Source organism: Oryzias latipes, chromosome 12 (genome assembly GCF_053564925.1).
Source record: "Oryzias latipes strain Hd-rR chromosome 12, Olatipes_Hd-rR_3.1".
Taxonomy (NCBI): Eukaryota; Metazoa; Chordata; class Actinopteri; order Beloniformes; family Adrianichthyidae; genus Oryzias; species Oryzias latipes.
This window is the reverse complement of record NC_136248.1, coordinates 18,120,001-18,226,516: the sequence shown is the minus strand read 5'-3', so window position 1 is coordinate 18,226,516 and position 106,516 is coordinate 18,120,001. Positions and strand designations below refer to the sequence as shown.

The window sequence follows — 106,516 nt, the reverse complement described above, 5'->3', positions numbered from 1 at the left end:
GTGTGATGAAGATACAATCTTTGTCTACTTTGACATTAAAGTAACCCAGAGTAATGTCTTTATCCAAAAATGTAACAGTTTGTTTAGTTATATTTCCAATATAGTTCCCCACTTCAACCCAAAACATATTAGTATGTCTGCAGTCCACAAACAGATGATAAATAGTTTCCTCCTGAGTTCCACAGAATGAACAAGACAGGTCCATGTCAACAACAAATCTACTCAAAGTTTTTTTGGTAGGATATATACAATGCAATATTTTGAAGGACACCTCTTTTATTTTGTTATTTAGACAGTATTTATTACTAATAGTCCAAGCATAAGTCCATTTTATGTCCACAAATTTGGAGTCCCAATAGAATTTCCCAGCAGGTAAGGTTGTGGTCTGTAAAAGATTTCTTATTTGCTTATTGGAAACTGAATTAACACAAATATCCACATTGTCCAAAAAAATTGTCTGGGTTCTTAATTGACTTGTGTTATAAATCCCTTTAAACAGTTGAAGTAGACTGGTTGGAATGGCATCTAACACTATTGCATATTCTCTGGGTGGAACAGGAATACCGAATTTTAAAAGCAATTCTTCATACGTCAGAAGATATCCATGAGAATTGAAAAGTTGTCAGATTAAAACAATATCATTATCATACCATCTAGGGAAAAAAGTGATTTATTCTTGTATTGTATATTACTGTTATTCCAAATAAAACAAGATGTTGGAGAAAAATTGTGTTTATAAACGAGTTTCCAGGCCAGCAGGGCTTGTTTGTAAAAGTTTGAAAGTTTTGTGGGTAATTTTTCAATTTTATAATTACATTTTAGCAAGAATTTAATGCCTCCCATTGTGTCAAATATGTATTTGGGAAATGCGTTCCAGATATTGTCTTCCCCTTTCAATAAATTACTTAACCACCTTATTTTAAAAGAGTTGTTCAAAGGTTAATACTTCCAAGCCCCCATATTTTCTGGTGTGACACAAAACATTTTTCCTTAAATAATGACATTTTTTCCTCCAAATAAAATCAAATAATGTTTTGTTTAATAGGTTACAGATGTGTTTTGGCATTTCTAAAGACAGAGACACATAGACAGATCTAGAGATTCCCTCAGCTTTAGATAACAGAATTCCACCATTCAGGGAAAGATCTCTCATTAACCACATATTATATCTTTTGATAATTTGTTCAGTTATTGGCTTAAAATTAACATCACTGCGATTTTTTTCATTTTTATCAATAATTATACCAAGGTATGTAAGTGAAGTTTTAACTGGAACACCATCTATTTCTGGTGAATCACAGTCTTTAAGTGGAAACAGGACAGATTTGTTAAGATTCATTTCCAATCCAGAGACTCCCGAAAAGTCCGTGATTCCTTTGATTGCATTTGTTATTTCATGTTTATTGGCCAAAAAAATTGTTGTGTCATCTGCTTGTTGAGAGAGTTTAAATTCTCTCCCTAAATCTGTAATACCACGAAATGGACATTTTTTAATATGAAGGGGCATAACCTGAGCAACTAGTAAAAAGAGAAAAGGGCTGAGAGGACATCCCTGACAGATTCCTCTGTTAATATCATATCTGGGAGTTGTACCATGTGCCAGTTTAATGGAGCTGTTGCATCCGTTGTATAGAACCTCATTTGCTTTTAAAAATCTTTTACCAAATCCAAATTCTTTAATAACTCGTATCATGAAACTGTGACTAATTGTGTGAAATGCCTTGCAAAAGTCAACAAATAAGATAAAACTATCATCTTTAATATATTCATTATAATCAATCATGTCTAGTATTAATCTGATATTGTTGGCAAAATTTCTACCAGGCATGAAACCGGATTGTTCTTCATCAATAATGTTATCCAGTCCTGGTTTTGATCTTTTGGCAAAAACAAGAGCAAATATTTTAGCATCATTGTTTAACAGACTAATTGGTCTCCAGTTTTCTATGCATAATTTATCTTTTTGTGGTTTGGGGATGAGTTTGATGAGGCCTTGTCTGAGAGTTGCGGGCAACATACCAATGTCTAAAGCCTCTTCAAATAAATTTGTTAGAAAAGGGGTCAATTTAGCAATAAAAAACTTATAAAACTCACTTGTTAGTCCATCATTACCTGGACGCGAGACTGCAAAAGTCGCAGCAAACCAGTAACATGATGACGCTACAGTCAATTCTTTAACCCTTGTGCTATCCTTGGCACTTTAACATTGGGAGTTGGGTCATCTAGACCCACTAGACAGTGCTCTGAACTTTTTTTCTTCAATGATTTGTGATCTTCACTGGGTTCCATGGATTACATGAAATCTTTCCACCTTTATCCACATTTATCATGGTAGGGAGAACACGTCAATGTAAGGGTGGGGTCATCTAAGATAGCACAAGGGTTAAACAAAAGTCAACAATTTGAAAAAGTAAAAAAATATTTATAAATAATATTTTTTGAATAAATTTCTTTGACAATTTTACACTTAGACACTATGGATTGAGTTTGAAATCAAACAAAAACAAATTAAGCAATTAAGTAAATAAATCAAATGTATAGCAAATTTAATTTAAGTGTCCCATAGGCAGTTTGTTGTAAAAATTATTTATTTTGTTTTTAAAGGTTTTTAATTCTTGACCTTGTCTGCCACCTGCTGGCTGTACCACATTTCTGCAAATGTTATTCAAATAAATCTCTTAAATTTGTCCTTCAAGAGGGATTTTCACAGGGAAAAACAGACCATTTACAAACCAGAAAATATACAAAAAAATAAAAATAAGGAAATACTACTTCATTTTTGGAGGAAGTTTGAATGGTGAATTTTTTTACTTTTAAAAATAAACCTTTGGAAAAAGTGTTTCAATGTATTCTCAAAATGTCTAATGTCATATTTTACTAATTTAATATTCTATCACCTATCTTGTAAATAGCGATAGTGAAATAATGTAGACTAATCTAGAATGCAGGCAGAAAGTAAAAGTGAAATGAACTAAAGGAACTGCTTTGATGACGCTGTCATTTTAAATTTTGTTTCAAATTAGCCATGCTCACAAAAAACTTCTCAAAACACACAAAGAAATCCTGCATCTGCAAAGTACACGAATGACTGAGCAAAAAAAAAATCTTTTGACATCCAGCAATTAGGGGTATTATTTCTAAGAAAACAGATCTATATTTTCAAATGAGTCCATTATCAATTCATCTTCTTCCGCTCACCTGGGACCATGGTCATGGATGGACAGAAAGCAAAGATGCCCAGACTTTCCTCTCCCAGGCCACTTCCTCCAGGTCCTCTGGGGGGACCCCAAGGCGTTCCCAGGCCAGCCGAGAGGCGTAGCCTCTTCAGCGTGTCCTGGGTCTTCCCTGGGGCCTCTGCCCAGTGGAACATACCCGAAACACCTCCCTAGGGAGGCGTCCAGACTAGATGCCCAAGCAACCTCCTTATTTAATTTGAGTACATTATTTGTTGGTAAAGCATTTTCAAATATTTTAGTATATGTTTGTGAAAAATACATTTTTTCAGCAATCATTCATTATTAAAGTTACACAATAGCAGAAGTTTAAAAATAACATATGTGTTGAAACTTGTAGATGGTATTTTAAACCACTAAAAGTTCAATTCAGTACTATAGAAATCATTTACATTTAGACCGCCTTCAGTTGCAGGTTTTATAGAGAAACAACCTGTTTGGTCTTAGTGTTCATTTGCTTCCGATACATCAGGTTAAATGTTAGAAACAATGTTCATCTTTTTAATTGTACATTAGATAAAATGTCACACACAAGGAAAAAGGGGCACAAAAGTGTCTAATTCTGTATTTTTATTGTTTTTAATTCAAGTCACATACATTGTAATTTCCTTTTGGATTCTGTTTTGCTAAAGTTTGAGGACTGCTATTTGTTAAGCTTCTGGTTGATTTGTCATTAATGGATAAGCAGGTTTAAATCAGTGCTTCTGGTTTAATGACTGACCACCTGATACAATCTAATCAATTCTATTTTTCCTGAAATATGAAAGGGTATTGTTATATGTTCATACACTGAATATTGACGCATTAAGGATGCAGACTTTATTTTATCGTCTCGGGATGCAACCTCTTTGAACTACTTAAGAGTTTTACTCAAGTCCACAAAGTCCTTAAACACAAGCAAGATGGACTGAATCTACCTTTTCTACCACCTTGTTTTAATTTGTTTATAAGAGGTGTGCTTATCCTCACAAAAACATAAAAAAATAGGCATCATTTTTATCTCCATTTCAAAAGTTGTATATTTTGTACAGTTCAGCCTTTGTTGTAGCCCAGCTGACACGACAGCAAGCAACAGCAGAGGAGGAGAAGACAGGATGTGGAACACAACAAAACATTTGGGTCATCACAGAAGGATTTTTGATTTATTAATGCATTTTTGTAACCTCTACAAGTCTTTATGTATTGGCTTTGTCAAAAGAAAAGGGATTAAATGAGTTTTTGCTTGATTCAACACTTGCTTTATCAACATTAACCACGACATGTGAATTGACGGTAATAAATCCATGCCCAAACATGTCACATGTTCTTCTTTTAATGAGTAACACATCTTTATATGATATATCAGTCAGCATTGAAGTGCATTGAAGAAAAATTAAGTGCAAGTAGAGATTTTGATGCATTCATTTCCTCTTGAGGTTTAAAGTATTTGCCATGTCGCCCCAAAAATAGTCATTCTAGAGGAGATGCTGGGAAAAATAAAACAGCTATAGTTGATTCTGTTTCTAACCTAAAAGTTAAGTGTTTTTTCCCCCCCTATTATTTCAAGCTTTCTAAAGGTATCTCTACCTGATGGGGTAGAGGAGCCATTTTCACCTGGTTCCTGCTGTGATTTTATTCCAGATCTTCATAGTTTTCTCCTTTTTGTCCCTGACACGTTCCCTTACGGATTTCTCTGTTTGCTTTGAGGAACCCTGCAGCTAAATCAAGCTAGCAAGAGCATAAAGTCTGTTAGAAGCACTATTTTAGTGCAATAGTTTTGCACCTGGAAACCTTGTCATGTGGAACTGGCTACCTCTGCATAGAGATGGAGAAGACGTTGTGTCATAGCCCCATTTATAAGCCTTTTAGTTTTAGACTGAGGGAAACGCCATTTTTTTTGTAGTCGTGTCACCAAAGAACAGAATAACAACTTTTTTTTATAATAAAAACAATAACAGCATGAAGTTGCTCATTAAAATGCATCATCCTCAGTAACTCAATTCTGTCATCAGAATTTGGATAATACTTATTGAAACCATAAGGCTTTACGTTGGCCATATGATGGCAAATGTCAGACTTCAGCTGCTCTCTGAGGAAGTGGGTGGTGCTGTGGAGGACGACCTCCTTCTGGACACCGACTGTGAACGCTCTGGGCTGTGTTTGTCGTAAGGCTGGAGCTGACCCTCCAGAAAGTCCCTGTGCTGCTGGGTGATGACCTGGCTGATGAGTCCAGGAAGAGCTTGCAAGTTACTCAGCAGAGTCTCCAGCTTTGTCTCTAGTAGGGCAATCCTCTTCTCCATGTCCTCGCCTCGCTCATTTAGGTCTGACACCATGTCATACATGATGTTTTGAGTCTGCAACAGCAAAAGTAAACGCAGCGGGGTCATTTATCAAAATGTTGCAAAATTTTGGATAAAAACCAGTCACTGGATGTGACTATTATAAAACAACGTTTTATAGAAGACAAACCATTTATTGAAAATTTGAATAAATTTGTTGTGTGAAAAAGTGTGAAAAAAGGATAAAGTGAGATTCACACACAAAAAAACTGCTTTCAGTACCAGTCATACATAGAAAGACAAAAACAGGTATGACAGTTGTAATTAATGATAGTTAACAAACTGATGTTGAGTTCACTTTTTGAATCTTTGTTTCATTTTTAAAGAACTATGTAATGTTTCTTCATATCTCATTGTTACAAAAATGTTTCTTTATTTTTTAAACGTATACATTTATCCTTATAAAAACCCTCAAAAATAAAACTTTTTTTAAGGCTACATGATTTTAACATGAGTTAATATCTTAGCTGAGTTAACACATCCTCCCTGACCTACTTATGTTTTCCCCATAAAAGGCTTCATTCGCAAAGTAAAAAAACATAAATGTGTGATTATTTTGATGAATTTGCAACTACATGTTTTATTTTTCATGTGGCAATCCCATTTTTGCCCCTATTTATAGAAGTTGAAACAGCAAAGATGGGTTGAAAACCACAGAAGATACTCAAACATAGGATTTGTTTTCTTGATTTCTTTCCTACTAAAAATAAAATGTGCATATCTGTGATTAAAGCAGATGGATATCGGAAAGAAGGTTTACTTTAAAGACTGATGAAATCAAGTCATATTTGCAATTTCCAAAAGTTTGATGAAGCAAGAGGTGATGCAAACTGCTAAATAATTTAAAAAGTTTATGTAGGTCCACAATTTATTTTTAGACAATCAATGGACAGATGGATAAATTTAAGTCAACACATGTTTGGTAAACACATGTATACATTTTTAGACCATAAATGTGTTGACTTCCATCCATCCATCCATCCATCCATCCATCCATCCATCCATCCATCCATCCATCCATCCATCCATCCATCCATCCATCCATCCATCCATCCATCCATCCATCCATCCATCCATCCATCCATCCATCCATCATCTATATTCTGAATCTGCGTAATCCCTTTCTGAGTTACGGGGTTGCTGGAGCCTATCGCAGCTTTGAAGTGTAGCCTGCCTTCACACAAATTGTCAGTCTTTTACAGGGCCACACAACCACACACACATTTACATTCAAATTTCCTAGGGAAAATACAGTCACCAATTAACACATTGAGGCATGTCGTTGGACTGTGGGAGGAAGCTGGAGTTCCCAGAGGAAACCCACTCGTGTATGAGGAACAGTGGGATGAACTTCATGAAACTAAAATGTGAATGGATTTGCTATTCATTATTTTTCACTTGTTTGTACACATATTCAATTTACACTTTTGCAAGAAATACAAGCAATGTGGAAAACTTCAGCTGCACTGTTCAGTACCCAGGTTTTAGTCTCTGAGTAACATCGGTTGAATTTTTGGCTGAAGATGTCCTGGATAAATTTTGGGTCAGTAAATCGGATCGAATTGGATTGTTCAAAAGGAACCTTTTTCGACCAAGAATCATATCAACAAGCACAAATTATAATGTAAAACAAATCAATCAATATGCATGAATTATACACAAAAAAAGAAAAAGCCCTCTGGGTCCAAAATTACTATAATTTGGCATCTAAATCCAAGCAAAAAACAAGGAGGTTTCTTTTTTCATAGCTGGAAAAAAAATTCAGGCGTCAGGGGTTTAGGTTGTATTTATGTTACAGCACATGGTTTAACAGGACATGTAGATAGAGAACCAAACAAAAATATGACAATTTTATTATCTCTGGAAGGACAACAGTTTTCCTGCTTTGTGCTTTTTTAGATTTACCAATGTTTTAGAATATCTAATGTATTTATTACTGTATATACATATACAAAGATATATATATATATATATATATATATATTGCATAAAACTTGTGTAATATATATACTTATATATACAATAATATATACTTGTATGATACTTATATATACTAAAATACTTATATATACTAAAATATATATCATTTGCTGTTGGTATTTCTTAATATATTTTTTGCTGCTGAAGATAAGAGAATTTCCCCATTGTGGGATGAATAAAGTTTATCTAATCTAATCTAATCTAATCTAATCTAATCTAATCTAATCTAATCTAATCTAATCTAATCTAATCTAATCTAATCTAATCTAATCTAATCTAATCTAATCTAATCTAATCTAATCTAATCTAATCTAATTTAATGAACTTTCTATCTTTATCTAAATAGTTATGACCCTGGTATAAAAACCTATGGATTTCAGGTGTAAAGCTACCAGAAGAGTGATTCTTGAAAAGTAAATTATTACTGTAATTTATTTAGGAGTACAGGCAATGGTGACTGGTACTTACCCTTTCCTCCTGAAAAATGTTTGTATGTTTTTTGTTTCTATATGAGTTACAAAGTGACACAAAGCAAATCAAACCACACACAGTGACATAGAACTTTACTCATAATTGTCAGTCTATCTCTGAGCAGGTCGATGATAAGGAAAAGGGAAATAGAGCAGAAAAGATTTCTCCAAACATCTGGTTGAGAGAACAGTTTTGCCATTAGTTGTGTGTTAAATAAACATAATAAAATAATCAATAAAAACAAAAAAAGTGTTTGTTAAAAGAGACAAGTGCGGTACATTAGAAAAAAGATGCAGCTTAGTTTAATTTAAAAAGGGGCTGTGAAAAAGGAGGTGATGAAAGAAGGGAAAATTGTGGGAACTGAAGTAATTCACAGCTTTCTCCTGTTGCAATGTATTTCTTTAAGGGACATGTTGACATGTGTTCTCTCAAAAAAAGCATGAAAATACAAAGGAAACACTGCCCTCTGATGGCCATAAGCTCCCAGGACAACACCTAAGAGCTTTCCTCATTCATCATTTTGACTCAGTGAGTGTGACGTCACCCATTTAAACTTACTTGCTTCCGGTTCCAGGCAAATGAGGGCAATTCATTCATTTTTCCACGATATGACCGTCGCCATGTTGGAACCAGACATTGTCAGTAAGCAGTGATTGGTCTGAGTCGATCTGAGTCATTGACTGTCTATGAGAAGTGGACTGAGTGACTCCTCCCCCATTGCGTTCCAAGTAGAAGGTACCTGTTAGTTCCAAGAAGCCAAAATCCCATTGACCTCTTTTGAGAAATAAACCGCTGTTACTAATTCGCCCTTTTTGTCAGAATAACTATTGTTGCTCTGCTGCCTTTTTATAACATGTTCTTGCTAATCCTTATTTTTTCTCATGATATTTTTCCTTTTATAGCGGGCTACTCAAGTTATAAACGGACCAATCAGATGCCTCAGTGAAAGCATGTGGCGTCTGTTGGTCCTCCCCTCAAACATTCTAAATGTTTGATTGACAGATTCTCCTAAGCTTTCTTTCAGTGGAAGGGGTGTGGACTTCCAACAAGCTCACTCCTGATTGGCAACAGTAAGGCAAGGCAAGGCAAGGCAAGTTTATTTGTAAAGCACAATTCGTACACAAAGTAATCCAAGGTGCTTCACAAAACAGAAAAATGTATTAAAATCACAATACATCATAGAAATAATCACGTAAAATTTACTTTAAAAGAAAAGAAAAAATTTGAAAATTGATTTAAAAATAAAGGAAGGAAAGGAAAGAAAAGTGCAGATAGGACCTTTCAGTCATATACACGGCTAAACAGAATTGTTTTAAGTCTAGATTTGAACATGAACACAGAAGAGGCCTGTCTTACGACTTCAGTGAAGCTGTTCCAGATTTTAGCTGCAGAATATTGAAACGCTGATTCCCCTTGTTTAGTTCTGACTCTGAGGAAACAGGAGGCCAGCCCCTGAGGTCAACAGAGTACGTGATGGTTCATATGGCACTAACATGTCAGAGATGTACTTTGGTGTGCGGCCATGGGGAGACTTGTACACAAGCAGAGCTGCTTTGAAGTCTATTCTTTGAGGTACAGGGAGCCAGTGCAGAGATAGTAGTTGCCAGAGATACGCTGACTCAGACTGACTTGGACCAATCACTGCTTACTAACCGTGTCTGGCTCCAAATGGCGACGGCCTTGAAGCAGAAATATGGTGACTGAATTTGCTTCATTTTGCTGGAGCTGGAAGTACGGAATTTTCTATGGGTGGCGTCACAATAGGTCAGTCCAGTTCTCTTATACAGTCAATGGGCTGAGTCTACATTTCTATAGAAACCACTGTCTCCAAACAGGAGTAAGCATTTTAGAAGGCCATATCCATTCCACTGAAAGCAGGCTCCAGAGAATCTGTCAATCAAACTCTTTGAACAATGTGCCACCACCTACTTTTATTGAGGCATCTGATTGGCTATTTTATAACTTAAATAACTTGCACTACAATAAAAATATAGTATTAAAAACAGAATTAGCAAGAACATGTTAAAAAATGATAGCAGAGCAAGCTTTTTAATTCTGAAAAATAGAATGATTGTAAATCCATGAGATTTTGGCTTTTTGGGACCAGCAGGCACTTCCTATTTGGAACTCGGGGGGGAGGGATGACTCAGTCAGGTTCTCACATACAGTCACTTATCCATCATGTCCAACTTTTTCAAAGCCACATTCCAGGCTGTACTGCTTTTTTTACAGCAGGAGATGATTAGGCTTAATTAACCGATACTTTTCACGACCTGCTGGCTCAGATCCAGCTAAACTGTGGTGTTCTTTGAATGTCAGAGCACTCTGCTTGTCTCTCCTTCCCCTTCTCTACCTTTATTTTTGGCTGATTCATCAGATTACACTGTGTCTCCCTTCCCAGGTTAGTGTTTTTGCTGTGTCAGGCTGGCATACTGCCTGGTCTTTCCCTGAGGGTTGTCGACTTCTGTTTAGTGCACCTGAAGACAAACACTAGAGGATACATGAAGTGGAAAAACTGGCTTTTGCAGTTTGTCTCATTTGATATTTCTTAAGGGAAAAAAGCAGGTTATTCTGTAAGATAAAGAAAGGTTTTTATTTGTACCTGAATAAATCGAGTGACAGGTGAGTGCGGTTGGTCACGGCACAAATATATTGCCTGTCTGTTTATTTGACACCTGTAGACTTTGGCTACACAAGAAAACACAACTAATACTTTGAATGAAATGACATGCACTGAATTCAATCAAACAAGCAAAACCTGAGGTACAATGCAACAGGAGACTGTAGCAGTCTATCTTACCTTAGCAAGGTCCACTAGTGAGTTTGCTTGGTCGTTCAGCTTGCGTTGCTCCATTTTAACACTTCTCAATCTGAACACAAGACCATTCAGAACCCAGTAAATCAGCGCCATCAGAAATGTCAGGTTTGTGCACACACAAGGCATATACACGGAGAGCACTCCTAGGACATGCACAGGACGTGTGTAGAGAATGCAGGGATTGCAGGGGGGGGGTTCAGTCTGTTTGTTTGAGCTGCATGCAAGTGGAAAGGAGACCACGGAGGGGGGGAAACAAGATCAGCTCTGGATCCTAAAAACTGATGCTTCTGGAACAAATAAGCCAGTGTGGGTGCTCGTCGATGAAAAGCACCCCTGAATTTCGGCTATCTCAAGTAAGATAACTCCTCTGTGCTCACGTATATTGGTGTACCATTCAGAGGCAAAATATATAACTCTACATTTTTATGTAAAGGTCCTATCTGCAACATATTTACATATAAAAGGTGGTATTAGGACTAAAATAACCAAAGATTTTAGACTTGTGATTAAAAGAATCTTATATTTTTCTCTAAAGATGAAATTGTGAATTGATCAAAAAAATACAAAGCAAAGCCTGCTTTCACTGTCTGCACACAACAAATTACCTATGTCACATAATGTGCCTAAATAATAAATATGTTCAGTTTAATTGGGCTTTTCAAGTCTGTCTTTATACCTTCTCTCCAGGGGCTTTAAAAAAAAGCGCAAGCGTGCAGTATTACAGGCTGTCGTCCACATGTGGTTTCAAGATATTAGTTTTTTTTTTTCTCGAGTCCTCCCACTGTTCCTAAATTGCTTTGAGCACAAGCACAATCACATCATGATGAGGATTGGTTGGGCTAACTTTCATTGAGTGAAAGTAATAAACCCTGCAACAAACTGCGATGCTTTTGCAGATTAAGGCCATTGTTTACTTGCGTGTGAATGTGAGCTTTAATGAAGATGGATAACGGCTTTCTCATTAGTCATTCATCAGCAGCACTTTTATTTTGCCTCTTGAAGGCAGATGTGAAGTGAAAAACTGCTCCAATAGAGGGTGCTATAGGAGTCACTACAGAATATTGCAGGCGAAGGGGGGAAAGCGTCCTGACAACTGAGCCCCCGAAACGTTTCATCCAAAGCAGGCAAGTACAGAACACCAGAAGAAGCACTTATCATTTATGTAAGTGGATGAAACAAAAGAGCAAGAAGTCTCTATTAAGTTATGACAAACAATAGATATTCAGCAACAAATAGCTTAGAGATCAATGCAAGCCCTGTTTAAATGTGCATTTCACAGTTGGAAGACAGATAGCTCAAGGTCAGAATGAAAAGGGTGATTACTCTGTCTGTTCCATTCTGTCTTTTTCCCTCAGTCAATCATTCCTCACACACAGTTCTTTTGAATGGGCTCTCTAAATCTGCTTGCTATTCATTAGAGGGGAAACAGCTATGCTCAGCTTTCCAATAGCTCACTAAATCTTTTAAGGCAATCTCAGTTAGTGCGCCTGCATATGTATTTTTTTCCATATATCTCTGCTTTTTATAATTGTCATGACTTGAGCTTGTTAGAAAGAAATGTGGGCAAAAAGGTAAGATTGAGCAAAACATTTCAGTTTTTGATACAATTGTCTATATAGGTTATCCCAAATAGATTTATTATATTATGTATACATATTTCATAAAAAAAGATCTAAGTCATAATCTTTAATAACCAGCAGGGCCAGGCTTAAAGTCATAAAACATACCCCAACAAATAGAGTAGAAATGTGTCCAAAGCCTGAGGTATTCTGCTCTAATGCAGCCTTACAATTATTGCAAACTTGACTTTAAGACATATTTTATTATTCATGTAAATATTTATCTAAATATTTTAGTCATGTAAAAGTTGAGCATGCTAGCGTCCTTCTTTTTTGACGTGTAGTGAATGAACAGTGGAAAGTAACTGCTGGATGGAAGCCTTATCCTTGGCGTAATAAACACTCTGCAGTCTTGTTTTTTGTATTTTTTCTGGGGGGGGGGGTATTTTTTTTTTAAATCTGTCCCAACTGACAGCTTCTTGTCGGCTCACAAAGTTCTCTCCAGCTCAAAGAGGATTGCTCATAGGCTGACCTTAGTCGCAGGTCTTTTTCTCACATCTGAAGTTCACTGATCTTTAAGCTAACAAGCACTCCCCTTCCTGCTACTTGCTACGATTCCTACTCCAACCTTGTGGAAGGAAAGAGACCGTGGTCCCTGTGGGGATCATTTGAATGAACCAGGACGCTTGGTTTCACAGCTGTTAAAGTCTTAAGCTTGTCTGATCCAAATAACCTCAGAAGGGTTTGCTGTTGCTTACTGTCCCAATTATCCTTCCTGACAGCTGTACATCCTTGTTTCTGCCCTGCTTTACCACTCTGGAGCACTGCTACCTTGTCATCCAACAGAGAAATGGATGAGATGTGGCTGCAAATGCTGTAACAATGGTTCCACTAGCCGAAAGATGACCCTGAGTCCTGATCTGCATGGTGTTATGTTGTAGAAAACACAACTTAGAAGGGCTATCTCACATTACATACTTGTTTTACTGCAGGTTTTCTCTTGTGGAGCTCTAGCTGTCATCCTTCGGTATGTGAAAACACAGTTGATTCAAGTTTAATCAGTAGCGCTCTGATTAAAGGTCCAAGTCTCGTCACATCCATGCAGAAAATGGAAAGAGAACACTCTCCATCACTGATAATTGAAATTCACTTGCTAAGGATCTGTATCATGTAGCATGTGTCTCAAAAGGTGTTTGCTCTGGTCATTCAAATCTGTCTGACAACTGTATGGAAAATGTATATGAGGTTTGCAAACTAAACAGCCAGCCAAAAGAGAAAATAAAAAAGGTAGAAACAAAAATAAGTAAATAATCTGAAATTATGATAGTGTGGTGTAAATCCATAAATTGCAAAACCTTTTTTGTGCATGAATTTCACTTATCAAATGAGGGAGTGTAATTTTTTAACGATTTTTTTAAAGTATTTTTGGGTTCAACGACAAGCTCTTGTTAGCATGCACACAACAGGTCTCTATCTACATGTCAGGCGAACACTTACTTTCGAGCTCTATTGCATTGTGTCGACACAAACAGGAAAAAAAAAGTAGACAAATGAATTAATACAACATCAGATACACACATTCAGATGGTAAAATGTGTTTGCTCCCTTCTGGCTGGATAGCTCTCACAACAGCAATCGTTACAAACTGTTCTTTTTATTATTTTTTTTCCATCAAGCACATCATCTCTGTGCTTTTGCAGATACTGGAGATGCTCTGAAATGTATTTCCTTTTTTTCTAATCCTCTTATCAGAAGCTCAGTAAATAAAGCAAGCCTCCTGACAACAGACTGAGCCTTGAGCATCCGAGGCTTCGTTGAACATTAGTTAACACTTTATATGATTGACTGACTGGTGAGGGTTTGCGGAGAGACAGTTCCCGATTTGATGTGCTCTACCTAGGGATGTAACGATTCATTAGAAAAATTCATAGTCAATCTTGCTTCATTGTGAACAATCTGATTCAATCAAATTTACTGACCTAAAATCTATCCAGGACATCTTTAGCCAAAAATTCACCCAGAGAATAGTTCTTGCAAGATAATCAATTGTAAATTAAAAATATATATAAACAAGTAAACAAGAATTAATGTCAAATCCATCCATATTTTAGTTTCATACAGTTTACCCCACTGTTGTTTTTCTACATCAAAATCATACAATTGGACAAGTATTAGAACATTTTACCACACTGTTAGGTCACATGTCTTTGCAAAATTCAAAGTGTTTTTTCACATTGGACTTTAATGATGGCTTGATCATCTTTTGCTGCAATCACATGTGTATTGTCTGCTGTGATGACCCTTGGTCATTTTTCTGTTATAGTAAAATAAACCTAAGGTGCCTTAATCCAAATGGTATTTTTCAATATAGATAATAATTGATTTATTTCATTTTATAGGTCGATTTGATTAACAACTTGCCTCAGACAGATTGGTCTGATTGGATAAATCGATTCATTGTTTAATCATCACACCCCTAGTTCTAATCACATAAAGGATACCTTTAAATCTTTGCCAGCCCAGCAGATGTGAGATCACCTCCTGTTTTGAATTAATCTCAACCAAGACTGTGTGTGATATTTTGCATTCACAACCAATGCCACCCCAGACAAAAGCTCTAAAAACTGTGCCTCTGGAGCAAGACTGAAGGCGTGACTGGAAGCTGCTGACACCATGCTGAGCTTTTTTCTGCACACAGACCTGGACATGACTTTTCACAGCTGAATGTGATTCTCTTCAGATTGAGCTGCAGCTCTGAGTTGTTCCATTATTAGCAGGCTGGCATGAGACATCGTAATCACTACTGCAAAGTGCCTGAACATAAAGGCAAGGGTATGATGACGCAAGACAAGCAGCAGTGAGAATATCCTCCAATATCAGTTTGCTGCAGGAAAGGTAGCTATTATGTGTATATTGATGGCCTCCTGCCTCCTTCCTAAACACGGAGGAGTCTTTAAGAGACAAATGTATTCATAATATTCATGAGCATATCAAAATTGTACGGAGACGTAGACCGCAGAGGCCAAAACCACAAAATGCAAGCAAACACACATCCACACGCTCCTATAAATGTACATATGAGCAAAAAATTGCTCGTCATTTATCTTGATAAAGTGCAGCTCAGATTTTACTGAAGGGAGCAGAGGTGCTGGTATGTGGTGAGGAAAAACAACAGCTAGATGAGACTTAAATCAATAATGATTCAAAGTAAGTTGGAGGTCTTCAGGGACCCACTAACAGACAAACTCACGAGTTAATGTCTGACCAGCCGTTAGAGTTAGAGACCCAGATACGTCATCTGTGAGGTCAGCCTGACATCTGACTCACAGAGAAAGAGACACAGGAGTCAAATCGACTGCAGTACCTTCAGTCTAAAACAAAAATCATTTTCTCCGTCATAAACACATTATTGCAACAGAAAGAATGTATACGCTGACACTAATGAATAACATCTGCATTCCTTTTAATTTTGCACACAAATTCAACAAGCCAAAACTAGCACATCATTGAGTGAATGGGAGACATGGTCATAAAACACCATATCCTTTATTAGTATGAACACAAATTTGCTACAGGTGTCAAACAATTCAGATTTCAGGTTTATGTGGATGAAATTAATCTCCTGGATAAAAAAAACTGTTCGAAACTGTGCACCTACTGGTGAATGGCTTGGAGAAATTTTCTCTGGTGCTTCCTGACTCTAGCGTGGTCCATCTTCCTCACCAGTTTGGTGTTCTTGTAGATGAGCCACGTCTCCCTGAGAACATTCGCAGCTGTGTTTTTCACCTACAAGCCAAAAAAATGAAGGTAGAAACATCGAAAAGATGGAAACATAATGAAAGGTTAGTTAAATATTGTTATTAGACCAGAACAACCTGCTATTAAAATTGCACACTTTCCACAGGTCTAATTTTTTAAAAACAAGTTGACAAAACTGCCTGAAAACAGCAGCTTCATGTTTTGTTGGTCAGCATTGCCTGAAACAAGCAACAATTGAAAAAAAAGCTTTCTTGTTTTACTTAATATTACTTAAAACTGACTCTACAAGGTTATTTCCACAATTTAGAAAGTCTGACTGCATTTAAACTGCTGCTAAACTGCACTGGGTTTGCCAGCAAGTGAACTGAGACGCTCAATTTCCTAAACACCAGAGATCTTAAATCTAGTCAACACAAGACTTCAGATGAGCTTTAATAGCTGCCTACACGAAGGGAACTATCTAAGATAATGATTTATTGTAAAGCCCTAAATGTTATCAATTCTTAAATGGGAGTTGATAGGCCTGCTAAATGGGTACTTTCTCAATTTTATACTATAATTAGAAAAAGATTTGATTGGTTTTGACCTTTTAAGTTTTTTCTATATCTGTACAGATCAACAAGAAATATTACAGAAATGGATAAACATAAAGGAAACCATCAGACATCTTGGGGAAACAAGTTGTGTTCATCAGATTTCACATAGTTATGTTATTGGCTTTATTTAATGAAATGTTTAATATTTTGGTAGTTTTCCCATCTGAGTAAATAATCTGTTGCTCAATAACTAAGAGAATAGACTTTTTGCGTTTGTGAAACTTTGGAACAATTTTAATAATATCTACCTCACTTCTGGATAAGCTGGGTTCTTACGTCACTCATCAATTAAGCTTCAGTCTAAACCAGTAGCTAATTTCCCCACATCTCTCCTCTTTTTCACTTCTCCTCCCAGTTAATCACATTCATATTTTAAATTCATGGAGGTTTATTTCTCTACATTCTAGACGGTTTTCCAGTCCTCCACCTGGAACAATGCTTTGTCATGGACTGGCCCTCAACCACCATCAGCGTCCAGGCTCTGGGGTTTGTTCATCTATGGACCGAGCTCATCCCAACATCAGCCCAGAGCCTAACTGTCAAAGACTATGGACTTCATGCACACATTTTGAATCACAAATTAATCTTCCTTTTTGTGCATTCCTAAGACCTCTCCTCGTTGAAATATAAATCTAAGAAGCTCACTTACTCTTTTCGTTAGCTGGGTGTCCATCATGAAATTGTGGACATGCTTTTCAGCTTTGGTTAGTTCTAATTTCTTTGCCACCACAGCCACCACCAAGGCAGTGCAGCCAGCACCCTAACAACACAAAAACAAATCACAGATGACTCCTTTCTTTTTCTTTTCTTGTCTTCTTAGAGAGGCCCTCCATGATGCATACTCACCATAATGCCAGTCAGGAGACAGACTCCTTTTCCACAGTATGTGTGTGGGACCATGTCCCCATATCCAATGGTTAGAAACGTGATTGAGATCAACCACATGGCTCCAAGAAAATTGCTGGTTATATCTTGGTTGTCATGGTACCTGTAATAAATAATATTTGTAACAAATGGACAGTTTTTCATTCACTAATACTTTCTTCTTCTTCATTTTTTTTTTACCCAGTATGGTACATAGCATCACATGTTTAGGCGTAAATTCTCCTATCTGGATGCTCAAACAGCAAGTGGGCTAACACTGTCTATTTTTATCCCTTATCTATGTTTCATGTTGTGCAGCACAGCATAATGTGAGAAACTAATCCAGGCACCTCTCACAAGCTCTCACAGTCCATGCAGCGATGATCCACAGCGAGATGGTGAAAACCAGCAGCACAGTGCCAGGACAAATGGTCATGAGGGTCTTCATCACAAAGCGTGTATTAAAGTTAATTTTGTTGAGGGCCCCAATGCTACGAGATGAGGCATCAGTGAAGAGCTTGCTGTGCAGCAGCATCACTCTAGCGATGAGATACAGTCGCAGGAACATGGGAATAGAAAGAATGATGTCCACATCTGCGTCTGTTCTGGACGGGACGTAGGAGTACGCCAAACGTGCTGTCCAGGTAAAGGTGTAGTTCCCTGGGATGGGGTGTATGGCGCAGACCAGGATCTCCAGACAAATGAAGAAGATGCGTTCGTACGTCATGGCTATCCTCCAATCATCAGCTGCATTGTCCACCATGAAGAGCTGCAATAAATGGATACAGTGAGAGTTGTGAAAGACAGCACACATATTCATTCATCTAATATAGAAGGCTAGAGAAAAACGTCTAACCTACAGAAGCAAATCACATAAAATGTTTTATATCTTTGTTTGGTTGGTTTGTTTTCGCTTTTAGTAGACAAAACCATCAGGATATGTTAAGCAGTTTCAATAGCAGTTCATTGAGGGGACATTATGGTCTAAAAAAAACAAGAAAAAAAAGGCGTAAACAAGAAAATCCTTACCCTGCTAGTAATCTGACTAACATATTTTAATAAGCACTTTCATCTCCTCACTGCACCACCTTTAACATCAAGCCATTTCCATCCTTTGTGTGATTCATGCTTTGTGCTGTGTGGGCTATCCTTTTTTCTTTTTTTTTTGTTGTTGCTGCTTTTAATGCAAAGAAATTAAAGAATTGGACTGGGTGACCCCTCTTCCCTTGCGTTTTAAAGAGAAGTCCCTAAAACGCAAAATCCTGTAGACTTCTATTGAGAAATAAACAGCTATACTCAGTTATTCTATTTGTCAGAATAACCATTCTTTCTCTTCTATATCTTTTTACCATGTTCTTGCTAATCCTGCTTTTTTTATGATATTTTTGTTGTAGTGAAAGTTATTAAAGCCATAAACTGACCAATCGGATGCCTCAATGAAAGTAGGTGGGCTTCTGTCAAATGTTTAAAGCGTTTGACTGACAGATTCTCCCAAGCCCGCTTTCAATGGAAAGGGCGTGGCCTTCTAACATGCTCACTAATGATTGGAGAGTGGAATCTATAGAAATGTAGACCATGATCGGCATGGTCCACTCACAGCTTATTGAGGAAATCTGGTTCCAACATGGCGATGGACATATCGCGGAAAAATGTCAACTAAATTGAGTTTATTAGGTTGGAGCAAGAAGAAAGTCATGTTTGCTCAGTCCAGTTCTCTTTATACAGTCAACGGGTCTATCTGCATTTACATTGCAGTGAGCTGGAAAAGGGCAAAACTTGCAAAAAATCTTGTTTTTAGGCAGTAGACAGCTTGCTTGTTTGTCCAGACAGTTGCCAAATATAGTAAACTAGGAAAAAGCTGTGGCTGAGATCACATTGTGAAAGCTCATTATGAAACAACTGTTTATCATATAAGTTGAAGACATGCAACAACATATAAATATATAAAAATGAAACCTATACAACCTCGATACATGGATGATTTTTAAGACTGGAAATGCTGAAAAAGATCTCTGATGAAAGATGAACATCTTGAAGAACTTCTATTTTATTTTCTAAATACATATTCAAAGAGATTCTGACCTACTTTACATGCTTTCATTTGTTTTTGGCCTGCAAAATTTGAATTCTTTGCTGCTATACTGTCCAAATGGAAAATGATTTTAAGATGATCATCTGTGTCTGAGATTTCTTCACTTTTAGTGTTTCAAGAAAGTTTTGACAGTTCTCAAAAGTAATAAGAAAACAGAAAATTCTGTTCTCCAATTTCCTTTTTTTATTGTTTGTTTTGCTTTGTTGGCAATTTAGTCTAAATATCTTTTCCTTGTTTTCTTTTTTTGTATTAAAAAAGCTAAAAGATTTAAGGTGAAGAGAATTTGAGAAAATCTGTCACCTCTGCCATCGCCTAGCCTGTCCGACCCGACCACATCTCAGGGGACGTGAACGTTAATGGTTTTCATCAGCTCTCATCACCCCTTCCCTCCCTGTCCTATGTCATCCACACAAGCTCCCTCACATGGTCACCTCTGCAGTTGCTGCAGATTCTCCTGCTCTTCAGCACTCCCTTTATCTTCATCTGAAATATTCCTAGCGAATGGTGTTCAGTCTGAAATCATGACCTAGCCAATCACCTCCATCACATCCTCTTCCTCGTGATCCCTGACTTACCCTGATGGCAGAAGACAGAGTGTCTCCATCTCTAAAAGGAGGTTTGTTTTTGCTGGTTTGGGTTGCAAATTAAATGCTATCGAGCCATATTAACTTCCTCTCCCTCTGACACACTGCTCTGAAATTCCTCCACCGCTACTCCCACTCCATCCACTTAATCACGTCAAGGTCCTCTGCCTGCGCAAGCCGTCACGAGTGGCAGTATATATTTCTCAAAATGCTGGTGTCAGCAAACGGGAGCGAGATTTCCTGGCGGCTGTTTTTACCACAAGAGCACACAGCTTTCTAAAGTGGAGGAAAAAGGGGGACTGCACCATCACATTTCATTGTAACCTTCTTGATGTGCTTTGTAATGAATTATGGGATGCTCAGTGGCTTCTCTGGCTTTGAAAGGAAAATATGTAACAACACTGCAATTGTTTTTGGCTCAAAATAACAGGGAGGAAAGCTCAAAATGTACACGTTTATAAATAAATCTTTAGATTTATCGTAACGTCCAAAAAAAAGACGACTTTATAGTGGCCTGAAATGATTGGATTTTAATGGGATTCTTCATTTGACCATTCTAAATTCACTGGTGTACATAAGAATTACTTAACAACATTTTCATCTGCATAAATATGTTTTTCAAGTCAATTTTAGTTTTCCATTTGACGATATTATGTACAACAGACTTTTGAAGTAAGAATACATGTGCCTAAATTATAACAAATGTTTTGCACAGTAATCTGCCTCACATCATATTGTCTTTTAGAAATTATTTCACAACAAATAGAATTTTTCTGATTCATGTCAAATTTTTTAATGTTTGCATATCAAAATTAAAATCAGAGTTGCTTTTGTGTCTTGACTTCTGCAGAATAAAATACACTATGGCTGCATTAAATGTAGCCTCTCATGCGTTTCTACCTTGCAGACGGTTTATCCCAGGATTCATCAATCTACAAAAACTGCTTTTTCAGTTTCAGTAATAAAATAATAAAAACAAAAACCCATTAGATTGCCTCCAATACTTTTTCTTAATGGTTTTTGTTACAGTTTAAAAACTGTTCAGAAAATGTAGAGACAATATAATTAAGAGACTTATTGTTCATTGTTGTGCATGATCAATCCGATTCAACAACAAAGACACAAACTTGAACTACTGTAAGAATCAACATAATTGCTATATTTTTCATTTTAGATAATTTTGTTTGTTAATATTATTATTATTATAATCTTTTTCCTATTTCTTACTCTTATTCTTCTTCTTATTATTATTATGTATATAGTATACTTTTATTTGTACATATACCATTTCAGTATACATGCTGTTTATAGTTTTCACCATTTGTGTTTTAGAAGTTTGCTTTTTTGGGGGTTGTGAGCGTTGAAAAAGCACAAAACTTTAGTAAGGGTTAAAGTCCCTTCTTCATTCTTCACAATGATTTGAAGAAATGAATACTCAGAAATGCAAATTTGAGCTAAATTTTCTTTATATGGAGGACGAACATAAAGGAAATTTAGATGCACCGGGAATGTTATGTTGGGCGTGTGAGGGTCTGTAAACTAGCGAGACAGATAGCTCAGTTATGGGTGATGGGAAGAGGGGGCTCAATGGCAGCAGTCCTGCTCACAACTCAGAGGCGACTTATTAATTAACTCCTGCCGGTCTGCAGAAGACCACGGGGAACGGTTTCACAATAGATCAAAAGATGATTGGAGTGGGAATTTAAAATGTTGTTTTTTCTAAAATTGTGGAAAGATGCACACAGTGTCTCAAATATGTGACACTATAATTTTGTTCTCTCTGAGCCCACCCAGGACATCTGCTTTGCCCTTTGACAGATGTGCCATCCCATTCAAAAACCCCCCTGCCATTAGTCCTGAAGTGGGTCATACCAAGCAGGTGCTGGAGGCTTGCCTTGCTGCCTTAAGTGATGGAGAGCTATGGGTTTGTTGGTATTGTGCTTTGGTCCAATCATTCTATTTTACATTTTGATGGTGTGTGCTCTCCTAGGCACTTTAACGTTGGGAGTTGGGTCATCTAGACCCACTAGACAGTGTGCTGAACCTTTTTTCTTCAATGATTTGTGAACCTCACTGGTGTCCATGGATTACATGAAATCTTTCCACCTTTATCCACCTTTGTCATGGTAGGGAGAACACGTCAAAGTAAGGGTGGGGTCATCTGAGATAGCACAAGGGTTAAACTAAAGATTACAGAGCATGCACACACAGTGTGTAAGAGAACACTTTAAAGCTGTGTTTCTCCACAGAATGTTAATGTAAAAAAAACATGGGTACGATTGACAAATGCAGAGACTATCTGTTCACTAGTTTAAACATTGAAGCGATGAGAACAGGACATTTTTCTCAGTTAAAAATGAACTTTAGGACAAAAATACAAAAAAAATTACCAAAGTTCAAAAAAACCACAAACGTACAATTTTCTACCAACCCTCTATTTGCAATTCCTCATAATAGACGTAAAGAGCTGTCCCATTCCAGAGAGAGTCTGGTGGGATCTGTGACCCAGATTGTAAATTTAACTCGCTCATAAAATAGAATGACTGAAATAGTCATATTTGTCACATAAAAAAAAGAAAAAGGAAGCTCTTGTTTGGTGTGTTCAGCTCAAGGACAAAGATGCAGAAAAATCAATAATGAAGTGCAACGCTGTCTCTCACAGATGTGCCTGAATGCCTCGTGTAGCACAGTTTGACAGCTTCAAAGTCCCTCAGAAACTGCAGCTTTTCAACCTTTTCACATTAACACACAGGCTTCACTGATGCTGCACGCTCAGCACAGCCTCTGAGCCAATTACATGGTAAAAAGCCTCTGTGCCAAAAATAAAAATTTGTCTCAAAGCGGGCTCATCAAAAACAAAATGCAGCAAGACAACACATCCTCAGACAAATGTTACATCTTTTATATTTTTTTAAAAGCCAGAATCAGACTTTCCCCCCAAACACAGAAACTATTAAACTTTCAGGCACAGTTGTTCGTATCCAGCGGGTGACAGAGCTCCTGTAACAAACTGACATGTGTCAGAGAATTGTGTAACTCTAACCACAGCTTGCCCTGTCTGGCTTTCCAAGTGAGTGTAATTTAGACATGGAAACACAAGCTGTGACTTCATTTGACACCTGTTTCCTAATGTTAAGCATCTGAGTGCATCTAAATTATTGTTTGCACACAGCACAAGAGAGTTTTATTTTACATTTCACGCAACAAACTAGTCATGTCAGGGGCAGTTAAAAAATTTGTTCCCTCAAAACAATGCAATTAAACATTTAAAGGAGGGTTGCATAACAAAAGTCTGCTTAGGGAGTAAAGCAATTACGTTAATGGACGACCTGAAACACAATACTAAAGGGCCCTTTTACCTCAGAAGGAGGTATTCCTTGCAAGCCCAAGAACTAGCAGATATGACAAATCCACTTCCGTGGGCTGAAGCTATTAAACATATTAAGACGTCAATACATGATTTTAATGGTATAGAATTAGTTTTAATGTATTTCATAATGAATGAAAAAGGCCTAAAACATTTTTTAAATGGTTCTTAGACAACGTTTCACAGTTAATAGAAGTTCAAAGATGCTTAAACAAGCCAAAAATACTGTTTTAATCAAAGCTTAATTATAATGTTTCAATGATTTGATACATTTTTGTTTGTGAAAAAACATTTGTGTGTAAGAAGATTAAATTCAGTTGTAGATTAAAACAAAATACCGGTAAAGCATAAAGAAAAATACTAAAATGTTGCAACCATTTTCCATCATTGAAAGACTTCTTAAAGTGATAATTTTACTTGTAAGACCTAAAAGTCACTTCACGAATTGCACTGAATTAAATGTGGTGTTATCACAGTGTATATGTGGCTGACAGATGCTGTGAATTACAGACTCTTGGTGTTAAAATTCCATTCGAACACTTTAGTTGAGGTATGAGACAATATTACCCCCCCTACCTGTAATATTTCTGGCCAACCTAACATTAACTCTGCAACAAAAATGGCGAGAGATGTCTATCCAAACGTAGAGTTTTGAGCCACGTTGGATGAGAAAAAAAAATGACATTTATAGATCTACCGGTAGTCGTCTACAAGTGGATGCAGGCCACTGGCCCATTGTATTAATTACATGTGTCACTGCTAGCATTATTTTTCAAACAGCATTTTTTTTGTCTGCTTCAGATTCACAAAGATTTCAATACATACATTTTCAGAAAGGCAATTTCTTTTAGCTTAATTTTCCTTACATATGTCCTCCATCATGACAAAAAACACAAAAAAAAATCTTCATTGGAGTGGATTTCTAGAGAAAAATTGCATGTTTGCAGCTTTGCAAGGCTACAAACATGCACAAAATTAACATATTCAAAGATGAATAAATATATTTTTTCTAACATGAACATTTGTTTTATAAGCCAAGCTTTTGTTTTGACCAATACATGCCTTGTAGAAAAACATTTTTAACTTGAGCCAACCTTTATTCAAAGTAGAAGCTCTCTCTTTTGTGGAGTTGTCCTTTAGACAACCTGGAGAACTCAAAATGTCCATCATGTCTTACAAAGCAAACATTTGGTAGCCATACAAAGTAAATAGATATTTGATTTCTTCCCATAATGTTAGACACATTGTGCAATGTGTTTAGCTATTCTTTTGAAAAATTGGACTCCAAATAATGCTGTTTGAAAATAAGTTTAGTTAATTTATGATGGAGAAACGATCGACACACTGTCTCGCAACTGGTAATATAATACATTATTTGTAATTTGAACTTTAAAAGAAGCCATGTTTTTTCAGCATGTCTTAGTTACAGAAACAATGTTTTTTTTCATCATACATATTTTTGTAAAAATATAAGACTCCAACATTTAAGCCTATTTGAAACAGTATTTGTAACACTTAAAGTATACTACTTATGCACGATTGCATGCCAGACCTCAAACATGGGAAGCATGCTGTCCGCCCCTGGTTTTTTGACTTGCAAAGCATCTTCTGAATTCTCAAGTTTAGTATTTAGCTGTTGCCCCCAGGGTTTTTTTAGCAGCCGTGTGAACGGAACTGATCTACTTTAGAAGTGCAGTCGCTCGATACGTTTCCATGTGCTGTTTAGTCAAGCCGTACCTGCAGCTCGATGAGACTGTTTTATTGGACAGCTGTCCTTGTCCTAGTTTACAAACACAGGGGAATCAATTTATTGAGTGAAGAATTCTGACTCTGCAGTCACACAAAGTGATATGCATTCCTCCAAGCAACCATTGAGATTTTTGACTTAGATGTATGGTCTGTGAAAACCGTGGTGAAAGTTCTGTGCAAGTCAGATGTATTTGAGTCATTCTCTGCTATTTCTGCCCCATGTTTGCGAGCAATGGAGCATGTGAGGGTTTGAATCCAGCTTGATAATCACATGCAGGGTTCATTTGGTCACAAGAAAGAGCATGTAGCTAAATTTCATCACATCCAGCATGGAGCTGAAGTCTTGATTTACCTGGGCCAACAACGGAATAAAACATGTTTTTGTGAAGTCGCATACACACTATGACTGTGAACATCCTCAGGTGTGCAGAACTTTCAGCCATTGACATAAATAAAACATGAGTTTTCGTGACTTCTTCATCAGATATTCATGACCTATATGAAACTAAACACAGCTACTTATTGTGTTTATGCTTAGTTCTGTTGTGAGGCTGAATGTCTTAACACAGACAAACGGACTTTTGGAAACGGATTGAAGGAAGTTGAGTTTTTGCAAAAAAAGATCACTAAAATGCTTAAAACAAGCTTGTACTCTTGCTGGTGTCAAGTTAAGTGTTGCAAGTCTAAATCTCTACACACACATGTTAGTACACCTACAAAAACTAATCTTTCACAACAGGTTAGTTTGCCAACGGTATTTGAGGGGACACATTTCTACTTTTTGTAAAAATTGGCTTGTTTCTATACTGCCTTTATGCCTGACTTTGTTCCCAATTACATAAAAAAAAGTTTTTCAATGATTTTCCATCGAAGGTGATGCTGAATTAAGTGGAGTCCTGGATTAAATGTTAAAATTGCAAATTAGCGGCATAGACATCAAGGGTTAATGCATCCGAATTTAAATCAAGCCACGCAGATACTGAATTAACATCAGCTGACAATGTGAATGTGATACAAGCACACTCTTAATGTACTGTTCCATTCATTTTTGTGGCAGTTTATATACACACAATATTAAAGAACCCTTGGTGACATCAGTGTGACAGAAAAACATCAGAAATGTGTGCTGTGGTCCATTTGGTTGGTGGTGGATCGCACATCATTTTCATTTTAGGGAAAAATGAGTTGAAAAAGACAAAAGTGTTGGAGACAGTTTGAACTGCCATCATTACATATCTTCAAGGCTAAGCTCATAGAAAAACAGTACTCCCTAAAGTATTGTTTCTCTTAATCACAGTTTTATTATTTTAATCCTTTAATGTTTTATGCCTCTGTATTTTAAGTTTAATGTATTGTTTAAATGTTTTAAAAGTTTTATTGTCTCAATGTTTTAAGGTATTTGTAACCAACTATGGCGGCCTCTTGGTCAGGACTGCCTTGCAAAAGAGGTCAGTAATAATATTAATAATTATCTAAACGTATATTTATCTGCACATGCTTTTTCATGCGCCCACTGTAACACTAAGTGTATACAATTTCTCAGGAAGTGCAATCAGTGTTATCACTTTTCATAAAATTACGCCTCAATAGTGCACTCACACTAAGTCTATTCTTTGTCAAACAAAGGTTATAGGTGAAAAACTGCTAACAGTGACTATTCCCAGCACAAAGCCAGGCATCCTTGCCTCCTCTCTGACTCTTCGCTTGTTTTGTTGCAGACCGAAAACGCAGTCTAATCACTCAGAGTGCACGCTTCTCCTCTGATCAATGCAAACGTTTATTCACGTCATGTCGACTGTCAGTCAAGCTGAACATGTCCTATAAGCTTATTATTCCTTCATGTACACAAACTGCGCAATTTTCTGAGGAGCTCGCCATGCAAGCTGGGTTAGTTACTGGTTTTAGTACTCTTAATATAACTAATGGAGTGCAACTCAATATTTAATCTGTGTAATGTGGAGATGGGAACATATATCTTGTCACCGAGAATGAAATCACTCAATCTAATTAGTAAATTAGGTTTGGAGGCTGAGTCCAATTAGACATTAATGCAATCCTTAATTCATGATATCAAAGTGAGCCACTAAGAGGCCACTTCATGGACTAAATCTGAGGCGGCTGCAGATTTCAATTGCCTTTGTTTCTGAGATTAATACTCAAATTTGCATAGACGATTGACTCAAGCCTGTTTAAAAATGTCTGTTTGCTCTGGCTGAGGCCCAATTGCTCACATCAATCATCTAAAATGGTTTGTTTAAAGTCACATGCAGAGAATATTCTAGTAAATGCCATCAATAAGTAATCCATGGTGTTCTGGCCTCTTTGGAAGCCTGGATATCTCTGACTGTTTGTTCAGTGAAAACTCAGGGAGAACCATAGGTAGTGGTTATCTGACTCCTGTCTGGAGTCTCAGGTAGAGGACAGATTTCACTTTGAGAAATGCAGGGTGTCTCCTGTAGCCGTACCCTATCTCTGACACAAACACCGCACTTGTGCCCCAAAGTTTAGCAATCCCAGGGTTCACTGGAGCAAGTTTGCTTTTAGGGCTGTGTTTTCCTTTTTTGCGTGAGATGTAAAATGTCACGTCGTGCAACTGTAAAATGTCAACATACAACACAATAAGTCAAAGGCAAGAAGACATTTTGGAAGAATTTGGCATCTGTTTAAAAAACTCAGCAAAGCCGTCGGTACTGATGGAATGTCCTTAACGCGAATGCCAAACAGGCAAGAATCTGTGATTTAAGAGTAGAGGAAAACTAAAATGTCAGTTTGTGTTTCCCTTAAAAAGGAGTGGATGTGTCAGCTGCCCACAGCTTGAACGGCCTCAGTTTTTAGTGCGTATCTTGATGTCAAGATGACAGATCAAGTAGGCATTGACTATTTCATTTTACAGTCTGCTTGTGACGTGTAACAAGTCAGAAAATCAAGAAACTGTGGCAGAAAATAATGCTGCAGACACGGAAAGCCTCTAAATGCTTCTTTGCATTCAACACATTTACAAACAACCACATCAATGCACCGAATTCTATTTCAGTCAGACAACTCTTGCAGTAAGAAATATTTATTTGACATTTTTCCACATTCTTTAAGTTGGCATTCACGTATTTTCGTTTGGCATAAGGCTCCGTTCAATTCCATAAAACTTCCATAAAATTCCATAAAATTTCCATAAAACTTTCGGGTAACAAAACCCCCCTTTACGGAGCCCACAGGTGGAAGCCGGGGAGGAGGGTGGGGCGAAGAATGAGCGCTGAAGGTAAGAAAGAATGAACAACTGCGCACCTGGCTTAAATAGGACGCTGAGCAGGTGAGTTAATTAACTGAACCGCCCTGGGGTATTTACCTGAAAACACTGCTTCGAGTATCTGCCCGAAATACGATAAATCGTCATTTCAGTCAGACAACTCTTGCAGTAAGAAATATTTATTTGACATTTTTCCACATTCTTTAAGTTGGCATTCACATATTTTCGTTTGGCATAAGGCTCCGTTCAATTCCATAAAACTTCCATAAAATTCCATAAAATTTCCATAAAACTTTCGGGTAACAAAACCCCCAACACTAAAATCATCCAGAAGAAGAGAAAATGTGAATGTATAATCAGTGTGTAATAAAATGGGGTGTGTTTTCGGCAGCATTCCATTTTCATTTCATTTCCCAGTATGACTGCTATGTGTGACCCGGCACCATTGACCGTTTGGGCCGCCCCCGTTCGAGTACAGCGCCACGAAGGGAACATGCTATCTAGTGGATCTGCTATGTGTGACCCGGCACCATTGACCGTTTGGGCCGCCCCCGTTCGAGTACAGCGCCACGAAGGGAACATGCTATCTAGTGGATCTGCTATGTGTGACCCGGCACCATTGACCGTTTGGGCCGCCCCCGTTCGAGTACAGCGCCACGAAGGGAACATGCTAACTAGTGGATCTACTATGTGTTACCCGGCACCATTGACCGTTGGGCCGCCCCCGTTCGAGTACAGCGCCACGAAGGGAACATGCTATCTAGTGGATTTGCTATGTGTGACCCGGCACCATTGACCGTTGGGCCGCCCCCGTTCGAGTACAGCGCCACGAAGGGGACATGCTATCTAGTGGATCTGCTATGTGTGACCCGGCACCATTGACCGTTGGGCCGCCCCGTTCGAGTACAGCGCCACGAAGGGGACATGCTATCTAGTGGATCTGCTATGTGTGACCCGGCACCATTGACCGTAGGGTCGCTCCCGTTCGTGGAAACCACTAGAGGAACATACTATCTGAAAGAGAGAGGGAAAGAAATAAAAGGGGAGCCAACATAAAATTACTTATACGTGATCTTAGAACGTAAGCTCACTTCCGCAAAACGCTGTGCAGAACTATAATTTAAACCGCCAAACAACCCGTATGATACATTAACTTAACATCCAATCCAAAGCTTCCGATGGCGTATGACATGCTTAACAGCCATTATTGGAACTTCTATTAAACCAAGAACAAGTTTGATGGCCATAAACTCTTCCATTTTGGCAACTATATATACACGCGCTTAAGTAACATCCATTATTTCGAAGCTCCCAACGACAGTACCACGAACGAGCTTAATAGCCATAATTTTCTCCATTTGGCATACCAATTATAAGCGCTCAAGGAACATCCATATAATGAGGTTCCATCCCAATATTAAGAACGAGTTCAACGCCCATAATTACTATGCTTCTTTGGCATACTACAAACAAATGAGCTTAAGAACCAGATTCGAGCTCCTCGCAGACTATGATACAACTTAGAGCAACCTAAATTTTGAGGCTTCCACCTGGCTATAATTTTCTTTTAACATCTATAATCGAAGAATTTACATTCATTCTGCGGTTGACATTGATTAATTAATTCAGTCAGAAGTGTCATTGGAATGCAGAGGAGGTCCAACGCCCCGTCACTTTCAGTCTAGCAATAGGTACGTCGAGCAGTCATCGTTGCAGCACCAGATCAAGGAATGCATGGGTGACATCATTTCCTGGAAACGGAGAAGCTGATCGGGGCGTAGGTGTTCGCAGGCTCAGGATGCGATGCATAGATAAAAACAAAGCAGTATTAGTCTTGACAAGAATATATAAATAACCCAGAAACTGATCAGTTTCAAAACGATTGAGATAAATTAAATAACAGTGCTTTTAAAAAAACAAATCTGAGAAAGTGAAATTTAGTAGATAGTAAAGGTAAAGACCCATTGTGGATTTATCGCACCCTAGAAACCACCATAATTACAAATTCCAACAGTGAAATGATAGTGAAATATATGACCTGCACGAAATCTTAACACCAATTTTTTATATATTCCAATGATGAGAAAAGTAACATTTGACAGTTTCAGAGGGACGCACCTTCAGGAGGCCATCGAGGAGTAGTAGATGGGAAGAGTAGCCAAGGAGATTTGTAGATGAGGAAGGTCAACATCCCACGTGGCAAAGGATTACAGCTCGGCTGGATTTGATGCCTTGTATTTGATATAAGTGGTTCTCAAATTTTTTTAATTAGCCAAGGGCGACTGGATACTGCAAAAGAGAACTTGAGAGCCATGAGGGATCATAGGTTTTGATAGTATTTTTTGCTAGACTGAACCTTAAGCATTTAGAGGCGGAGTATAACAAGCCTCTAAATGGGGATGCATCTAGCAGAGTGTCATCTGCTTAAAAAAAAAACAGATAGAAGACTGACTTGTGGACACAAGATTTAACTCTTGAACTAAGCTTGAGAGCGCAAGTGATATATATTTCCTACGGTCAGGGTAGAAGTTGCTCAAGGTGTTATTTAAACATTAACCAAGTCAACCGATGACACAATACTATCATTTAATATTGAAACAGCCTTAATATAATCTCCAAGGATGAAATAACCGGACGACCCCTTAAGAACCATCAGAGCCGTAGATTCTGGCGGCCGGACAAACACAAACCACTCTTCTTAAATCCTTTTCCCCCAAACCAGAAGGCGCAGACTCAGGAGAACAAGTGGAGGGAGCCTGAAGACACAACAGGTATCACAAAACCACTCCAGGCATAGAGAGGGAAAGATCAAACAAAACACGAAAATCCAGCACAGGAACACGTGGCCCAGGATCGAACAACCCAGAACAAGAACACAAGATGAACGGATGACCATAGGACCAAAGCTACAGCAAATGTCAGGTGGCCCAATCATTGACGAATCATATCCAACCAAAATTTGAATAAACGACATGCTGCACAAAAGCTAGAGATGACATAATGGGGAGAGACAAGCATCAATGAACCACCCAAATCTATAGAAGAAAAAGAAATCCGGACGGGTGGAGGACCGTACATTATAGATAACGTGGAAACCCAATTTTGAAAATAAAGTTTTTTCACAGAGATTCAAAAGACCAGGGATACAGAGGAAAGTTGGCCATCAAGAAATCATCGATAACATGCAAAATGAAGGGCACCCATCGCCTACAAATATCCAGTACAGGGCGATAAAGTCGATTTTATGAGGACTGCCACGACAACGGAAAGGTAAACCGGCAAACACCTCGAGCGCCAACTGAAGGCCAAGAGACGCCACTGAGAGGCATAGAGGCAGAACAGTGAGACCATCAGTGACAGTCATCCTCAGCCTTATATCGCGTTCGGAGGAAAATCGTGGAGACAGCATGGGGAGCTGAAGAAAATGTATACTAATCCTGAAGGCGCATGGGGAACCAGGCCACTGATGCCCAGAAGATTAACTGCGAGGCGCTAACAGGTCCAGATCAAGTCACGTCAACCTGAACACTTCCTAGGGGCCACCCTCAGTGGCGGCTTTGAAAACGATGCCCCGGAAGAATCCATCACACAGCCCCCACAAACCTCCAACCAAACTAGAGAGAGAATAACAAATTAACTGTCCAGCCGAGAAAACAAGGCCGCGACGAGACCGACACACTCACTAATGCGGCCGACGCAAGTCCCTGAGGACAGGGCAGGACCCACTGGGGTACACAGAGCGGGGAAAAACAGGCGAAGCAGAACCAGATGCAGAATGTGCGGGGGCAATGAACGAGGATCGCTGAGTGAATAAAATGAGCCATAGACGCTGCATAAGAGAGACCAATCATAGGGAAAAATGTCCACAGAGCAGAGACGGGTCCAAGAGACACTGATTCACATTCTAACTAACCAGCAGCTACAACAACGAAGAAAACAAACAGAAGAAACGCCATAATAATAAAGCCAGCATCAAATTAAAGATAAGATTTACACACAGCTCCCAAAGAACAAAACAGCAACAGAAAACAAAATGCTAAAAGCCACGATAAATTCAGCCAGCATGAGAAACCTGGCCAAACGAGGACTGCCAGCCTTCACAACCACAGAAAGGACCCCACAACCCCTAAAAAAAAACAACCGGACGACACAGAACTACGCAGCAGAAAAGGAATCAGAAGCGCATCATGAAGGACCCGGAGTCAAAACCACAATTCCCAGGGTCCTTAGGGGCGTGACGTCACCGAAGTAAACAGGAAGTGAGACGCAGCCATAGAAAACTACACGGGAAAAGTACCGCATGACGCTCACCGTGGATAATTGGGGTGACCACGGCAGACGAGAAGACCCGGACTACTCCTGATCGGGGGGCACGGACATCCAGAACATCGCGGAAAGCACACCCCTTGCAGATGCACGCGACTGCGGCGAAACGAACGCGCTGTGCGCCGTCAGCCGCCCGCGGATCGGAGGAGAAATTAAGGAGAGCAGACGCGGCGAAACGAAAACCCCACATCAGAAAGATGGGGATCATCCATCCGAAGGACGGGGGAACACAGCAAGACGCCGAAAGAGACGGAGACCCGCGGCCTCGGAGACCGGCGAAGAATGAGCGCTGAAGGTAAGAAAGAATGAACAACTGCGCACCTGGCTTAAATAGGACGCTGAGCAGGTGAGTTAATTAACTGAACCGCCCTGGGGTATTTACCTGAAAACACTGCTTCGAGTATCTGCCCGAAATACGATAAATCGTCATTTCACTGTGAGAGCAAAACTCTTCAACTTTCATCCTGTCTGCCCTTCTCTTTTAAGTTTTTTTTTTCTGTTAGAAGAAAAACTTTGTAGTAAAACTCTGGCAAAAATCAGCGCCTGTGATATTTATGGAGTTCGACAAGGAAATCAGATTCAAGGGGGCTGGAAATTGCGGAGAAACATTTCATCATCCTGACTCATCATCTGACAGCATCTGCGAGTACACATGGATGTGCATGCATAATCTATTTTCCTGCAGGAGTGGGGAAAAAGTGCACTTTAGAAACAGCAGTCCATTTTGCAGCACTGCAAACACCTTTGGCTTTTATACAAACTGGACAGGAATGATGCAGGAGGGCTTCAAAAATGCAGAACCATGTTAAATGGAAAAGTGTTGAAGTTTCTAAAATGTGTTGAAGCTCTGTTGTAAATTTATAATATTTTATTGAAATACGCATTTACATGTGGCTTTATTTATCACTTTTGTAGGTTTTGAACATTTCATTACATACTAAGCAACATGCTTAAAATTTAAAAAACTGAAATCCGATCTGCTTCAATTTTTATGATTAGGTGAGCCACAGGTTTGGAACAGCATAACATATTATTTCACTGTTTATTCTTTGGGAATTTAATAAAATGCTAAATACACCAATAATTCACTTGCTTATTAAATCATCTGACGCCACAAGCTGCAGAATAGATTGCGGATTTGAGTCCATGGTCGAGTCAAAACAAAGACTTTAGATAGAGAACTAACATAAAAGACATTTTTTTTTATCTTAGTGGGTCTTTAAGGCTTTAACAATGGTTTCAAAATTTTTAGAATGCAAAAGTGACTGCAGCTCATTGCACCCTCAGGTTTGTGGTCCACCTCTCCTCTAAAAGATGTTTCAGTGTTCATTTGTTTGTACACTACAAACTTACAAATATTTCCATTAGTTTAGGATCATTAAAAACTGTCAACCAAGATTTCCTACTCTTGCAGCTGCAAAACAAGCCCAAATCATGACCCCTTCACAACTGTGCATAAAAGATGAAATAGGATTTTTGTTTTGATCTTCTGTATAATCTGAACTGTACATAAAAGTCTGACATTTTCCCTCATATCTGAAAAAACAAAAAAACAAAAATAAAACAATTACTGTCTTAGACAAGTTCATCTTTGGAACTCCATCTCTGATCTTCTCAGGGAGAGGACTCTTTTGCCAAACAATCCTTCAAGCGTATGTGTTTAGTGCTTTTCTAAATGTGCTGCAATAGGCATTAAATAACTTAACTGAGGCCTATAAACTCTGGGATGTGCCTCTTGTATTTTGCACAGTTTCATAGAGCAGAACAGTCTGATCTGAACTCTCTGTGACTTCTACAAAGATGGGGAACTGATGTGTTATCTTCTTTACAATAAGATAAAACACACTTGAGTGCTTTAAGCACCAACCTACTAAAAAATCTCCTGTATTTGTGCCAAAACATATACATACTTCTAATTGTAGTATTCAAATGCATTTGATTAGCACCACATGGCATTCACTGACTTCCTCCGTTCCTGTAGGGAAAATGCTCCAAAATTTGCATTGACACGACCTGTGATATGTCATTCGCTGGTGATAAAATTGCTGGAGTGACATTTGCACTGGAGTGAGATCTATGATAGATAAAACTGAAGCATGTGATTCAAAATGAAGCGTTAGAAATCCTTAGATTTGAGGCGTAAATGTCATCACTGTTCATTTGCTTCCTGATACTTGCACTTTTTCAACGGGGATAGATACATTTGAAGAAAACATTTGATCTTTCTTTTTGTCTATGAATCATTTTGGGATGTTTTTTCTAATATTAACAATATTTTGCTGTTTGAAATATCATTTTTGATGAATACTCTTGATTGTCCACTTTTGATAAAACAGCAAATATGCAAAATTCTAATAGGTTTGTTTTAATTTTTACAGCTTAAAGTTGTAAAAACCTTTACTTTTTGACTGTTTTTGTACGCTTGTACGCCCCTAACATATCTATGTTAATTTCACACAATGAAAAAAAACTATTTCCCAAAATATTTAAAACCACAATTTCCAACTTATATGTACTTACATGTCAGATGTTAAACTCTCATAAAGTCATTATTCACTGAACCGTTGGTGGTTTCAAAACTCCCCAGTTCGTTTGGCGGTGAGTTTTGACTGCTTTGACTGTTTAAAATGATGTAGAAATTACACTGACACCCCCAATGGTAGAATAGTCATTAAAATGTTTACGTGAAACAAACACAACAAGAATTATGGCACCTAACTCGGATTCCACTTGGTATGAATATTTAGAACTTTAAAGTTTATACGAGGTGCACCTGTTTTTTTAGACATTTTTTTCCACTGTCCAACCTTATCTTTCATTTATTTGTCAATTTATACATTCTGTTGTCTCTACAAGTTTGACCTTTGTTATAAAACATAGAAACATTTTAATTTTTGCAGTTTTTGGAGTTTAAAAAATGATTGAAAAAACTACTACTCAGAATTTAGTTGTTTTTTTTTTGACATTTTCAGGCTTGTTCTGGAATTATTTTGCAATATTATAGTGAAAACTTTCAACATAAAAAGAAGCAGGGGTTATACTAAAAAAAACTATCAAGCATTGGCTTAAATACAATTTTAAACAGAATTGATTGGACCAAATTCGGAACGCAGTACAATAAAACACATGGAATGCAAAAACTCAAATATTTTTGGCCTTCATAAACTTGTTTTGTGGTGAATTAGCTTCTTGACTGTTTGTCACAGTGGTTGCACCGACAAACAAGAACGAGGAGCAGAGAAAACATGAGGAAATCTCAGACATCACCTTTATGCCTGCATGTGTGTCATCTGCATGACAACTTTTACCTTAATTCCTCTATGCCTGAATGTGTATGTACCAGCACATGTCAGTTTGCAACAACTGAATGATGGCGGCCTAGCAACAACATGCATAAAAGCCCTCAGGCGAGGAAGGAAATGAACAGCTGTTGTGGTGGAAGTTGCGGTGTAAACATGAAGAGTGTTGGATTCAATAAGTTGAAAGGTGGCGAAAGGTGCTCCCAAAGGAGGGCCTGATAAATTGGGGAGCAGAGTTAACAGTTATTGTGTATATTTTACAGAAATGGAGCCCAGCAGTAGCAGGAGCATTGTCGGTTGTGATTAATTTATGCTTTTAGTTATTGTTTATGTGTGAGGAAAAAATGCAGTACAGTAATCAACTCTGACTGAGCCAGATGATTGCCTCAATAAAGTTTTCTAGGTCATCTTATGAAGAAGTTCATTAGTAAGGAGAAACGTGCTCAGGATGATGCTGTGATTGTGAGAGATGCATGGATCAAAGAGATTTCAACAGCCTCTCTGCTGGGTAAAGACGAAGCAGCAGACTAAACACTTAGAGAGGAGCTTGTTTAATGTCAAAGTGAACGTTTTTGCTTGCCTTTGATGGTGGAAACAACCTGGCGTTGAAGCTGTTTATAAAAACTACTTGAATCCATCTTTAAAGTCCAGTGTATTACCTTGGAAAATAAATTCACAAGACATGTGTCCCCCTTTCGTTCCCATATGAGATGCTGCTGGAGCCTATCCAGCCACTGAAGGGCAAGGAAGAACAGCTTGCCAGTCCATCACAGGACAACACAGAGAAAAGCAAACACTAGCATTCACTCCTAAGAGAATATATGAGTCACAAATTAACCTATGAAGCACATTTCTGGACTGTGGGAGGAAGCCAGGGTGCTCTGAGAAAACCGACATGAGGAAAAAATGTAAACTCCACATATAAATAATAAAGAGTGCATTTATTAAACAATGCTAGAACAGAAAATGTGAAAATACAAAACATAGAAGAATTGATTTTATTTATTTAAACTCCAAGTTTATCTTCCGCTTTTGAAAAAAAAGCAGAATAAATTGAAAGCTCTAGTTATGCAACTAATTATCGTTAGGTTGTCAACTCATTTAAACAAAACAAAAATAAAAGACTGAGTTATAATGAGATGTGAAAAGAGAGACACATTCTTTGTGGAAAGCTTCCCCTGAGATTTGCCGCTTCTAAATATAACAATAAAGTGCATAATGATCAATCAAATGATGTTGCTTTCGATTTAAAAGAGAGAAGGAAAATCTTGGATGTAGTGGGGAGTTGTTAATTTTTGGTTCACATACATTATTTGCCAATGGTGTAAACAAAAACTCAAAACCATTGAACTAAGTTTAGGTCAATTAATTCAGAAATTGCAACTTTTGCACATAAAAGATGCTCATGCGTTAAAATTCCATTCTCTAAATTTCTGAGACAAATTTTGAAGTTTTAAAATAAGGTGTGGGTCGCAGGGTGATGCAGAAGTTGCCTTCTTGTTTCACAGAGTGGTTCGAATCCCGCATCTTCTCCCCATGCATGGATTCTCCCTGGGCACTCTGGCTTCCTCCCACAGTCCAAAAACCACGTTTCATAGGTTCATTGGGGTCTCTGAATTCCCCTAGGAGTGAATTATTTAACATTTATTTTACCAGGAAGTCCCATTGAGAAAAACCAGACTGGTGACCTTTTTAATGGTACCCTGCCTTCCCCCATCAGTAGCTTGGTTGGCTCTAGCAGCCCCCCAACCCCAGAAAGAGACTCAGCATGTTCTGAAGAAGGAATAAGAAAAAATAAGGCATTCCTATAAGTTAATAGAAATTAAAGACATGTAAAGTATTTTAATCAGCATGTCTGGAAAGGTTATACCATTAGTGTTGCAGCCACTCAATAAAGCTACAAGTGCAGAAAGAGCTTTTTAGTAATGCAATAATGTTCAAAGTCAAGGCCAACAAAGTGTTGTGCTGTAAGATCTCAGGAGACACTGATGATTAGTGGGGAAGTGAGCCTTGTGAGGAGTAATTAAGTCATTTATAATGTGGCTTCTGTTGCAGTTGATCCACAATCATTAAACATGTTTAGTGCTTCATTATGATTTGGCTGATTGATAGCATTGTTGGAGAAATATCACTTATCTGTTGTTCGGTTTGTAAAGTATTTCAAATTAAATAAGTCACATAGATTTTGGACAAAACCTAAAAATAAAAACTTGTTTTTACAAAAGGTATCTTTCTTTATACATTTTTAAGCCAATAAAAACCCCAAAGAATGTTTATGTCAAAAGTTCCAGTTCTTCTGGTTCTCATCGATCTTTTGGAACAGGAAAAAGTGTGCAAACGTTACCTGTATTTCTCTTGCATGGTATATGATGATCAGCCCCAGGAGAATGATTGTAGAAAGGCTTATCAGGCATTTTAGAGCTAACGAATACAGGGATTCCTGCAAAACAGAACAAAACAATCAAAGTTTCAACACAGGAAATCATTTTTTTGCATGAAAAAATGATACTTTTATTTACAAAATGTAAAAAGTATTGATAATTGAATGTACAATCAAACTAATATGACGCTGACCAGCTTTTTATTAAGAAATAACAGGGGTTTCTCCTTCATGATTGATCATTTCATCCTCAAAGGTGCAGAAAGTCCCAAAATATTGCTGCTGAAGTGGCTTCCAGGCTTCTGGGTGAAGTTTTTCAATGTAAAAGACTTGCTCCGTCAGTCATGAAGAAGTGGAGGAGCCACTAAAAATGAGATGGAAAAGATTTGGACTCATATACGCACCTTTCCATACGCTCCCCATGAGAGCTCAGTCTCTATAACCATAACAACGATCCCAAACATCCCAAAGATTAAAGCATAGTCGCTGAGCCGCTTCCTCTTCTCAAACAAGGCCCTCCTGTGCCCCAGCTTTTCCCCAATGTTCTGGTTTTTCTTTTTCCCCGATTTGCCGCTGCTGTGGCCGCAGCCGCCCCCTCCGTCTCCCGATGCGTAAGGCATCAGGGTGGTGGAATTGTTCTCCGGCTTGGAGACTAGAGTGTCCGACGCATCCGCGGCTGATATGGGTTGCAAAGGCTGGGACTCGGAATCAAACTCGTGTATGTTTCTTCGGGACGAGCTCAAGTTGCTCAGCGGCCGCATTACGCCGCCGTTGTATCTGCAGCTGCCCATGGCTATTTCATTGTAGGAGTTACTGTCTTTGCTGCCCAGGCTGCCCCGCAACCGATCGCGGCAAAGCTGCTGCTGCTGCTGACGGTGAGGATGATGATGTCTGGATGAACTACCATGACTAGAAGGCGTGAACTCGCAGACGCTGTACTGGCAGCCTTGCCTCGAAGACGTCTCCGAAGGTGTCTTCAAAGTTCCCACAGTGGTCGGCGACGTCCCGCGGAAGATGAGGCTTTTTCTTGCATCGCAGGTGCAGTCATTGCAGGTGCAGCATTGCTGGTGCTGCTTGCCGAGCCGATCCCCCCGTCCGCAGTAGTGCTGGTACTTACAGTGGTGGAACTGCTGCTGCTGTGGAAACAAATCGTTCTGCAGCTGTAAGGGGGTTTCCATGTCAGTGCTGCTCTTTAAAGCAGCAGCGGCGGGCAGGTGCGGAGCCCCCGATGAAGGACGTCCTGGTCCTTACGGGAGGACAGAGCTGCTGCATGAATAGATCCATTTCGGCTCCAGCTGAATAAAAGGAGCTTCCGATTGGGCAGGGGGGGACCAAAACAACTGGATCGACGTCATAAAAAAAGGGTTGCAACAATGAGACGTGAAGCCCTCCCTCATATGATCCTGTTAATCCTCCTGAATACATCGATTACCCATAATTATTTATTATTTTATTTTGTTGTTAAAAGTGTTTTTTAATGATCACCTATGTTTTCAACCTTTTTTTATTTTGACTTCAACAAAGCCCTAACAATAAATTCACCACTTATTTCCCCCTCACGCATCCGACTGTCACCCTTGATCTACAGGGTTTCGATCCCATTCACTTCACCAGTTCCAGAGCGCGTCACCACGAAGGCCTGTGGCACCTCCACGGCCAAGGCTTTTGTCTGCACTAACAGATTGATGTGACGACGGGTGGCTGTGTTGTTAATGGAGTGGGAGAGTTATATCACTCTGGGGAAATGCAGCCAAATGCCCGAGATGGAGCAGCTGTGGATGCATAAAGAAAAGCCCCCAACTCAATAATCCATACGTCTTTAGTCTGCGGGCAACATCGAAACACACATATCTCTGCTGAGCTTTGTTTGAGATTCTGTCTCTGAGGTGGGGTTTTACTCGCTCTAGGCTTTCAGCCAGCCGAAACAAATATTCACTTGTGTATTACTGTGAACAAGTATCGTTCATGGAAACAAAACAAAAATACAACATTTCTCTAAAATACGAAATGTAGAAAGAAATAAAGAAAGCTAAATCTCATTATTCATCCAAAAAGGAGGAGCAGTATGCAGGTCCGAACGGCAACCCTTTAAAAGCCAACTTTCAGGACCGTGGACAGCTCCAATAACTCATTGATCACATCCAAGCCCTCAGTAAAATAATCCTTCTGCACAGGATCGCAATGCGCACTTACTCCTGATTGGATGTAGACACACACCACGTGACACCTCCCACCGTCTTGTGGCGGAAGCTTGAATATTTTTAAATGTGCAGGTCTCCCTGAATGAAAAGAGTCTCTCTCTCTCTCTCTCTCTCTCTATGGAAAGAATTGAAAGAAAGACAAGCAAACAAAGAATTTTAATAACTCTCATTCTAAAAAAAGTGCTTCATTCTGGGGTACTTGAACTGAATTCCACTCAAGCAAGTATGGTTTGTTTTGTGTATGTTCACATGAGGTTATTATTGCACCCTCTTGTGGCACTGAAGAATGAGCACTTCAATGAAAGAAGTAAACGGAAATGCAAAGAGTCATCAAGAAGTGCCAGTTTTACTAAATGTATACGTTGGAGTGGTTAGTCAGACATTAAAACGTTTAATGCAACATAAGATTTTATGTCCCTTTTAAATAACTTTTATTCCCATATTCATTGTTATCAGTTATGCAAAAAGAAAACCCAACAGAAAATTGTTTATCTGTGGTTGACAAACATTTAGAATCATCCTCAAAAATGTGTTTGTGTGAACATAATTGGAAACAACAACACAAAGAATCATTTGGAACAAAGACACATATTTTTTTACCCTTATCACTTTTTACTGAAGCATGCAAGTACTAGTTACATCATTTGTCTCCAAACAGGCCATAAATACTGTGATTTGGAAAAATGTTCTGATGGTTCTGCAGATGCAAATAGTTTAACAGAAGAACCTTGCATCACATGATGGCAGCCTCACGTTGCTCTCTCTTGTTAGTTGAACGCTTTATTTGCTTTTACACAGCAAAGGGATGGTATAAAGGGGACATTTTTGCCCTCACCTAACCTTAAAAAAAAAAAAAAGGAAGATTTTGTCACGAGGCAGAACACAGACAAACCTTTCAACTGGTCACTTACCCTTGCAGGACAAGGAGATGGATGACCCTTGTAACCCTTGTGCTATCCTAGGCACTTTGACATTGGGAGTTGGGTCATCTAGACCCACTAAACAGAGCGCTGAACCTTTTTTCTTCAATGACTTGTGATCTTCACTGGTGTCCATGATATCTTTCCCCCTTTATCCACCTTTGTCATGGTAGAAATAACACGTCAGTGTAAGGGTGGGGTCATCTAAGATAGCACAAGGGTTAAAATCATGTCCTTTTTTTGTTTCAGTACGTTTCTCTATGGAAACATCTCCAACAAATTTTTCTATTGACATTTATGGATGTCATATTATTTGACTTTTGGCAAAATTATAAAAATAAATGTTTATGTTTGCTGTGTTTGATACAAATCTCAGCTGGGTTCTTTCTGTGTGGAGTTTGCATTTTCTCCTGGTGCATGTGAGTTTTCTTCAGGGGCCTTCCCACAGTACAGAAGCATGTTTTACAGGTTGATTGATGATCCTAAATTGTTTCTGATGATGATCTGGCAAACCACCTAGGGTGTACTCCACCTTTACAGCGAGGAGGCCTTGGTTCAAATTATGGCAAATATTTTCTGTGTGCAGTTTGCATGTTCTCCTCGTGCATGTGTTGATTTTATGCGGGCACTCCTGCCTCCTCCCACAGTCCAAAAACGTGCGTTGTAGATTAATTGATGATTCCAAAAAGTCCCTGGGGGAGATTGAGCGAGTGCATGGTGCCGCAACGAACTGGCAACCATTCAGGATGTACTTGACCTTTGCCCAAAAGTAGCTGATCATTTTAGTAAATATTTTAGATCAATTTTAATTAAACAATGTAAATACATGTAAGTTAGGTATATTTGTTTTTATTAAAAATGTACCTGCATAGCTAATTCTTATAAATATGTCGAACCCAATGCACATTTAATTGTCACAGGGAGCTTTTTCAATGGAAATGATCTGGCCAGGATTTATTTGGGTGCAAGTTATATGGACTCAGATTAACTGGTGTTAAAAGCTTGCCCTCTGGTTACAGTTTTCCCCTTTTATTCTCACTCTTATGTCTCTGATACTTTAATCCAAATAGGATTGAAGGGGATCCACTCAAGACAGGAGAGCCATTTTCGCGGAGTTAAAGATTTCCTGTACAGCCAATTTAGTCTAAAGTGCCACACTCAAGCAGAGGATGGCTTGTACTGCAAAATGTTGCCTCCCAGGCTCCCGGTTTGTTTCTTGGATGCCTCACTGGTATTGTACAAATGTGTTTCAGAATTTGTCACTTGAAAGAGGAGCAGACCTGCACATGGAGACAAATTCTCCCAGCCTGAAGGGCCCAATCGTCGTCGTAGCCAGTGGAGCAGTTACAAAGATTGAATACACTCCTTGAGATAGATGGCCTCATTTGTACTCCTTGGCTTGTGTAATATGGTGTGAAACTCATGAAACCTAAGTGCCTATAATTGCAACATCTCAACAACATGGTTGTTGCTACACATACCTGCTGCCACACAGCAGGTATCCACACTCAGATCAGGGATGAATCTCAGAACATCTTACGCTGATGCTTATATTGTTGTAGAAAAAATATTTATATTGTTAACCAATGGAAATTGTCAAAGCAGTTTTCTCTCTGTGAGAGAGAAACTTCTGCACATGTGGGAACCTGAATAGATCCCTGTAAAGTAAACCTGTGAGGCATCCATTATTCATGCTGACCGAGCCTTGCCTGACTCTCCATCTACTGAGGAGTGAGCTCAAAAGTTCTGGCACAACTACATGACTGTCCTGCTGAAAAATGTTTTTCTGAGAGCCAGAGTCTAGACCAGTGCTTTATTTAGAGCATTGAATGCTGGGATTATCAACAGGTCTTTTGTGTCCTCAAGGAAAATCCAATCAGGGCGACAAAAAAAGTGCAAAAGGGGCGATTATCTGCCTACATTTGATTGATTAGAATGATTTTATTGAGTTGATGGGTGTAGTGGTTAGCACTCTCCCCTAACAGCAAGAAGACCTTGGTTGAAATCCCAGATGGATCTTTCTGTGTGGAATGTGCATGTTTCTTCAGTGCATGCGTGGGTTTTCACTCTGGCATCTTCCCACAGTCCAAAAATGTGTAGGCTAATTGGTTTCTCTAAATTCTCCCTCGGTGTGAATGTGAGTGTGTTGTCGTGTCGCCCTGTGATGGGCTAGCTACTAATCCAGAGTTTACCCCGCCTTGCCCAACAGTGGCTGGGATAGGCTCTAGCAACCCTGTGACCCTAAAACGGATTAGAAGATTAAGAATAAATTGAGAAATGTTTAGTTGAAGAAAAAATGAGTAAATTTAATGTTTCCCCTTGACTACGGTTGGACTATACATAGTTTTATCATTCCATTGTGTAGTACATCAGCTATCTAAAAATTTATCGAAGACCTGGTTAACTTTAGTGCATCATAACTTTGATCAATTGCGTGCAGAAATCCTGTATCTGTAATCATATATGGGGATTGATGATTTTTACATTTTAGTAATTAAAAAAATTGTGCTCCAACAAATAATCCAAATGGCGCAGGTAAGAACAGAGAGTATCTCCTTCTGAGACAAGGTTTCTGAGATCTCATTGCCCCATTAAAAAAAGAGTGTCAACACTTTTGTTTACAACTCTAACACATCTGTACTGTTTGCTGCTTCTGTATGTGAAACCTTAGTTTTGTGCAGTCTTTAAATACATGCAGATTTGATAGAAAATTGGCTTAGAGGGCTTCTGTTTTATCTTTTTTCCCAAACCATAAATAGATTCTCTGGAAACTCTAAAGACTCACCTCCTCCTGAAGGTACTCATCCTGACATTTTTTTTCTTTCATGTGACTTCTTCACGAGTGTGATTTCTTGGCGAGTGCTGAGCTCTGACACTGTGTTATTTTATGAGAGATGGGACTGGTTTTTTTTTTCTGCGTCCCTAAAGAATAACATTTTGTCATCAAAGTATCTCAAGCAGTAGTCTTCATGAATCTTCTCAAGCTTCCAGCTTTTAATCTTGATTTTGAAGAAGAAGAAAATATATATATTTTTTATATTTTTTTCTTGCCAGGGGTTTGATGAGCAGCTGAGTTTACTATCGCCTGCAGCTCTTCTTCACGTGCTACATCTCTTTTATCGCCATGTGGACTGCCAACATTTTTAGTTGGCTTATGGGCCAGAGGCAGAAAACTGCGAGCTGCTGACATCGACACTTCAGAAGTAACAAATCAAAGGGATTTGCAAAAGAAATGTTTTATTTTTGACTTCTTGTATAACTGCTGATTTAATTTGAGTATAAATATATATAAAAAGATCAGTTGATTGAATTTCAACATTTCCTTTTGTGTATAACTAGAAATAGGATTAATTAGGCAAAGGCTGTTAGTTCTTTAGACAATACGGGAGCCGAGGCCAAGTTTATGATTCAGTATGTTGAGTCATATAATAATAATGTCATATATAATAATATAATAATAATGGTCTTTATAATGACAGATCCATAGGTGCCTATGAGGCAGATCTGAAATATATCATTAACAATTAACAAAAATGAAAAAACAAAATATATTTAAATGGGGGCTTAGGTTCCTGATGTTTCACATTTTTTTAAAATTCGAAAATGTATCAAGGGGGGAGGGGTAATTTTGTGCTGCATGATGGTGTAGTGGTTAGCACTCTTGCTTCATAGGAAAAAGGCACTGGTTTCAATTCATTATTATTTACAACAATAGTCCTCTCAATGGGCTTCATACCAGTGATTGTGTCATAACATGAATCATAAAGAATATAAAGTCAGAGAATTCGATAGGTAAAGGCTAAACTACACTAAACAGAGTAAACTAAAATGCCCATCCCTGCCCCTAAACCCCCCTTCGCAGTATGGAAAAACTCCTAAAAAAACAGATTCTGCAAAAAAGAAGAAATTTCAGAGGTTGAAGGAGGGATCCACTCCCAGGACAGACAGGTAATGTACAAGAACTAGAGAGAATTAGCTTATCTAACTCTACAACTACATACTTAAATAGTTGAGGAGATGGGCTTCATCCAGATGAGTAGGGGGACGGCTGGGGGCGCGAGACGAGATGGTTTGAATCCCAGCTGGTTTGAATCCTAACTCTGTGCATTTGTGGGTCCCTCTTGCAGTTAACAAATATGCATTGTTGTTCCTTTGGTGAATGTAAATAGTCCCATCCATCTTTAAAATCTGATGAATCCTCTTCAGGGTCACAGAGCTGCTGGAGACAATCCCGCTATAGTTGGGCAAAGGTAGAGTAAACCCTGAACAGGTTGCTGTTCTTTTTCAGGGTCACACACTCACATTCACACCTAGGGGCAATTTCGATACACAAATTAACCTATAAAACATGGTTTTGGACTGTGGGAGTAAAGTGGAGAAAACCCATGCATGCATGGATAAAACATAACAACTCAATGCAGAAAGGTCCCAGATGGGATTTGAAGCAGCTCAGCCTTGCAGTGAGGTGAGAGTGCTGGCCACTACACCCACCATGCAGCCCAACATTAGATTTATCTTAGTTTTAAGACAGTGCAGCCTTCTAAATTGTCCCTTAGGTGTTGATGTGAGTGTGTGTGGTTGTGTGACTGTGATGGTCTGGCGAACCATCCAGAGTGTGCTGTCATTAAACAGTGGCTGGGATAGGCTCCAGCAACCCCACAACCCCAAAAGGGATTGAGCAGGTTTGGGAAATGAATGGATGGATGGAATCTATCCAAATAGTATATTTATTTAATAAAAACATAGGATGTTTGTGTTTTGTTTGGTTGTTTGAAGTCTTTTTTTCACAGAAATTCAGTTATTATTTTGACTTCCATCAAGTTACAGAGACAAAGAAAATGTCTTAAAGACATATGGGAGATGGAGGGAGGGAGGCAAACTTAATTATGATGTTTTTCCTTCTCTCCAGAATTTGAACAGATGGACAGGTGAGGATCCATCAGCTTCCCTTCAGCACATTCTCTCAACTAATTCACATTTAAATGGTGCTTGGAAGAGGAATAGAAAACGTCAGGAGGAGTTTGGAGGCCAGTCCTACTAAAAGATTGTACCAGGATTGAGGATGTACATATATAAGTTAAAATAAAACTTATCTCCAAAGATAGATCTGTCCTCACTTGTATAGCTGCTTCTTTCAGGAAGTTGCCTATAAGCTCTAACTGGATTTCATTGTTGTGTTGTAATTTATACAAAGTCTTATTTTCTTTATCCAGAGGTTGTTGAGGTAGTTCTGCCGTTCAAACATTTTGATCCAAAATATCTCATTCTAAGAATAGACAGGAAAAAAAAAGGTCGGAGGCTGAAGATCCAGTCCCTACAGTTACTTAGTAAAGGTTTCTCAGATTTTGTGATTACGGGACAATAAATAACTTTGCACAGCAACTGTAATTTTTCACTGAGCAAAATCCTTCAGCTAACCAAGCACACATTTGTCATCCACACTCAAACATTTACAAGATACACTGACTTTGTCAGTTTCACCAGAAAGTTAATGATTTCAGTGCTCAGTAAATCAGAAAGTGAATGATATGACAAACCTCACATGGCAGTGGATTCCAGCCATGATGCAGCACTTAAGTTTCCTCGTAAGTAATGTTGGAAAGTATTCTATATCTACTTTATAAAAACATTTAAATATGTATGTTTATTCAATGTCTGTAAACTGAGCCAGAAATGTGCTTAAAATATGATATCTGTGTTTTTGTTCCCATCTACAGCTGGACTGCCCTACTGTAGTTGCAGCTATTTTTATTTGTGGTATTGGTGGAACCTTTCAGTATGGATTTTGTGTGTCTGTGATGACGTCCCCCTCAGTTGTGAGTAGAACATCCCATAGATATAAACATTCTGGGTGAATTTAAAAAAATATACATTTTTTGCTTTTAGTTTATAAAAAAGCTGATCAACAGAACCTGCGTGGAACGCTATGACTTCTCCTTAGAGGAGTGGCAGGTCTCTCTCATATGGTCCTTCACTGTCTCCATCTTCTGCATTGGGGGGTTACTGGGGTCGCTAACAGCTGGCTCCTTGACATCGAAATTTGGCAGGTTGGTGAAAAGAAACACAGTTTAACAGTCTTACATGTGGCACCGTTAAGGAAACAAAAGTGTTCTTTTCTACAGAAAGCGATGCCTTTTGCTGAATAATTTAGTGGCCATAGCTGGAGCTGTTCTGATGATTTTGAGCCAAACAGCTGTGTCTTTTGAGATGATCATGGTAGCACGATTTCTCTATGGCGTTAACTCAGGTAAACTCATTACACAAATCAATAAAGGTCCAATGTTTTAAGATGTTTTTTTTTGCTCATTATTTTCAGAGATAACTGGGTTCTCATTAACTTGTGGTTTCATTCAGGAGTTGGTCTTTCAGCTCAAACCATGTATCTCATTGAATGCGCTCCTAAAAGGCTCAGAGGGATGGTCGGCGTGTCTGTTGCCACCTTTCTCTCTTTGGGAAGATTCTCCGGTCAGCTCTTGGGAATCAGGTAACTATATTTCTAAAGTTAACTTTTAAAAGGGTTTACATACCAAACTCATTTTCCTCAAGGGTTTAAATAACTACAAGCATGATGTAAGAAAACAAAACAAAACAAAAAAAAACTATGGAAGCCACAAATCAAAGATGTCTTTACATATTAAAAGATATGGCCAAATGTTTTTAGATGAAGACAGACAAGACTAACAGGGCAAGCAGCCCAGGTTTTTGTTCAATATCCTTATATTTCTTACAACTTACTGATCAACATCTGGCCAAAGTCCACCGATATTTAAAAACTGCTAATGTTTTCAGAAACTGGTGTTGTAGGAACTAAAAATGCAGGAGACCACAATTGGTGGCAGAAACTTAAACATGCCAAAGAAACATGAACTATAGAAGCAACAAAAAAGGAGAATAAAACATATAACCTGCACCACAAAAACAGAGAACCAGACACTGAAACAAAGACAGCTGTGGTTGTGTAAGAGCCTGAACTTGGTGTGACGTGACAGGGGGGCAACTTAAAACAGAACATTACAAAAGAACATCACTGAAAAAACAAACCGAAGTGCACAAACCTACAGATATTGTCATTTTTAATCCACTTTTTAAATAAATTTTTTAAACATTTAACTTTTTCAAGTCTTCTGAAGATTTCTTAAATTTCATATATTTAAACTTTTGAGTTACTATTTGCCTGTTGAAGATTTTACCATTTTAGAGCATTTTAATAGTTAATATCAGGGAGACTTCTCTGTGATACTTATTTAAAAGTTTAGCCAAAATAACTGTATGATTACAGCAGCATTTTGTTTCATAAAATGCTTTCTCTTGTTACCTTTGTGATGAAGATATGCACATAAAAGCTGCTGTATAACAATTAAAACAATGACTTTTTACACAAATCTCTAAAATAACTTCCACTCTTCAAAACTGTCCCACTTTTCACATTTTTCATGATTCTTACCCTTCAAAGGCTAGTTTTTTAATTTCTCAACTACTTTGTGTGAAAACATTTTGCTATTTTCCTTACGGTTAATTATACAGTGATCATGCTTTTTTTTTCCCAAATGACTGTCTCTTAAATATCAGAACTATTTCATTTTTAAATGAAATGCTAACATTACAGAATGTTTGGGCGTTTTTTTGTTCTACGCTGACCAAAAATATAAACGCAACACTTTTGTTTTTGCTCCCATTTTTTATGGTATGAACTCAAAGATGTGAAACATTTTCCACATACACAAAATATTGTTCACAAATCTGTCTAAATCTGTGATAGTGAGCACTTCTCCTTTGCCAAGACAATCCATCCCACCTCACAGGTGTGTCCTGTCCCTAGGTGTGAATGTCAGTGTGCATGGGTGTGTGATTGAGACCCTGCGACAGACTGTCCAGGACAGCCCCTGCCTTCGCCCGCAAGTGGCCGGTAAAGGCTCTGGCAGCCTCGTGACCCCGAAAAGGGAAAAAATGAATCAGAAGATGAATGAATGAAGAAAACAAAATAAAATAACCAGGTGTGCTTGAGTATGCCTACTCATTGTACAGTGGGTATGACAGTGGTAATAAAAATTCAATTATGAGATTTCTGTAAGAATACCATGCAACCAAATTAATGATTGAAAATATTTTTTCAAAATGAGCAAAATGCAGGGAGTGCACAAGAGCTAAGGAAAGTTGTCACAAAGCTAAAAAAGAAAAGAAAAAAGAAAGCATATTAATATGACTGATAAACAATAAAAACTCTGCATAAAACTTTTTTCGATTTAATCTTTGTTGTTTTAGTAATTTTGTAACCTTGACCAGCCTAAGGAGGGAGGAGGGTGTCCTTGATAAAACAGCTGTAATCCCCACTTAATTACAAACTTGTTTCTTAAACTTTACAAAAAAAAAATGCGTCAATCTAATTGCACCTAAAATTGTAAATGTGCACATTATATATCTGTAACTGGCTAAACCACCAGAAATCCAGAAGACTCATGGCTGTCCAGATACTGTTTGGAGACCATGACAGTTCTTTCATTGCAACATTCTGAAGTAAATGTTGCTCTTTCAGGGAGTTACTTGGTACAGAGAAGGAGTGGCCTTGGCTCCTTGGATTTAATGGTTGCGCAGCGTTGTTCCAGCTCTTCACGTTGCCGTTTCTCCCAGAGTCTCCCAGGTTCCTGCTGCTCGAGAGAGGGGATAGCCAAGCCTCTGCAAAGGGTCTAAAACTTTGATGTTCTCTTCATTTACTTAAGCTTTTTTTTTTGTTTACCTGCAAAAACATATTCATTTAAACCTACCACCTTTCTGTTTTTCTTAGCTTTTAAAAAGCTCTGGGGCAAAAACGACTACAGCAAGGAGCTGGATGACATGTTGAAGGAGAAAGCCAGCCTGCACAGTATTCCTAACCAATCAGTATTGGAGCTATTTCAGAGCCAATCGCTTCGCTGGCAGCTCCTCACCATCATTATTGCCTTCATTTCCCTTCAGCTTTCTGGCATCAATGCTGTGAGTGTGTCATTCACATCTGAAGCACTGCAGTCCATGATAAGTATCATTTTTACACATAAACTTTCCACAAAATAGCTCAAATGTTTTGCTTTTTTTTTGCACTTAAAGAGTTAAACACTCTCTTCATATTAGATTGTGATGCTTCTTCTCAGGTGTACTTTTATTCATTTGAAGTCCTCGGTGCAGCAGGAATTCCACATGATAAGTTAGCTTATGCTGCGCTGGGAACAGGCCTGTGTGAACTCATCACATCCACAGCTTGTGTAAGTCCAGTTTCACTCATTTACTCAATAATACTACTTTTTTCATCATCAAAATTTTTCTTTTTATTTAAACTATTTACTTTGACTGACCCTTATGTGATGGCTTCCCCATCTGTCTGCTAAATTGTGATTTCATGTGATAAAACATGAATAACCAGAATTTTTTGGTTGCAGTTCATCATTATTGAGAGTATGGGCAAAAAAGTTTTGCTCTACAGAGGCTACATCGCCATGTCTGTAACTCTAGGTCTGCTCACCATCACTGTATACTTTCAAGTGAGTCAGCACAGGCCACTCCCACCATCAAACACACTTTGACCTCTGAACAGGAGCCTTAATCTTTCTAACCTCCTTAGAAATCCGTCTCCTGGTTACCATACTGCAGTTTGGTTCTTGTCTTCTTCTTCATTTTCTTTTTTGCGATTGGACCAGGTCAGTCGAATCATCACTTATTGAGTGTTTTTTATTTTTAAATCAGCAATAACAGCTCAAATGGAAATTCTGTGCTCTTGATCCTAAGCTGCAACAACGGCTCCTCTTCCTGGAGAAATCCTGACTCAGTCCTTCAAATCAGCAGGATACACACTAGGCTGCACCATCAACTGGATGGGCCTGTTTGTGCTGGGGATGCTTTTCCCCATTCTGGTGGTACGTCGATGCCTCGACATATCCAAAGATTAGATGACTTGAATCCAGTTGTTGACTCAAATGTTATTATTTTCCAGGAGAAACTTGAAAGTTTCTGCTTCCTCATATTTCTGGTGTTCTGCCTCATCTGTGGGCTGTACGTCGCGTTCAACGTGCCTGAGACTAAAAACCAAACGGTGCTGGAGATAGCTGCTGAGTTTGAGAGGATGCACTGCAAAGATGACAAGTCACAGAGGAAGAAGCACTCTGAACAGGATCCCAGTGGAATCAAATCCTGTAGTACCAAATTCTGATTCAACAAAGAAAAGAGTTTGCTGCTAAAATTTATGAGAACAAGGACAACAGATCACTGTTCACAAAAGTGTCTCATTCAAAAAATGAAAGGGCATTTATTATTTTTTAATTCATATTTCTAAACCTTCCTTTTCCCATAAACTAACAAATGAGTAAAAGATACCCTTGCTTATACGAAGGGAGTCAGTAAATAACAATTTAAACATCTTTTTTTTTAATGTTTAACAAACTTCTCTTGTTATATGTGAAAGCATTGGTGAATGGAAGTTGTTCTTTATTGAATTAAAGTTACAAAACCTTAAATATTTGGTAAAGTTAGTCAGTGGACAAACATGGGTGTGACTATACTTATTAGAAAACTTGTTCCTTTAGATAATTAGTGCTATCTGCATGTTTACCAGATTATCGGCACTGTGAGGCCACAGGGAGAAGTATTTTTAAAGAGTGGTCAACGACTTAAAAAATACTTTTTACTATTTCCTTTTTAGGAATCCACATGCTCCAGATGTTTGGACCCTTTTTTCTGATTTTCTAATCTAAACAACTGGTTGCCAAGGTGTCCTTGCATTTAATAGGGTGTGAAACAATGTTTTGCAACATTACTTAAGAAAATTGTCTTTGTAGAAATCCAGATAAAAGTTATGGCGCAGTAATGACAAATAAGACAGAGGCAAGCAGATTTGCATGTGTAGCACAGGTTATACATAACACAATTCAAGGTATTTTACAGAAACATTGACAAAATCACACATAAACAGGAAGATCACAACAAAACTTTACAATCATAACTGTGATTGCTTAAAAACATAATTCAAAGAAAAGAGTATACTCCTAAAAGACGAGAGATCATTAAAAAAGAAAGGTTGGAAACACTTAATAAAGGGTTAGGTCAGGCTAAAAACAACAAGTAAAACCTTTTGCTTCCTAACTCCAAACAATCATAATAAATAATTACTTTGGATATTATCATGGCTTTATATATTAACTAATATGTTGTTAATGCATACATAACACTAAACGATGTTGAGCAGAACCAGGTCCACATCTAATGGCCAGCGTAGAATAACTGAAAGGACTGCTCCAGACCAATCAACGTTTTCTTTTAAATCAGTAACTAAGTCCAATAAACTGCTAGCACACCTAAAATTATACAATAATTTTAACTAAATGAAAAGAAAAAAATATTTTTAACAAAACAGACATGCCAATATTATTAAATATGAAGTGTTTTGTTGTTTCCCTTTTGGCTTTTCCCCATCAGGGGTCACCACAGCTAACGAGTCGCATGGTAAACTTGGCAATGTTTTACGCTGGATGCCCTTCCTGATGCAACCCTCTCAAAGCAACCGGGCTTGGGACTGGCACAGAAGTAGAGAAGGGAAGAGGGACCAGCCTGGAGTCGAACCCTGGTTTCATGGATGGAAGGTGCTGCAAACCAGCACGAGCTAAACCGGCTCCCTTAATTATGAAGTGTTTTAAAAAGTAGGAATGTATTTATTAAACTATAATAGTACATGGTGAAGAATAGTGTTGACAACTTGTATGTATTTATTTCTTTTCTCCCCCTCTCTTGATTTTTTTTTATTTTTAATTTTGTTTACAATGAATTGATTGTACCTTTTATTTAATTGCACTGCATTATTTTAAGGCTAATTGTTTATTCTTGTATTTGTATGTCTTGGGGACTGCAGACAGAAATTGGCTCTGAGAGCTATAGTCTGGTACAAAGTATCTTTTCTTTGGCTAATGGTCCTGTAAATGGTTCCTGTCAAATAAACTAAACTTAATTGCATTGGGAAGCTTTTAACCCTTGTGCTATCTTAGATGACCCCACCCTTACATTAAGGTGTTCTCCCTACCATGACAAAGGTGGATAAAGGTGGGAAGATTTCATGTAATCCATGGACACCAGTGAAGATCACAAATCATTGAAGAAAAAAGGTTCAGAGCACTGTCTAGTGGGTCTAGATGACCCAACTCCCAATGTTAAAGTGCCCAGGATAGCACAAGGGTTATTAAAGATTTGTAATGCATTAAGTAAGGTTAAATAACAAGCATTTGTTAACTGCTAACAAATGCAATAAAATAAGACATGTAATGTTGCTGTTACGTCCACAAACGTACAGGTCTAGGGCTGGAGTGTACGTAACATAAACACACACAATGAATGACCTTTAAGAGTTTTATTGAAGAGGAGGAGGGAAGGTAGGGACTAAGGTTGAGCCAAAGGAATGAAATAAATAGAACAAAACCCAGCCTAAAACAAAAGTCTCACTGACTTATCTGTAAAGTGGTGATAAAACATACAAGGGGTGGCACTAACCAACTTACCTAGTGTGCCTAACAGAAAGCAAGCTACGTGAGGTGTACAGGGTACCCTGCTTTACCTGTCCACAAACCTCCCACAATCTCCAACACAAAGAGCTGTTCACATTCATCTGAGCTCCCCCCTCAAGTGATCCACAGAAGCTTATATGCAGGCCTGGTGGCTGGCTCTGGGGCCTGATCGTACAGCTCGTCAGGTCTCCACCAGGTGTCTTCTCTCAGCACTTGAAGTACATGCAGGAAGGAAACAAAAGAAAGACAATGAAAAAACCCTGCATGTAACAATTGCAAAGTAATGCATAGACGTGTCTGCTAAATCTTTATTAAATATTTAATTAATGGTTAATAATGCATTTACTAAGGTTAGTAATGGGACTCTTATTAGAAAGTTACTGAAAGGTGTTCTTGCCATAACTTGAACGTTGTCAGACATTATGGAGAAGATTTTTCCACATTTAGCTGCATAAAACTGAAACACTGCTTTATTTATGACAAGATGCAGCAAACATTGAACCTGTGTCTGTAGGATCACAAAGACAGCAATAGTCACCCACCCCCTTTCTGGAGAACTAGCACTCAAACTGAAATGAAAGAAATCCCAAATCAAAATGTGTGAAATGTTTAGAACTTTTCAAGTCAAAGAAGGACTGACGGCCATCAGGGAACACCCAGTGGCTTACGCACGCACGCGGCTCGGGTCCATCTGTGCGCCCCTGATAACGCAATCTTCACTCTCAAAGTGAAAGTCGCGCGGCGTCAAGACGCGCAGGCGGGCGGAGGAGGCTGGATCAGAGAGTCCAGCACCTCGACGCTGCGCACGTCAACAAAAAAAACAAACAAAAAGAAAACACTTTAGAGCCACGCCCACACACTTGACCATTTCTCATCTCGATGACCGACAGCTGTCCGCAAAGCTGCTTCACCCAAGAGCCATGGACAACTTAGCCAGCTCCTCCAGCTGTGAGCCCGCACTGAAAACAGGGTTCGAGAAAAAGTGAGTTTATTTCTGATATTTACAAGAAAGTTTCACAGCTGAAATTCTTATTTTTAAGTTAAAAATAATATGTTTTCATTTATATATTTGTGCCCATTTTGAATATACTTTTTTTAGATATTTATATCAACAAACATTGTCAAAAACGTGTAGCCAACTTTTTTAATCCCTTTTTTAAGTACAATTATTTTTTACTAAAAAATGTAAAAGTTTTACAAACTCCTTAAAGCTAAGAGAATTTCTAAAATGTGTCATGAAATTCTAAACAACAGAAAAATATCAGCTCTTCTTGGAAAACTGAGATGCTGCAGACAGACTGAGAATGGGGCGAGCTTGATTGAAACTATTAAAGTGGATTGATGTGTTAAAACAGAACAATACATCAAAAATACATCAGGTTGGGTCAATAGCAGTCTCTGGAAACAGTGGAAATGATAGCAAACTGATAACATCACATACCTCCACCCAGCTCCACCCCTCACCAAAGAGCAGAGGAAGTTTGCACTGAGGTGAGCAGCATGCAGTCTGCTGGAAAACAGTCCTAAAAAGCTGCTGCACACATCAAAGAACTTGGCAAAAATACAGAACTGATGACGATAACTTATTTCAAGTCACATATTTATCAGATTAACCCTTTTAAATGGTTTTATGATTAGTTTTGGGTCAATTTGTTGTTACAGTCTGGAGTTCAAATTGTTCTGCTACCAACAGAACCTCTTTTGAAGAGAAGTTTATTTCTTCATTTTGTTGGATTTCATTTTTTTGTTTGACGTTTTTTTTGTTAGTAGGTGCATTTTTTCATTTCTTTCAAAACCTTGTTACACATATAGACTGATTACTCAAAATGACCGTATTTCACATTAAGGTAACCAACATTTCCAAAAAAGGGAAAAAGAAGAAAATCCCAAATAATTTGATGACAAAAATGACATGTATGTAACAAACTGTGTATTTCTGACTTCTGGCTTCTGTTTATAGAATATTTGTCAACAGAAGTCTGACTCTTGAAAACATCAAATGCTATGGCTTTGATATGGACTACACCTTGGTTGGTAAGTAAAAAGATGACGCACCGCTAGATGTCTGAAACTTTTACTGGAACTTATTGCCTGTCTTTCTGTTTGCAGCCTACAAGTCTCCTGACTATGAAAGCATGGGCTTTGAGCTACTCAGAGACAGAATGGTGTCTGTTGGATACCCGCACGAGATTCTGCGATACACGTATGACCCCAGCTTCCCCACTCGGTACGTGTCTTTGCAAACTTTTTTAACAATTCCACAATTTTTTCTTGTCGTTTAACCCAAAAAGTCATCAGAAATTGTTTCTTTTTTGTTTTGTTTTTTTCCTACCAGAGGTTTGGTGGTTGACACCAAATATGGGAACCTCTTGAAGGTGGATTCTAACGGCAATGTGTTGGTGTGCACTCACGGCTTCCGATTCCTCAGAGGGTAATGACAAAAGCAAAAGAACAAAAAGAGAAAAACCTCCACACACAACAATAATACATTTAGCAGAATCTTTAATCCACATCAGCTCACAGATTTTTTCACTCTGGAGGGAAACGTGATGACCTGCTGCTTTACCGATGGAAACGAACACAAAGCCCAAGCCACCTGTAGGGACGAATAAAGAAACAAGTCAGGAATACAAAATATAACAGAGATTAAAAAGCAGCACAAGTGAAATACCTTATTAATTCAGAGTTGAGCAATCTAAGTGAATTTTAAAGATTTAAATGTAGATAACTCTTCTGTAAAATAACAAAAATAGTAAATTAAATGAAGTTAACTGAGAATAATAATTGAGATAAATGAAGACATCGTCATAGATGTCAAAGGGAGGAATTACTATTTTATAAAAATGATTTAAAAGATACAAAAAATGTGCTGTAGTTGACGTAATTTTTAATGTTCTAACCAGCACAAAACAGCTTTACCAAACCTTTACAAAACTACAAAAAATATAGGAAAACAGTGAAATAAATTGCATTTATAAGACGGTTTGGCATCACCAAAACCATAAAGTTATGCTAAGTTTGTCCACAGTTTCCATGGTGGCCCCACCTGTGTTTTCCCAATAGGTTTTATATCATATTTTAGGTTTGTTTTAGTATTTTTTTTCTTGCATTATTAAAAATTCAGCAAAATTATGTAACAGTCTGACAAATAGCAGCTTTGATTTAGGTAATTATCTACATTTCTTTGTTTATGAATACAGTTTGAGACAGTGTCTCAGTCGTTGATTCTTTTTCTACAAAGGGAAGACATCCAGAACTACTACCCCAACAAGTTCATCCAAAGAGACGATACAGAGCGTTTCTACATACTTAACACCCTCTTCAATCTTTCAGGTAAAAAAAATAGGTCATTTTCTCCCTTTATTGCATTAGATGAATTCATTGATTAAAAATTACATTAAATCTTGCATCTTGCAGAGACGTACATCTATGCCTGCCTGGTAGATTTCTTCACCAGATGCAACAGATATACAAAGTAAGTAGAGATCGTTTGTCTTTTCACTTTAAACCCTAAAAAAGGATGTACTAACTTTTCGTAACCTTTCCTGTCAAACTTAGCCTGCTGAAAGGTTTCCAGCATGGCGATTTGTTCATGTCCTACAGAAGCATGTTCCAGGACGTTCGAGATGCCATGGACTTCATTCATGACTCTGTGAGCTACAAAAGAGCAATTTCTAAAACTGATAGAGAATCGTTGTGTGCTAGTCTAAAATGGTTCATCTGGGACATACAGGGTATCTTGAAGGAACAAACTATCAAGAACTTGGAGAAATACGTTGTCAGAGATGTGAGTAGACATTGAGTTTGCTGCATTTGCAGGACATCATTCAAGACAGCATTGTTTCTTTCTTTCTTTTTTTGTTTTTGCAGCCAAATATTCCTGTGCTTTTAACTCGAATGAAAGAGGTGGCCAAGGTCTTCCTTGCCACCAACAGTGATTACAACTACACTGAGGTGAGCGCTTTTGATTGTATGACATCAGGACTGCAAAAGAGAGACCTAACATGATTTGATAATCTACATCAATGTTTTCTTTAAATTTCCTTTTTGCAAAAGGCTATCATGAGGTACCTATTTGAAAGCAATGTTAAGGTAAGATAGTTGTGAGTGGGGTGAGATTTTATGGATTTTAAAAGGCTCACAAAATCTCTGCTTTTGTTGTTTATTCCAGCCTGGAACTCCAAAACTGCCTTGGCGCTCCTACTTTGACCTTGTTGTCGTGGATACCAGGAAGCCACTGTTCTTTGGAGATGGGACCGTGCTGAGACAAGTGGACACTGTATGAGAACTGTCTCTTAGTGAGGTTTGAAAAGTCAACAAAATAGCTTTGTTAGGTTCCTAATAAAAAAAATGGTTGCATTTTTCACAGAACACAGGAAAACTGCGCATTGGGACTTACACCGGCGACCTGCAGCATGGAACAGTGTACTCTGGAGGTGAGTCCACATTGTCAATTTTATGAACCAAACAGAGACAAAGGTTTTTGTAACACGCAAATAAAACACCAAATTACCGGTTAACCCTTGTGCTATCTTAGATGACCCCACCCTTACTTTGACGTGTTCTCCCTACCATGACAAAGGTGGATAAAGGTGGAAAGATTTCATGTAATCCATGGACACCAGTGAAGATCACAAATGCCTGTGATAGCACAAGGGTTAAACTGTAAATTCATCTGCATTTATTAGGATTAGAGATTAGGCATTTGCTCAATGCCAATGACATTTTTTATAACATTCCAAGTGGTATTTTAACTGTGTTTCTGAAGTTTTTAACCAAAATACCACAACCTAAATTCATGTTAATCTGAAGCATCTGTTTCCAAAATCTCCTCCACATGGGCGTGGCCATTGGTGCTGAGCTGAGTAGCCCCGCCCTTGATCCCCCCTTGATGATGATGATAGCTGTGTCTTGCGGTGAAGAGCTTGACACAAGGGGGGCACAAACGACACAGACTGACAGTCTCTATTCTCAAAAGTTTATCTTTAGCGATAAAGAATCATATTTTTGGTTTCTTATCAATCCTATTTGAACAACATGAGGAATGACAAAACGAAAATAAGTACCAGACCCTGCTGTTCAATAAAATTACACATGAAAAAGAGGATAAGTCCATGAAAAATGCACAAAAAATGGGTACAGTTGGGTGGGTACACCCGGGGAGGTGAGGCGCTGCGGGGGAGCCAGCCTGCTCAGGCCTCCTGAACTTTATAAGATTTTTCTTATTTTCATCAAGGCAATACTGAAAAAAGGGCAAGTGAGTTTATTCTTTTTTTTATTTTCCCCCTCTCAGGTTAATGCGGGACAGCAAGCTTTCAAACTCAGTCAGATTTTGAACACAATCGCGTAGAACACATTTCACACTGGACGGGGCAAATCAGGGAGCTTAAGCAATGCACATGCACCACTGGGCCGTTGTGACATCACAATGGCTCATTAATTCAAACCAAGCGCCTTTGCGACAGTTTGATTGACAGGAGAAATACTCAAAAATGTACAAATGAAATGATTTTTTCTAATTACTTTTGTTCTCTTTCATTAGAAAAATGCCAGACGTACATGTCAAAAACTCAAACATGATTTTCATCAGAGTGGGCTTTAATAGATGATAGGTGAAAAGGTTTGGTATTCTCAATTTAAATTTAATTAATTTTTTTATTGCGGGAACATTTCATAACATTGGAAACAAATATTTTAATCTGTCTATATAAATAAATCAAATTCTTGAATCTCTAATTCAGAATATTATAATTCTTGAATCTGATTATTGAATAAATGAGAACATGAAGAGCTAGAAATAAAGACAATTTCTATACTTTAATTTCTTTCAAGTTGCTTTTGTGTTTTTCAGGTTCTTCAGACACAGTGTGTGATCTGTTGGGTGTTAAAGGCAAAGACATCCTTTATGTTGGCGACCATATCTTTGGCGACATTCTTAAATCCAAGAAACGGCAGGGATGGAAGACTTTCCTGGTTGTTCCAGAGCTCACCAAGGAGCTGCAGGTGTGGGAGGAAAAGCAAAGTGAGAAATTTAATCCTTATTTAGGTTTCTATTGATATTGTGTTTTTTATTTCTGAGATGTAAAAATGTTTTTGCCGTTTTCAGACCTCTTCGAAGAACTGAAACGACTGGACGTTTTCTTAGCAGAACTATACAAGTAAGTCTTGTAAAGGTTTATGAACAAAAGTAAAATATTGGTTTTGTAATCATCACTCACATATTTATTTATAGCAAAGTAAATGTATTATCTTACATATAGATTGCTGAGTAACAACAAATTATTCAGATATTTCTAATCTTATTAATAAAGAAGAGATTACTTTGATAAGTAGAAAGAAAAAAACAACCAATCGGCAAATATCCGCAGTAATAATTAATATAATTAATTTTCATTTAACTAAATATTTTAAAAAAGATATGGTCGCAAAGAATGAAGTATTTCTGTCTATCTTGAATAATAAATGTACATACATGGGTTGCCTTTTAATTTTTTTTCATACTACACAAACAATTTATTTTATGCTGTATTAAAAAATCCTCCTCATGTCTTGTAACATTTGTTAGTTCATGTAGTGAATTTAAATTTAGTCTGAAAATCACCTACATTTGCATAATAATTTTTTTAATTTCCAACTTTTAGTCGCTTTTTGTTACGTAATGCGACTCAAAATGTTGTTAGTGTTGTACGCACTTTGGCCAGCAGGGGGAGCGAGAACACTTTTTGTCATAATTAATCGGAACGTGTTTGCCTTTGTGCTCATTAATGGAGTTATATGTGCAGAATAAAATGTAAGTAGCTTTAAAACATTTTTTATAGTGTTTTAGTATGGTATTATATTATCCTGAAGTTATTTTTTTAATTATTTTACAGGCACCTGGACAGCGGTAGTCGGGGATGTCCTGACATTGGAGCAATTCAGACCAGAATGAGGGTAAAGTCACTCAACTTTAAAATATTTCTTTTTTTAATATATATTTATATGTAGAGAGACGTTTTTGAAATGATATTTTCTGTTTTCTAACCTCCTCCTGTCTGTGAGTGCATGTTAATGACATTTTAACACAAAATAGCCTTTAGGCATTCCTCCATGTTTTCCAGAGAAACAGACAATAACCCCCCCTGTTTTAGGTGCTGACCCACAGAATGGACATGTCCTACGGTCAGATGGGCAGTCTACTGCGCAGCGGCTCTACGCAGACGCTGTTCGCCAGCCAGCTGATCCGTTACGCAGACCTGTACTCGTCCTCCTGCATCAATCTGCTTCACTACCCCTTCAATTACCTCTTCATGGCTCCCCCTGTCCTGGTCAGTCAACTACTTCATTCATGCACAAGAAAGACACTCTTGAAGTCTCTCTAAAAAAAGAAAAAGAAAAGAAAAAATGGAAAGATGGTCATCCCGCTGTGTCTGTTCTTCAGATGCCTCACGAAGCTGCTTGTCAAAACTCCGCTGAGGTTGCTTCAACTGAGCTGAGAGTGAAAAACCACGCAGTCGCAACAAACGGAAACTGACTAACAAAATAAACCGAAGGAGAAAAAAATATGTCAACACTTCATTTAATTTTTTATAACCTAAGAGACACAACCGGAGTTTTTTTTTTGAAGAAAGGATGAAGGTAACTGCGCCTGTGTGGAGATGAAAGGCTTCTTAAGCGAGTTCTTTACCTCTACATGGTCAACTTCCGGTCCACATCTCCACCCCCACAACCTCCTTTGAAAAAATATAACTAAACAATGTCTTTGTGGTGATTTTATTATTGTACGAATTTATAAAGAGAAAATCGTTTAAGTGTGTTTAACAACTAAAGCCTATTGTTTAAAAATGTTTCCAAAAATTTAAAATTAAAAAACAGATCGGGGAAATAACGCTCCTTTACAAGACTCACTGCTCCCTCTGCTGGACATTAGTTGTTATGACATCTAAATGTTACAAAACATGTTGCAATTGGAATAAAAACAAAAACAAATCCAGGGTTAATTTAAATAGAGTGAACACTTTTAGGATTGTGAGTATAAGTTAGATTCAAGTTGTTCTTTTCAGGAAATTTTACTTTTTTACTGCTTTATTAACTCTATTACTTTTGTTACGGAATAAAATAAATATCCATTTTAATATATAAAACAGTTGCGAAATATAAAAAAAAAATCTAAAAGTAATTGGAATGCATTTGTGGTTTTTCGCCATGCGGGTTCTAGTTGAACTTCATAATCAGCCCGCTAGATGGCACTCAATCCATCTGCAGCAAAATTGATCAATGCCTGTTTGAGCAGGATTATATCACATTTCTTGCAATAATATCAGCCTTACACATCACTGCGTAATTTATTTATATTTTTCACAATAATGTTAATTGATTTCATGTGAGACTGAATAAGGCTTGTTGTTTTTTGTTAAGCTGCTCCATAGATCCCTGAAACACATCGTTCTACTTTACACTTATCGAAGAGGCAATACAGGTTAAAATGAGGAGCTTCTGTCCAAATCTAAAAAACGCTGATATGATCAGTTGTGATATTTATACAATACATACAGCAACACAAACACACACGCACAATTTGGTCTGTCAGGTAATGATTCAGCCAGTGCCGCGAACACACACATGCATTCCCTGTTCCTAACAGCATGATGTCACAGCTCATGTGATTGCATATTATATTTTTACCTTGGAGGAAATAGTCTTCTCTTCTTGCAGAACTGAGGAGGGACGTTTTCCTGTTGTGCTCCTGCACAAATGCACGGCTTGTTCACGCATGGCTCTGTATTTCTGCGCCTTTTTGCTGGTTTCAGCTTTTTTGCCCTTTCCAGCATCAGAATACTAAAAGCAGAAAACAACCATTCTTTAAGGGAATGTGAATAAATGTGATGTGAATGAATCTTAATTTAAAAAAATAAAAGACGACTGAAGCATAATAGGACTCATTTTCAATTGAAATGATTTGATTCCCTTTCAATCTGATCCCCTCTGTGATTTTATGATAGCAAAGATCCTGAGATTTCTTAAATTTTCTGATGTTTTTCCCTGATGGTTTGTGTCTTTGTGTTCATTCATCTGCTCCTGGTCTGGGTAAACACACATTTCCTGCATGATTTCATGTCTTGTTTCCCATCTGCTCTTGTTTGTTTCCATCTTTCTGTCCATTGTTCATTGGTTGCATCTACTTATTGTTGTTTGCCTCTCTCTCTCTATATATAATTTCCTTAAAAAGGTATTTAAAAAATGTTTTTTCTCATCTGTTGGGAGCGGAAAGACAAAGATATTTCACCTTTGTTGGACAATACCATGTGTTCCTGCTGTTCAACAGAAGCACAAAAGTACCAGTTAGTGGGAACCAGCAGGACGATTTCCTATTTTCCAGATCCATGTTGAAACCTTCATATCATTAATATTTGTTTATTGTGAATTAATATCATCAGAAAATAGCTTTAATGTTCTTCCTTGCAACTTCCATCTTTTGACAGGCATCAAAAATGAGTAGAAACCTTTTAGAATCTGCGTGTTGAGTCCGATGAGGCTAAATTTCTGTCCTTCTCTCTTCACAAACTAAAACCCTGAGAGGAAACTAGTGGAGGCCCCTTTTCACCTTTTAAATGTCATAGTCCTGCTGACTGTGTTTAGTCTGACAACAAGTATTCCTTTCAGGTGGACGTAAATAAGCTTCAAAAACTCAAAAGTGGCTGGACAAAGACAAGAACTATTTAGTAATGTGTGTGTATATATATAATTAATATCTGTTGGGAGCGGTAAGACAGATCTTTCACCTTTGTTGGACAATAGCATGTGTTTCTGCTCTACAACAGAAGCATAAAAGTACCAGTTTCTTTGACTTCTGTTTGGAATGTCACCCACACCTTACTCCAGAGAAGCATGACTTAAAAAAAAATCCTGCTTACACCTTCAGTAATGACAGTGAGATGGGAAAGGAGGTGGAGGCTTTTGGAAGCAGTCATAAAATACCTGAAAACATTGTCTTTAATTTTTCAAAGAAGCTCGTGGTGTAAACGTAAAGCCCCATCTATTTTATGATGCGCAGAACCATGAAAAAGCAGAGAACCAGTCTTTGCTTGGATGTTCCATATCAAACAACCATGAATTGACAAATTGACATTTGTAGGAAATACAGTCTCTCTTTTTATTGTATAGAACAGTTCCTTGCTTTACAAAAGGGTTTAAATCATCCAATATATGCCTAAATATCCAGTAAAAACCATAAAAAGTCTTGTTTTCTTTAGTTGATCTGTATCTAACATTGTTTTGGAAGGATTTTAGCTTAGCCTTGTAGTTTTTATTTACGTCTCTAAAGGTTTGAGCACAATTAAGTTAAAGGTCTGGACTTTGACTGGGTCAACTCTTTCATTCCTATCTTTATTAAGCCAGTCTGCCACAGATTTGCTGCTGCAGTCGGAGTAACTCTCCCGTCCTGCGTCTACAAATTTCCGTCAAGTAAAACTCGACTGAAAATGTTGACATTTGACCCAGAAACACTTAAATATTCAGAGGAATTTTTTGTGTCTACTGAGAGTCTGTAAGGCATGCAGGCCCTCTGTCTACAGAGGAAACCTAAATCTCAGAACCTTGGAAAGGACTGCTTTTTTATTAATATGTTGTTTGTTTGTTTCAGATTCTGAGCAAAGTAGATGCATGCATGTTCCGTACAGCAGCCTGCAGCTATAGATGAATCTTTGCACGCTTGCATCACAACCTGTCCAAACAAGCAACACTTATGTAATCTTTTTGTAACTGTTCTCTTGAGAACTCTAAAATGTAACTGATAGAGACTTTCAGAATTAAGGTCTCAGATTTATTTGGAAGGAAACTCAAAACCTTTTCTTTTCCTCACATTTCCCAACGTTTTGCTCTCACCTGTTTGGATTTTGTGGACGCACACCTGAATGGTTTTAGGCCCCAAAACTTTTGCTTTTTTTTTTTTTCAGAGGTCTTTCCAAATTTCTGCAAAGCGTTTAAAGAAAAATTCTCTTTGCTTCTATATGGTTTTTATGAAATAACTAGAAGCATAACAAACTAATTTGTGATTAATTGACCAATTTTCAAAATAAAATAATTTTCAAGCTTGGTAAAACCTAGAAGCAGTTTTGGTTCTAATGGATAACTCATTAAAGATAAACTTTTTTATCCTAATTTTTATTATTTTTATCATTTATTTTTTAACATTTACTATTAGGTAATAGTTGTACTTTTTAGAGGCAGTTTTCTTCTTATAACAACTTCAATTGAATTTTGTTTTACGGGGGTACCAGAGAACAGCAAAGTAAAACACATAAAGATTTTTATGAAGTTCTTTCTGCTCTGAGGGAGTTTACAACAATCAACAAATCTGTTTTTTTTTAAATAAATTAAAGCTTCTATTGAGAATGTATTACGTAAACAAAAAAAGCGAAAGCTTTAACCAATGTATAAAGTTGGAGAGCGGATGTTTCAATCTTTAAATTCAAAATAACAGCCTTTAAGAGATTTTTTTTAAATGCTTCAGATAACAGCAAAATTGCCTTAAAACAAGGTGGTTAATAACATATTAACAAATAAAGAAGATAGCAAAAGATATATAAGGATATAAGGATTTATTAAAACTTTATTTAGAGTTCTTCCATATAAAAACAAGTCAATATGAAGCAACAAAACAGTTCACATCTTTAAAATGGGGATTTTAAGGTGTTCAAAAATATGTTTTAAGATGTGTACAACCAACACCCATGAACAGATGACACAAAAGGCCCAACACCCAGTTGCGTTTGTGTTCTGTGATAAATGAGGAGCAGATGCCCCTTTTTGATCTGCTGTTATTCTCTGCGGTCTGACTCCGATTCACATCCAGGCACCGCTGACATGTTGGGCTTCAGTGCTGCTCCGAGCACTCAGATAACTGCAGAAGCACCACCGTCCCCCATTCCACACATTCCAGGATTTCCCAGCAAGCATTGCAAAGCAAGCCCAAACAAGTCACGTTCTCTCCAGTCGGGGAGAATTTCACACAACTTAGGTCTCCTTGCACCTCTTCTTCTTCTTCTTTTTCTTCTTCTTCTTCTTCTTCAGACCTCGACACAGCAGCCACCTGAAAGCTTTTTACTCTGAACTGTGCTTCCTGTCTGTTTCCAATAACGAGCTGCGTGTCCTTCTGCGGCAGCTTCTAACAGCAACATGGACTGTGGTTAAACATTTTCACTAAGAGGGGTCTGCTGACAGTCATCAAAACAAACAAACTCCTTCGCTCTGTTACTCGAGGGTTCAAACACGAGGCACAGCACAGGAGCGCTGACACCTAATCTGCACGCCGAGAGGAGGAAGAGAAAGGGAAGGCAAAACGCGAGGGGCCAGGAGGGCCCGGCTCCCTGCATTCCTCCCAAGCGGCCCCCTCCCCCCCTTTGTCGACCTGCTGCCACCGAGGATGCTCAGAAACACACGACGACCTCCAACCCCCATCCTGCCTGATCCCTTCTTCCAACCCTCAGCAGTGATTTTTGACCAGAAAAACTAAATATCACAGAGAAAGATGATTTTCAAAATAGAGAAGATTCCAACCCCAAGTTGAGCTTTCATTTTGAAAGGATTGCACCCGCTCTGCATGATTCCAAAGTAAAAGCCTGTGCCTTCCTTTAAACTTTGCTCGTGTACCTTCAAACTCCCCTCAGTAAACACACGAGGACTGTGCAAACACTTCCAGGAGGCTCCAGCTCTGCGCCACCACCTGCTACCAACCATCAGCTCCGCTCAGAGCCGCCTGAACAAGCCCAACAGCACCGCTTCTAGAGCGAGCTGAGGCCAAATGCTATGACAATACTATTGCACTGCTAGAATGGATGGTACAGTAGTGCAACATTGTCAGAGCAGCTGACCTCAGCATGTGTCAGCATGTGGACGGCCATTCTTCACAGACTACACTCCAGTCAGCCCTCAACCCTCCACATTGGAGATTTGATCATTTTAGTTTTTTGGAATTGAAAACACAAATAAAAAACACAGCAACTTCAGAGCACTGAGGAGTTTCTCTTCCATCAAAACCCCTCCAGAGCTCCCTGTGCAGGTTTAAAGGGAGGTGTGGGTCTCTGTTTCATCAGCCAATGCCCTTTTAATATTGCACTGCTCATCCCAATGTCCAGTAGTGCAACAGAAAAAGGGCAGTGGACAACAACATGGAAACCATCCCCCTCAATGCACACAACATAAAAAGAAAATCAATTCTGCTAGTTTGTGTTAAAAACCCAGATTCTGTTTTTTGTGTGTTTGTGTGTGTGTGTGTCTCAAAAGAGGAACATTTAGAAAAAAATGTAAGGATGTGACAGATTAAACAATATCACTTTTCTCTATGGAGTTAAGTGAACTTCCCAACTTAACCAACACTGGTTCCCCTCACCCTCAGAGAATGGGAATTTCCCAGCATGTGGGTCCATACTATTCTCTCTAGTGAATGACATGCATTCTAATTTTGGGAGAAAATTGGAGGTTGGAGTCAAAGACGTCGGGAGGAGGGGGTTATAAACTGTCATATAAAAATCTGAAAATCTATACGAAAGACCATTTCTTTTCCTGCCACTTCAAGATTTGGGCTCTGAATTTATTCTTTCTAAAATAATAATAAAATAAAATAAAATAAAATAAAATAAAAATAGGCGAACAAACTTTACCAGGAAGTTGTTTGGCTGTGAAAACGAGCAGTTCAATTTCGAAAACAACAACAACAAAAAAGAACAACTTTCGCACTGGGAATGCGTGGTTACACAATGTACAGAGTCTATACCATGAAAGAAATGAGAAACTGGAGATCTCCAGACCACCATGTCGCTTTCTGACGCACGATCCACTTGATAATTCCTGCAAAGACGCCCCAAAGGCGGAGGTTTTCTTTAATTTACCTGCAGATAAACGTTTTCTTAAATCCGCCATACATCTGTGCGAGCGGCCTGTCCGCCTCCTCGCGCACAGGATCTGCTCGGAAGCCATTCCGGCCAACAATACGGCACAAAATTGGCAACTTGTTAGATTGCACTTCGGCGATATATAGACTTGCACGCACGGACACGCGTACACAGCAGCACCGCGGAGAAGAGGGGAAAAAATGTCCCCCCCCCCCCCCCCCCCCCCTCTTCAGAGAGCCATTACAGTGTGATAAGAGCATGATCAGCCGCAGGGACGCGCGTCTCGGTCCACAAATCGCGTCCTGGTCAAGTTTGGAGCTTCCAGATGCGCAGAGCGCACGGATCGAGGCAACTCTCACTGGCGTTTTCGCTCCCTTGGGTCGCAATTAAGGACCATCTTTCCAACTTCCAAGTTTTGCAGCGAGCTTCTGACGATTTACGCAAAAAAAAGGTTACAACTCGCAGTGGACACCCCCCTCCCCTCTGTCTCTCACCCTCCCTCTCTTTCCCCTCTCTACGACCACCTACTCCTCCTCCTCTGAGAATCATGAACTGTTTCTGGCCAAGGGAGGGACGATCCGTTATAGGCAGAAGGAGAAAAGTTGTCCATAAAACAAAGGAAGCGAGCCTCTTCCGCGCTCCGCTCCTCTGTGGATTCGCACCGTCATCCCGAAAGGCGCAAAGATCAAATCTGCACAGCTTGAAGAGTCGGGAGGGGTTCAGCGGAGGTTGAAAAGGTGTAAAAAAAATCTTCCATGCACAAGCACACGGCCCTCGCAGATCCGGACTCCATCTTTGACTACTTGACATTCAGAGCCTGCCGGAGCAAATTCCTCGTTTGCATGCCTGGCGCCAATTGGTTCCCTCTTGCGCTAGTCTTTGGCTCGCGGCGCGCCATTGGTGCGCTCTCCGCCTGTTCGACACTTCCAGCGCCTCCGCCATTGGCTGCGTGGACGCGTCACGGAGTACAACCATTACCTGTTTAATGTGATCCATTCACAAATTTCTCATGATCTCCCCGCGCTGTGTCGGGACACTAATGACTTGATGTACTTTGTGGCGCAAACAGTTTCCGCACTTGCGCAGAGGATTGCCTTAAATGAGCAATTTGGCCTCTACAGGGACGTTCAACTGCTAGTTAGCGCAAATATGGACTAAACCCGGCTTATCCTCTCACTGTCAGGATCAGTCCCGCAAAATTTAAATAATAAATGCAGATCAGACTCTGGGATCTGATCTTTAAATGTACTAGAGTCCAAAAGTACCTCCAGCCCCCCTTCGCCTTCCCCGCATAGTTTGAACATGATGAATGAGGGTGCACGCTGTACTTCCTGAGGGATCAATGGATGGATCGGGTCACACGGTGCCTCAGGAGGCGGACCCCACGGGCGCCTCGGCCCCTCACGCGGCTTTGATTGACGCGCGGAGAGGAGTAGCGGGCTGTAAAATTTGGCATTCCTGACCAGAGGAGCTGAAATAATGGCATTATCCAGTGGGAGAGGGCCCACTTTTCACTCCCCACCCGACTACAACCCACTCAGTAGGGATCTGACGGTGGGGGGCAGTTTGGATATACAGGCGGACGGTGGATACTGTGATGCCGCCTGCGTCTCTCTTCACACGCACACGCGAGGCTTTTCCAGGGACTCTAAAAACTGTTCCCTCACGAATTTACGGGGCTGAAACTTTGAATCAGGACATCTTCTGTCACTGATCTAATTTGGGTTTCCAAACTCCTTCCACAATTCTATTAATAGCCCACATGTGTTTCCCCTCTTTTTTTAAAACGCGTAAAAGTCAAACATAACGGGAAAAAAAACAACATTACAATATTAAAAAATAATTCTGGATCAAAAAAAATCGTGTTTCTAATTTAGATCATCACCGTTTTATCTTTATAATTTCATAAACTATTTTAATTCATTCGTATTCCGATATATTTTCTGATATAAACCCAAAATTTCAAAAAGAATGTTTCTAGAAAGCATCAAACGTTTTTCTTAATTTCCATCTAAAAATTAGAATAATTTTAGCTGCTTTTCCCCTCAGCCCTTTTCTTTTTTCCATAAACTCACTAAAGGGTCGCTATCAATGGATTGTTTATTCAAAAAGAGTTGCACACATATTTTTTTTAAACTGATTAAATCACCAAACAGCAAGCTGCAGGTTGTGGTAAATTTCTATGAAAGTTTAAGGACTAAACTTTGAGCAAATCATTGTTAAATTTTAGGATTTGTGCAAAAAAAGAAATGATTGAAATCCACTCAGAATTTGCTGAAATAATTTGTTTAATCTATCATTACATCAACTTCACTTTTTACCACTCAATAATTGATTTGTGTTTTAATGCATCACAATTTTGCCTTATTTCTGTCTTTAATCCAGATAAAGACAACATTTCTGTAAATAACTGAACAGGAATTGATTATAGAAATGTAAGCAGTAATCTTCTCTGCATATTTTTAACTGTCAAGCCTAATTTTACAAGATGTATTTACATTTTACAGCTAAGTTTGTTTTTTAAATCTTTTTTTTGCCTGTATTAATTCTCAAAGGTTTTATATATAAATTCTACTTAGTCAACCAATAAAGTTTGTTGTCTTTCAGGGCAATAAATCTTTAGTCTAAAATAAAATTGTTCCATTTTAAATCTAAATTTAATTCATAAAAAATCTAAAAGTAAATCAAGCAGATCTGCAACATAAAGCTCTGATTCAAGTGCACAGAATCTACTTTAGTTATTTGTTTTCCTCTTGAAATTGCCGAAATAAATCTTCCCATTTAGATTTCACACGCTTTTCTATTTGGTTGAATCATAAAAAAGAACATTTGTGTTAAAAATCAATAAAAATGAATCCCAATCGTGTGAAAAAAGACAATTGTGACTCTAGGATTTTTAGCTAAAAGGAAAGAAAAAGTGTAGTTGTACTCTAAAAAAAAAAAAGGTTCATTTCTTGCAAAAATGTTTCTCCTGAGCCTAAGGGGGGAAAAGCCACAAAGTACCACTCCCTTCTGAAAGGCCTCACTCCGAACTGCTGCCTGTGTGAGGTGTCATGGGGGCTGAGAAAAACCCTTTTAAACATGGGAGTTATTGTTCCCTCTTTTCCCCCCAGCCTCCCAACCTCCGAAAATGTACCTCCTTTCTTCCTCTGCCCTTTAACCTCTCCCCAACCCCCCAGCCCTCCTCCATCTCACGTCTCCCACCACATTTCCTCTCGGCAGCTGAAGACCAAACAACCTTGATGAATCGTCATTGATAATTTCCCACCACAAAAAAAAAAAAAAAAAAAAAAAAAAGTTAATGGAGAAACTTTTGGAGGGAGGAACGTTTCTTCTTCCTTCCCGTTTTAGCACCCCACCTAGAGAACCATGCTCCCCAGTCTCTTTTAAACAGGGCTTCTCACCTCACCTCCCCCTTCAGCCTCCCTCTTGAAACAGACTCTATGGACTGCATGCATGACATTCCAGCTGTGTGGGTGGCACTGCTTTTTACAGCTTCTCCAACAGTACACAGGCATCCTGAGGCACAACAGCAAAGGAACCCATGGTTCCACATATCCTCCACGCCGCCGCCCAGCTTCGCCCCTGTCAGCTCACCTGGAAATGCGATAAGGAATATCGATGGTGCGCTATCTGATGACCCAAAGGTTCATAGGGCAGAACGTGCAAAACAATGAGTTACTAAACAACACAGCTCTTTTCTTTGCCATCTTTAACTACAGGGTTCTGTTTGGGGATCTGCAGGGTAATCTAAAATTGAATTTAAAAAAACTTTTTAGCTGTTGTTTCCAAATTTGCATTAACAAGCTGGTTGACATCCACAGATATCTCCTTTACTAATCCAGAATAAAGTTATTTCACATTGAATCAGCAATTTATTTACACAAAACAAAAGCCTTTTTCTATCAAAGTGGAGAAATAATGAGACCGCTAGATAAAAATAAATATACAGATAACATTTCTTACTGTTGGGATGCAGTACCACAAAACCATTACAAATACTTTTACAAAAAAGGGTCGATTCTAAAAGAAAATGTCAAAATTCTGGTAAAAATGTGTGATCATGCTGAAAGAAATTCCTTCACATTTCAAAATCTTTTGTTGTAGCTGCTATAAATGGCAATTCAAATGATGTTTAAGCAGCAATATGTGAATGGTTTTAGACGAGGCAGTTTTTATAGAAAGGAAGAGTGTAAATCTCTTCTGTTTTTATATGATAATCATTCAAGCATCACCTATCCAAAAACATTCTTTAATGCTAGATCATCTTCTATTTTAATTCTTTCTCAATGAAAAGCATGTTTAGTACTCTTTTATTAACTTTATTTAAACTTTTCCTTTACTCTCCTTCAAAATAAAGTGTTGTTATTGTGTCTTCATGCTTTAGAGGTCTATAAAAAGGTCAGGCTAGCACGGAAAATGTTGATACTCACATAAAAAAATGCTAGTAATGTTCAGATTTTCTTTAGATTCAATCATAAATCTTCCCACTTTTGGTATGCTGGTGCAGTTTTTCCTCCAAACCTAAAAAAAACCAACCTCCTCATCATGTTGCACCACCAGCAGCCAAACAAGCTCTGCTTCCTCAAGACCTGCACACTTCCTCCCAGCAACACCTTCCATTAAATCCACCGCTCATCATCCATCCCCCCTACAACGCGGATCGGGGCCAAATTCTATTAAAGCTCAAAATCGGCCGGTGAGAATCATTGATTCCTAACAACAAAAAACCCCGACACGAACCTCATCCATAACTCACAGCTTTGACTATGTCAACTTTGTTTTTTTTTTCTTTCACTAGCACACGAACAGAGTCCAAAGGATGAAGTAGAAAAAAAAAAAAGAAAAAAAAAAACAAAACCAACCCCATTAACTAAACTTCAGAGGAATTCCTCACTTTACATACGGAATGCACATTGGGTCAAAGGGCAAAGGGCCAGAGGGGAATCCACCCTCGCCCAAGCAGGCAGGCCTTATTTAAACAAGCAAGGAATGCCTGACTGGATGGGAGAGAAGAAGAAGAAGAAAAAGGGGGAGGAAGCTCTCAGCTATTAAAATGAGCAGAGGCCACCGCTAATAAATACCAGCACTTTTTAAATTACCTGCATTGGCTGACTTCATGTGCTACTGAAATTTATTGAGAGTGTTTCCTGTTGGAGAAAAAATCTGCAGCAACTAAAGTCACAGTAGAGGCACTTAAAAGGTTGTTGGAGCAGTCAACCCTGTAAAAAATACCCTTTTTTCCTAGTTTGGTTAAGACGAGTACTACATAGACCTTTCAAAATGATGAACTGAAACATAAAAAAAAAATCCTTACAAAAACGTTTAACGAATAATGGGAGATAACTCTGCAGCTGGGTCTGTCCTCTCACCTGCCTGCTTGAGTCTAATGGCACAAACTCTTCTGGATACCTGCATTCCAGACAAGACCCAAGCTCTGGCTTTTTAGGACCACCGCGCCAAAATGTCTTACAAATGACATGCTACAATCCCCATGTCCATGGTGGAATTCTGTCCACTCCAGAGCTTCAAAGCTCAACCAGAATCCTCCGCCTTTCTGGCCCAATGCATGCAGAGGGGTGGACCTCGCTTGGCCTGACCTCGCCGACCTTCCCCCAACCACCCTGTGTCCTCATCCCCCCACCACAGCCTCTTCATCCACCCCTCCACACATCCACCCATTGATCCATCAAATGTCCCTGTCAGCCCATTGGCTTTGGAGATGAAAAGAATTTAGATTTTTCTTCTTCATCAAACCAAACTCAGGTGGATTTCAGTCTCAAATGAACACCTTTCTGAGCGACGGAAGCTGCTGGTTCAGTCGGTGCCCTTGTGTTTCAGTCGTCTCCCATTGTCAGTGTTCATATTGACAACAGATGCACCCCCCAGAGAAAAGACCTCCACATTCACAGATGTAATTCCCGCTCTGCCGCAGCCCCACTCCAAACTCTTGACTCAGCATCTTTGGGGTTTTTTTTGTGTGTGTCGTGGAGGCAGCCATTTTCCCGCCGAGTCTCATGATAACTCTACCAACAGGCCAACAGGAACCAATTACCAGACTTTGACGAGGGCGTCTTTCAGTTTAATTGCCAGCTGCTTGAAGGAATTGACTCATTTTACCCCCTAAAACTCCCCATGTAAAAATTCAGGCTTTGGCCATTTGTCTGCTTTTAGTTTTTGGACTTGTTGGTTTCCGATCAACAGGAGTCATGATACTACAGGTAGCTTTACAATCAGCTAATAATATATTCAACATAGATTTATTTAAACAAAACAACTACGTTTTTATTTGCCATAAAGACGTTTGCAGATTCCCGTTCCCTGCTGCCATCTGCTGGACGAGTTGGGTTTTGCAGATTTTTTTTGAAACACTTCAGTTTCTTTTGCAGTAAAAGTATATAAAAAATAAAACTGATTTTAATTTATCAGCAAATGAAATGAACTAGGTTTTTGCAAACAATTTGTTGTTATTCTGTTTTATCACAGGATTACAGACACGCCTAATTTCCAAGTTGTTTCAAATTAAACCAAACATTTCAATTTGCTAGAGCATCTGGTCACATAAAAAGTCAGATTAAACTCATATTAGAATAAGAGATGCAATAATAAAAAATAAATAAAATCGGATCTTCAGGGCAAAACTTGTTGCAAGCCTGTCATTTGTTTATTTATTTCTTATTTTGGCACATTTGTAAGAGACGTGCATGTGAGCGATGAGCTTCAGCTGCAGAGTACGTGTTGTGAACCAAGCAGGCAGCATCAGTGAGCAGGTTCAAGATTCAACACACCATGTTTCACTGTTTTGGATATGGGCAGAAAGTTTCAGCTCTGTGTGGTTTCCAAATTGTTGTTTAAGTTCTATGAAGGCGACACCTGAAGGCTTCCTCCCCCCGTCAGCACTAAGGAGCGGAGAATCCTTATTGGTGGGCCGACCAGAGCAATGTGGAGGCATTTCCCTCACTAAAAGAACCACTCTTTGCAGGAAAACAGAGAAAAGCTTCTGTGACCATCTGACCACAGTCAAAAGTTGATTTTATCCTCCAAGATGATCCCTATGTTTATCATAGACTTCCTCCAGAATCTGGGAGTGCAGAGTCTGGAGCATCAACTAGAAGTACTAGTGTCAGCACAACCACTTGATCGTAGTTTGGCAAAGGAGATGGTGATCGACTTCCGGGCCACATCGTGCACTTCTAGGGAGCATCCAGGGCTCAGACACTGAGGTGATGGACCGCTTTAACCCTTGTGCTATCCTATGACCCCAGCCTTATATTGACGTGTTCTCCCTACCATGACAAAGGTGGATAAAGGTGGAGAGGATTTCATGTAATCCATGGACACCAGTGAAGATCGCAAATCATTGAAGAAAAAAGGTTCAGCGAACTGTCTAATGGGTCTAGATGACCCAACTCCCAATGTTAAAGTGCCTAGGATAGCACAAGGGTTAAGTACCAGGATGTTCACCTCAACAAGAAACGGGACTGGACTAAAAAGACAGACAGGAAGGGCTAAGGTTGCCTCCACCTTGTGAGGAGGATGAGGTCCTTTGGTGTGTGCAGGTCTCTCCAAAAGACTTTCTATGACTGTGGTGGTCTCTGCTCTCCATAATGCTTTGGACTGCTGGGGAGCAGGCAGGACAAACCAGGACAGAAAGAGACTAAACAAGCTGGTCAGGAGGGCTGGTTCTCTTCTGGGCTTTTCACTAGACCAGGGGTCTGCAACCCACAACCCAATAGAGCCGTTTGGGTCTGTTTTATTACTGCCAAACCCCAGCAAGAGCCGCAAAGCTCCACTTCATTGTTTAGAAAAATACACTTTTTTAAGTATTTGTGCGACCATTCAGCCATTGATTTAAAAATGTGTAGCTTTTAAATATTTACGATAATTATTGTTGTAAATATTCAACAATAAATCATTATTGTTGAATCATATCTATTTTAATTCCCTTTACTCTCGACAGCAGCAGACAGAAGTTCCTTTTTAAATAAAATGTCAAAAAAAAGTCATTTTGCTGCAGCAAACATACTTGGATAAAGAATGGAAGTCAAGTATGGTATTTTCTACATTTTGACTGTGGTAAAATCTTCATCTTGTTTTAATTTTACCATTTAAATACAAACATGAAAACATTAAGGAAGAAAAACAAAAGTATACATGAGCAATTATTTACCTTAAGATAATATGTTCTTGAAGCTTACTTTAATATTAAACCATCACTAAATAAAATAAAGTTAACCAAACCCATTTTTTATTTAAATCATTAGCATTCTTTTCCTAAAGCTATAGAGCCGCATGTGGCTTCTTTACACCAGGCTGCAGACCCCTGATCTAGACCCCTTTAAGGAGGTGGGTGAGAGGAGGATGATGGGAAAACAGAAATCCATCATGGGCACCACCTCTCATCCACATCAGACTGTGGAGGCGATGAAGAGCTGCCCCAGAAGCAGACTGTTACCGTACCACTCAACAGTCTAACGGCTGACGCAAATAACGGTTTATTGTTGATGATGCGTTCACTGCACTACATTTTTCTGGTATTTGTTGCTTATGCATGTATACTGTAAAAAAAACGTTGATATTTTAAAGTTTTTCTGCCATTTAACTTTTCCGATCTTTGCACTTTACTGTTTGACTACATAAGATGTTGTGACAATTGAATTTTGATTTTAGGTCAGACGATTGGAGCTTTCTCTAATTCAGTATAAAATTTGAACACAATTAATTTTCACGTTCCTCTGTTTACAGCAAATAAGCTATGGCCAGGAGAGTCCCCTTACTTTACCTTAAATAGACATTTATTCAACAAATTCTTCCAAATTTCAATTATTTAGATTCGACCAAACAACTCAAAAGCGTAAAAAGAAACTTCCAAAAGAAAAAGGTTAAAGAAAGAGAGAGTCATTACAGTTAGAGTCATGTTTATTTACAGCAGAATCCTGAAGGAGGAGGAGGAGGAACTGATGAAGAAAGAAGGGTTAAAAGTCTGGTTCAGATCAAGCGCTTCAGGATCCATGTTTCACTACACAGTTCTTAATTTATTTATTCACCATTTCTCTATACAGAATCCATTCAGCCATAATATCAACGCACCGACAGAGCTGAAGTGCTCTGCTGGTGGAGGGGAAGAGGGGGGAAAAAAAACCGTAAGAGAAAACAAAAATACAAACGAAGGGGCTAAAAATAAAACAATTTTCTATAAAAAAACTTCATCAATGTGATCATCACCTGTTATTTATATATGTATATACACACAAACATATTATATATGCATATAATATGTTATCTTATGTTATAAAATATTATATGCATACAGCTTTACAATTTCTTGCCATGTCCATGAAGAGGTGAAGGGCGTTCGTGGTTCCACGTCAGATTAGTTCTGATGTTTGAGGTCGGAAACCTGACGGTAATCAGATCAGCCTTTTGTCCGTCTGTGAAGTCGGTGCCGACTGCAACCGTTCTGAGCCTGTGGCGCAGTGGCGAGCTCACAGATCCAGTGCGTCTGCGCTGGCCAGCAGAGCTCAGGACTGCAGCAGCCCTGTTAATGCAACCTATGAAATCATACACTGTACATTTATCATGCATGGCCACATAGCAAAAAAAAAAAAAATACAATTGGAAGAAGAAAAAGAAAGAAAAAAAAAGACAGGTAACGGCACCGTCTGTGTTCTGCCGTGCACTCACTGCTGGATACCAAATGTAACAGTAAAAACATCCGCTGGGTTCACTGCACGCTCAAATTTCAGGGTTTGAAATGGCAAGACGGATTCCCCCTCCAGAGGTCCAAGCAGAAACTATATGTGGAGACGAAATCCATACATCCCAACCCTGAATTTACACCATCACAAATGTTCAGCTGGTATCAGCCGAGGTGAAGCACTAACATTTAGAAAATTGAGACGTGGTTTAATGAACTGAAATGTTGTGAAGCATATTTCGAACCCCGAAAAACCTACATCTTTTTTTGAACCTTTAGTGTTTCTTGTGGCCAAAGTTGGGCTTAAATTTAAGATGTGAGCAACTGTTTTATCAGGACGACGAATGACGACGTATCAAAGCCAAACAGACTCACCCCGAAAAATCAACACTAGGGAAATGCTCAATACTGCTGTTTTTGCCTTCTGCAGAGAAACCAATTAAAAGAAAAATAGGCTCCTGTTAAGCTTCTTTGTTTCTTAAAGGCAGACACACAGCATTCCAGTTCGGCTGGTGTGACATCCTGGGATGGAACTGCTCAATGCAAACCTGACCGGCGTCACCGCTTCCCACATGGACACGATTCAAAGGAACAGAGTTAAAAACCGCTCGCTCTCTCGCTCTCACACTCACTCACACACATTTGTACACAGGAGCAGGAAACTGTCAGTCACCATCAACAATGCTCCCTCCTATTAAAACAAACAAACAAACAAAAAACAAACAGACGCCTGAAAACAGCCTGTGAATGACGGACACTCGCTTGTTGACTGGAAGTCATTTCACCAAAGTCCAGCTGATGGCTGGCGTCAGTTTCCCACCCCGCTTCAACATGCTTCCTAACACAAATACAAACTCAAGATACCGCAAATACATGTGTACACATATATACAAATAGAATCTAACCCCACAACCCGTCTTTTTTTCTGAAGGGGGGGGGGGTAACCATTTATAATGCATCATTTCTGTATATGCCAAGAATAAAACTTTTCTAAATAAAATACATAGTTTTTCTGTAAAGAGGGGGAGGGGTGTGTGTGTGTGAAGACAGCAGATGAACAGAGGAGGAGGATGGGGGGCGTCAGGACCGCCAGGGAGGAGATGGAACTGAAGTAGAAAACAGGAGGAGGACGGTGGACAACGAGGAGCCCTCCTCTCCTGTGTGTCGCTCTGCTTCGGGGCACCAACCAGTTGTCTTCATTCGGTTCAACAAATTTAAGTATAAGGACCACAACAACTCTTAAAAAAATATGTATAAACCCCCCCGGGGTGTCTCACAACCGTAAGTCCACAAAGAGAGAGGAGGCCTAGTCTTTGAGCTTAGTTGTGGAAAGCAGGTGAATAGGAGATCCAAAAAATTTTTATAAAAAAAAAAGGAGGCCTGATGAGTGGCACCGACCATGACGGGGGGGGGGACGGGGGGGGGGGGGAACAAGATGATTTACAGAAAAAAGAAGACAGGGCGGGGACCAGATCAAAAACGGCACAGACAGGATGTGCTCTAATGAGGAGAACATAAACAGAAAAAGGGGGCGTGGAGATGAAAACAGCGACGATGCGGGGACCGTTGATGAGCCATGTTGGGGCATTGATCCTCACACCAGTGTCCTTCTGGGGGAAGGGGGGGGGGGGGGGGGGGGGTTCACAGAAGTTTAGTGGAAAGCATGAACAAGTGATGACGACACGGCCTCACTGAGTGTGCCCTGTCTCCTTCCCTATGGTGAAGGGAAAAGATCAGCAGTCTTCTCCGCGCTGGTTGTTCATCTCCAGGTGCATCATACCTCCAGGAAGCGAGAGCTGCTGGCCTTTGTGTGGAAAGGCTCTGACCACATGCGCCGCAAATCCCCCTGTCAACACCAAATCAGAGTTAGGAAATAGAAGAATCCCTCAATCATACAGCAGTAGGGATGTCTTGATCTGATCATCGAGAGGTCGGGTCTGATCACGCCGTTTGAGCCTAGATCGAAATTGGATTTTCTATCCCGATCAGGGATCAGATATTTATTTTATTACTAATATATCCATCAGTGATGGGTATATTTCAAGCTTATCATTTCGAGTCTGCGTATCTTGAACGGATTGTGACATTCTATCGTCGTAAAGCGCAACAGAATACAGCACCAGTTTGAGGAACAAAACCATTTGGGTACAAGATATTCACAGCTTCCAGGCTCAATAACTCTTTTAGTAAATGTTTAAAGCTGAAAGCAAGTGTCTCTATTAGTTTGTCCTAATGCACACAAAAACCTTAATAAAATAACTTCTTTTATAATGAGAAATACAGGGAGATGGCTGCCAAAGGACCGTCTACAAAGTGCAAGCAAAGGTGATAAAATAAAGAAAAATCAATAATCTCTTTAAATCTACTTAAACTAATAAATGGTTACATTGATTAAAGTTTGTCATGAAAACTTAAGAACATGTTTGTGCTACAACAACAATTTTAAAAGAAAGTCCTCATTAGTTTTGATGAATTTTAAATACAATGAAATTGAATGGAGATATGAATCACAAATGAGCACAAATGTTGAATAGTTTTAATGACACTACCTCTACTGTCACCAAACTTTCTTGCATGACTAATTATCACCTGTTTACCGGTTGATAGTTACGTTTTTTTCTAGTGGCTAGTTACACAATATATATTGCTAATATATAGTAATATATATAACCTTACTAATATATGGTGCACATATTTTTCTGTTTTAGTAAATGTTCTTGTACCTTCAGGTAGGCCATGGTGAGCAGAGGCAGCAGGGTGAAGGGAACCAGGTAGAGTAGAGCAGGCTGAGCTGCACGATGGATCCGAGAAGCCACGGTGGCAGTCAGGAGTCCTAAAGGGATGCACACAAACAAAAACAGCTCTAAAAAGGGCCAGAAAGAAGTCTAGTTTGGAAAGGATCTAAAGCCACTGACCTCCAGAAATACACTTCATGCTTAAGACAATAACTGTGACCTTTTGCATGTATTGATTGGTTGCTTACCAACAAAGTATCCGATGAGGGTACAGTGGAAATAGGAGACGCGCTGCATGCGTCCGGACATGTTACCCGGTCCCGGTACTTCACCATTAGCTTGTTTCTTGTAGTTGTCATAACGCAGGACGAAACATAACAGCAGCCCCGGCATTACGATGTCTCCGATTCCCAGCATTGAGAAGTGACTTCCTGTAGAACTACACAGAGCAGAAATAAGGTTGAAGCAGCAGGAGGCAGTGACGTCATTCGCCGTTGTTGTGATGTTTGTGGTCGACCAAATTACTACAGAGGTGTGAGGAAGTTGCTGCCCCTCTTTAAGATTTCTTATTTTTTCCATGTTTTCCAAACTTAAATGTGTCCCATCATCAAACACAGTTCAATATGAGTTAAAGACAACACAACAACACAGCTAAATAGAAAATGCAGTTTTCAAATGTTTTTTTTTTTATTAAGCAGGAAAAAATACTTTATTGTCCTGTGTGAAACACTGATTGTCCCTTCTGCTAAAAACATAGATTAACTGTCTCTAATCAAGAAATCACTGAAACAAGATGAAGTAGGCCAAAAGATCCTCAAACCTAGACATCATGCCAAGGTCTAAAGACATTCAGGAACAAATGAGAAAGAAAGTAAAAGAGATCAATCGGCGTGGAAAAGGTTATAAAGTCTGTTCAAAAGCTTTGAGACTCCAGTGAACCACAGAGAGAGCAGTTGTGCACACATGGAGGAAGCATGGAACAGTACTGAAGCTTCCCAGGAGTGGCCGGCCGAGCAAAATTACCCCAAGAGTCCTGCGAAGACTCATCCAAGAGGTCCAAAAAGATCCCAAAACAACATTCAAAGAACTGCGGGCCTCACTTAACTCAGTTAAGGTCCGTGTTTATGACTCCAGCATCAGAAAGACACTGTAAAAATGACATGCACGGTAGAATTCCAAGACGAAAACCGCTGCTGAGCAAAAAGAACATTAAGGCTCGTCTCAATTTTGCCAATAGACATCGTGATGATCCCAAAGACTTTTGGAATTATATTCTAGTCTGATAAGACAAAAGCTGAACTTTTTGGAAGGTCTGTATCCCATTACATCTGCTGTAAAAGTAACACTGAATTTCAGAAAACTAACATCCTATTAACAGTAAAAAATGGAGGTGGTAGTGTGATGATCTGGGGCTGTTTTGTTGTTTCAGGGCCTGGAAGACTTGCTGTGATAAATGGATCCATGAGTTAATCCGTCTACCAAAAAATCCTGAAGGAGAAAATCCGGCCATCTGTTCGTGACCTCAGCCTGATACGAACTTGGACTCTGGAGCGAGACAATGACCCAAAACATACCAGCAAATCCACGAGGAATGGCTGAAGAAATACAAAATAAAGACTTTGGAGTGGCCTAGTCAAGTCCTGACCTGAATCCTATTGAGATGCTGGCAGGTCATGCTCAAAAATCCTCCACAGCGCTGTGACAGACTCATTCCAAGTTATTGCATACGCTTGATTGCAGTTGTTGCTGCCTAACTAAATATTAGGGTTAGAGGGCAATTCATTTTTTACACAGGCCAATTACGGTTTTATTTCTTTTCTCACTTAATAATAAAAAAAATCATTTAAAAACTGCATTTTTATTGTTACTTGTGTTGTCTTTGACTCATATTTAAATGTGTTTGATGATAGGACAGATTTTAGTGCGGCAAACATGGAAAAAAACAAGACATCTTGAAGAGGGGCAAAAACTTCCTCACACCACTGTATGTTCTGATTCACATACAAAGGAATCTAAGGGGAAAATAAACTCACAAGTTCTAAAGATGTCATCATTTTACCTTTGCTAATCAGAACAGCTGAAGGAACATTAGTACAATGCTGAGCGATGAATTAGATTGTTTAAAAAGTACATTGGAGTGTTCTGCACTTTACCTTCTACAGATAAGATGCATGAGCTCCCTTGTGGGCATTCTCTGTTCTTACCAGCCTCTTCTTCAGTGTACCGGCTTCTTTCATGACTGGCGAGCTAAAGCAGGGCCACGAATATGGAGTACGTGCCGAAGGCCTTGGCCAGTTTGGGTCCCACACATGCAGGGGGTAAAGTCAGCACCTAGCTGTATTATTTTGAAAGTGTTTGTCCAAATATGAGAAGCTTCATTTGATTAGATTCTAGAAAAACTGACAACCACAAAGATTCTTATTTCATTGGCTCCTAAAGGAGAACCTTGGAGTAGCGTGGGCTCTGGGATAAACAGCAAAGGATATTTGCAAAAAAATAGAGCCACTTGAAGAGCCACTTGAAATGAAAATTGTGTTTTTTGTGTGTTTAACAAGTTCTTCTGGCATTCTGTAATCCTTTTAAGTGGGAGAACTTGCACATTTGGTGGCTGACTCAATACTTGCCCCACTTTATATATGGTTCCTTAAGCTTCAGGTACTCAAATTGATCCAAAAAGTACCAGAATATTTTATATCATTTGTATTTTTACACTACATTAACCTAAATACAGGATATTTTAAAATTCTGCTGCATCTATATTAACCTGGGAGAATCTAACAAGGGTCCAGCTGGGTAACAGATGATAAAACGGGCCATCGGCGTTAGCTTTAAATCCAGACTTGGAGCAGCTACAGCTTAAGGACTGGAAAGCGCTGTCAGATACCGACAGGTATGTTGTTACCATAGCAACACATACAGATTGGGTGTCACAGATGATGATCTAATTAAAAACTAGCACATAATAGTGTGTTCAGTCAAATGGTTGTTTTTTCCCCCCCCTCCAGCTGCCAGAAGTCCCTAAGTGAAAGGAAGGCTTTCAGGTGGAGGCCTCAACCTGTTTGTACATTACGTCCTAAAAAGCTGAAGAAAAAGTTGGGACAAATCACCGCCATTACTAAACCAAAGCATCAAAAGAGCAAAGGAGCGCACAGCAGTAGATTCTTCTCAGTGAAAGACCTGGATATAAAAGTTGGAATTTCTTCTCTTAATAACAGTGGTGCTTCAAGCCCAAGTTACAATTTCATCAACATGCAACATATTTCCATTCTTCTTACATGTTAATAGATGTTCAGTGGTCCCTTGCTATAGTTTTCCCTCCCCACAACACAGTAGATCCTTCGCGGTCTCACTGTTTTGCAGATTTCTTTCAGTACAATATTGCATGCTTTTTTTTTTCCACAGTGCACTGTGTCCTGATTGGCTGCTGACCTTGTCAATCAATCTCCTTCATGCCATTTCTCCTGTAAAAAGGGTGCTCAGTTTGCTACATTCAAACAAATCTTCAATAGGAATTTTGTTTTAATTTAATTAATTCTGGACTTATGAAGGTTTGAGTGTTCAAACAGAGAAAAGAGTCAACATGTAAATGCCTGTCTGAGAAAAGTGTGTAATGAGGGGTTTTAAAGCCCTAAAACATCTATAATCCTACTTTGTGGATTTCACCCATCGTGGATTATCTCTTTAGAAGCAACCCCCACGATAATCGAGGGACCACTGTAATCTGCAGGGCCCCAAAGTAACGTTTTTCAGTGCATTTTGCAAAAAAGTTCAAGGCCAACAATGATGAAACTGGCTAACATCTGCAACAGGATCAACAACGATTTCTTTTTCCTTGTTAAAACAACAATGTTTTTATACAATGTTGTCTCATTTGTTAAATTGGACTGCCTTCAGAACTTCTGCATACTCTGATGCTTTGTAAGGAATCATAGAGCGGTTTCCAAAGCCTTGAAGCACCACTGTTATAAAAGTATTACCTGGGAAAGACCAGTTTTCCTGGTAAGGAAAGGCGTGGTACATCTCGCCCCATCCCTGGGCCTAAGTGCAGCTTCCTGGAAAGCACGTCTATTGGATTTTCAGCAGGTTGAGTGGCGACTTTAACCATCACGTTACTGTTGAAGATGTAGGCTGAGAAAAACACCTGGAAGAAGAAAGCAGATGTGTCAACTTTAAACTATTCTAAAAACTCCAAAGGTTTTTCAAGAAATGTTCTAGATCCCAGCAATTTGTTCCGTTTAAATGTTAGAGACGACTAAAGAACTCCACAACTGCTAAACACATTTTAGCATTGTGCACATGGGAGGAGGACAATGCAATGCTAACAAAAATAAAACTTAAAAGTCAGGTCTTAGTGAAAGGTGTTTCTTGTTGTTTTTGTTTGTTCAAGCATAGCAGAACTCCACCAATCATGCTGATGCACAAGTTCCACACAAAATAGTGAATGAGTTTGATATTTAGCCAACAAAATGAATGAAAGAGATAATCGGGGAGAAGAATTACAGCCAATGGAGAGCTAGTATAGTTTCATAAAAGCAAACAATGAATCACAACTGGAATCATGGCATTCTCAAGAGTGACTACATGGTTTTTAATTACATTTCACTTCTAGGAACTTCATCTAGCAATTCCCAGTACCGTATAATAAAATCCCTACTGAATATTGACTTGAAAGGCACCACAACTATGAACATCATCCCTTGTGTCTTCAGTCATGATTAGAGCTAGCAACAAGCCTCTAACGTGGCAGTGACAGGAGAAAAAACAAAAACAAAAGCGTTTCATTTCCCAAATGAATGATAATCTGAGATTCTGTTTGGGCTGGTTCAGTGAGCACCCTTTACTTTTAGAGGCGTGGCGGGAAACGTTGGTTTTGTGTTGAAATACAAACATTTCCTGGTCGTTTTTCTTTAATTGCTCAGACTTGCAGGAAACCCACTGCTATCAGCACCAAACTATGCCGTCTTCTCAACTCTTGCCAGAAGTTGCACAAATATGACATAAACGTGTTCAGAAATAGCATTTAAAAACACACATGTATATATATAAAAAAATCGTTTTTTTTATTTGTAATCAAAATAAAAATATCTATAATGGTAACTGAGAAAATACATTAAAACCCTGACCGCCTGTGGTATATTTAGACAAAAACAGAATGTAGGGGCAATTACAGCATACATTTAAGTGTTTACATATAAACTCTACAGTTTCACTGGTTTATTTCTTACCCAGAACACATCATAGATGAGCAGACCTGACAGCAGCAGGCAGGACACCTTGAGACTGGGGAGCCGAACAAACGCTATCATGGCCACACATAAGCCCATGGCTAAAGCTGCAAAAAACAAAAACACAAGAAAAGGAAAACAGAGTTAGAAAAAAGAAATCTGCAAACAGGAAGGTAATTTATCCTGTAGACAATAATCATTCAATTATTTTTTTATAATCCAATTTACAAAAGTTAATTTCATTTCAAAATAAATGTATGATATGTTTAAGCTTTTAAAACATGAAATCTGTTGATCTACATTTAAGTCTGCTTTTCTTCCAGGCTTTTTGTTTTGGGCATAACTGATAAATGACAGATTTGAATTTAAATGAAAAAGAGCTGGTCGCACCAGACAGCCGGAATTCCAGTGATGATTTATGAAGGCGCTTAGTAACAACTCATTCTTCTGGCAGAACGCAGAGAAGACAAAGCAACTTAGCTCTCTGGCATGCCAAGGTCCTTCTTGCCCGAGGGAGATGACGACAATCGAGTTGTGTCTAGTAGCTTTTTGAGCAGCTGGCTTACAAAACATCAGCTCTATCTGTCCTCATTGAGACTTTTACATGGAGGAACTCAGCAGAGGCTTTAATGAGGTGATTCATGGAGGAAAGGCACTTCGAAACGAGCTTTCTCTACGCAAACACTGAATTTTCATTGGAGCAACTTACCGTCCATGAGAAGCCAGTGCCCAGTCAGCACCCAGATGAGCACCAACAGTACAGAGAGCGAGAAGGACAAGAGCTCAGCCAGAGTGAAACGTCCACAGCAACCAAAGGAAATCCTGGAATAAAGTGAACGCACACAGAAAAGATGCAATATGAACCATGTAGAACTGTCCATCACTGTGCACCTCTATTAGCGTTTAAAGAACAACAATAACAAGAGAATCTGTGTCTTCTGGGTAAAGCGTCTGTCACAGGGGACTTATTTTGAAAAACTAAACACCAACAACAGGTGTGTTGCTAGCACTAAAACATTCAATCATGCCAACACCTTAGCCATTATTTGTCACACCCTTTGGGCCTCTGCAATTAACCTTTTCAGAAAGAAATACAAAAATGCTCCATACAATTATTCATCTATTCATCTCATAAATCTGTTTTGTTCCTTTCAGGTTCATGGGGCTGCTGGAGCCTATCCCGGCCACTTGTGGACGAAGGCAGGAGACATTCTAGACAGGTTGCTCGTCTGTCGCAGGACCACAGATCACACACCTATGCACTATCACCCTCACACCTAGGGTCAATTTAGAATAACCAATTAACCAATGAAGCGTGTTTTTGGACGGTGGGAGGAAGCTGGAGTCCAAGGAGAAAACCCACGCATGCACGGGGAGAACATGCAAACTCCACACAGAAAGGTCCCCCAGCTGGGATTTGAACAGAGGGCCTTCTTGTTGTGAGAAGAGAGCGCTAACCACTGCGCCTCACAATTCTTCAAATAAATCTCTTAAAAGAAAGATTTTAGACACCTGATATAGTAATAGACACTCATTTACAGACAGTGGCAGAGTGAGCAAACAGTTTGCACTGCCCTGGTATGTTGCCTAGTATAACTTTTCTCAGTATAAAAACAAGAATTCAGTTTGTCTAGATTCAAACAATTTTAGTATTTTAGTAGATCAAGTTATAACTAGTACATAAAAAACAGATTCAAGGGCATTGGCCTTTACTGCTTCTCAAGGCAGAAAGCAGTTGTTTATTCAAAATAATCAAACATAAAGACAAATGCTACTATTAAATACAACTAGTTTAGAAAAGAAAATAGAAGAAATTTGATGAAGGACAGCTCCTGTATGCATATTCAATTCTATTTGGTCTGTTTCTGCCCAGTTTATGATTTATGATGATGTGTAGCAGGTACAGCTGTATTGCGGAGAGTGGTTCTGCAAAGAAAACAACTGGATACACTCACTTGTTCTGTGGGGAGCATGGTCTGGTCAGATACTGGCACATTGGCAACAACAGGAATGCAAATGCAATTGTAGCGAGAACTGTTAAAAAAAAAGAAAAGAAAAGCACAGCTGACGGACTAGTACACCCATGACGGTTTACTGCAGTAGTTTCTGTCTGGTTAATAGAGTTTCTAGTGGTTTTCAGTATCAGTAATCAATGATCCGAGGAGAAGTTTCATATTGTGTTCCTACAGATTCAAAAATGTGAAAGCTTAGTGAAAAGTCCACAAATAAAAGTGTTTTGTGCTGTGCTATAAAGGAGCACGTACCTGCAGTGCAAATGGTGAAGACCACTTGTACAGAGTCAAAGAAGAAGAACATGACTAGCAGAGATACAGAGGCTCCTATTGGGAGAAACAGGGCCTGTGTCGAGTCTATAGTCTGAATGCCTGAAAAGGAAAAAAAAAAAACACAAAACAATGTTACAAATAACCTTAAGATAAAAATTCAACATCTAAAGAGAACTAGGGGCTCATCAAAAACCAATTAATACATCTGTCAGCACTTTTTTAACAGGTCATTTAATTCATGTAGCACTCACTGTTGTTTGTGTTGCTGTTATTAAAAGACCCTGTTGTTGAAACGTTGCCATCTTTATCTTTCTCCTGGTTCTCACAATCCATATTTAATGACCTGCAGAAAGGTGACAAGAGTTCTGTTATTATGGATCCAAATACATTTTGATATGATGTGTGATGCATTGATCATTTGGTTCACTCATTCAATCAAATTAACAAAATGCTGTAACTTTTAATCCGATTTATATTTTCTGTTCTAAAACTTAATTAAAAGGGGAGTTGCAGGTTTTAGAGCTGAACCACGTTCTCCCACTTCCACAGTAAAACAGCCACTCATACTCGCACACGTGCAGTATAAGCAATAAAAGTACAAGAAATTAAAAAGAAATTGAAAACGGACAAAACCGTTATGTTGAGTTAGAAAGAGTTTTTCTATTATTGAGTATTTATGTTGTGAATCACTGTAGTGCAAGCCCCCAAAAAGATTGGACAGTCAGGAATTTCAATAAAATTGATTTTAGGGCTGATGTGTTTTCTGTGTCAATGTTGTTTTCTAAAAGAAAAGAAAAAAGGTTAAAGTTTTTTTTTTTTTTTTTTAAAGTTTGCCTTTTCTTATATTTGGTAACATTCAAGGTTAATTGCAAAATTTCCAATATTTTTATCCAACAGCTTCCCCACGTCCTGCAGTTATGAAAATCTTATCAGTAACTTATTTTCATTGTTTGCGTTGCTGTTTTTTATCTCTAAGTGGTGAGAAAAAAAAACAGATCTGCAAAGTTTATACATGTTACACAGAATACATTAAGAAGTAAAGAAAAAAATGCAGAACTTGAAAAAGGTCTTGTTTTTTTTTTTAAAGAATTTGTAACACCAAAAGAGCTACAGGACACTTTTTGCTACAGTCTGTGGTTAATTATAGGATTTAATGAAGCTGAGCACATGTCTTTTTGTCCTCAACAGCGCTACAATGGATTACTGCCTTTGAAGCCAGTTGTTCTAACTACAGCTTCACAGGACATGGAATTAACTTTTTTATAAAACAGAGAAAAAAGGAAGTAAGCTCATTTATATGCTTAGGTCTTTTTTTTAAAAGAAAAACTTGATTTAATTAATTAAAGAACTTTGTTTCTGTTGAAGTTGTGCGATTTCTACAAGCATTTACACCTATGTTGTTTCAACATCAGTTTTAAAATTATTGCACACTAAACTTCAACAAGCAATCCTCATCCTCTACAAATACTAAAGATAATCTTCCAGATCTCAAAGATCTTGATTGGTAAAATCTTGCTCTTACTTTCGGTTCAAGGATTTTATGATTCATGGATAACGATTTTTACATGTTTGTCTCCATTGGAAATTAATGGTATTGAACTTTGACGCTGAAGATATACAGAGCACTTAGGAATTTTCTGCTTTAACTAGCTCAGTTATATGCATATTCCCTTATAACCATTAAACTGTAAGTCATTGAAAGAAAATCTTTTCCCGCCGTAAATCCTTGAATTTTTGCAACTGTTACATAATTGGACCAAAAACTTGTGTTTGTCAAAAATATTTGGTCCAAATTCTCTATAGTTGCACTAAAATTGGTATTTTCAAACATTCTGCCTCAAAATTCCACCTAAGTTTCAATACAGTTCATAATTTTGCTCCAAACTGAATTTTGGCAGTGAGCTCACTATATATGCAGTTTCAAATATAGCAATAAAGATGATTAAAAAATTGGTACATGCATAAAAAACACTTTTTTGAGGCGAGTCTGCAAAGTTTTACAAGTGCTGAACTAAAAAAACTTTCTCTATGCACAAGGTGCTTGCAGTTGCCAGTCAGATATAGTTTATCTTGCAACGGTCTTTGCTCCCATGTAAATCTTCCTGGTGAAGACATACATTTTAGAATTTTAAGGAGGTTTTTATTAATGCAAACAAGAAAGGCAAAATTTGATTTATCTGATATATACAATGCTTTTACAAAGCAATTTACCTTCTTTATATGTAGCCATAAAACCAACTGACACCTGATTATTGCCCTGGGTAACTAAAACTTTTATAAACCTGACTATTTGCTACAGTGTCTGTTCAACAAAAGCCCCCAATGGTAAATTGTGTATAATTATATAGCACTTTTCTACCTTGATTAAGGCCTATGGTACTATACAGCCCTATTTACCAATGCACACACACTGATGGTGGCTCTGCTCCGTACAGAGCTGCTAACCTGCAAGCACCAAAAGAAATGAGGAGTTCAGTGTCTTGCCCAAGAGACATGGGCTGGCAAGGCAAGAACCAAACCTGTAACCTTACCTCTGCACCAAAGCCACCTAAATGTCACTCCTTAACATAAACATACTTGTTAACAAAGTGGTTAACACATTTGCCTTACAACCTAAGATGACAGTCTGCCAGAGACTTTTTTTTAACATGGTCTGCAGTTTTAATATTGCAGACAACAAGTGAAAACTTTCATTCATCTCTTAAATAAACAGTTTTTAACGTACCTGGACTCATTATTTGTTATGAAGCTTCTTTAGATCCACACAAATGAAAAACCTAAGCTATGATTTAAAGAATTTCAGTAACCTGCTGCAAAACAGCAGAGGCAGGAACAATAACAGCACGCTTGAAGGACGCAGCAAACTCATGCAATTTCTTTCCAGAAATTGCTAATTTAGCTTGTGCTTGGAATGGTATATTGCAGCTAGGGCTGAGTAAAACTTTGGAGCACAATAATACTGGATGAGGTTACACTGCTAGCTGCTCTTTGTAAAAATTCGACCATGCGATCATTTCTTCCAGTTAAATGAAATAAACAAATGAACAGGTGCTAAAGCCACCCACGTTTTTCCATTTTCAACTTTAAAGCACCAGAAAGAGTCCCTTAAACCTGGCCATTTCCTCTTATGTGTTGCTTTTATTTACTGATTAGGTTTTATTACTCACCTAAAGCTGCCATAGACGATGAGAAGAATGGAGATCAAGAAGGTGGACACCTGGCTGGAGTCGACAAGGGAGTATGCCCTATAAATAAAACAAAGACAAAGACAACATTGTCATTTCGAAGCACAAACAACTAAGACATTAAACATGGGGGAAATAAGTATATCGCATTTAGTTTTGCACTTGTAAAAGAGATAGAAAATAATCTTTTAAAAAATGTTTAAAGCTAATGTGGGGTTTCCTCCTGTTGTCTCAGATGAGAAGACAAAGTCCTAACTGCTTCCACGCCCTGTTTACAGTTTCCACGTGTATCAATAGGTTGTTTTGTGTGAAGAAGACACTTCTACTTTTCTTCACAACACACTTGCATTGTGGACTATTGTCCAATATGAATGTAAAGGGAAATGTACGTGAATTGCAATGGTGTAAAATGTTAAAAAGGGATTAGTCTGGGTCCCCCTGTTCCGGCCTGGGGATTGGCACAGGGGGACCCAGACTTGGGCCCTCTTGTGGATGCATAGTTAGGCAGCAGCACGAAGGGTCTTGCCCAATTACCCACACTCATATATGCAGGTATTAGGATTGATATAGTCACAAAGTTGATACAAAATTGCATTGTGGGTCAGCATAATTCAGAATGACACTTAAAACTTACTGACAGAGTAAAAAAATAAATAAAACTACGGCGTTGCATTGTCCTTGTCTGTGGAGATCATCATCAACCACAGAAATAGAATTTCTAAGAAAACCCCCCAAAATCCATTAGAAATAAGAATAGCAAATGAAGCATTTACTTAAAATAGATGAGGAATAAGTTTTGATTCCGAAAAATTATTATAGAGCACATGCAGATGAAAAACATTGTTTTATAACCGAAGAAGGTGTTAATACACGGATCTAATTCATTTCTAGTACTGAGTATCTTGAGTAAAAGATGAACATAAATAACTTCTGTCTTGACATTTGTACTTCTTACAGATACATTGCTTTATTTTGTAAGAAAAACACTACATTCAAAAAACCAAATTACAGAAAACCAAATCTTAATCTGTCTTGACATTATACAAAACTTTATTAGTGTTTTTGGATAAATGTTACAAGTTATCTACAGCTGTTTTTGCTGTTTAAAGTAAATCATGTCTCTTTTGTTCCCAGACTTCCTTTGCATGTGGAGCACAGGAAGATAGTAATTCTAAAGAAAATAGCTTCTGGAAAAACAAAAAAACAAAACAAAAAAAGTTCCCTGAGTATCTATATTCAGTCAAAAGGCAAACTGGTTTTCATCAAAATACTTTGGTGTCTTACAAAAATGAAAGTGTGGTTTTGAATATATCTTTATCAAGTCATTTTCTAGTTTATCAGATAGGAGTACATGTAAGATGCTGACACCAAAACAGTTAAAACACTTCATAAAAAGAATCCCCTGCAGTTCTCCATAACCACAATTTGGGTATTAGCGTTACTGTTGAGAATTTCACAGAAGCTTGATTAAACCAGAATGATGTTAAACCCGCGAACTGCGATCCAACATTTCTGACAATGTAGAGTTTAAGCCATCCTTCAGGGTTCTTTTAGTTTACAAGGTTGTCTGCTGGGAGGTAGTGGTATTTGCACAACTTGTAACTCTAGTCCTTTTTTTGAAGTTCCCAGCTCCTTTCTACTGAACCAACTCAAAAACCAACAGTGATAATTGTCAACAATTGAGAGCATTTTGACCACTAGCGTCACAGCTTGGTATGGAAATTGCCATTTCAGACCGGAAAGCGCTACAGAGGGTTGAAAAAACAGCTCAACACTTCCTACGTTGAGAACATCTGCAGGAAGCGACGTCTCAGGAGAGCACAGTTGATCATGAAGAACTTCTCTCACCCAGCCCTCAGCCTTTTAGTCTGCTGCTTTCTGGAAGGCGCCAGAGGAACAGAAGACCAGAAATTCAGAAAAAAGTTTCTGCTGTTTTCCCTTAAAAATAAAAAAAAGCTATGTCCCTGTTATCACACAACTACAAGGCATCAATTTCACACACTTGACTTTTATCTGCATCTTATTTTGTAAATACTTTGTATTGTCATGTTTGCACTGTTCATATATAAATAATTTCAAACCATCACATTATTGTAACTGTGCTCATTTATTTATAAATTCTGGTGTAGAATATAATGAATACACACATTTTTAGATAACATGTACCTATGTAAACATTTCATAGTACTTCCAATGCCCTTTTGGTTTATAGCATTATATTGCCTTTAGTTAACCCGTGCAGTAAAAATAATTTGAATCTAATCGTGGACAGATGGATAATGCTCCTTCAATTGCAGCTATTCTCTCTGTATCCCTTAAAACAAAGAATCAAAAGGGCCAGAGTGCATAGCTGCTTAATTCGGTTTTTTAAGTTAATTTTCTCCTGTGGGCTGACTTAGTTTTATGCAAATTTACCTGCAGGATTCACAAAGCTCAAATACTTTTGCCTAAAACTAATAACCAAATAAAGTTCACAAATTACCTCAGTCAACCTAAAGACCGATATTCACTTCAAACTGTTAGTTTAAAGCTCTGAATTTTTGCTGCATATAAATCTAAACTTTGAGGTAAATGCAAAAAAAAAAATCATGTTCTTTATTCATATATTCTAAAAAAGTATTTACCAAGGGAAAACAGGCTACAACAACAACAAAAAGCATACAATGCATCTAAAGAGACTTCCTTTACAGCATCCTGTTGACAGCCAAGTCTATGAATTAACTGTTCAGCAGAAAATATAAGTTGCTCGCACTTATGGTGTATGAGTGATGTTGACCCTTATGCAACACCCTAGTCCAGGGGTTAGCAACGTTTATGACATGAAGAGTCAATTTGAAATTTTTCTCCTTAACAACTGTGCCATCACCAATTATTATGCAAACTCCGGGACAAAAAAAACCATTTCCAGTATATCTGAAATTTTAGTTAATTCACAAACAGCAGGTCAAATTGCTTTTAAAAACATATTTGGGCATTAACTCAAAAAGGTGCTTTCATGATAATATTGCACAAGGAAAATAGGCAACTTGTACTGCAACTATGTTTGTCTAATACAAAAAGCCCTGCATTTGTGGTATGTCATACAGAGAAAGGATCGATTACGTTAAAAACAAAATACCATGAATACTTCTAAGACCTTTACAACCATTATGAAAAAACTATGCGTATGTGTGATGGCATACCCTGCCACACCCATAACAAAATGGCGGTGACCCTCCCCCCAGCACGGCGCACTTTCTTCTTAAATAAATGCACACATTTCTTTGAGTTCAAATGTACATTTATTCCTTGTTTTCCGTATTTATTTGTAGCACATAGATGTACATATCTTGTTTAGTCTACTCATTTTGGCAGGTTTAATTAAGGTCACCTGTTTTGAGTTGCCAGTTCTGAAAGTGCTACTGGTTGCTACATGAGTGGTTGAGGTTCTGCCCCTGGAGCTGTGCTGTGAGGCCTGGCCAAAAGAGGAAGTCAAATCATCACAGCCTTTAAATGCTCCAATCAGGTAAATGGGCAGGCGCCATCCACAGAAGCCTCCAATGGGAGAAACCATGGACTTGTTTAACGCTTATTTGCTTTGCTTCTCTTTGGTTATTATTCATTTTGTTCTAATTTTTTTTTTCTTTTCCACTAAGGGACCAAGTTTTGTGTTTAGTCTTGTCTGTGTAGTCTCTGTGTAGTCTTTTTTAAATGTTACATTTGTTACATTATGAAACAGGGACTGAGTAAGTTAATATAACTTTATTCTGTGATGGTTCTTTTATTGCATGTAAAATTTTCCACAATTGGAGAGCATCCTCATTTATTTTTTTCACCCCAGTACATAGAGTGCTGATCAGCTGTAGTATTCAAACTTGTTCACATTTCATATTGACATTTGGCAGAACAGAAAAAAAGTCTGGGTATAATCTGACCTGGCGTGATTATTTTTCAATAAACTGAATGTATAACTTTTTAAATGTCAGCTGTTGACGCCTAAAAACAGGTAAAAAAAAACCAAAGAGCTATGCAGTCATAAATAACTCGCGGATCAGCTTTGCGCCTTTCACGCACGCGCTCAGATTCTTTCCACAAACACTCGCTCATATCGCCCCAGGTGTCATCTCACCGCCAACAGTTTCTAAACAAAGGCTCATTATTAAAAGGTTTAAATTTCATGTTATTTCGGGGTTTGCTAAAACCTGTCACCCACACCATGCATGTAGAAAAAACCGTGCATGGACATTCTTGCTATGCAGGCCAACAGAATGGTCTACGACCTTATTTTGTGTGTGTCACAAACAAGCCCCATACAGGTTTGCCCATTTATCCCTCGCAGACTGCCCATATCCACCTGTAAGGGCAGTTATGACTAAGGGTTTAGATGGGGATAAGATTGCAAACAAAATAAATGAACGGAAGTCAATTTCCCATTGTAATTGACAAACATTATGGTGACTCAATCTACACTCCATTCTGTAATCTAGCAGTTGTCCTAGGTAATATTGTATTCTCAATATAAACAGGGATTTTTATCAAAATATCTATCTTAAAAGACAACTAAATTTGAACTGTAACAGATTTTAATATTTGAGGGTTTGTGAACTTATGGGATATAGGCAAGACATAATAGTCCTAATACATTTCACATAATCCCTTTATAGAATATTTAAGATAATTAATTGAATGCTAATTTTTTATTGATTAAAATAATTGAGAGATTCTGTCTCATAGTCAGCCCAAATCTGATTCTACTCCATTGTATTTTTTTTTCAAGTTGTAACACTAAAAAGTCTTCTAATCAGATTCACATCCAGTATTAGCAGTATTGTCATTAGGAAAGTGACCTTGTTCCTCTACTGACTGATGCTAATGATGGTACTACTTCACTGTCAACAAAGCTATCAGCAAGACAGCTAGTTTAATCACCACAGACCTAATTCATATTCCAGTATCGAGCCGGTTCATCAGAATTCAGTGAACAGACGTCTGGGGAACATGAGTGAGATAGATGAATGGAACGTTTAAAAACAAAATACAATCCTGGACTGTTGAAAGCTGGCTGGGAGCCCAAAACGCTATAAGACATCCTTGTTCTGACAGACTTGGTTTTCCACAACACAATTCTAATACAGTCTTCCACCAAACCAAATCCATGCATGACTAGACCACTGAAGGCCAGGTTAACAGGCCTTTAGAGTTTTAGGAAGGCTGTCACTTCACTGTGTTATCATTTTCAAACTGCAGACATTTCATTATCTAGCCTGTCCTGTTATAGACATAACTAAAAAAAATGTTTAATAAACAAAGCCATAACAACGGGTTTTCCTCAGATATTTTAACGGATTCAAGCCCTTCTGGCTGGTCAACTTATTTTTCCCTTTCTATAAAACTTTGTCATTATTTTCTCAGAAATTAGGGCTAGGCTAAATCATATTTGAGGTTTCTTCTTTATAGTTCAAAATAATTTTTTTTATAGAATCAGGATTTCAAGCTAATACTTTTTCAGGTCTAAAAACTCAAATGTTTTTGTGGTTGTTCCTCTGCTTTCATTAGGTTCCTAAAATGTATCGGAGCGAAAAGGTTTTGTCTTGATTTCTCACAGTTAAGAACCACAGACATAATTCATTCATCTGCACATGAATTATAGTACGACAACTCAAGTTCTACACATAGACTGTAAAAACAATGGACAAATCGAGGTGTGACATCACCCATAGAAAGTGCCTAACCTCCAGCTCTCGTGAAATGAAGCAAAATCCCTCACTATTGCTTCCTGATACGGATGCAGCCATGTTGAAACCAGTCGATAGGGATTGGTCCAAGTCGCTCTGAATCCTATCTATGGCAACGGCTACAGTAGTTGTCGCCATTATCACCTGTACTAGGAAGCAATGGTACCTCCTATTTGGGAACGCGAGAAGGGAGGGGTTGAGCTGTACACTGTTTTAATTACCATTCAAATAAAAGTTGTAGAACTTTTTTAGTATTCATTTGGTGATTTTTTTTTTAAGAATAAGAAGAAACAAAAAAACAAAAAAGAATTGGTGCAAACACTTTTACACAGCACTATGGATAATCAAACTGATGAGTGACACAAATGCGTTTACATTTTCTATTTGGACAAAGTTCCTTCGTCTCCAATCATTACAAAGTATACTCTCGCAATTAACGGTAAATGCATTTTTAAAAGTTGAGTCACTAACCACATTATAAATATTATGGCTTGTTTTACACATTTAGTTAACCATTGCTAAAAAAATTTATTTCTAAAAAGTGGTGGGCTGTACTTTTCAGCTGCCCTTATGCTTTACCTCAGAGTCCAATGTATGTGCTTCTCTTTATTATAAGCAACCAAAAAAGAAAAAGCTTCAGCAATTGATGAGCCACATTTTTGAAGGTTTTCAAATATATGCAGCGCGGCAATGAGACAGACTGACAGTGACGAAAGGGAACCTGGCGTGTTTGATAGAAACCCCATGTAACCCAGTGTGCAATATGGCCGTGTTACGGTAGATCAAATTAAAACCAAAGTACAAATACTCTGACGAGCAACATAGTTAACACAGATATAGGATTATGACATTTAAATGAAATGAGGACATTGAACTAACAGGGCAGGAAGTGCATCTGAGGTTACATTATATACTCAGTGACAGATGACCGCATGAGCAGAGGCACTTATACTAAACTCTATTCAAATAAAAGAGGACAAGTGATAAAACCATGCTGATAGAAATGTTAAATACATTTTGGGAAGCAACTAACAATTATTTTGGATTGTTGACTAATCTATCAATTATGTTTTATATTTGACACAATTACTTTGAACGCATCTACTTTCATCCAACCACATTAGGTTCAGCCCTGCAGCAGAAAGGCATTTGTTTTCTTTTGATTGTTTTTCTGTTTACATCCAACAGTTTGCATTTATTATTATATTATTAAGAATGTCGCTTCAATTTGTTTCACTAAAAACTGTTTTATTTGGTAAATTTGTCTCAATCGTTTATTCTTTTAAACAGAAATTCTGTCAATTTTAGAGAATGTTTTATAGTGCAAGTTTAATTCTTCCAACAACAATCTAAAGTCAAATTAAAGACTGTAAAAAAATTAATTTAGTTGGGTTTTAAATTTTAATTGGTTACATTTCACCAATAAACATTAAAATCATCGACAACAGTAGAAAAGGAGAATATTAGATTTTGTGTAGGAAAATCAGGGTCCCGAGGGCATCCATTCATTATTTATGTGATTGATTTGCTTTCTTCCATTGACGTTTACATTCAAGCCTGTGGTTCACATTTGTGTATGCATTTGTCGATAAATATGACCTTGTGGTCTCAGAAAGCAAATAAATAACTTAAATGTGTTTCCTTACATTTAATTTAACTTACAGGAGTATAAATCAAGCTATTACAATCAAATAGAAAAACTAATGGATTCTTGGTAATATGTTAGCAACAATATAAAAATACTGCAGTGGTCATTTAACAAGCTAAATATTAATAAAAAATAAAAGGAATTTAAAACAAAAGAAAAATGGAAGAAAATTGCCACAGATTTAAGTAATATTCTTCCATTATCCTCCAGCATTCATTTCCTTATAAGTAAATCATTTTGAGACATTTTAAAGTAAAAAAAACCTGCAAATACAATTTCTTCTTTTTGTTTAAGTTTTGTTGAGCATGTTGTCATTTTAAAATAAGAAGAATTTTAAAAATTTGTGTCCGCGGGTCACACCATTCTCATTGTTGATAAGACTTCTAAAAAAAATAATCCCTAGAGGAAAGCCCTGAGAAATGTGACAAAAAAATTTTAAAAAATGAAAAAAGTTCAGCCGCTTTAAACCCCAGTTAATGAGAGCAAAGGTGGTCGCAAATGTTAACTTTGGTTTACAATGAGTTCTGTGGTGTCTTTAAACCTTTTAAATGCACAAATTCAGAGCAGATAACAAACGTTCTAACACACAAGCCCCAATCAGGATTTAAAGTAAAAAACTCTTGTTTTATTTTTATAAAAAGGCAATAGAGGGATGTGCTACATCATTAATGGAACCCACACTTTAGGTGAATAATAAAAAATATTAAAAATAGTTTTTTGTTCCACCTTTAAGATAGCATTAAGGGTTGTTTTCCATGTTTCCCTGCCAGGTTAAATTTGGAAAACAACTTTTGCGATAACAGGCCAACATGGATTTTCTTACATAACCCACTCTAACACATTTTATAATTATTTGAAATAGTCTGAATAATTTTAAGCACATCTAGACAAAGAAAGAACAAAATAATTGCCATTCTGTAATTTATGGTTATTCTTAGGATTTTTCTTTTAAAATCATTGCAAAAAAAACAGTCAATTTATGGAAAAAGGGGGAACACATTTTAAGCATGATGGTTATAAAACATTTAAGACTTTAGTTTCCCTAGATGGAGAATGCTGCTACTTCTAAGCTAAGAGGTTTACAAATCATCTAATACAGTAAATCTGACAAAGAGGCTTGGAAACATGAATGAAAAATAGCCTATTGAATAGACAGAGCATTATGGTCTGAGAGATGCCTCAAGTCATGGCAGCATTATGCAACGATGAAACAACAAACAGCTATGGATCTATAACAGGACATCAAACAGGTAAAATGGACATTGAAAGTTGCTCAAGAAAATAGGAGCACACTGCTGATCAATCACTGCTGATTGATTGGTAAATGTCTTATGTCACTATTCAGACACTTTGAGAAAACTGTTTTTTTTGTTAAACTAAAACACACCCAAACTTGACATATAAAGACATTGTCCCAGTCATAGCAAAATCTTTAGCGTCTAAAGCAGGGTCAACTTTATACCGCAAGCAGAATAGGTGACACAAAGGTGACATGCTAACTAATACTGACCAAGATCTTCCATCAACCTTTTCCTTCATTGCCGATGTATGTTCCAAGCTGTCGTGCTGCCTACATTCATCATGGAGCATTGGGAACAAGTGATTCAGGGTAGATGTGATATCATTTTTCCATTCACAAAGTTGCTACCCTGACCTTAGCTCTCTTAAAAAACCTTTAGGACAAGCTGGAACAGACAACGCAGTAAATCTAACGTCTCATTACCAGCAGAAGTATGCAAGCCAAATGAAGGAATGAATGAATAAATAATATTAACTGCATGACTTGCTCTAAAAGAAAAGTACCTCAACTACAAAGACTCCAGCACCACACAAAAACAGTTAACACTTTCAGAAAATTAGCACACACTAAAGTTAACATGACTAATATCTATGAAAAAAATGCCTGAAATCTGTTTTGAAAAAAAAAAAAAAAATCAATAAAAATGGCAAAGAAACAAGTTTTATTAAAACATGAACAACATTAATAACTATCAAATATTTAAGTTTGAAAAATTGAAGAAGAACATAAACTAGGGCTGCACGATATGAGGAAAACTTGCGATATGCGATATTAGTGATCAATATTGCGATAACGATAAATTTGCGGTAAATAAACAAATAGAAAAATAAACAAAAACATCATTCCCATTTCATTGCAACAGTTTAAAAATTATACTCCAAATGACCCTCATCGACATGGGGGACAAACGTCAGGGTGGCTAACCCTGGTCCTCAAGAGCCTCAACCTTGTCTGTTTTCCAATTCCCCCTAGACTGCTCGATAATGATAACCAAAATCAGGTGTGTTCAGTCAATCAGGATGTGAAATCACTTGAGTCAGCCAATCAACAGCAAGCTGGTTAAGGAGAGCTGGAAAACAGGCAGGGTTGAGGCTCTTCAGGACAAGGGTTAACATAATAGGCCTCCATCTGATTGGTCAACAATGTGAAGGCCTCCATCTGATTGGTCAACAATGTGAAGGCCTCCATCTGATTGGTCAACAATGTGAAGGCGTCCATCTGATTGGTCAAAGCATAAAGGGATTTATTTGATTCGTTAAATGCTTCAAGCTGCTAGAAGATTGTTTTAACACATTTTGGGTTTGCGATTTATTGCGATATTCGCCGTCTTTTGCAATATGCATATTGCAGAGCTGGATATTGCAATAACGATAAATTTGCGGTATATTGTGCAGGCCTAACATAAACAGTTATAAAAAGTCTGCTTGGGTTGGTATAAAGTAGTAATGTTTTATTCTAGCACAAGTAAATGTCAATGCTAGGATTCTGTTTTTAAAAGCATAGATCTGGCTCATTTAAAACACAAGCATTAACATTTTACATGACTTAGCTGTGAGTTGAGATGAGCGTCTCTTTAAAATAAGTGAAGCAAGACTATTAGAATGTGTTCAGCAAATATGTAGATTTCACATTGTTACTATGAATTAAAGGAGTTGTGATTTAATTTAGTATCTGGTAAACATTTTTTTTAAAAATTAATTACCTACTGACAATTTCAAATATTCAAATTCCACTTTGTTATAGAACACTTTTCCTGTTACAGAACGTCTCAAAGTGCTTCACATAAAATGAATGAATGAATAATTAGTAAAAAATGGTAATCATAATAAAAGAACTCCAACACAGAGACACGTTGTACAAAAACAAACTGCAAAAAATAGTCCATTAAACAAAAAACAAGCGGAATTGTAAAAACTATTTAAAAGCTAAGCTTTTAAACTACGTGTTTTTGAGTTTTTCTTTAAAACCTCAACAGTAGATGAGGTGCTCACATCTACAAGCAGACCACTCCACACGCAACTATGTATTAAAACACAGAAAGATAAACCAGCCAATAGACAATAATAAAAATCCTAGTTTCTTCTCACTGATGAGAAGGAACTTGGCATCAAAATGACTCGTCAGCTTTAAAAACAAAGCTTTACACACTGTTTACTTTTCCTTTACCTAGCAAGATTAAAGGTAGCTGTTTTAAACTGTTTTTATTCTGAATTTGTTCTTTACTTTAAAAACTTTTGCACAAATTGGTAGTGAAGAACTGTCTTGTCGTTATCTTTACTGTCAGCATCTACTGTTTAGCTCCTAGTGCAATTATCAGCCTCAAACAAGCTTTTACAACTCATAAATCAAGCAAAAAAGGAGCACCAAGTCTATATTGTCCACGTTAGGACACAATAGTTTAGTGGCACTTGACCCCTTTTGCACAGCATCATAATCTGGTTTTAATTTTAAAACACTTTCATTTCTAAATTTCTCGGATTAGATTGGAAAATCCCTTTAAACTGTGCAGGATCTACACAGAGAAGTGAAATAATTCAACAAACTTTAAGAATACTAGATGTCTGCCTGTATACAAGGGAAGCTACTCCTTTAAAGTTAGAGTCACAGCTGTAGCAGTCAATCTTGACAGTCTGAAAATATATTACAATTAAATGCAAGTAAACATAGGATTACTCGAGACAGATTAAAAAAGGAAAACACAGCAAAAGGAGACAACCTCATTATGTCACCGTGGCTTGGTTTATTTCATCATCACTAATCAAACAGAGGTGAAAAAGTTTATGAGCCTATGAGCATCTGTCCCAATGTAGTAAAAAAAGCGGACAAATGACAACAATAATGTCTTGAAAGGCATGTCCAATCATGTCGACTCTCGCCAGGACACAAAAGTTATTCTGGCCCTGTAACAATCTATGAAATGGCTAAAAGGAACTTGAGGTTACACTCTATCTGCATGACAATAAATAAATGGGATATAATAGGCCTCATGGGCTACCATCATGGAGCGGTATTTAAAAGACTGTCAATTGATGTTATAAATAAATATACCCTTAAACAATGATAAACCCACACTTGCAGTAAAAAGTCAATCGTACAATTGTTTTCCATTGGATCCTATAGTTTAAAACCTGAGCAGGTCAACTTTAGCTCAACAGTAAAGATAGAGCTAAGCATCACTGTCAAAACACTGAATCAATTCGATTTAGATTCACAACTTTAAAAACGTTCACAAGATAAATTTTCATGGGTTACATAAATACTGTTTTCAGACAACTAAGTACTGTCACTGAAGAAAGGGGGAAAATTCTAAGCTTAAAAACAAAAGATAATCTGGTTTTGGCATCAAAAATGCTTTAAAAATTACTTATGGACTTGAATAATACTTATTAGCTTTTCTAAGTTAAGATTGATTCTACTACATGTTTTTTTCAAACCCTGCCCTTGCGGAAGAAGCTCTGTAATGCAATTCAAAACTAAAGAAATTTGCTCATTAAAAACAATTCAATGTCATGGTGGTGCAAATGTGCTAACTTTGTATACATTATAAAGAAAATATACTCAAACCAAAAGGTACTGGCCTTCAACATTAAATGTTATATACTAATGAATAGATAAGTGTTTCTGAAACCATCTAAAACTGTCTCAGTCTCATATTTTTGTATTCTGATATAAAACAAAACAACCATGTGGAGAAAATTACAGTTTGCACCAAAGTATCTTACTTGAAGCATTTCATTTATAACTTTCCCCAAAATAACTATGCTTTGACAGCAAAATGCAGCAAAAAGAAAAATCTGCTGAACGCAGTTAGACAATGCAAAACATCTTCATATACTTAAATCATTAAAAAAAAAAAGAAGTAGCTAAACCATGCTTCTAGATCAATATTAATGTGGCTGTGGAATATTTAAAATAAACAAAACCAAAAAATGCTGACCACTAACATTCTACTTTTTAAAAAGGATTAAAAACATTCATTTTTCACTTCATACAAAGACCTGGGAAACAAAAGCATTGAGACTCTTAACTCTTTCATCTTCTGCTTATGTCAGTTCTGTTTCAGCAGAACAAACAAACTGACTTTAAGTTTGCAGTTTGAATTTTTTTTTTTTTAATAAAGAATTAGACTAACCCATTAAAGGTTTAAAAACAAAAAAGACTAATCCTGGCTGATATGGCGGCACCCGCTCTCTGTCTGCCGGACAACCGACTGCCTGTGGGCCAGCATAACGAGCGCCGCTGATATGAGCCCTACTGTCGAACCCTGAGCAGCGGCGCTCGATCCTCTTCCTCTGTTCGCTCGCTTGCTATGCCGAGTTGCCAGAGGCTGTCCCGATTACTCTTGGGCAAAGGCAGGACAGGTTGCCAGTCTGTTATATAGTCCATGGAGCTTAAACTAGCGAATGCTGCTGCCCAGGGTCTGGCCAGACCGAGGGTGCCGTCGTTGCAGGCTCAATCGCTGGCGACCTGTCCGGTGTGTATCCCGCCTACGCCGAACAGTAACTGAGACAGCCCCCGGCAACCCCCCAGCCCCAGCGGGGAAAATGGATGGAAGTTCAGGACGAAAATCCTCGCATCAAAAAGCCATTTTTGTCCTTAGTATTGAGCAATAAAACTTAGTCTGTAATTTACTTTATTTTTATCAAGTATTCATTCAACCATTTGTGAAGCACTCTTGCACAAGATTGTAAATGCTGGGGGAGCCAAAAGAATTTTCCCATCAACATGCTCATCTTGCTTGTGGTACATCTCCAAGTTCATGCTGAGAAATTGTAAAAAAACAATAAACATATATGTACAAAAAATAAATAAAAATACAGGAGTATAATTTATGAATAATGACCTATACATAGCAATGAAAAACAGCAAAAGGTTGTTTAAACTACCAGCAAAGCAAAAATAATACTAATTTGGCCTGCACAACAAATCAAAAATGTATCAATATTGCGATATCAGCTTGTGCAATTTGCGTATCACAAAAGACGCTATTAACTGCGATAAACACAGGCATAGACCGAGAAACCATTATAGTTTTTAAAAATCTCAAGCGCACACTACCTACATTGTTCTTAATTGTTGTCCATAATGGCTTTGGATGGTACTATCAGAAAGGTAGATAATGATTCTTTGCTGTATTTCCCTGACATACACGTTCTTACCTGTCTTCTACTGAGACAACTTGCAGTTTAATTTATGTTCAATTTTATTTAAATCTTTTATTTAAATTGTATTAATTTAAAACTGTTGCAATTAAATGAGGTATTAGTTGTTTTTTGTTCTGCCATGTTCATGTATCGCAAGTCATGTCATCATGGCAATATTTATCCCTAGTATCACACCTCGCAAGTTATCCTTTTATCATGCAGCCCTAATGCCAATGTGAAATGTATTCATGATCCTTTTGATTTTATGTTTTACTTTTTCAATTACCTATACGAAACCCATCGAGACGACTGTGTTGTAAATTTGGGCTATAGAAATAAAACTGAATTGAATTGAATTGAAAGGACAGGATTACAAGCCAAGATGACTTTACTTTGCTATTTATCTCAGAAAATCCTTAGACTATTTTGGTTCAGCAATGGACACAATACACAATCATTCCTGTGTGCTTCTGAATACAAGTCCAAATAACTATAACATATAAACAGACAATTCTCCAGGAAAGTTGGGTGGTAAACGTTTGTCGTCTTGCACAGTAGTAGGATCACCTTCATTTGGAATTTGCTTTGCATAACACAAAAGATAAGAACAAAAACGATTAGTAGGAAAATTTTAAAGATGCATCTTGCATCTGTGTCGAATATATGAATATTTATCCCCAAGATCTGGGTTTGTGTGAACAACCGGTTTATTATTTAACAACTGTTTTATGGTTTTGTTCTAGAAGTATTTTGTGAAAGCACAATGTAAAGAGTACAACCCACGTAGAGGTGCTCTCAATAGACTGCAGTCACAACTATGGTTAACAATGTTTGGTCCAGAGAGAGAAAACTCCAGGCCTTGATGGGTACTATCCTTGTCCTATCCACTGTTGATTATCTGGAACAGGTGTCTAAATGAAGTCAGAAGCTGCAAAAAGCAGGGGAGTTGGGAAATATAAAAACAAAAAACAAAACAAAAAAACAGTGACCATCACAGCCTGTGTTGTTCATCCACGATGTACTTGGTATTCATTTAAAGACAGTAAACCTCTCACTTTTTCATTTTTGTAAATTCAAAGCATGAACAATGTGAGAATTTATTTATTTTACAAAATTGTCAAATGATTAACTCTAATTTGTATAGTAGCACCACATCACAACAACAAACAACAATGTAAATGTGACAAAATATGAATATGGATGGGATACACTTATTAGTTATATATAATGAGGGGAAAATATTAACATGCATACTTAAGAAGTTTTCTTTTGGTTTGAAAGCACATTTAGTCCCCAATGTCAGCTAACAATGTCAGACAAGACGAGACTGACTGTTCATAGCTGATGCCACATTGCCACACATTGACAGTTAAAAATTGATGCTTTTGACGCTTTGACCTACATTTTGCAATGCAGAAAAGAGAATAAAATATAAAC

General features: G+C 38.2%; 4 protein-coding genes and 2 non-coding genes across 7 annotated transcripts in view; 2 read left to right on the top strand and 4 right to left on the bottom strand.

The window, feature by feature from the left end:
* Positions 1 to 4,033: 4,033 nt before the first annotated feature.
* kcnn2 (potassium calcium-activated channel subfamily N member 2) lies at positions 4,034 to 39,965 on the bottom strand. Of its 2 annotated transcripts, XM_023960704.2 has the most exons (9): positions 39,044 to 39,965; positions 38,604 to 38,699; positions 17,949 to 18,367; positions 17,581 to 17,722; positions 17,384 to 17,494; positions 16,038 to 16,165; positions 13,877 to 13,885; positions 10,803 to 10,872; positions 4,530 to 5,566 (listed from the first exon to the last, which is right to left on the bottom strand). In XM_023960704.2, the coding sequence occupies exons 1-9, from the start codon at positions 39,815 to 39,817 to the stop codon at positions 5,291 to 5,293; spliced, it is 2,025 nt and encodes a 674-aa protein (XP_023816472.1). In that variant the 5' UTR covers positions 39,818 to 39,965; the 3' UTR covers positions 4,530 to 5,290. The 2 variants fall into 2 exon arrangements, with proteins under 2 accessions (XP_023816473.1, XP_023816472.1); XM_023960705.2 differs by lacking the exons at positions 10,803 to 10,872; positions 13,877 to 13,885 and having other exon boundaries at positions 4,034 to 5,566.
* Positions 39,966 to 47,154: 7,189 nt separating this feature from the next.
* Positions 47,155 to 52,241, top strand: slc2a11l (solute carrier family 2 member 11, like). The gene is made up of 12 exons (XM_020707719.3): positions 47,155 to 47,345; positions 47,478 to 47,576; positions 47,647 to 47,807; positions 47,883 to 48,007; positions 48,115 to 48,244; positions 50,294 to 50,442; positions 50,543 to 50,730; positions 50,886 to 50,996; positions 51,171 to 51,272; positions 51,353 to 51,428; positions 51,517 to 51,644; positions 51,722 to 52,241. The coding sequence occupies exons 1-12, from the start codon at positions 47,289 to 47,291 to the stop codon at positions 51,935 to 51,937; spliced, it is 1,542 nt and encodes a 513-aa protein (XP_020563378.1). The 5' UTR covers positions 47,155 to 47,288; the 3' UTR covers positions 51,938 to 52,241.
* A 2,790-nt stretch (positions 52,242 to 55,031) lies between these two features.
* Positions 55,032 to 63,187, top strand: nt5c2l1 (5'-nucleotidase, cytosolic II, like 1). The gene is made up of 17 exons (XM_004074816.5): positions 55,032 to 55,257; positions 56,236 to 56,309; positions 56,385 to 56,502; positions 56,611 to 56,706; positions 57,517 to 57,608; positions 57,693 to 57,750; positions 57,834 to 57,927; positions 58,009 to 58,062; positions 58,146 to 58,229; positions 58,332 to 58,367; positions 58,447 to 58,554; positions 58,645 to 58,711; positions 60,127 to 60,297; positions 60,382 to 60,433; positions 61,148 to 61,208; positions 61,406 to 61,582; positions 61,696 to 63,187. The coding sequence occupies exons 1-17, from the start codon at positions 55,196 to 55,198 to the stop codon at positions 61,786 to 61,788; spliced, it is 1,497 nt and encodes a 498-aa protein (XP_004074864.1). The 5' UTR covers positions 55,032 to 55,195; the 3' UTR covers positions 61,789 to 63,187.
* Positions 63,188 to 67,036: 3,849 nt separating this feature from the next.
* mir301b (microRNA mir-301b) lies at positions 67,037 to 67,141 on the bottom strand. Its single transcript, NR_107153.1, has one exon. It is a non-coding gene; the product is annotated as a microRNA mir-301b (primary transcript).
* Positions 67,142 to 67,329: 188 nt separating this feature from the next.
* On the bottom strand, positions 67,330 to 67,433 carry mir130c (microRNA mir-130c). The gene has a single exon (NR_107154.1). It is a non-coding gene; the product is annotated as a microRNA mir-130c (primary transcript).
* A 9,614-nt stretch (positions 67,434 to 77,047) lies between these two features.
* The window catches only part of sppl3 (signal peptide peptidase 3), a 31,284-nt gene continuing 1,815 nt past the window's right edge, over positions 77,048 to 106,516 (bottom strand). Inside the window, exons 2-11 of the mRNA XM_004074817.5 lie at positions 91,256 to 91,333; positions 88,340 to 88,431; positions 88,068 to 88,187; positions 87,759 to 87,837; positions 86,513 to 86,625; positions 85,804 to 85,910; positions 84,556 to 84,719; positions 80,827 to 81,017; positions 80,567 to 80,676; positions 77,048 to 79,689 (exon numbers count right to left, since the gene is read on the bottom strand). Coding sequence (XP_004074865.1) covers positions 79,618 to 79,689; positions 80,567 to 80,676; positions 80,827 to 81,017; positions 84,556 to 84,719; positions 85,804 to 85,910; positions 86,513 to 86,625; positions 87,759 to 87,837; positions 88,068 to 88,187; positions 88,340 to 88,431; positions 91,256 to 91,333 — 1,126 coding nt within the window. The 3' untranslated portion in view covers positions 77,048 to 79,617. The remainder of the gene's footprint in view (positions 79,690 to 80,566; positions 80,677 to 80,826; positions 81,018 to 84,555; positions 84,720 to 85,803; positions 85,911 to 86,512; positions 86,626 to 87,758; positions 87,838 to 88,067; positions 88,188 to 88,339; positions 88,432 to 91,255; positions 91,334 to 106,516) is intronic.

Coding starts and splice junctions, on each gene's coding strand:
- kcnn2 (XM_023960704.2), bottom strand. CDS start 39,817: ATGGAAACCCCCTTACAGCTGCAGAACGATTTGTTTCCACAGCAGCAG. Junction 17,723..17,948: donor ACTGTGAGAGCTTGTGAGAG/GTGCCTGGATTA, acceptor TATTTATTACAG/GTACCATGACAACCAAGATA. Junction 17,495..17,580: donor GTCTCCTGACTGGCATTATG/GTGAGTATGCAT, acceptor TTGTGTTGTTAG/GGTGCTGGCTGCACTGCCTT.
- slc2a11l (XM_020707719.3), top strand. CDS start 47,289: ATGACAAACCTCACATGGCAGTGGATTCCAGCCATGATGCAGCACTTA. Junction 47,346..47,477: donor TGCAGCACTTAAGTTTCCTC/GTAAGTAATGTT, acceptor TCCCATCTACAG/CTGGACTGCCCTACTGTAGT. Junction 50,443..50,542: donor TAGCCAAGCCTCTGCAAAGG/GTCTAAAACTTT, acceptor TGTTTTTCTTAG/CTTTTAAAAAGCTCTGGGGC.
- nt5c2l1 (XM_004074816.5), top strand. CDS start 55,196: ATGGACAACTTAGCCAGCTCCTCCAGCTGTGAGCCCGCACTGAAAACA. Junction 56,310..56,384: donor TATGGACTACACCTTGGTTG/GTAAGTAAAAAG, acceptor TTCTGTTTGCAG/CCTACAAGTCTCCTGACTAT. Junction 56,707..57,516: donor GGCTTCCGATTCCTCAGAGG/GTAATGACAAAA, acceptor TTTTCTACAAAG/GGAAGACATCCAGAACTACT.